The sequence below is a fragment of the Pithys albifrons genome, chromosome 18 (genome assembly GCF_047495875.1).
Source record: "Pithys albifrons albifrons isolate INPA30051 chromosome 18, PitAlb_v1, whole genome shotgun sequence".
Taxonomy (NCBI): Eukaryota; Metazoa; Chordata; class Aves; order Passeriformes; family Thamnophilidae; genus Pithys; species Pithys albifrons.
The window spans coordinates 3,012,972-3,155,462 of NC_092475.1; the positions used below are offsets into that span (position 1 = coordinate 3,012,972).

The 142,491-nt window shown below is 44.7% G+C and overlaps 4 protein-coding genes across 9 annotated transcripts; 1 reads left to right on the forward strand and 3 right to left on the reverse strand.

Annotated features, from left to right (window-relative positions):
- Positions 1-11,229: 11,229 nt before the first annotated feature.
- Positions 11,230-31,121, forward strand: CHRNA4 (cholinergic receptor nicotinic alpha 4 subunit). The gene is made up of 6 exons (XM_071573033.1): positions 11,230-11,900; positions 13,118-13,269; positions 16,681-16,725; positions 16,816-16,925; positions 24,079-25,459; positions 30,380-31,121. The coding sequence occupies exons 1-6, from the start codon at positions 11,840-11,842 to the stop codon at positions 30,503-30,505; spliced, it is 1,875 nt and encodes a 624-aa protein (XP_071429134.1). The 5' UTR covers positions 11,230-11,839; the 3' UTR covers positions 30,506-31,121.
- A 6,330-nt stretch (positions 31,122-37,451) lies between these two features.
- COL20A1 (collagen type XX alpha 1 chain) lies at positions 37,452-87,904 on the reverse strand. The gene is made up of 40 exons (XM_071572747.1): positions 87,806-87,904; positions 84,210-84,294; positions 81,699-81,809; positions 79,921-80,064; positions 79,535-79,690; positions 78,424-78,624; positions 77,057-77,212; positions 75,973-76,092; positions 75,631-75,795; positions 73,970-74,134; positions 72,445-72,617; positions 71,660-71,789; positions 71,017-71,162; positions 69,196-69,319; positions 68,585-68,724; positions 67,857-67,986; positions 67,191-67,333; positions 65,996-66,128; positions 60,387-60,529; positions 59,661-59,790; positions 59,088-59,144; positions 56,237-56,275; positions 55,471-55,609; positions 53,665-53,807; positions 53,179-53,288; positions 52,266-52,424; positions 50,214-50,291; positions 49,499-49,585; positions 47,258-47,311; positions 46,211-46,306; positions 45,652-45,705; positions 45,253-45,306; positions 44,886-44,939; positions 43,455-43,526; positions 42,792-42,827; positions 41,421-41,487; positions 40,401-40,589; positions 39,059-39,136; positions 38,293-38,448; positions 37,452-37,804 (listed from the first exon to the last, which is right to left on the reverse strand). Exons 2-40 carry the CDS (start codon positions 84,280-84,282, stop codon positions 37,791-37,793), a joined length of 4,419 nt encoding a protein of 1,472 aa, XP_071428848.1. The 5' UTR covers positions 84,283-84,294; positions 87,806-87,904; the 3' UTR covers positions 37,452-37,790.
- An 809-nt stretch (positions 87,905-88,713) lies between these two features.
- LOC139680478 (DEP domain-containing mTOR-interacting protein-like) lies at positions 88,714-106,666 on the reverse strand. Of its 2 annotated transcripts, XM_071573105.1 has the most exons (10): positions 106,442-106,476; positions 101,947-102,063; positions 99,956-100,134; positions 96,864-96,987; positions 95,494-95,672; positions 94,685-94,870; positions 94,178-94,318; positions 93,823-93,893; positions 92,132-92,236; positions 88,714-90,988 (listed from the first exon to the last, which is right to left on the reverse strand). In XM_071573105.1, exons 2-10 carry the CDS (start codon positions 102,030-102,032, stop codon positions 90,863-90,865), a joined length of 1,197 nt encoding a protein of 398 aa, XP_071429206.1. In that variant the 5' UTR covers positions 102,033-102,063; positions 106,442-106,476; the 3' UTR covers positions 88,714-90,862. The 2 variants fall into 2 exon arrangements, with proteins under 2 accessions (XP_071429206.1, XP_071429207.1); XM_071573106.1 differs by lacking the exon at positions 101,947-102,063 and having other exon boundaries at positions 106,442-106,666.
- Positions 106,667-115,231: 8,565 nt separating this feature from the next.
- ARFGAP1 (ARF GTPase activating protein 1) lies at positions 115,232-135,320 on the reverse strand. Of its 5 annotated transcripts, XM_071572613.1 has the most exons (15): positions 135,211-135,320; positions 134,922-135,044; positions 131,428-131,491; positions 130,425-130,534; positions 129,951-130,122; positions 129,590-129,690; positions 128,864-128,953; positions 128,127-128,223; positions 126,682-126,738; positions 125,908-125,940; positions 124,583-124,612; positions 122,719-122,775; positions 121,086-121,145; positions 119,853-119,929; positions 115,232-119,421 (listed from the first exon to the last, which is right to left on the reverse strand). In XM_071572613.1, exons 3-15 carry the CDS (start codon positions 131,485-131,487, stop codon positions 119,094-119,096), a joined length of 1,272 nt encoding a protein of 423 aa, XP_071428714.1. In that variant the 5' UTR covers positions 131,488-131,491; positions 134,922-135,044; positions 135,211-135,320; the 3' UTR covers positions 115,232-119,093. The 5 variants fall into 5 exon arrangements, with proteins under 5 accessions (XP_071428714.1, XP_071428715.1, XP_071428716.1 ...); XM_071572614.1 differs by lacking the exon at positions 124,583-124,612; XM_071572615.1 differs by lacking the exon at positions 121,086-121,145 and having other exon boundaries at positions 119,853-119,923.
- Between the last annotated feature and the right edge of the window lie 7,171 nt (positions 135,321-142,491).

The following is a 142,491-nucleotide window of genomic DNA, read 5'->3' on the forward strand; positions in this document are numbered from 1 at the left end:
CTTCTTTTCCTTATGCTTGAGGTTATGGGCTGTTCCCAACAAAAGGTGAAAGCCTACTCACCCCTCTGCCTTCCTGAGCATTACAAATTACATCCAGATGAAGCTGACTTTGATTTAAACACCCTTGCAGCAGGAGCATCGGCCAGCTAATTAATCTTTCAGCAGTTCACCTTTGTGAGAGCTTAATTAGCTGAGCCTTCTCTATATTTATCTCATGTGGCTTCCAGAGATACCTGTTGGAACAGGGTTTGATTTGTGGCTGCGTAACCACAACTGTGCAGAACCTCTGCAGTTCATCTCCCTGGAATGTTTGGTCACATGTAGGGTCAATGGTAAGTTGTTTTTTTTTCACATGGAGCCTGAATACCAAGGTCCAATCTCATAATTTTAACCTGAGTTGCACCATGAGATGTGTCAAACGCTTCCAGTGCTTGAGTTGCACAAGCAAAGCTGTTGCATGTCCACAGCCTTGTATTTCACATCTTCTGGTTTGGATCAGCAGCATAAAAACCCACTTTGATAAATAGTTTTTACTTCCAAAGTACTTCCACTGTGTTTCAAGTACAAAAGCCACTGAAATCCCACATCCTCCCTCTGCACAGCACATGCCTTGCAGCAACTTTCCTTCTTGATTGGATTTCCTGGGATGTTAAATTTCTTCTCCTTCTCTCCCTCTCCTCTGTTCTTTCTCAGGTGGGGTTGCAGGTGCAGGTTTCCAGTGCAAATGGTACTGCCTTTACTGGGGACAATGTGGGAGAGGAACAGGTTCCTTGTGCACACCACCAAAAAACCCTCAAAAATCTTGGGAAGAGCTTAAAATCATGAGGCTTTAAAGATGATCTCAAGATTTCTTTTCATGTCTGATTTGTCTGTGATTTCATAATCTCTTTTTTTTTTTAACTTCAGCTGCAAATATTAGGTTTACAAACTTGCATTCAAACTAATATAAAATATAGGATGTTTTATGGCTGCACAATCCATAGTTTTAAACAAAAGGCATTTCCCAAGGAAGATTTGTGAGAGTTCAATTTGGAAAGTTTTATTTTCTTGGGCAAATATCATTAAAATCCTCCAAAATCCCACCTTGGCAGCCCAGACTAAACCCAGAGACTCAGCCTTACCTTCTGTCTTTGAATGGTTTGAGGGCTTATATCCCAGCCATGCCAACATCGTGGGTTTGTGCATCAGTATTGGATTTATGCTCTTTGGATCCAGAAACTTTCCCCTCCTCCTGAGTGACTGATATGACCAGTGGCTTCACTGAGCTGGCACAGAATGGCACACACAGCCCAGGGTGCAAATAACACCTTGATTCCTCAATGTATCTCCAAATATTCCAGAAATAGCAGGTGAACTGCTATTTTTCTTAAAGTCAGGTCACATCTCATATATACCCTGAGGAAAGTCTTTGTGCTTCCCTATAGAATTAAAAAAGTTATATAAAAATCATTTAAGTGCCACAGATCACTGTAATTCTGGGAAAGAATTGCTTTAAAAGTACAAAAATCACTGTCTTCCCCCCAAAAATATCGGTGCTCTTGGACAATTCCTGTGAACAGTCCATAACAGGGCAATAAATATTCATCAGGGCTTTGGTGGATGGCTTTGGAGGACTTCTAATTACCTCTAATTAGGCTTACAAAGCCTCCCTTGTGCACACTTAACTGGTTCCGACTTCTCTGGTTGTCAGTTCTTTCCTCCCCTGAAGGCCAGCTCTGGGCTCTGCTCACACCTGGCACCTCCACACTGTGTCCTCTGCCAGGAGAAGGGATCCAGGGAAGTGAGGTGGTAAATTAAGATGGTGCCCGAGGAAAAGGGACTGTTCTGCTGGAGGTGGGGGGCAGTGCCAAACCTGGGAAATGCAGGGAACTCCATCTTCTTCCCAGCAGTGAGGAGAGCACAGCTGGCACCATCTGAGTGCCAACCACAGCCTGAAAACATGGACCCTTGTGGAAATCATTGCCCTTCTTGGCATGGGGGCATATTATGCCAGGAGGTAAGTGCCCCAGGAGTGATGCTGGCCTCTGGCTGGTGATTTGGTGGCAGCAGCACCAGCCCAGCTCCCCAGGAGGTGCTGTCAGCCCCAGCTTACCCAGGCACAGGCTCCTGGACACATCTGGGGGCTGTGTTTGGTCAGCCCATGATTCTTTGATCTGATTTATTCAGCATCTCCAGGTCTTTGAACTGGAAAGTGTTGCTCCATATGGCAGCTTGGTTTTTTTGGATGTGAGCCCTGTACCTGGCTCCTCCTTATCCACATCCACCACCACCACCAAACATGGTGCTTTTCCCCATTCAGGATGTGGATAAAGCTAAAGGATGTGAGCAGCTCTGCATTCCCGTGTTGGGACCAACACTGCTGACCTCCTTGAATTCCATCTACACAGAGATCTTTACAGGGACCATTTGGCAGGTCCTGCATCCCATTTAATTGTCATGGCTGCCAGGTAGATTATTTGGGTAAAGATATTTATATCTTATCACAAAGAAGCTGAGGTGCTGATCTAGAGTGATCCATCCCCTCTAACATTTCAGAAATTGCTTGTAATCAGTTGTTGCTATGACTCTGGACAGATTTTCCCTGTATCCTAGCAATGATTGTCTCTGACTGAAGCTTTGACTGCTCCAGTTAGGATCCTGATGGAAATATTCAGATTGTCAGCCCCTTGCCTGTGCTTGTGCTGTCTTTTCCATGACTGATCTCCCACTCCCCCTCCCAAAACTGATAGCTTGCCTCAGGCAACGTCATTCCTTGCAACCAAGCCATTTACACCTTGCTGAAATGATTGTGATATTAGAATAACATCACTTCTGCAAGGGACCTGACTGGATTTTTAATAAACCATGGGCTGGTGTGATCAGTGCTTATGAATCACTGGCTGTTACAGAGAGGAGCCACTCTCTGCCTTGCAAACCACTATCAGTGAATTCCCCCTCAGAAGCCTCATTGATTTTTTCCTGCATAATTTATACATTTGTGCTTTCCTTCTCTGACTAAAGGACCAAATAATGGCAGTGCTTTGAAGCAAATATCCTTCAATCAAACACTTTCATTAATTCCAAAACTCCTTCACTCGCAGAAGAAAATGCTAAACAGCAAATGCCAGCAATAAAAAACAAAATACTGTTATGTGGGTTGTCAAAGGTGGAAAGTTTTTCACAGTTCCACCAAACAGCATTTTCCAGAGTGGAACAAGCCATGATGAAATGGGCCCAGAGTTAAGTGGTCAGCACTTTCTTCCTTGTACAAAGCAAAGCTCAGCTCAGTGATTTGAGTCTTCCTTAAGGACTGAGATGAGAAATCTCTCTCCAGCAGAAAGGAGATGCCCCAGAGGAGCCTCTTCTGCCAGAGATGTTTGAATACACTGAACAAAATGGCTCTTCAGTCCTGCAGCACAGCCTTTAGTTGTTGCTGATTCATTTTTCACTCTGTGCTGGGTGGATCCCTGTCTCTGATTTCTATTTAAAGCCTCCATTGCTCAAGGAATGTATGTGCCATATGATATATGTTATATGATATATATCCTAAGCCAAAGGATCAAACTCAACTGCTCTCACACAGGAATAGCTTTGTATCCACCAAAATTTTCAACCCATAGAATGGACATAATCTGTGAACTCAGTGTTCTCCTCTTCCAAGCACATGGCTTGATTCCTCTGCCAGTAACAGGATCATGACTGAGAATATCTGAGGATTACAAACATTCTATTATAGGCACATTCTGGATAGGCAGAGGGAATCATTTCATCTTTTCTTTTACACAAATTTAACTTCTTGCTACAGCCCACAAATTAGTCAGCTCCTCTCTGTCAGCAGGAAAATACTTCCACCAGATTTACAAGAAAAATAACATTAACACAAGTCTTGCTATTAACAAGAAGAGGTTTTGTTATTTGCTACACATTTTCATGTGTGAAATAGTCCTTTTTAATTTCTTTAAATTCTTTAAAGGAGTCCTTTTTAATTTCTTTCCTAGTCCATAACAGTAAAATTTGAAACAACTGATGAACTTTTACTCCAGATGATCTGGACAGTCCTGGGCACTTCAAGGAAAGTAAGTAGAGACATTCTTTGGTTTTGGAGATGGTTTGCAAAAAGAAATAAAGCAGTGTCTTTGTCTTCAAACTTCTATCCCCAGATCCTTCTGTAGAGTTTGGTTGCATTTCCACCATCACAGATGAGAGGAGATAGTAGGTCTTGTTCTTTGTGTGTACTTTGGATGTTGATTCACCATGTGAGAGTTTCAAAACCATGAAGCAGGAGATTATTCAGACCAAGACTTTGATTCCACAAGGGAAGGAGCCCTTTGATTTTTAAACCCAGAGGCCAGAGCTGTGAAAGGATTTCTATTCCTCCAAGTTTCATTCAGAGCTGAATGTCTGATCTGAAACCAGTTTCCAGTTGGAAACATGCTACAGGAGATAAAGAGAGGAATATTTCATCCTCTTAGAGAATAAACTTTTATGTGTGTTGCTCAGTGTAGAAAATTCCTTCTTCCTGTTGAACAGTGAAATAAAAATGACATGACTGTTCCCATTTGCCAAGAGCATTTTCAGCCCGAGCCAGCCCAAAGGCACAACTTGCTATTTTCCAGTGTCAATCAAACCTGCTTTCCCTTCAGCTGGTGCAGGGTCCAACAATGGGCCATATGGGACATCAGTCTGTGCCAAAAGAAGAAGAATAGAATCAGGAATAAAATATGTCAAAGTATCTTCATGCTAATTCCAAGCTCTGCAGTCATTGTGATGGGAGCTGTTGTAGTCATGCCAGTCCAATCATCTTCCTTGGCAAAATTAGAAGCAGCTCAGGTATAAATATCCCTGAACTTTTGGATGTTTAGAGTAGCAGGATGAGGCCTAAAGACATAATGATAAATTGTTTTTGTAGACAAGTGCAAAAAATAACCAAGTTCTTAAATAGCATTAGACTGCTGTGGTTTTCTGACAATTTGCTGGGCATGGTCCAGATCTCTAAAGATATTCAGCCACTTGAAATCAAGTGTTTGTGTTCCTCTACTCAGACTGAGTAGTGTGTAGTGCTGTGAATAACTGCTGTTTAAATACAAGTGTTGCACATGAATCTGGACCCAAGAAAAGGCCAGTGTGTCATTAACATATAAGACAAGAAGCTGTAATTTTAGAGGAAGATGCTACAGTTTCTTGGAAATCAGTGGGAAATGGGTGCCTTTTGGAAAAACTTCCTCCTTAATCAACAAAACTCTTGTGATCCAGAAAACTGTGGGAGTAACAGATGGCTGATGTTTCTTTTCCTGTGGGCCAGTCAGCAGGAAAATAATAGAAGCATATGTCTTAATGAGCAGAAAGAAGATGTGAGCCTGAAGGTACCAGGAACGTGGGAGATGGATGCAGACAAGTCAGGTTCTGCCTTCCTGGGTATTGAAAGATTTTTTTATCTGTGGCACAAAAAAAGGTGTGAAGGGAGAAAGGATCTTTGGCCCTAATCCAGACTTATGCATCTTTTTCTGGAGCTCTTGGATTGCCCCCTCTCCACTTTCCTAAATGCACACTCAGGAGCTCCAGCATCCACATGAGGTACCAGTATAGAGAGTGTGGCCACAGCTTGGCTGCAGCCATGAAAAGATGATGCTCTCAACACCCATTTAAAAAATTTTTAAACTTTGAACACAGATTGTACAGGAGGCATCAAAGGTATCTCAACTGGCCTATCATAGCCAGACCACCAGACAGGATGGTAGCACCTCAAAAACTTCCAATTCCACAGATCTCATAAAAAAACTTCTGCCTTTCTCTTCCTGTTTGTGCAGTATTTCTGAAGATTCACATCCTAAGACTGTCTGCCAGCTATACATGAATGAATCCAGAGAGTAATGAGGAAACTGGTGGAAAGGTAAGAAGCTGGAACAAAACTGTCATTGCAATATCTACTGCAGGAAGCTTTTGGACAGAACTTAAGGTATATAAAAATGTGTATTTTTTTGTCCTAGCTCTTCCTAACTCAAGAAGGAAAAAAATGCTGTTGAACTCTGGAAATAGGAAATCAGGAATCAGAGTTTCAGGGTGGCTTCCAAAACTGTGGGAAAGCTGCCCTGATTTCCCACACAAGCAAGGCAGGACCCTGGTGCCAATGAGTGTGAGCCAGTTACAACTCAACTATAATTGAGATTTAAGAGCTATCATTTCCTATTGGTTAACCAAGGAAATATTTATGGCCAAAGCTTTGTGCCAAGCACAATATTTATGACCAAGTTTTTAGCACTGGCTGCAGTTTTTAATGCTGATTTTTGCACAGAGGACACAGATCACATTCAAACTGATGTGGACATGAAAATGAAGCCTGAAGTCATCAAGACAGAGCTTGGAGTGGCAAGAAAAGCTCCCAACTCCTGCTCTCAAGATGGATGGACAGGTCATGCACCACTGAGCCCCTGACCTTCATAGCCCAGGGTGTTCAGCAGATTTATGACATTTCTCATTACTATACCAGGCCAGGACCTCAGGGTAGGACAGGTTTGCACTAGCTGGGAAGTTGTGTAGGTGCTGCTGATTATGGAGAAGAAAGAGAATGGAATTGTCAATCAGTCAACTCCAGATTTCTTTAGTGAGTAAATTAGGCAGTGTTTGCCCTCTGGTGAGGAAGGACAGGAGCCTAATTTAGATCTCAAAGCTGAGCAGTGAAACCAAAGCTATCCTTGGAGAACAGACTTGTCTGGAGAAACATGCTGCTGTTCTCTAACTCAAAAATCCATCTTCTTGGATCTTAAGAGCAGTGAAAGCTGCCCCCTTGCTCTTTATGGGCTCTTCACAATGAAGTCTGGCATTTACAAATAAGACATGGAGGTTCATCTGATCTGGAACATGAGCTCTGTAATAGTTGTAGAGCTGGAAGCATTAATGAGGCCATGACTTACTGCTTTGCTTCCTTTCCTCTTTCAATGGTTGGCTCACTTAGTGGCTTTGTTTAAGCATAGCCAGAACCACAAATCCTCTTGTTGCTTTATTAGTAAAGAACCTTATACAGAAATTCCTAGGATATGTTTGAGTGAGCAACAGGAGGAGGAGAAATCCAGAGAGGAACAAATGTCTGGATTTGTGCATTTTGTTTGCATGATGAGTCATTGGTCAAAGAAAAAGATTTTCACCTTGTTACTCAGCTGTGGAGGGGAGAGGTGGGAACAAGTCAGGAGACAGGGGTAAGAGAATTCCCCCTACTCTCCATCAACACAGCCTGTTCAGAGATAAATACAACTGGATTCTTTATGGAGTTAATCCTGCAAGGTACTGAGCTCCTTTAACTCCCAGTTCAGTAAGGTGTGAGAATTCCAAGGCAACACCACAGCTTGGTGCATTAGGCCTCTTGTGCTTGGATTCAAATCTTAGTGAGCACACAGACAGGAGGGAGAGATGCTGCATTAGCCACACTGCCCTTCTGTGAAGTGTATCTATTACCTGCTCCAAGCCCCACTGAGCATCTCCACAAGGCTGGAACTGAGGGGCCCACCCTGGGGCAGGACTGGTTTGCCCTGGCAGGACATGATGAGTACCATGATCTAGTAAATGGACTAGAGTTGGACCAAGGGTTGGACTCGATGATCTTGGAGGTCTTTTCCAACCCAATTGATTCTATGATTCTATGATTCTATGACAATATGTGCCTGCAGTGAGCCAAGAACCCAGGGCTGGGCTGCCAGGCAAGGGGCTGCCAGTGTTGTCTGCTCACTGTGCACTTTGAGAGGGAAATGAGTCTAGAAGGGAATCGTGTGGGTGATGCAGCTTTGGAGCATCTCACATCAGATATGTTGCTCATCACCAATGGATAACTGGGTTCTTCCTGTGGGTGCTGTAGGTTTTGTAAAGCCATGACACTGCCTTTGTCTGCAGAGTCTGGTCATTGCCATGAGGATACTCCAACAAATAATAAAAGACTACATTAGTATTCTATGGCTGGAAAACCATCCTCTACACAGTCAACTTCCAAGAAAGCAAGAAACCTGGGAGAAGCCTGGGATCCCCAGCCATATCCACTGCTTTAGAAATAACCATTGCTACATTTGCTGTTTCTCTCTGCTGTGTTACTGCTGTTCTTACTCCCATGCAGGTGTCTTGGCAGCTTTGCACAGCCAAAAGTCTCTTACACAGTAAAAATCTTTGATTTAGTTAAAAATGCCTTTCAAAGTCCTCTGTCACTTCAGAGCCAAACTGAAATAAATCTGAATAAATCAGAGCCACTCTTGAGGCCAGCAGTACCTTGCAGATTTCCCCAGAGGCAGATTGAGCCTGCTCTGCTGAGAAACAGCCTTGCACATCCCTCTCCTCTGCTCACTTCAGGGCACATTTCACTGAAAGGAGATCTCTCCCCTTTCAGTGTTGGTTTTCTTCTTACCTTTTTGGCTCCACCTGAAGACTTTGCTGATGACAAAGGAGTTAGGAATAGGAGAGGGAAATCTTTATCATAGAAACAGAGACTTGGAAAAAAAGTCAGATCGTCTTTGAATGCAAAGATGGTGTTTCTCAAGCATTCCATTAACCTGCTTTGTCCCCTGTGTCAAGCCCAGACAGGGAAAGAGGAAGGAGATATTATCATTATTATGTCTCACTTTTGTACATTTAAACATTCAGATGACATTTTACAAAATAAACAGAGGTCAAGGGCTTGCCCTGGAGAGCTGGCTGTGACATCCAAGACAAGATCATGGAGAGAGAGGGCAAATTCGAAGGAAATGTGCAGCACTAGAATTCCCTGTCAGTGCAGCTGCCTCTGTCTCTGTCAACAGCTGATTTTTTTCAATATTGAACTCTTGATGGCAGGAGAAGGGGCTCAGACACAGTTTATTTGTAGGCACCCACCTTTCAGGGATGTTCAGTCCCCTTCTGTCAGTGCCTTTTATAGGAGAAAAATAATTTGATTAAGAGCTAAAGTAGACAAGATATGTACAGGAATGCAGAATGCAAGACAGTATAGTCAAGACATACCAGATCCTTACAAAATCATGGAATTCCATTAAATGACCCAAATCCCTTAAAATTGAGCTTGTTACTGGCTTTGCCTTATTCCAGTGACAAGACTGAGATTTCATTGAAAACCTTGGGGGAAACACTGCCTTGGTTCTGTTTGTTCAGTCTACAATCTTCAATAGCTGGGATTTTTGAATCAGTTTTTGTGAACATCTGGATTACCCAAATTATCCATGTCTTTATCAGACAAAGGAAGATAATAATAATGAGAAGGCTCAGAGCTGGGTGCCTGGAAATCAGGCTGGAGTCACAGCTTTCTACCACAATAAAAGAAAAGAAAAAAAATTCATTAAAACCTTTAAATGGCATATTTTGTTCCAGTCAGAATCCCTTGCACATGTACCAGTGGAAGTCAAACGCCTTCCAAACACACACAGGAGCTGATGGAAATTTTGTCATGGACCAATGATGCAGAAAGAAACTGGCAGTGAGATTTAACAAGGTCACTTCAAGGCACAGGAACCTCTGTAAAATATGCTCATTCCCCACAGGGCCAGGGAGGTGAGGGATAAAGCTTTCATCTATAGGAAATAGTGATTTACAATTAATTTCCAGAAGAAGGAAATCCTTTTTTAATCAAAATAATTTATAGGGTTAATCTAAAGGCAGTGTTTGCTCGCCAGCACAGAAACCAAGGCAAGGTGAAGATGGATGGGGTTTGTCCATGGGATTTGAATCAGCTCTGCACAGGAGGGTCTGTAGTCAAGGATACCTGTATTATTTATGGCCAGGGTTTTCAAAAGGGAATAGATGGTCTTGGATCCCTTGGGTTTAGTCGCCCAATGTGTGACCTATGCAGAGTACCAGCCTCCTTGAAAAAGTGGTCTATAGAAATCCTATTTCCTACTATTTCCTTTGGGAATTTGTAAGATTTGTTGTATGTGGTGCTTTTTGATGGATGTAGATGGGCTGAAACCCAGGATTCCCCCATTTAATGCTGCCAGGTGGGAACTGAGCAGGGCTGAACCCAGCAAGGAGCAGAGGAGTCTGCAAGTTCCATAATCCATAGAGAAAAGGGGTTTAAATAAATGTAGGGTTTGCTTGGTTGGTAGTTGTTTTGGTTTTTTTTCTGGTTGGTGTTTGGGAATGTGTGGCTGCAGTAGGTGACTGAGTGATGCTGTTCTAACCCTCATGAGCAGTGTTTGCCCCTCTGCTTCCCTCTTCCTGGCTGTGGGAGGGACAGGTGCTCAGTGCTACTCAGGACCTGGCTCTCAGGATGTAATCCCACGCTCCAGCTTCGAGTTAATTTGATCTCACATCTGCTGCTTATTAAATTAATGCCGGGATGGTTCCCTAGAATGAGCACTATGGATTTTTATAGCATATCACAGGTGCTCAGGTGCTGCACTGAGGGTCAGGACACGGAAAGCAAAGCAGGGAACTGTACAGGAGTTAATACAGCCATGGGAAAATACGGTGTGCTTTGTCACTGGAAAAGCTGACAATTGTTGAGGAAGAGATGAGATAAGAAAAACAAGACAAATCGAATTTGGTACTATACTGATGTTATTTATAATCTCACTACAGACCTAATTTCTCTTGTGATTTTAATCCTCCCCATTTCCAGCAAGCAATCTATTATATTGCAAGATATTTGAGATGCTTTGGGAGTAGGGAAATTATTATACATAAAATATGTAGCTAATATTATTAGAACAGACTTTGATTAATTTTGCAGCTGGCAACATTACCCCTGCCTGAAAATTAAATCCATTTGCTATCCGTGTGGAAGTAATTGTGTTAATATCAAAGCTAGTATTAAAATGAAATGGGGAGAGCTCTACTCCATGTCTCCCATGTGAGGAGTCAGGGATAAGAGTTGAAGGGCTAGAGTATAATTCCTTGATAACACAAGGAATTATTCTGTTCTCCTCAAAATTTTCAAGATTTCAGTAGAGTTTTTATTATATATTTAAGATACATTCAAGCATATGGATAAATTCAAGTGACCTTGTCTCAGTCTCACCTTTGATTTGCAATATTGCCTGTGGGCAGAGACTGATATTTGTATTTGTACTACACATTTGTACAGCACCAAGCACAGCAAAGCCCTGTTCTCATGGGCAGGCTCATCACCCCAATAACCATCAACAGCAAAGGTACGTGCCCAAGCCAGAAATATCTCAGTCTAATTACACTGGAGTGATTTTGAAAAGCAGTTGGACGAGATTAAAGAGACAGCTTTCGTTAATTAAAGACTGTTTGGGCTTCTGGTGCTGCAATGATCCCAGCTGGCCCCATATCCACCACCTCTGGCTGCAGCTGAGCTCTGGATATCTCTCCCTTTATTTCTCCTGCTAAAAGTTTTCCTCCCTGCAGCCTGTTTGCTGGAGCGCAGGGCTTCTCTCCTCCTCCTAAGCAGGAGGTGGGCAGGTCTAACTCCATTAAATATACAAACATACTGTGCTCACTCTCTGCTTCAGAGGCATCAGTGGCCCATCAGCATCAGAATCCGAGCAAAGGCTGCCCGAAGGGCTGGGGGGAGCCTGAAAGCAGCAGCAGCAGCAGCAGCAGCAGCAAACAAACCGAGCAGCCCAAGCGCCCCGTAGGAAAGGGGAGAGGAGCAGCAGGAGAGCCCCAGGAGGCTGAGCATTCCGGACTCTGCAGGAGCTGTCTGTGAGTGCATGAGCATCACTGTCCCGGGAAAGAGCATCCTTCCAGGAGGAAGAGCTGGAAATCACTCAGAAGAGAAAAGAAAAAAAAACAACAAAGCACCAGCTGTTATCCCTTCCCAGAGGGAGAGACAGTGAAAGGAGTTAAGGGGAATGAACCTGGAGGATCCAGAGACTCAGAGAGGAAAAGTTGCCCTGACGGGAGAGTCTGTGTACTAGAGCTCTGCTCCACGATGGGATTTCTTGTGCCTAAAGGAAACCTCCTCCTCCTGCTGTGTGCCAGCATTTTCCCTGGTAAGTTTGAGAAAGCTTTTCTCCTCTGCTCTGCTCTTTAGCTTGTTTCTCTCTTATCCCTCTCAAAGACATGATGTGGACACCAGTCCCTGTCAACAAGGAATTTCCCTGACTCTCCATCCTCCTGCCCCATCATTTCTGGTCCCCTGAACACCTGCCTCTGCTGAGCTAAGCTTTACCTTTATTTTCTGCTTCTTGTCTGATTGGTGAAAGGGTTAAAGTCACAGTGGGAAAGGGACAGGAGGAAGAACCGTGGCAGGGGCTCAGCATCCTGCTTCTTGCCTGGGTTTTTCTTCCCTGGGTAAAGTGTGTTAATGTGTCTCGGGGCTACAGCTCTGGCTGGGGAGAGCACAGCCAGCTCTCAGCTAATGCTTCCCTTTGTATAATCCAGGGCAGCTGAAGACTAAGTAGGAGCCATATTCCACAAGGGATGTGGGGAGAGCCCCCGGCTCCCTCTCCTCTCTGTCTGGCACAGCCGTCGCAGGAGCTGAGCTCCTCTGCCAGCCCCTGTGTGAAACGTTGCTTCAATGTTTAATAACCAACAGGCACCTCTGACAGTTCCTGCAGCCTACGTGCAGGGTCAGGGCTGCTCCTTGCAGCTTCCAACTTTTACAGTTATGCTGAGGAAAACTGGTCATTATCCAACATGTGCTCTCCCGCATCCTCCTCATCCCCCCTTAGTTTTTGGGCAATACCAACTATGAAGCTTAAAGAGCTGAATTTCATTCTGCCTTTTTTTTTCCACCTGATGTATTTGGTGCCAGTTTTAATGTATAAATCTGATCCAAAATCCTCATCTCCCAGCAGGAGGCTGCTTTTTCCATTTTGGCTTGCCCTTCTAACATCCCTCTTTCCTGCTTGCACACTCCAGCACTAGAAACTTGCCACAAAATGACCATAAAATTTAGATCAGATTCAGAGAAGAATGGCCTATGTAGTGTTTTCCAAATGGTATTACTGGTGTCCCCACTTTCTTCAGACCAGTCCTGCTCTGCAATAGAAACTCAGAATTAGGAATTGGCCACTGTGGGTGAACAGAGTGAGAAATACATCCCAATGCCTGGATAGCAGAATGGCAAGTCACTCGGCTGACATCATGTGTCCCCACCTGCCCGTTGCTGGGGTTTGCCAGGGCTTTACCCTGGGGAAGGCTCCAGCTATGGCACCCTTGGAGTAGCAGGTGTTTTGTGCAGCTGTGCCCCTTTCCTTCCCCACAGCCTTTGGCCATGTGGAGACTCGAGCCCACGCAGAGGAGCGTCTCCTGAAGAAACTCTTCTCTGGTTATAACAAGTGGTCCCGTCCCGTTGCCAACATTTCAGATGTGGTCATTGTCCGCTTTGGCTTGTCCATCGCCCAACTCATCGATGTTGTAAGTACACCCTGTTTGTTTCATGCACCAAGAGGCCAAGATTAGCCAGGCTGGGGCTTGGGGAGAGGCTCCTGGTGCATGTGGGTTTTACTGACTGATCCAGAGTTGGGTTGGAAAGACTTTGCTCTCAGCAGAGAATAGTAATCACGCAAAGAGCTCTGCTGGAACAAGAGATGACTCATGTGAGTAGCTGGTCATCAAAGTGGATCCTTTATTCTTCATTTACTACAGGCAAAATCCCAAATTCTGTATCAAAACCCATGGGACTGATTACAGAAAAGCAGTGGAGCAGCTGGCATAAGTGCCAGAGAATTCTGGCCAAGAAAAAAGTCAAATACCTGATTTGGAATATAAGCCGTAATTACTAACACTAATTTACACAAGCTAATAGGAACAGTGCTCTGTGCACCTTGGGAAGACAGCTTGCCTGAAGAACTTTCTGTAAATTAAAATTTTATGGCTCTTTAGCTAATCTGGCAGATATTAACAAGAAAATTGTTTCTGAAGGTTTGCCCAAATAGGAGTTACACATGTGCAAACTGCATATGCTGTGTACAAAATGACGTGGTCTGCACGCAGACTGGTGTGCACTGAAACAGCATTTAAAAGACTATTCTGTCACAGCATACTGGGGCCAAGAGCTGGATCCAAAGGAGATCCCTGCAGGACTGCAGATGTCAGTCACACTCACAGGCTTTATAGCCTGTGCAGATCTTGCTCCTGCATGGTTCTCCCTCCTATCCATATTGGCATGTGGCACTTCCCGGGACAGTGTGTCTGTGCATCTGAACATTTCTTGAGCAAGTAACAGCCTGGCTTTCAGAAAATCATAGATTTTGGGTTGGAAGGGACCTTTAAAAGTCATCTAGTCTAACCTGCATATTTGTCAGAAGAGGAGCCCCCCTGTCACTTTTTACTGCATTCATGTGGCAGAGTAAAAGGAGTGACAATGCCCCATTCCTGGAAGTGTCCAAGGCCAGGTTGGATGGGGCTCAGAGCAACCTGGTCTAGTGGAAGGTGTCTCATGGCAGGGCCTTGGAATGAGATGAGCTTTAAAGTCTTTTCCAACACAAACCATTCTGTGATTTCTATGATAAAGGAAAATATAATGCACCTGAAAGACATTGCTGGTGTGGCACAATCATAACAGATGCCTCTCCACATCATTTTATATTTTGAAATAATAGTTTTGAGATGCAAAGGAAATAGAGCTGAGGTGGTGCAGGAGGTATGGAATCAAAGACACCAGTTGCTGGGGAGTTGCATCTTCTTGGGGCAGAAACCATCAACTTGCAGTTTTGCAGCACAGAAATGATTTTCCAATACTCTCCTCGCTCTTACATCAGCCTGAGGGATCCAGGGCTGTTTGCGTTGCTAATGTTAAGTTGTACAGTTCTCATCTGAATAATTGATAAGACTAAAGATGAGACATTAGTGACTGTGGAAGCATGAAAGAGACTTTCCATTATGCAGCTGCTGAATTGTGGAAGAGGGGGGATCGATACATCTGCTACGTGGTGCTTTCCCAGTTTACTTAAGAAGAATTAATCTCCTTAAAATCATGTCAGTGGTTAGAAGTGCAGCTCGCAGGCGGATCTGTGCTGAGGCCCATGGGCATGGCTGGAGGAGAACTCCCAGCTTCTCCTGCCCTAGTCTGTGTGGTTGGGACTGGTGACAGCCCTGCCACCACTGCAGCACTTCAGCTGTCTCTCCCTTCCCGACAGTGACAGTTTTGGTGCAAACTCTGCTGCAATTGTTAGACCCAACATTCAGCTTCCAAAGACAGGGAGTCTGAAAGAGAAATCAGAGCTGTATTCAACCCCCAGCTCCTGCTGACAAAAGCTGGGGGCAGGGGAGCAGAAATCAATGGGCAGCTTGACATCCCTACATGTCCTTACCTCACCCTGGGGCACTGAGGGTTTCCTGAGCCCACAAATAAGTGGTGAGGGATCACACAAGTGTGCAGGAGCAGCCACTGGTAAGGTAAGCCTGTGGGACTGGTGTCATGCTTCACTCAGGTCAGGAAGGTGGCAGGACCTCAGGTGTGATGGGCAGGAGCTTCCACCAAGGGTGGTTCCAGAGAGGAAAATTCCAAAAAAGAGTGGCACCTGCAACAGTAGGGCTGTGGTGGAGACCCTCAGGTGCTTGAACTGCAAAGAGGTAAGAGAAGCAAATGTTCAAGGATCAGTCCAGTCCAGGGCACAGCAGCCTCCTCCAGTGGCATTCCTCATATCTCTCCTCAGTGACCAAGGAAGTAGCTGGTTATTTTCTCTGCCTTTGTTGCTTATTGAAGTGTTTTTTGTCTTCCTCCTTTCTCCATGTGATTCTGGTTCCTAACCCCAGAGGAGAATATCTCTGATCAGGTTTTACACTCGGTGCCACAACAGCAGTGAGGAGACTCAGGGAGGAGCAGTCACAGCTCCCCCCAAACCTCCTGGTATTTAATGTTCACTATCAATCCTGTTCTGCCACAAGAGCAAGGTTAATGATGAGCAGTGTGCTTCCAAACAAGCCCTGCCAATGCAGCTGGGTTTGATGGCAAGCACAGAAAGAGAGAAAAGAAATAAACACACAAATAAGCTCTGAACTCTGGTGTGACACTTCAATGAGACCCGCACTAGGCTCTGCCCTGAGTGATTCATCTCAGTTACTTGCAGAAGGGTTGTAACAAGCACAAAAGGCAAGCAGCAAGCAGTAAATAATTCTACTATAGTGCTGCCAGCATTATATCTGCCTTACATTATTTAAGTCTATATAATATATATACAGTTCTACCTTTCCATACTGTTTGTACTTAGAGTTAGGAAAAAGTCCACCCATTGACAGCATGGGAACACACCATCCTGTCTAAGTGTTCCATGTCAGCAGAGCAGCTTGGATTATTCAGAAAATCCAATCCATATGCTCTGAGTTCATGTATATGGTAGAAAGAAAATTGCTGCTGAGCTTCTTGTTTCCAGAGCTGTGTTCATGGATGATGTTTCACAGAAGTACCAAGCAGATGAAGCTGAGCATTGCAATCCATCACAAATGTGTGAGTAAGGGTATATATATCCAGCACTCCCTTCCTTCAGTGCACAGGTCAAAGCCAGGCTGTGGAGCTTTTTCCTTTACCTGGAGTTGTTGTTCTAGGCTGAATCCATCAGCACTGAGGAAAATCTCAATAAATTCCAGTCCATCTGCTCACAGGATTGCTTAGGTGCAGGCTCAGCTGTTCAGTGGCATCAGGCAGCTGTGCCCTGTCCCATGTCAAATGACAGAAACATCTGCTTTTTATTTCCAGGATGGAACTTACATTTATTTCAGAGGTGATTTGCAATTACAGAAATTGTGTACAATTAAGAGAAATTTAATGAATCCTTTGGGCTGCTTCATCTGCTCCTGTAACCAATATCTGATTTTGCATTTCAGGATGAGAAAAATCAAATGATGACCACGAATGTGTGGGTGAAGCAGGTGGGTGCACCCAAATATGTCTTTTTCCGTGTTTCTTTTCAGTTTTGCAACTGAAGTCTCACAGCTTTGTAACCACCTCATTTTTGGCAGGAGTGGCATGACTACAAGCTGCGCTGGGACCCCCAAGAGTATGAAAATGTCACATCCATCCGAATCCCCTCAGAGCTCATCTGGAGGCCAGATATTGTCCTTTACAACAAGTGAGTGAGAGCATTGTCTCCAGAGGGCAAACCCAGCCCTGCATTTTCTCCGTTCATGGTGTTAAAATGTTTCTTGCAATTATTCCTCTTCATTTTGTTCTTTGTGGTTGGATTTCTTTCCGTCCCAGATGAGCCTTCAGTGTTGTGACTGACATTCACTGCAAGGGCTTTGCTCTCCTAATGATCCTTTCTCTGGGCAGTGAGTTTTGTTGGGGGATGCCAGGTATTGTTTTCTCTTCACATGTCAGATGCACAATTAAGCTGGATTTGAGCTTTCAGTCCTCTCCAATTTCATTTCACCCAGGAGCTCTCCCCTAATTCATCACCATCAACTGGAAAAGCCAATTACTGGGAATGGGCTTAAATAAGGAAAATATGCTGAAGCATGCCAGGCTTGTGTGTCTACAAATAGCATTTTCAGGTCAGCCAAATACCATTCTAGAATGATTTCTAAACAGGTACTTGTTCCTCATCCCTAATGCTTGAAATCTGTCTCTTGTATGGACTCTTACTAGAGAGCAGAGAGTGATTTTCTTTCTTTCTTTTGAAGCCTGTTGATATTCTTAGAAAGACTGCCCAAGTGCCAAGACTGCTTTTCCTTGGCTTATCATACCACAGCTCTGCAGTCTCCCAGGATGTTGGGTATCCCAATCTCCCACCCCAGCACAGGCTCCAGAGAAAACACTTGCTGCAGGCATCAAACAAAACCATCTTGGTATGTGGCTAACAGAGAAAACACTCACAACAGCAGCCAGGCCCATTTTTAATGAACAGTTGCCTGGTTCTAGCTTGATACAATTTTGCTTCTGTTTAAAATCAAAATAAATGGCTGAAGCAGGAATGTGCCCAGGGGACTGTGAGCTCTGGAGACTGTAGAATCATAGAATCACAGAATCATAGAATCGATTGGGTTGGAAAAGACCTCCGAGACCATCGAGTCCAACCCTTGGTCCAACTCCAGTCCCTTTACCAGATCATGGCACTCAGTGCCACGTCCAATCTGTGTTTAAAAATCTCCAGGGATGGTGAATCCACCACCTCTCTGGGCAGCCCATTCCAATGCCTGAGCACTCTCTCTGGAAAGAATTTTTTTCTGATCTCCAACTTAAATTTCCCCTGGCAGAGCTTGAGCCCATCGTGCCCCCTTGTCCTATTGCTGAGTGCCTGGGAGAAGAGACCAACCCCCACCTGGCCAGAACTTCCCTTCAGGCAGTTCCAGACAGTGCTGAGGTCACCTCTGAGCCTCCTCTTCTCCAGGCTGAACAACCCCAGCTCCCTCAGCCTCTCCCCATAGGGCTTGTGCTCCAGTCCCTTCACCAGCCTCGTTGCTCTTCTCTGGCCCCGCTCCAGCACCTCAATATCCTTTCTGAACTGAGGGGCCCAGAGCTGAACACAACACTCAAGGTGTGGCCTCCCCAAGGCAGAGTCCAGGGGAAGGGTCACTGCCCTGGTCCTGCTGGCCACGCTATTTTTGATACAGGACAGGATCCCATTGGCCTTCTTGGCCACCTGGGCACACTGTTGACTCATGTTGAGCTTCCTGTCAATTAGTACTCCAAGGTCCCTTTCTGCCTGGCTGCTCTCCAGCCACTCTGCCCAGCCTGGAGCGCTGCAGGGAGTTGTTGTGGCCAAAGTGCAGGACCCGGCACTTGTAGGAACTGTTAGGAACTGTTATCTTTCCCATTAGCTCGTTTCTGATCCTCAGTGGTGTGGAGGGATTGCAAACCTCTTGGAAATCACTGCATCCTCACTCAGCACCTTTCAGAGATTAGCCCAGTGGAAATGACTAATTTATAGGCACTTGGACCTTCCTGCCTTACAGGGACACACTCTGAGCATGAATGTTGTATTACAAGTGCCACACATTCCAGCCAAGAAAGGTGCTCAGAGCTTCCACTGGAAAAATTAAAAAAGATGTTCTTGTCATTTCCACTGTTTAATTAATGGCAGTGGCAAGAATTATTATTTTTGGAGCTTCTGGTGGTTGTTGTGGTGGACCATAGTGCCAAAGGAAATAGCATGACACAAATCTGCATGGGCTCTTTGTGCTTCAAGCTATCCATTTACTGGGTGGTACTCAGGAGCCTGATTTGTCAGCTCTGCTTCTGCTCCCTTGGCTCACCAAGGGTTGATGAGCATCCTTTTGAACTGTACTGTAGCAACTTGTTCTTTTGAACTATACTGTGATGTTTGCAACCAGTTTTATTTCTGGAGTAACACTGATTCCATGACTCATCCCAAAGCTCTTTGGAAGAGAAATACCAAAAGATGTCCTAGTCTAACCTTTAAAATGTTGGAAACATTCTTGACATTTTTCTTTATGTGTACTGGCACAGACCTCATCATTGTCCACCAGATTGTATTTACAATAGGCCAAAATTTCCTACTTCACACTTCAGCTTCCCTGATTCTTCTGGGCATTCAATGACTGTTTCTGGAGAGGGATTATGTCTTTAGGTGCTTTAAAGTGTTCTGCCAACCTCTATCCAGTAATACAGGAACTGATACAAAGAAATCTATAGGAGGGATCTTCCTCCTGGGCTGTTGCTGTGTTTGCATCCAAGGGCTTCTCCTGCCACTCTGCTGAGGACAGAGCTGGAGTTTTGTCTCCAAAGTGCTGATGAGGATCCTTGGCAAAGGGAAGAGCTGGAGCAAAATGCACCAGTTCAGCACAGTGAGAGCCTTCTGAGAAACTTGTGTTCATTCCACCAGCACAGCACAGCCATTTCTGAGGCTCAGCCTGTTCTGCTGAGGAACAATCAAAATATTGGTTATCACTGGTTTCTAAACATCCAAAGCAAGCAAAAACTGGGATGTGACCTAAAGAAGCACCATCAGTGCACAGACACCTCCATCTGTGTACTCAAAATGGTTTTCAATCAATTTGCCAAGACCTTGGAGATATTTGAAACCCATCTGGATGATGTCCTGATCCTCTCTGCTTTGCACAGGGAACTTCCACAAGACAATTCCAAAGGTCCCTTCCAGCCTGTGCATTTGTGGTTATAAATTTGGTAGCACAAAACAATTGCTTGAAACAACATTTTCTGAATTGCCTCTGGAGAGGACTTTAATCAGAATAATACAGAAGCAACTCTTTATTGTGTACTGACAGGGTGCAGGGTACATTCTTTAAAGGAGTCTTAAAACTACAATTTTTCTTAGTTACTGATGGTTGATGAAAACTGCTTTACATGAGGATATTCTACTATATCCATATATGTATATAACTAATTTTCAGGCCTTTAAAGCTCTGTTTGGCTTTAAATTGTATCATCAGAAATTAAAATAAATGTGTGCCTCATTTGCATACATCCTGAAAACATTTAATTTTGGGAAATGATGTATCTCCCAACTGCAGGAAAATAGAAACTGGCCAAAAAAATAAAAAAATTCTCCATCAGCAGAGCTTTTTAATGAAACATGGCTGATGGCTGCCAGTAGAACAATGCCTTGAACCTTTATAAACTTAGGAGATTTGGAAGAGCAGCTTTTATGCTCAAAATGAGAAATCAGAGGCTGCAGCACAGACAGAGCTTTTTCCTTGGAAAAATAATAAGCAACTGCCTTTTCTCTTTCTTAGTGTGCACTTTTGTATTTGACATGAAATGTAAGAGCTCCACTACTTTATTACTGATATATTTTTAAAGCTGTCAGGTCACAGTAATCAGGAGAGCCTGAGTATCTTAATACTGCAGATCTTGAGATGTTTACCTTGCACTCATGTCTTCTTCCAAATGGTTTTTCATGACAACTGTCACAACAGAGTGGTCTCAACTGAACGAGAGGAAAATGTGCTATTGCTCTAAAGGAATGAGTGCAGATTTTCTCTGTCCCTCTGTATCAGGTGTCCCACCTTCCTGTCTAAGGGAATATTCACGTTTGCAGTCAGGGCTGTCAGCACAGGGATGGATCTTCCCACAGCAAAGCTTTCCAAAAGGAAACAGGGTTTCCCCAGTCTCTGAATCACGGGCTGTGTTTGTACTTGGGTGTCTCACCTTCATACCCTGGAGGAGACTGGGGAAAGACTTTGGAATACTGTCAACAGCCAGGTGACCTTGTTTGCTCCCTCTCCCATGTGGAGAGGAGCAGAATGAAACTCTCACTCAGGATGAAAGCAGCTCTCCGGGCTCACACCCAGGATGAGAGCAGCTCTCCAGGCTCACACCCAGGATGAGAGCAGCTCTCCAGGATCACACCCAGGATGAGAGCAGCTCTCCAGGATCACAGCAGGACGAGAGCAGCTCTCCAGGCTCACACCCAGGATGAGAGCAGCTCTCCAGGCTCACACCCAGGATGAGAGCAGCTCTCCAGGATCACAGCAGGATGAGAGCATCACTCCAGGATCCCCCTTATGGGCAGGGTGCCAGCAGGCACAGCTTCCAATCCAGTAAACATATGCTTGAAGGTCCAGTGTGGGTGGTAAACTTGGGGAATAAGGCAAAAATATATACATGCATGAAGGGTAAGATAACTAAGAACACTCTCTTTGCATGATACAGCTGGCTGGGATACAGTCTCTGTACACAACCTGGCTTACAAATTCCTCTACAATGAACTGCAATGAGGAGCTCAAACACTCAGTAGAGTCAGGAATTATTTCACAGCCCTGTTAGGTTGGTGGAGCAGGAAAATCCCAGGGTGTTTTATGGCTCCTCAGAGTCAGTAGCCAACTAAATCTAAGAAGCTGTTCTGTTGCTGGTTTCACTCCTGCCATGGCCCTGCAGGCAAAACACAGCCTGGAAGGCAGTGGCAGTGTTATTTTTAACAACATGTGAGCCAAAGAGAACACAGGATGAGGCAGGGTTTGTTAAGAAAGCAATTAAAAAATACATTCGTCATCAAGCATGCCCGTTATTTACAGAAAAAACTGACACACAAGGTCTGCAGCACTGCACTGGTTCCCTCTACACTTGCAGAAGAGGCATTTGGCTGGTCACACAGAGACTGAAAAACTGTTGGGCAAGTGGAATAAAACACAATTACATGAGTTAATGTGATCCTTCGATGCCTTTTTAAGAATAGTTTCATGCCCTTTTCCAAGAGTTTTCAAAGGAAAAATGCACACCTGTGTTGTTTACCCAGCCACTTACACATCGTTCTACCTAAGAAGGGAAACACCAGTGGGTGCTCATAATCCCTTTTCTGTAATAAGATCCAATTACAAATATTGTTCCATTAATGAGCAATTTAATCGTGCCTCCGAGATATCATTAAATGCAGAATTGGATTCCATATTCCTATTGAGATTTGGAAAGCAAATCATTGAGAACAGCAAATGCTGGACTGTCACTTGCTGTCCATGTTTCATGTCTCAATCTGGCTTTAGAGTGCAGGCAAAACCCAGGGGTTAAAAAAAAAAAAAAAAAGGAGGTGGTTTTCATCCAAAGTGTGTGTTCCAGAGTCTAAATTAGATTTAAGAAAGAAGATGTAAGAAAGGAGCTGGGTGAATTGTACAATGGCATTGCTCAAGTTTGTTTGTTTCAGAGTAACTCACGGTGCTGATTTCACCTTAATCCCTTTGAGACAGTCTGGGTTAGTATGTAGGGTTTAGTTTCCTTTTTTATTATTTTTTTTTAATATAAAAGCATTTTAGCTCTTTTGAAATAATCCAGTTTAGAGGTCAAAAAGCACCAAGTCCTTTTATGTTCTTTTGTTTTTGCAAAATCTGCCACAAAGAGCAAGGACTTTCTATTATGGAAACAGAGAAGAGTTTAGTAAAACCTGGTTCTCCACCACACAAGAATGTTGAGTTTATTTTTTCATTAATTCTACCAACTTAGAAAATTGTCTGGAGACAAAGAGATCTGGGCTGTGATGATGGGGACTGGGGACATGTTCCATCTCTGCCCAGATACCATGTTAGCCAGGCAGCTCAGTGCTGCCACTGTTTCTCAAAATGACCAATACTGTTCCAGTCTAATTTTTAGGATGTTTTACAGGGCAAGAGGAAATACGTGACACAACTTGTGAGGCACTGGAACAGGTTGCTTAGAGAAGTTTTGAATGACCCATGTCTGGAAGTGTTTCAGGCCAAGCTGGATAGGACTTGGAGCAACGTGGTCTAGTGGAAGGTGTCCCTGCCCAGGACAGGGAGTTGAAACCATGTGGTTTTTAAGGTTCTTTCCAACCCAAATAATTCCAAGATTCTATGAAATATCAAAACATCTGGTTTCCCCCTTTTGCATGTGAGTGGATGGATGGTCTCCTAAAGAAACAAACTGAGGGAAGTTCCTCTGCCCTCTGCAGCTTAATGAACTTATTCTGCCAGGTCATCCCAGTGTTCTTCAGCTTGCTGCTGGTGAGGAAGAGGAGAGGTGTGACCCATCCTGTCACTGTATGGCTGCTGTCAGGGCACATCTGGGCACTGAAGCAGCAGAGCAGGGCCAGGGGAGTTTGCTGACTGCCGGGAAAGCAGCTGCAGGCTGGGCTGGCTCCAGCAGGAATGGCTGGGCAGGAGCAGAGAGCTTTCTATCTACAGCAGCCTGAATAATTAATCTCAAGTTTTTAGCAGAAGCTCTTCCCCTGCTCAGCTTCCCCTTTGTCTGGCAGTGCTGCTGTTTGTGACTTGGCTTCTTCCTCCAAAAGCCTGGAAAATGGCTTTCTGATACAAAATCCTGGGCTATTATCTATTTATCCTATAGCACCACACAGACCTTAATTGAGAGCCCCAATAAGAAGACACCATAAAAGACAGTTCTGCTCCTGACTGGAAAATCAAGAGATTAACTTTCATTATTCCTACAAATAGAATGTTCTTGCTGTTTTTCATGTAAGAGACCAAATGATTACCCAACATTTTTTCATTTTCAGCAGCTGTCACAATTAATTCTGCAGAGCCTACAGCTACACTACTCAATAGTGATTCCTCCCAACCCTCTAGAGCAAACTCAACCTATTCCAGGTAACTTAAAACTTGTGTACAATCACCTCAAGGAACTGACTTATTCCAGGTGAAGGGTGACATCTGTGTGCAAATCCAGGGCTTGAACAGAGTAAATGGATCTGGTGTTTGCATAGAAGGTGCCTCTTGCATCTTTCAGTGTATTTTTGGAGGCCAGGCACTAAATATCCTATTTCTTTAACAGAGTTGACACATTCCAGAGAAGTCTCAGTCTTTTTTATCTATTTTTTGTCATCCTTCTCTCCCCAGTGCTGACGGTGACTTTGCAGTCACCCACCTGACAAAGGCTCACCTCTTCTATGATGGGAGAATTAAATGGATGCCCCCTGCTATATATAAGAGCTCCTGCAGCATTGATGTTACCTTCTTCCCCTTTGACCAGCAAAACTGCACAATGAAGTTTGGCTCCTGGACCTATGACAAAGCCAAGATAGACTTGGTGAGCATGCACAGTCATGTGGACCAGCTGGACTACTGGGAGAGCGGGGAATGGGTCATCATCAACGCTGTGGGTAATTACAATAGCAAGAAATATGAATGCTGCACAGAGATCTACCCCGATATAACTTACTCCTTCATCATCCGGAGGCTGCCGCTGTTCTACACCATCAATCTGATCATCCCCTGCCTGCTGATCTCCTGTCTGACTGTCCTGGTCTTCTATCTGCCTTCTGAGTGTGGAGAGAAGATAACCTTGTGCATCTCCGTGCTGCTGTCCCTCACCGTGTTCCTGCTGCTCATCACAGAGATCATCCCATCTACCTCCTTGGTCATCCCTCTGATTGGGGAGTATCTTCTCTTCACCATGATATTTGTTACCTTGTCTATCATCATCACTGTCTTTGTGCTCAATGTGCACCATCGTTCCCCACGTACCCACACGATGCCTGACTGGGTGAGGAGGGTCTTCCTTGACATAGTCCCACGTATCCTTTTCATGAAACGCCCCTCCACAGTGAAAGACAATTGCAAGAAGCTCATTGAATCCATGCACAAAATAACCAATGCACCAAGGCTTTGGTCCGAGATTGATGCAGAACCCAACTTCACTACCTCATCTTCCCCCAGCCCCCAGAGTAATGAGCCATCACCCACATCTTCCTTCTGTGCCCACCTCGAGGAGCCAGCCAAGCCTCAGCCTATCTGCAAGTCCCCTTCCGGGCAGTACTCTGTGCTGCACCCAGAGCCTGTACAGGTGACCTGCTCCTCTCCACAACCCTCATGCCACCTCTTGAGTGACAGCCAGACCACCTCTGTCTTGAAAGGCAGATCTCTAAGTGTCCAGCAGATGTACAGTCCCACTAAGGCAGAGGAGGGGAGCATCCGCTGCAGGTCCCGGAGCATCCAGTATTGCTACCTGCAGGAGGACTCTTCCCAGACCAATGGCCAATCCAGTGGCTCTCCAGCATCCCAGCGGTGCCACCTAAATGAAGAGCAGCCCCACCACAAGCCCCCTCAGTGCAAGTGTAAATGCAAAAAGGGGGAGGCAGCTGGCACACCAGCCCAGGGGAGCAAGACTCCCAGCGCCAAAGAGCAACACCTCGTGCTGATGTCCCCAGCCCTGAAGCTGGCAGTGGAAGGGGTTCACTACATCGCAGACCACCTGAGAGCAGAGGATGCAGACTTCTCTGTGAGTATGCCAACTGAGCCTGCTCTCCTTTAGTAACCCAAAAATTGTCTGCTAAGGAAGCCCCATCAAACCTTGAGCCTATACAGAGTGTTTATGTGCTGATGTAGGCTTAGCCATTCCTGATACTGTGACTTTTGAACTCATTGACTACTGTAGGCACAGCTGGAGATGTCCTTGGAGTCTTGGCAGCATGAGGTCCAAGGGGGCACCACAACCATGGTGGAAACAATGGATTCTCCAGCAGAAAATAGGAGTTAAGTTGTCATTAGGCAGGAAGGAAGGTGGTAATATTGTGAAAGAGACCCAAAATACGTTGATCTGGTGGGAATAGAGACTTATTATTCATAGAGAAGCCTCTGACAGACAGGAAATTCACTCTCTATGTTTTTATTAAGCAGTGACTCTGACTACAGAGCCGAGGAAAGCAAACTCCCTAAGCAGGCTGTGGATGTGGGAAGCACATAGGAGGGTGGGGATGGTGCAGGGTCTGTTTGGCTCTGCTGGCACAGCGTGATGGGATCCCTCATCAGTGGACTGCACTGGAGCAGGAGGCTCTGTGCAGGGGGTGGGTGGACAAACAAATTTCACACTTACTCTGCAGGGTAAATATGGCTACAAATAGAGGAAATAGAGGAAGGAAGTAGAGGCTGAAAGAACCTTTTAATGGAGATAGTGATGCACATGACAAATGCCACATCCTTTCACACCTCCTGGAACTCTTTCCTGCAATATGGTGTGATAGTAATGATGGCTATAAAGAAGGCAGGCACAAAATAACCTGAAGTTAATAATGTTATTAATTAGAAGTCTTATCTAGCTTTTCCTAGACAGATCCATCAGCAAAAGGCACTTTTTAGCTGTGCCTACAGTTTAAATTTCTCAAGATTTAGAATCAGTGCAAGCCATAGTGCCCCTATGCAAGAATTCCTGGGCATGAAGAGTGTCTTTAATTTGCATTTTTCACAGCACTGAGCACTTAGCAGAAGCAACAAAATATTAAATACTATTGTCCATTTCTATATTCTGATACCACAGTTTAAGGCTTCTGTTCTTTAATGTATTTCACTTCACAACATCCCTTTGAGGAAATAACTGTTTATTCCTCATGCTGAGGAAGTGACAGCCAAAATACAGAGATGAAGTGACCTGTTCAAGGTCACAGAACAAATCTATGGCAGAGATGGGCTGTGAATCCTCAGCTTTATTAGTTGACAGCCCAAAACTCTTTGCCAGGCTAAAGCACTTCACAAGCACATTAGGAGAGCGGGAATTAAACTCTGCTCTCTCCCTCTGGCAATAATCACAAGTAAACCCAGGAATGTCAGCTGAGTTTAACTCAACTTTTTTCCCCATGGTGCAAATGAAAGAATATTACACCAATAATACTTTCCATTCCAGCTGATTCTCTCTGCTGAGCTGGTTGGTATCATCAAGAACTGAGCCAATTAACATTTTGAGCTTCTTCCTTTTAATTCTTTAAAATAAAAACAGTCTTCAGAAGCCAGAATTTTCTTCTTATACCTCCTGCTACTCTTCCCTTTTGAATGAGAAAGCTGTTTACATGGAAAGCAGAAGAAAAGAAGCACTTTTGAGTCTTTGGTCTCACAGCAAACCTCCTGCCAGCCCAGCCTATGAGCAAAGGCACGAGGAAAACATCCAGCAATGAGCTGTGGGCAGGTCTGTGGGCTCTCCTGGGGAGCCTGGAGCACTGGTCTTCCTGGGGGGACCTCTCACTGCTCTTCCACAACAGTTGTGGTTGGCGCAGTAGGCAGAGCTTGGCTTTTCAGATCTGGGTGAGTAATGCTGACCCCAGTCTGAGGTTATACTATTTTCTCTTGCTGGATCCAAGTGGGAAAGCACATTTTTAACTCTAAGTGTAAAGGAAAAAAAAAAAAAAAGAAGGAAAAATGGTCTTCTGGAATTGAAATGTACTGTGAGGAGCAGAACTGATCAAATAAAGTGAGAATTTATTGGGGAAAAAATCAGTACTCAGAAATTTGCTTTCATCTTACAATCAAATTGTGGCTTTTCTTCATGGAAATGTTCAATAAATCTATCAGCAGCCACCTCTGATGCAGCTGCTGAGAAAGAGCTCACTGTCTCATGGGCAATATTTCCAAAGATGTGCACCTTCCCAGAACAAGAACAGAGCTTTTGAAGTTCCTGTCCTTTATTATTTTTTTTTCTAAAGCTCCATTGCCACGGGGGCAGTGCTTCTAAATTAAAAGTAAATAGCTCATTTAATTAAGTGCTTCAGCGAAGAGAAAATGGGAAATGCAAGAGGCAGTTGTTTGTTACAAAAAGATATGTGCAAACAATAGAGGCACAATGGGACACTGGGGAAAAGGCAAGGCAGAATCGTCCGGGAAAATGATGGAAATGCCATTAGAAATTAATTACAGACCAAAAAGCAAAACAAGGTGGATGTCACAGACAAGCCAAAATAACCAGACACCAACAGCACCATCTGGGAAGCCTTGCTGTCCATGGCTGTGTGCAGCTCTGGAAAGCTGTAATATGAAAACTTTGAAGACAGCTTAAAAATAAAATGGGAAAGAATAAAGCTGAAGGGGAGGACACAGAGGATAATCTCACTGGTTTATTTTTAACAAAGTACAATAAAACCACCTGGGACTGCTCTAATCTGGGTTGGAGACTCCAAGTCCTGGGGATCAGATGTCACCAGGTCACCTCAATCCTCCACTGAAATTCCTGGGGTTCAGACCCACAAGGAAATGCACATTCCCTGACTTTTGGGAAATTTGAGGGTGGGGGAATCAGCTGGTTCCTGTCCTTGATCCTTTTCTGAAAATAGTTTGGAGTGAGCTTCTTAAAAATTAATCAAAATACAGCTCAGGAGTTGCGGTGACAGATGTTGGCAGCTGCAGAGATGTCAGAGGGACGTCTGTGGATCGTGCTCCACGTGAGGTGCTGGACCAGGGCAAATGCTACAGCCTTGCCAGGGCACAAAACAAAAAATGCAGGTCATTTTTTTTATTCCCTCCTCGTTTGTTGGGTTTTTTTTTCATTATCTCTCCATAATTTCCAATTTCACCCTCTGTGCTCTTGGTCTGAGGCTGAATATTGATTTTACAGACTCATTTGATGCACTCCCAGTCATTGTTTTCAAGATGAGCTGAGTATTTCTGAGCACACTATTAAATTTGACAGCAGATTTCTGTTACATTTTCAAGTTGTTCCTCTTCTCCCATTTCCCATTTCTTTTCTCAAAGAGAAAATCATCTAGGATTGTTTTTGTTGGGTTGGGTTGGGGTTTTTTTTGCATGATCTAACACTTCTACTAGCACCAATATCCACAAAGACTTCTTTGGAAGAATGGGGCACTATGAACTCAATCCAGCTTTCCAGTTGGACATCAGGTGGTAAATTTCAGATTTTCTTTACACATTGGTTGTGTCATGAGACACAAATACAATCATCAGAGCTTGCTTAGCTGCCCTTGACATGAGGGATTTTAAGCATCAGAAACTCTCAGCAAGTGATGACTAGACCAGAAAACATGTGCAGCAAAGGGGAGTTATTCACTGAGACTTTATTCTTGGGATGAGATAATTCCCTTTGGTTTCAAGGGTCATTATTTCTTTTACCCTAATTATAGATCATTGTGCTGAGGGCTGTACAATCATAAAATAACATTTTTCCCCAAGAAGGTGGCAAAATGCAGGATGAACCTCTGTTTGTTTCCTCTGCCTATTCAATAGTAAAGGCCAGCTTAACTTGGTGCTGGTTTTACAGGGAATAAATCTATCTATTGCATGAAAATATATTATATTTATATTATATTCTTACAGTTTTGACAATGTTCAGGTGTTTCTGAAATTCAAAATGCTTTGTTCAGATGAAATATGATTTGGTCTCCAGTGTCTGCCTCATTTCCCAGTTCACAAAGCTGCTTCCTGAGCCAAGGAGCTCAGGAATGCCACTATACCTGTGGAAACATCATCTACTGCAATTGGATTGCTTTCCTTTACCAAAATGATTTTTTGGCAGCCTTGGCTTTGCTGCCTCCTTCTCCTTTCACCACACTCCCAACTTGCTGCATTCACAGCCCCTGAAGAGGTTTGAGTGAGCTCCTGCTGAGATGTTTTCCCTGAAGAACCAGGCAGAATGCCAAACTTCACCCCTCAGGTCTATTAATCACCAAGTGGGAAATTGTAGGAAATTATAATGGGTACAGTCATATCAAATAAAATTTTGCCATCTGATCAGTCCTCTTCCTTGGAAAGGAATTATTAACAGCAATGTAATAAAAGAGGTTTTCATGTGTATGTGGTTTCTTAATGAAACAGCCATTTAAAACTCCTGCCTGATGGTATTAATAAGTACTAGACCTTCCCAGAGAGGAATTGCTGGAAAATCCTCCCACAGCAAGGCAAAAAGGAGGGGAAAGGAGTGTGAGGGACACCACTGCTTTTATTGCTTGTTCATTTTCACTGCTTACTCACCCAGAGCTGTAAATCCCTTCACAGATAGAGTTTGGCTTTGTTAATCTGTAAGCAAGTCTGTTTATGACCATGGGGAAAGGAGTCATTTCTTTGCCCCCACCCTCCCCTGCTTGAAGCTCAGCCTCGTTTACACACCCAGGTACAGCTGTTGCTCATGAAAATGGGACAGTGAGTGTGCAGAGGAGCTTAATTATCCACAGGTGTAAGTCATCCCTGGGGATGTGTGACCAGGACTTGTGGTTGCTCATGCACACCCACAAAGCCTGGCAATGTGTCTCACATCCACAGACAGATTCATCTTTGCCATCTTACAGGGCCACTAAATATGAGTGAGACCTTCCTGCCCTATCTCTGGAATTAAATGAGAATACCCTTTTATGGAATTAAGCACTAATAGTTTTCATATATTTTAATGTCAAATAGATGTTAATAATTGGCCTTTCTGTGTTCCCAGGTGAAGGAAGACTGGAAGTACGTTGCAATGGTCATTGACAGGATCTTCCTCTGGATGTTCATTATTGTGTGTTTGCTGGGAACTGTTGGTCTCTTCCTCCCACCGTGGCTGGCAGGAATGATATAAACATAGCCCTACAAGGAAGAAAGTATTATCCCATTCCATGGATTTTAGTTCATCTGGAAGGAGAGGAACAGAGAAACAGAGGAAGCCCTTTGAATAATTCACTGTGTGTCTGCACTTGAGTTGCTCCAGAGCTCTCAGGGAATACTTCCTGAGGTTACATTATTTTGCCAAGACATTTTCATCTCCTCCATCTAATTTAGGGCAAAAGTTCTTATTAAAGTCTGTACATAGCATGGTGGCATTCATTGGCATATACTCAGCAATGTAAGAACACAAGCTTGTCCCTAAAGCAGCACATAAAGGGGCTTTGCATCCACAAACCAGCCCCTGGCAATTAGCTCCAGTCGTTCTCAGAGGTCTCAGTGTGCCCTGCCTAGTGATCTTGCCCTGTCCATCTGAAGTGGTTCAGGGCTGTGTCCCCCTGTGTGAGTCATTTTATAAATAAAGTTCCAGATTTGGGATACCTGTGCAGGATGTGGTTTGTGGTCAGCTGGTAAAGGAGCACAGACTGGAAGGCTGAATCAGTAGCTGGGCACCAATAGTGATCATTATCTCAGCAGATGCAGATTTTATACTGACAGATTTAACTTTGGCCAAAGCCCTTCAGAAGCTGTGGGGATGAGAGCTGAGTGAGTATCATGTAAATAGAGGGAGGATTTGGGGTTAAGACTGAGATCATATTAGTAACACTTAAGTGTACTTTGAGAGGAAATACCCTGGATCCAAGTTATGGAACAAAGGGTCACCCTAAGCTTGGTAGAGGTGGGAAAGGTACTTTGACAGGGGGAAACCAAAACAGAAATCCTGGATGATGTTAGAGTAATAAGGAAATGTGCTGTTATATGGGGAAACCTAAACAGGACACAATCAGGTTTGAGAATTCAGGATAGCACTTTGCAGAAATTAAAGGCCTTAAACTTGGCCAGTTGTCTCAACACCTGTTTTTTCCCAGCTCTATCCAAGCTAAACCAACCTTTTTTTACCTCTTGTCCTTGCTCTGAGACGTGCAACAGGAAGGCAGGGAGAGGCACCACCAGCCAGAGAGAGAGGGATTCCAAAGCCCTGTCCTTCTGCAGGAAGATATTGGTGCTCAAAGGCACATCTGAGCCAGAGGTGTGGGTGAAATCCTGGAACAAGTGTGGGCTTCACCTTCCTGCTCTCTGCATGGAATTGCAGCTGCATGAGAGTGGCTGCAATTGGACAGACCCTAAGTCACAGAATCACAGAACTGTTCAGGTGGGAAGGGACCTCTGGAGATCACCCAGTCCAGCCTCTCTGCTAAGGCAGGGTCGCCCAGAGCAGGTGGCACATCCAGGTGGCTGCATCCTGGTGAAACCTCAAGTGGGGCAAGTATCACCCTTATATGGCAGCCTGGCACATGAGGCTTGCCCTTGCCACATGGCTCAGTGAGCAGCAGAGCTGTTCAGGCTTGGAACAGCAATGCTGGAACTGAAACAATATGGTTTAGAAACTTCTTTGAAACACAAGTTACTGCACTCAGCCTGAACAGCACAGGCTTAAAATCAATGCAGTGATCAGCCTGTGTGACCTCATCTAAGAAGCTACAACTGACCTCCATGTTCACAGACTCAACCAAGTGCTTAAAATCTGTTTGGCTCATAGAAAACCAGAGTAGTCGTGGTTTGGGCCAGTTCCACAAAGAGCTGTGCTGGCACAGCACAGGGAGGGAGGATGAGGGAGCCTGAGCTGCTGCTCCTTGTTGCTTGTTGTCAGAATAAAGAGAGCCTCAGTCTTTGGAGATGCTAATTTATCCCTTTTCACAGTCAGCGAGTTTGCTTATGGCAATGAAAGGAAAACAAACAGTCAAACATCTTCAAGGTCTAGTGCATAAATGTACCAGCACAGCTGCAGTCTGTGTGCAGGGCTGTGAGTGCAGGGGGCAGCAGGGCTGCCTCACAGGCTGTGTGACAGGATCACTGGGCTCGTGGGGGCAGCCTGAACCCTCTCCAGCACCTTTGAACTTTTTGAGTGCACCAATAATCACAAAAGTAGGTTTTTGACCCTGAGCATTGCTGGGTCGGGGCATGGAATCTCAGCCATGTCCCTGACAGATGTTCAGAGCTCCCACTGTCTCCTCCTCCTTCTGAACCCATGAGGATTGCTACCAACAGAGCAGGTGGGAGGCTTGGCTGTGCATGCACATTTTTAGCAATAAAACCACATGCAGTTTCCAAGCTAGGGTGGAGTCAGCAGCAGCTCGAGTCTCTGCTCACATCTCCAGCAAATACTGGCTTGGGCAGCAGTGGAGCGATGCCCAAAGCCAGCCCACAGTGGGGAGCACAGAGAGGGGGGGTCTGTACAGGAAGAGCTGCTGTTGGGCCCCTGAGAGCAGAAAGGAGTTATCTGGAGGCAGCAGAAGAATGTATAAAGATTTAAGGGCAGATTAAGAGTTAAACATGTATTGTAGCACATTGGGAAATTCGGTAGGGACTGTACTTCGTTCCCAGCAAAGGATCCATCTCAAATCTCCACCTTTTCTGCTAAAGTTATTGCCAGTGCACACAGTAGGAAGTGCAGTGTCTCAGGGGGATCATGGCACTGTGACAGCAACAGAGTGTAATGTGAATTCCCTGGCAGAATGGCCCTGCTATGCAGGAGGATGAGGAAGAACTCCATTAGCACATCAAAAGTATCGAGTGTGATTAGAAGTGCCAAGGATGTGGCTGCCTCACTCAGGAGTCAGTGCCACTGGGGGATCACAGAGTTCAGCAGGACAAGAGGAACAGTCACAACCGAAACCAGTTACAAAGGTGTTACTGGGGAGGAGCTGGGTTAAGGCAGGTCTGTGCCATCCCCTGCCTTGCTAATGTCAGAACATTTTTCATCCAGTGGGAGCTACATTTCTTCTCATGTTGCTTGAGTAGTTCCCCAATAGTTCAAAGAAATTCTTCTTTCTGCTTCTGACGTGCCTCCTCGTAAATTCTAAGGGGAGAAATTAGGAATAAACACTTACCACTCTTTCTTAGACAAGTTATTCCTTCTTGGAGGTTGTTTAGGAGGATGCTATCCCTCCATAGGATTCAATGATCAGAAGCTGGAATAAAACTGGGACATGAACCAGACTATAACTGTAGAATAATGAATAATTCTGCTATTCCAAACCCATGAAACACAAAGAGAGGTTTTTAGCATATGAAAGACTCCAGGAAAATGCATGCAGCCAGACTGTTAGCATTTGTAATGTTCCCTGCTCAGAAATGATTCCCAGGGCTTGACTGAACAAGCTGACATCAGAAGAGTGAGGAAGCAAAACTGGGATACAGCAGAAGCTCTAAAGCTGTCTTGGAAGAGACCCAGAGCAAAGTAAATGGTTTTCAGGTTCCAGGGGTGCATTGCTGAGCTCAGAGACTCCAGAGGCATCACAAAGAACAGACAGAGGTGTTGATCTTCTCTGTTTTACTCGTGTAGGAGAGATTTTATCCTCACCATGTTGTTCCACACTTTCCCTCCAGTACAGCTCCTTTGGGCATGAATGGAAGAAAACTGAGTGTAATAACCCAAGTTACCACCATTGTTCTCTTTTCCCCTACATCCTCTTCCTTTTGATTCCCTAATGCTCACTTTGTCCAGATCATCTTCCCAGCCACAGAGCATGCAGGGTATTTTATCTGCAGCTGGATGGCAGGATGATCTTGTAATCCCTTTTTCCCCAGTATTTTCAGGACTGTTCTCCATTCTCCAGTGAGCTAATCCACATAGCTTATAACACCTCCCTTTCTCTAGACTTTTTCCAAGAAATTGGGCTCAAGGAAATCCACTGGTGTAGAGACAGACAGGTGGAAAGGTGCAGGTATGAGATGGGAGATTTATGCATAATACTAAGAAAAACACCCCCCCAGCAGCCTCACCTGGGTCAATGGCCCCACCTGGCTCTCCCCACTGCAGTGTGTCCATTTATGAGCTTTTTCATCCCTCTCCAGGATGTCTTTTTGTTTTCAGCCCTTTAAATTTGGTCCAGCCAAGCAGAGCTGCTTGTTAACTGTGGTCACTCCTCTGAGCTAATTGTATCTTATTCCTGAGATTGATTTTTAAAATGATGCTTGTAGCAAAAATACCTGTCAGTGAAAGGTCCTTGGGCTCTGCCAGAATCCAGCTGCACCACATGGGTCAAACTCTGCAGCAGGAATAAAAAAATCTAAATTTATCACAATTTCAGGACTGAGGACAGAAGGTTTAAAGAAAATGAAGAAATGATGTCACACTACATATGGGATGAAAAAAAATCTCTATGCCACAAAATATTTCAGAGTGGTAATAAAAATGAGCAAATCAGTTGAAAGGAATTTAATAAGGACTGAAGAGGAGGAAGGGAAACAGGCATTGACCTGCAAAGGAGAAAAAAAGAGTCTGAACATGTGAGTTTTTACAAGGATATGTTAAATTTTTATAATTAAGACCCAAGTCCCCACTAAGGAAAGACCTGCAAGAGAATTCTTTAAACTGCATTGCTGATGAATTACACTGCTCTGACCTACAGTTTGCATTAAAAATGATGAATTGGGAGGGGAAAGTACAAAGCATGTGAAAAAACAATACAGGAGTGAAAACAACAGGTTGTGTTCAGCAAAGAATGGGGGATATTGGTGTTTGCAAAGGGCTGGTTTCTGTGCTCACTGACAGGAGGGAACTGCACTTTGGGCTGGGCAGGGTCTCTGGAGCTTCCCTGCACTGTCACCTTCAGGGCTGCTCTGTTTCTCCAGCTGCTGAAATCATTTCTTTTTGGATCAGGACACTCTCAGTGCCTAAAATCTCCCAGGAGAAACACTCCTTGGACCAAGGAATTGGGTTACAAAGCACTGGCACAGGCTCTGGGGTAATACATGGACTAAATATCCATGATTTCAAGTAAATAAAACCACTCATGGGAGAAGGTTTCGGAAGACAAATGGACAAGTTGTTTGTGCAGGTTGTCTGTCTCTAATCAATAGTGCTTCTGGGCCCCAATTTTGTTAAAGTCTGACCCTTCCTGTTGTATCTGAAATAACGAGACAAAAGCAAATGTCACTTGGAATTCTAACAAATTGATTAAACCCCAAGGCAGGCAGTGAGGGGCTGTGAGTAACTCAGAAATACTTGACAAAGAAACATAAAGGAGCTTTATCTCACCTCACCTGCAGTCACCAGATTTGAGCAGGCAGAGCAGCAAATCCAGAACTGGGAATTTGGCTGCACTGGCTTAAGATGGAAAGGGAGCAGAATAACCTGCAAATGCAGATGTTCCTCACTGAGCTGCTCACCTTCCCCAGCCTGGGAGCGTTTCATGGGAACAATTTTCAGTTCGGCTGTGCAGGTACCACTTTCACCTCCTTGCCTTTGCTCCCCACTGCTTTCATCTGCCAGGTTATCACAGCTATTGGGCTTTACATCCAGTGCTAAATAGAGAACCATTCTGAATTATCTTCACGCAGGTTTGGGTTGCTTTTTTTCTTCCTTGTTTAGTGTATGATTTTTTTGTTTGGTCGTTTTGTTGGGGTTTTTTTCCCCAAAGAATAGTGAAAAGAGAATTCAGTAGCTCTTTAACCTGTACAAACAGAAACACCTGCAACTCCCCAACACCTATTCAGGGTGTCCTGGTGAATGTGTCCCATCAAACACGGTGTTCTTGATGTGCTGGAACCTTCAGATCCTCTGACCTCTCCTTTTTTCTTCTTTCTGGTGCTTTGTCTGCAACAACCCTTCATCTGAGCTACAAAGATTTCTGGTTTTTATATGTCAAGGCAACTCTAGAAAGCTCCAAAGTGAACAGAAATGTCACTTCTGTCAGAGTAACATTCTATGCATTTTCCTCCATTTTCCAAAAGGAATGTGTGTCATACTCAAAACATTCATTCTAGGGAGTTTCTAGAGAATGAACATACATAGAGCCAAGGATTACTTTAAATTCTTGCAGGATGCAGTAATCATATTTTAGGGTGGCTCCCATACAAGTCTGATACAAGTCCAATGTTCCTTTAGCAGAACTTCTTAGTTCTATAGGACTTTTCTATAATGACAACAAGAAATTGAGTTCCTTGTCTGAAAAACACAATTTCCTTAAAGGAAACCTCTTTCTCTTTGGTGTTGATGTGACAGTCTACTTTCTAAATATGATGTATTTGCTGTTAAGCTTTCCAAGGCTGGCTATAGCTGGATAAACACCCAGCTGCCACCCTGCATGAAGAAATGACACATCCAGACTAAGTGCACAGGAATATGCACAATGCTCCATTTTTTACCTCTTAACAGCTTTGAAAAATATGTACTGATAACTTCTGTGTCATTCTGCTGTAGCAAAAAAATGGCAATATTTTTTTGCTCCAGGTTTAAATCAGAGTTCAGGAAGGATTTCTCCTGAAGCAGGGCCAGGGTACAAGCAGTGATCAATCACAGCCTGAAGTAGTGACAGCAGAGGAGGTACATTTTTATCAGTATCTTTGAGGTTTGTTGTAGACATCTCTCAGATAATGGCAAGGACAGGGGATGTAATATGACAATTACCTCCATGTCATATGGGTAAAAGCCAGGCTCAGAGCTGTTCAATATTCCACCTGATAAAATGTAAAGTAGCTGCTCACGCTGCAGGAAGGAGATGGAAAAGGCAGTAGGTTGATCTCCAGCTCCTCTCAGCACTCAGCTGTGCTCTGAGGGAGTTACCAAACCCCAGAGAGGGAGGTTGGACAGTGAGGGGGTTTGTCACATCACAGGAAGGTTGTCACCTTGGCTGTGATGCTCCTGTACGTGACACCCCTGCAAGGAAGCCACCAGCACTCTGCCAAAAGCAGAAACAGGCAACATGGTGCTAGACTTTGTTACCTTATCAGCCAACAGGAAATTCAGCTTTTCTCCAGTGGATTTGCATCTTTGGGCATGAGGTGCTGTTTTTCTCTGTGCTGGGGACCCAGAATAACAACTGACAAAAACAAACCACAAGCAGACAAATGGGCAGAAATTATCTGTTATTTCTGAGCATTTAAATACAGTATTTGTTTTTCCTACAAGTCTGTCAGCCTGCATCTCCAGCTGTGCCTTTGTCTTGCTGTGGGACATGCAATGGGAGTCTGAACACTGAGGGTGTGCAGTGCTGAGAACCAGAGAGCTCACCCCAAACAGGCTGCTTTGATGGCTGCAGTGTTTGATTGACTTGTCCATATAGAAATGACGGGGCATTAAAAAACATAAACAACACAGTTGGTATTCAGGTTGCTGCTTCTTTTGGAGTGTGTGGAGTTTTCATCCAGAGATTCCCAGGGCAAAGCAACGTCTTCATCTGCCTCCACATCAGCCATCAGGGGACAAAATCTGTGTGTGGAAAGGATGAGGCCACTGAGCAAATAAGTGTCAAGGTCTGAGAAGGACTGGCATAGAATTAATCTTTCTCCCTTTTAAATCTTTTGTTCTGTGCCAGGGAATTTCTTCATTGCCCAGGTCTGTGGAGCACTGAGCCTCCAGGAAATGTGTGTGTAGGAACTGAGGTTCTGTTCCACTCTAACCACCATGGAAACATTGCTGGGGACATTAACACCTGCAGATACCCCCATGATCCCTCCAGCTGCTTGACTGCTGCTGCAGGTGTGTGTTAATCCATGAAGGATGGCTGAGGGGCAGCCAATGGAACTGCCTTATATCCATATGGATTGCACTGAATCCTCATGATTGTTTTGCAGAGGAGGCTCTTGCAGGACAGATGGTGCTTGAAGGATGAACAAAGGTCTCTGCCTGGCTCAGGAGAAGTAACCAGAGACCAGCCATAAAATCATAACTTATGTACTGAGATAGTCAGGACTTACCTCTTCTACCTGTCCCATAACACCCAGAGACATCACAGCCCCCTGGATATCCAGACTGCCCAGGCTGCCCTCTGACACCAGGAAAACCTGGAGGGCCAGCATTCCCAGGGTAACCCTTTGGACCTGGTTTCCCCAGCACAACTTCTCCTGGTGGACCTGAAGAAGGAGAAGCACTGTAAGCTGTAACACATCTACTTTAGCTGCTTCAATGTAATACCTGTTCTGTATTTTCCTCCATCCTACATGGCACTTAATTATCTGAGTGTTGCTTTACACTTCAACTATAAAAAATTAAATGAAGAGGAATGTTTTTGACCACACTCCCTTGATAGTGTCTGGTTTGTCATGTCAGTGGCAAAGCTCCTGCTGATTCCAAGCAAGGGGGATCAGGATGAAGGAATACACCAAATCCTAACAGATTACTCAAAACCCCTCATGTTTCATGAGCTGAATTTTCAGAGTTTCTTTCTCCCAAGCATCTGGTCTTGCATGCAAAAAGGCAGCAAAGCCAAAACTCTTTGGATATGTCTCAGGTCCTTAAAATACATCATCACCTGGGACTGGGTACCAGAAGGAAGAAGCTGCCTGGAGTAATCTCGTGCATCTTAGCAGAGGGGAACCATCCAGGATGCTGTAACAGTGCTGTGGTGGGAGGGACAGTCCAACCCATCACAGAGTTCCTACAGGTGGATGATGCTTTGCATCTGAGAGCTGGTGGGCATCAGATGGCCCTGCTGGGTCAATACAGAGGTTGCATTCACTCTACCTGTTCTGCCTCTGGGTCCTTGGCTCCCTTCCTCACTGGCTCCAGACATCCCTTTTTCTCCTTTGGGCCCTGGGGCACCTAATCACAGATAAGAGATAAGTGTTGCTTTCTTGCATGTTGAATTTCACCCTGATTTGATGCCCTTGCAGTCTCCCCACATACTGAAGTGGAGCCACAGCCTGTGGTAACACTGAGAAACAGCCATTTCCTTCCATTCAGTCTGGGCACCTACACTCTTGCTGTGACCAACAGGGCATTGATTTCTTTGATCCAATTAGCATTGATTTGCAGCCTGATATGGGTGGAAATGAACTTTTTCCACAGAGAAATTCACAATGATAGTATTAGTGCAGCAGCCTGAGGGTGAGGTCCCCCCTGTGCTCTTCACGTGCATCAGAAAAATCACAAAGCAGAACTGTCTCTTTGACCAAGTGCTGCTAAGTCAGGATTGCTGGGGTTGTGTTAAATTAGTCACAAACCCAGCATTGTTCAGAGAAACAGGTATATTTTGACAAAATACAATCTTTGATTGTTTTAAGATGAAAATATTTTGATCAGTCATGTCCTTAAGATGGTTTTACAGAGAGATCCATCCTCTCCAATCTCCTGCTCAACAGGTGGGAAACATCTGCAGCTGATACTCCCTTTTCTCTGAAGTGACACTTTGATAAGCTCTGCAGATACCAGCTAAGGCTGACTAGAGCAGGAGTAAGGAGCTAAACAGAACATTTCCAGTTACTCAGAGGTGTTAGGACACTGTTGAAATCAATGTTTTTCATTTTATTTTGACAGATCATTACCTCAGTCACTGCCAAACATTGTCTGCAATCCAAGCACATCTTCCCACCATTCACTCACTCATGTGCAATAACTGATGCCACTTCTGAGATTACATTAATCTATTTCTTTAGTCATGTGTGAATCTTTCATTGTTGAAACTACTGCTCCAGAAACCCCACTTCCACTTGTGCTGCAGTTGTTCTCCAACACTCCTCATTTCTGTCCAAAGGTGATCTGTTCCATCACCATATGCTCACTCAAATGGCTGTCTCTTTTGTCTTTCTGTAGATAAACCCTCCTGCCCTATAAATTGAACCTCTGCAATCCCCAAAACCTACACTGGCCTTTCTCTCCATGCAGAGATCAAAAAATGAGTGGGCTGCATCTGGTTCCTGCCTACACTTGGATGTCTCCTCCTAGAATTGAGAATTCCTAAAAGTAAACAGCAATGAGAAGAGATAATATCACGGATTATCTTTACAGTACTGCTGGAGGCACTGAAATGTTTAGTTAAAGTAGCAAAGATATATAAAAATATGTTTCCAAATGCCTCTGTGCATACCTCTCTCTCCTGGATACCCATCTTTGCCCGGCTGGCCAGGGCTGCCATTTTCCCCTCTTTCTCCATTGCTCCCAGGGGGCCCTGGAGGACCTGGTGGTCCTGGTTCTCCTGGTTTTAACCTTTCTTCCCAAATGGGAACTGGCTTCCTTGCATGTTCATGAATGAATGAGTCAAATTTTAACACATGAGCTGAGAAGGCAAGACAGAAAATAAATGTTTCCTTGGCTGAAAATTCAGAAGAGACATAAAAATCAAAGGATGTTGTCTAAAAAGGTACTTGAAATGATCAGCTAGTGCTAAATGGCTGTCAGTCCAAACTGAGAAAGCCAGAAGATGAAGATGGGCAGCTGAGTCATGACTTGGCTGCCTGACCTTGGACAAACCACAGTTTCTCTTTGCACATCACAGCACAGGAGCTTTATAAAAAACTCATCTCAAGAGGAATCAGCACACATCACCAAAAGGATAATTTCTTTCACATTAGTTTCAAGCTTTTCCATTTAAGAAATAAAGGAGCCTCTGCAAAATACCAGAGGACTTTGCAAATAAATATTTCACAGGTCTCTGTGCCAATGCCACCCAATAAAGCAAAGTGGCACTGAGAGCCTGTGATGGGACATTTGTTCTGCACAGTCCTCAGCACAGCACAGGATGGAGGAGCTCCTGGGGTCACTTACAGCTTCACACGAGCTCTCCTCTGGTTTTGCCACTACTGGAGAGTCATAAAACCATAGAATGACAGAATGGTTTGGGTTGGAAGGGACTTCAAAGTTTATCTGGTTCCACCCCCCTGCCATGGGCTGGGACACCTTTCACTAGCCCAGGTTGCTCCAAGCCCCATCCAACCTGGCCTTGGACACTTCCAGGGATGGGGCAGCCACAGCTTCCCTGGGTAATCTGTGCCCCTCACAGGGAAGAATTTCTCCTTAGTATCTAAAAGAAATCTACTCCCTTGCAGCTTAAAGCTCCATGTCCTGTCACTACACACACACACTCAGGAGCTGGGCTGGGGATACTCACTTTGAATCATCCTCTCACAAGCCTGGCTAACGAGCTGGTAAATTGTGGCCAAGGACTGTGGTTCCCCCTAAAATGAAGCAATTTTTTTAAATTTAGTAAAAAAAAAAGGAAGTATTAATATCTTTCAAAAAGGATCGATATCATAATGCATGATAGATTGCTGGCCATTCATTGGCTCAGCTTGAGTTTCAGAGATATTAATTACTGTGAAATGCAGCTCTATTTATTTATCACAAAGCTCTGGAACCAGAAAATTGAAATTGGAAACATCAATAATTGCTTTTCTCCTGCACATCAAAAAGCACAGACCGAATCTAAATAATTACCAAAGCTACCAAAAGAGGGAGAGCAAATTTCACCCTCAAATTTTATCAAAAAAGATGCAAGTCTATAACTTGGTGTTCTGTGATATGTAAAACGTTTAGTCTGATCAGATGTTACAACAGCCTATCTTTGACTTTATCTTTTATGAATATTGATTCTGAATAAATCATGTGAGGGGGCCTTCAGAAAGTTTTAGTAAAGTAAAGAAAAGTGATAAAAATTCAAAAACCTGCTTAAAAATAAACACTGGCTCTGTGAAAATTCAAACCTAAGGCACTGTGCACTTCCAGAAACATTTGTAAAACATACATGTCTGGCTGCATCACAGGGCAGATTACCCAGACTTTAAAACCTGCTCTGCACAAGACCCAAGGGAGGGGAAAATGGAAAGTTCCACTGAGGAAAAAAAAATAAAAGTATAGATAAGGAAAAGCTGGTGGGATTTGAAGGAAAATGCTGTTAAAAATTACAATACTGAGGCATTAACTTGAGACAAAAGCAGCTCAGCCCTGTCTGAAGCCTAATTTGTGTAAGTCAGGCTTGGCAATGAGTCAGACTCATAGAAAGTCATGAGGTTTCTATTTAACCAAAAGTCAGGGTAAGAAAAACTTCTTTTCCCAGCAAAATAACCTTCCAGGGCAGTGTGGATGCCCTGACCTCCAAGGGTCTGTGCTGGGGCACAGCTGGGAATTGTTACAAATGAGTCCAGTCCTCTCATGCAACGCATTAAAACAGAACAATTTGGTGAAGCCAAGTGAGGAGTTTGTTTTTTCCTTCTCAGCAAAGAATGGATTTTCAGTTGACATTTCTGCTCCATTACTACAAATGATACTGAGGAGCTCCTGACTGCTCTGGGATTATTTCTATCACAGCAGCACAGCCCGTGCAGGTGAATGGGGAGGCAACAAGCAATAGGTACGTGAAGTTATTCAGCACTGGAGAGATTTGGCTCATATTTGTAAGCAAAGGTTGCAAATCAGGTTACCACATCCACTCTTCTGAGTGTAGGATACAGTGACAGTGTTACCTGGCACCAGAAAAACTCACTTTCTCTCCTCTTTCTCCTTTTGGACCTGGCAGCCCCTACATGGAAAAAAAAATAAAGAAGTCAAGGAAAAGGAAGAGAAGAAAAAAACCCCAAAAATAAATAAAGGGGAATGTGAGTTAAATTAGTGGGACATGGAGCACAATGTTTGTTTCTCACAGTCTTGTTTCCTTGACTTCATGACAGTGACTAGAAGAGCTTTAAATTCATAGCAATATTTTGTTTTCTTTTTAAAGGAAAATGAGCAGTAACTTGAGCAGTGGCATAAAAACCCTCTACAGGGATGCAGGAATTTCTCAGATGCAACCTTAGAATAGATTCCCCAACAGGGAAGGTGGTTTTTATCTTTGAGAAGAAGAAATACCTGTGACATCTTGGTCTGTGGTTGCACCTACAAGCCCAACACTGGCTATGCCAGCTCAGGAGTGACTCTCTTGCTTTACTTTAGAATCTTACACCAGAAACTCATTGGATGTAGCTTGTGAATCTACAGAGGGCAAAGGGAGGTGGGATTTGCTGAATGCTTTAGCAACAGTTCAGTAGCCTGGAATTTACACACCTCCTTAAGAAGGAGGAGTGTGAATTTAAACTATTCTTTAGACTCTGAGGGGGGGCTGCTGTGGGAACATCTTGGCCTTCTTTGAGACCCAAAAGCAGAAACTTACTGTTGGCCCAACGTCACCTGGAGGTCCCTTCTCGCCACTGCTCCCTCGGGTGCCTGATGCTCCTTGGAAACCCTGCAGACATTACAGATTAAAAATCAAGTTATTTCCTAACTTTTTTTCTGTTCAAGGAGCTCCAGGGGCAGCAGCAGGAGGAATTTAGAGGACTCTAGCAAGGGCACTGCAGCCTTAAGTTTCCTGCCAGTACCTCATCCAGCCATGAGCCCAATGTTAAGAGGATATTGTGAGTGAGTCACACTCACATCATTTCCTATTACTGTCTCAATTATGGCCAAGCCAGCAAAGCTGAGTTTCACCAACAGACTGCAATGTAGTTTATACCCTACAGGCTTTAGATCCTTCATTATATATTCAGATTTAGACATAGCCTAGAGCACAGCCCTTTTCTCCAGCCTCCCAATACCATGTGATGGTTTTCTTTTTCTTTTTAAGACCTGTGTTGGCCTGTAGTACTTTACAACAGTAACAGCTGCTTAGAGAGTGGGAAGTGCTCTCTGTGGTCATCTCTTTGTCAAGTTTCTGTGTCATTTGGAGGCATAAAGGGAAGAGAAAAATAAACCAAAAATAGCTAGTAAAAATACTTTCTTTTATAATTTTCCAGTTATTATGTTCAAACTCAGTAGAGATTAACAACTCTTCTGAAAACAACAGAAGTCTTCAGGGCAGCAGCAGAACAGCTTTCAGAGCCTGCTCTGAAGGTACAGTGCTTTCCTTGTGTTTAGAAAGCAGAGGTTCAACCCTCCCAGTTTCACGTATTTCTAGGATGAGCAAATCAAAGTTATGAGCTGAATTCAACCTTAGCTCCCATAAATAACTTAGTGCAACTACTATCAAATTCCTTATAATTCAGTGGTGAGACTCAGCTGGGAGATTCAGCTGAGAGAATCAGTAGCTTATCAGGTCCACCATCCATCAACTGAAACCAAATTTGGTTCAGTTTCCTGTGTCAAATGTACCTGTGGTGCCTTCAAATTAGCAGATGTAAATGAACAGATTTTAAGGTTCCCCTTCCCTGGGCACAGCAGAGTGCAATACACTGATTTACATCCAGCAGGTCTTGGTGTGGGGAGTGAACCTTTCACACCTCCCTGCATCCTCCAGGTCCTGCTGATTCCAGTCTAACAAGCCAAATTACCTCAAACTCAACCAACAGAAGGAAAACAGAAGCACCAGGAAAGCAAAAATAGCAAACCAAGTATCTCTTTGTTGGGATAAAACTTCCTCGGGACTTGCTAGAAGAAGCCAAGGCTTTTCTTACACACAGAGTGGCAGGAGAAGTTGTCACCTGCACAATATGCCAGGTATTTCCCATGGTGCCCCAAGAAGGGTTTTTGCCCTGACACTTCCAGGTGAAACCACAAGATCCTGCTGAGGAAGAGATTCTGACATGCATCACTCATCAGGAGCACTTACCCTTGGTCCTGGAGGTCCTGGAGGCCCAGCTGTGCCTTCTAGTCCCCTCACCCCCTGCAAAGCCAAATCCAGTCATTTACTAATGAAAGAATTCTAAGACCTCATAAGCAGTAAGATGGTTTTTCCAAGTGCTGTTTTTAACAGGAATTTGCTAAGAATGGATAAAAGATGCATTTGCCAAACAGCAAGAAGGGTGGCACCTGCTCAAATTTGGCCAAATTTTCCCAATTCCTCCGGCTTTGTGAAAAGACCATTCACTTTTGCACTCAGTACATTGGGAGAGCTGGAGGGTTTGGGTTTTTGCTGGTACATTCACAGCAGATTTTTAGGCACCCATGCATAAAAACTCAGAGGGGTGGTATTTTACCTTGGCACCTTGAATTCCATCCCTGCCTGGAGCTCCCTGCACTCCAGGAATGCCCTGTAAAGCAGAATTGCTGGGTGAAGTGGCAACTGGTTATCATTGTCCCAGTTCATCTTGTAACAGGGGACAGAAAAAAACATGGAAAAACAAACAGTTGTTCTTTAAACAGAGCAAGGACTGTTACCCCAGCTTTAATTTCATATCTAGCTTCAAGATGGGTCTATCTTTCTTACACCAACTGACTCAGTTTCCCTTGCAAAAGTGATGACATTCCAAAGTGAAAGACATTTCCCAAGCAAACAACAGCAATAATTCTATGGCTTTTCAGTCTTGTTTTAAGTAGCTCCTGGGACAAAAGAGCAAATCTATGGGACAAGTAGAAGAAATGGTGCCTTCCATTACCTGCAGGCCAGGAATTCCAGTGTCTCCTTTCTCTCCCTTAATTCCTGGTGGTCCCTTGGATTAAAACAGGAGCACAGAGTTAGGCACGTGGCAGCACCCTTTAAGGCAAGCATCATCCTGCTGCTCCACAGCCAGCCCAGGTTGCTCCTGCTCCCTGCAGAGTTCCAGGGTAATTTGCAGCCACAGCATGTGCACAGGGGCTCTGCCATCCTAGACATGCATGCAGAAGCTACTCCCTGCCAGGCAATGATGCCCATTGGAAAGAAAAGTGCCTGAATAGGATATTCTGAGTTGGAAGGGACCCCACTGGGCTGTTTTCAATAGAAGTCCATTAGGCAGAGTCTGGACAAAAGCAGGCTTTGGGCAGAATGAGTAAGTGCAGAGCCTCATCAGCACAAAATCCTCGATTGTCATCTCTCCCTAGTGCAGCTGTTCAGCTCTTGGTAAGGATGATGTAAATACCCAGATTGAAGTATTGAAACACCAATTTCTGAGACATGTTCTAACTGCAAAGAGCAAGTGACATTAAAAAAAAAAGGCAGTGGAAGAGATCACATACCACAGGACCCTGAACTGTGATTCCTTGGGAACCTGGAGAGCCTTGTTGGCCACTGGGACCTGCTGGTCCTACTTGTCCAGGTGGGCCTGGTTCACCCTAGAATGAAAGACAAGAAAACAATCATAAGGAGAGAAAGTGGTTAGTGCCAGTTCTCCTCATGGGCTGCACTGCTGACCTGGTTCAGCATGAACCAGCTCCAGGATTCAAGATGAAGTCAGGACAGTCAGGGGACCTCTAGTAAACTCAGCTGCCTTTGCCTTTTAAGTCCAAGGTTTTAGTTCATCTCTCATGGGAGCAGACAGCAAAGCTGCAGAGGGTGCTTTGCAGAACATGATTCACTTTCCCAAGCAGTGGGTCATTCCTTTTATTCAAAGTGGTCTGGGAACAAAGGGAAATGTTCCTTAACCTGTGGCTGAGATCTGCATCCATCCTCATTCCTTCCCCACAGTCTTTCCCTTCTTGCCATGCTGCTTTCCCAGATGTCATCCCAAAGAAGGTGACCAGTGGACTGCTCTGCCCCTGCCCCATGTTGTTGATCCCTGGAGCCATGAACTCCTCCACCAGGGTTTGCTCCCATCCCCAGGACTGAGTCATTCCTCAGGGCTCCTTCTGAGGGCTCTGTGTGGTTTTTTCTCTGCCTCCCTCCACACATTGCTCTGCCCCAGGGCAGTACCAGTCTGCCTGGTCCAGAGGCCTGGCAGCCAGAGCAGGCACAGCACAAAGACTGACCATTTTCCAGCTCTGCTGCTCTCAGAGGACATTGCTGACCACATACATTGCACTAATGCAGCACAGCTGGGCTCATCACCTCTATTTCCAAAGCCCAACTGAGCATTTAATTAACAATAAGTGATCCCATCCGTCTCAGTGTGTCATTAAGGCTCTGTTTGGTCTCAGCTTGGTGCAGTGAGACAGTCCCCAGCCTAAAGAGTCCAGCTCAGACCAGGAATGAACACCCAGCTGCACTACCTGGGGTCTGCACTCCTGCCTTCCACACAGCCTGAAGCAAACCCAGCCAGGAGCAGAGTGCTGAGCACCAGGACTCACCTTGGGGCCTGGCTCCCCTCTCTCCCCCTGAGGTCCTCTCCTCCCAGGACTGCCCTGCCAGTGGGACACAAAGAACACCATCATATTTATTGCACTGTAGCCAGGAGCCTGGGGGACAGAGCTTTGTGCACCTTGCTGTGCACAATGAAAGGTGTTTTCTGCCCCACAGAGGTCACAGCAGACACAGACATGAAGAAAATTAATCAAGTCATCCAGGAAACATGGAAAAGGGGAGAAGAAAGGAACAGCCCAGCCCCTCAGTGATCAGCAGTGGGAACTCTGCACTCACCTCCAGCAGGGGGAGATGAATTTTCAACCTTTTCAACCTCCCTCCAATTCCCCCAGTGAATCCATGCTGAGACAACATCACATATGGACATGGGAACATACTTGAGAGAAAAAAGAAGGGGTGCTCACACCTACACCCCTTTGGGACTCTGGTGGGTTTCATACTGACATCCCAAGAGCAGAGGCATGTTGAGATCAGGGACAGCAACCAGCTCTGGGAGACCTGGCTCAGCACTGCCCAACTCCTGGGTGGGAAGAGGAAACCAGTCTTCTGGCATGAACTAAAATTGTGTGAATTTTTGACCACTGAAAGTTGCTATTCTTGAATCTAAAAAAATCTACTGGATTTGAACTGAGAAGCACAGCCAGGAACCTTTGGGAAAGGTGCTTTCAGAAGTGCCCAGAAACTCATTTCACAAGTCAGCTGGACCTGGTCAAAAACACTCATTAAGGACAGCAATGAATACAAGGTGGGACAGAGTTTTAAAAACAGCAAGGAGTGCTCTTGTAACTGCAGCAAATTACCAAGGGTTTAGTGGTGTGAGGATAAGGTTACGTGTCAAAACCCAATTTCCTCTAATGCTTTAAAGAGTCTCCTGCTCTTTCAGGAGTTGTCTGTGGAGATGCTTAAACCATAGGGCAATGCAAGTGGTAATTATGCACTTAGGATATTGGAGCAAACTGTGACAGTGGAGTGTGCTGTTAATTAAACTTTCACCAGAATGAGCAAGTAATTACTCTGCAATGAGGAGCTGTTCCTTGTATGAAACTGAACTCACAGCTAAAGCACAGGGCAATGCAGGAGGTGATCCAAGACCTTTGCACTAGAGAAAGGAGGCAAATTTTTTTTTTAATGGTTCTTTGCCAGGAGAAAAGCACCTGGGGTGGCTGAACTGGGGTGCTCTGGGCAGACTGTCTGTCAGGTTTCAGCTGCTTTGTGCAAATAAAATGTTTTTCCCCAACTTTGAAAATGCAAATTTTTTTGATAACTGCTTCCTACTGTTTAACTGGAATATTTTCTCCTGTGATTTAAGCCCATGATGACTCTGCTGAATCCATAATGGATATGACAGAATATTGCATTTGCCCTTTATCCCTGAGCATATTGCATATGTAATGACTGTTTTCTTCCCCCCTTCATCTCCTCAGGGTTTTCTTGCAAGTGACATTCACTGAAAAGAAAGAGAGCTCTGGGGACAGACAGGATTGCAAAGTCTCCCCCTTCTCTTTACACTGCCCACACACAGACACTTGTAAGACTTCAAATTAATATAGTAAGACTTCAAATTAACATAGTAACCAGATAGGAAGTTTTTTGCAGGGGGATCAGGTTTGGGGTGGGTTTGGTGGTTGTTGTTTTTTGGGGGGGTTTGGTTTGTTTGTTTTTTTAAATTTACAGAGTTTTAGAGCCTTCAGTCCATGAAATCTCTGCAGACACTGAGGGTGACCTGTTCCCTCTTCTAAGAGGATTAATGTGGCACCAGGAACTGCTCAGCCTGTTCCCAGCTGCAGCTGTTGCATTTCCCACTTACTGTCTCCCCATTTCATCAGTATTTGAAATCTGAAGGGCAAGAAGGACCTCAAAGCTCTCCAAGGATGAGAGGAAATGGCTTCGAGTTTCACCAGGAGAGGTTCAGATTAGATACGAAGTAAATTTCTGCACCAAAAGGGTTGTCAAGCACCAGCAAAAGCTTCTCACAAAAGGGATGGAGTCACCATGCAGGGATTTAAAAGATATATAGAGGTGGCACTTGGAGTCATTGTCAATGGTGGGCTTGGCAGTGCTGGGTCAAGGGGTGGATTCCATGACCTTAAGAATCTTTCCAACCTGAATAATTCTGTGATTCTAAAGTTTCATGGAGCCCCAGGAGCATTTTCACCGTGCCCATAATGCCCCAAACCCACAAAGCAACACCAGCCCCTGGAATATCCTGCATGAAAGGGTGAACTCACAGGGGGCCCTGGAGGTCCTGGCAAGCCTGGATGGCCAGAAGTACAAGAGCAGGCAGGAGCCAAGGCAGGGCAGGTCTCCTCATCCCTCTGAAATTAAATCAAACCGAAGGGTCATGAGCAGCTGCATAGCAAGAGCAGGAAAAATCACAAGTAACATATTCAATGTTTCAAAATTCAGTCTTTCAGCTGAAGAAAAGCAGATTTTTTTTCTACTCCACTGAGATTTTTGTGAGCAATCAAACACTTCATTTTTCTGTCAAATAACAAGTTAAGACAAAAAAAACCCCAAAACATATGAACCATCCCTGCCTGTAATGTGCAAAACATAGTGGAAGATCATTTTCTTGCTAAGTATTTATGCACTCCTTAAAGCAGCTTTCTGTGTTGAGAAGAAAAGTGAAAGGAAGAGTGGGGGATGTTGTGCCTCAGGGCTGAGATGGCAGCAAAGCTGTAGGACTGTCAGGGCTGCTGTCATGGATGAGGTCGTGACAGGAGGGACAAACACTGCACCAGGATTTGAAGTTTTCTTTGTTTTTGAAGCAAATATAGTTTTGTTTACCAAGAAATACACTGATTTAATTCCCAAAAGAAGAGGGGGAAAAATTGTTTCCCCCCTTCAGTCTGTCAAAATCATTCACAGTGTCACTTCAGTGCCATGGACTTGCTCCATCATCCCCAGTTTCATGTCAATAAGCTGTGGTCCCTCTTGTCTTACCAGTGCAGGGAGATCACAGCATCTCTCTTCCTCTGCCCCTGTGCTGCTGCACAAGATCTTCAAAGATTGCAGCTGGAACTGGGAAAAAAGAGAGTTTGATAAGAAAGTACCTCTGGCACCCACCATCCATCACCAAATCTCATGATGTTCAAGTGATAAAAATAATCTATAGTGATGATTTGCCAGAACTCTTCCATGTGATCCCAACTATAGCTGTGCCCCCAAAAAACCACAACATGCAAAATACTCCCAGATAATGAGTGTTCTTTAGGCCCTCAGGTTTCTCTCTTGCTAATCAAGCAGCTTCACACCAGCAAAGCCAAGTCTCCAGTTTACTCACAGCCCTGCAATCGCAGCAGGTTCTCAAGTAATTGGGCTTCAGCATCACCAGAATGTGAAAGAAGACTTTGATTTACTCTCCTTAGGGGCATGGAGATAAGAGCAAACGTGGCAGCAGCATTTCCCAGGACAGAGGTGATCCCCTCCCAAGAAACCCCAACCAGCCACCCTCACTGCATCCCTAACAACCAACACATCTTCCTGTTCTTATTAACAAAGGAGCACACACTGCACAAAGCCAAACAAAATAATGAGGCAGAGATTTTTTTTCTTGACACCATTTCTCATCCTTCTTGCTTTTTCTTTCACTCCATGCATTTAACAATGAGCAGGCTGTACAGCCCAGGGAGGGTGACAGGCAGCATACGGATATAGATGAACCCTGTAGATCAAGTGGCATTTAAAGATATCTTAAATTAAACGAGGTTCCATGATAACCAGTAATGAGACTCTCTGTCTTCTCAAGGGCAGCAGAGCTGTGGAAGATGTGAAACATTGCTTGGCTTGAAAGGCAATGGGAGTAGGGACAGCACAAAGCTGTTCATTACTTGGCCAGACCTGCTTAGCTAAGCTGCTAGCAGGGAAAATTTGGGAGGGATAAGGAAAGCACAGATTCCTGCCTTCTTTGCCACAGGCTTGTGATCAAATTGTTGGAGAATTTAAGAAATACATGAATACTTCTTGAACACCACTGTTCCCTGATTTGTTACACAGCAGACCCCACAGTTTACAGGTATTTCCAGTGCCCAATTTTTCCAGTCTATCCCAGACCTCTGCTTCTCTCTTTGCAGCTGGGAAGGCACATGGGACAAACTGTTTTTACTGAGCTGCTTTGAGGCAAGGGGAGTTATAAATCACCTGATGAGCTGTTTTTCAGTGGACATTCAGATCTAAAAGCAGAGCCAAGGAGTAAAACCTTCACATCAGTGGTGAATGATTTTCTCCAGCCCCAGCAGCGTATTGTGAGTGATGAACTTGCCACTGATGGTGCACATAATTAACGCTGCTGGTTTGGGGAGTAATTATGGAACAGACTGCCAGGAGAAGGCATACACGAGTGTTTTTGCCCTGAGGACTATGCACTGGGCTGTCACAGGGCAGGACACCGAGTCCACACGCTCGCTGATCCTTTCCCCTGGCAGGGAGCAGCTCCCTGCAGTGCCGTGTGATGCAGTAAGGACAAACCCGCAGGCTGGCACACACTCTTTGGGTTGGGTTTTTTTCCAAGTAGCAGCTGATAAAGAGCCTCTATACTGAAGATTATTTTCCTCTCATTTGCATGCAGATAGGCAAGTCCAAACACACTGGAGACTGAGGCACATCCAGCCACCAGCATTTTCTGACAGCACTCCATGGGGTTTGATGAGCACAACCTTCCCTTGCAGAAGCAATTCCCAAACCCTTCTGTCTGCTTCAGCATCTCAGTGCAGGAGCTGTGTTTCTCTGGTCCCCAGAGGGTGCAGCCAGCAGAAGGCACCTCTGAGACATTCTCATGCTGCTGTCCCTGACTACAGTCCCCAAACCCGGGCAGGAGGGACAAACACACTCTGCCAGCGCTGGGAAAGCTTGTTAAAATCCCAGGGATCAGCGGGATCAGGACATGGCTGTGTGTCACAGCAGTGCTGGAAGGTGGCACTGCCCTCCATCTGCCCACTCCAGCCAGACCCAAATGAGCCCCCCTGCTTGGGGACAGCACACACCACCACGACTCACCGGGGCAGACCCGCTCCTGGGTCCCCTGGTCCTTGTCACCTTTCCCAGCATGGTGAAGCCAGCGGTGGAGATGCTGCCCACGGTGTTGATGGGTTTCTCTGCTATTTTCTTGCAGTCCAGGTAGAGCTTGACCTTGAAGTGGCTCACAGCCACGTGCACCTGGGCAGCAGGTGGAAAAAGGCGTGTTGGAGCTCTGTGACGAGATGAGGGAGTCTTACAGACAGCAGTGCCTTTTGCCCAGTTCCCACACTGCTGCTGGTACTGCTGCTGTGCTTTTCATGAGTAAGTCAGGGGGGCTCAGGAAGGAGTTTTGGTATGTGCTGTGCAGCACTGCACTTGCCCTTGTTGATCCCCTGCCCTCTCCTTGGGAGAAGCCTTTCTGGACCTGTGATATTAAATACCTCAGTCTTCAGAATGAGCTGAATAACGACCCTGCCCACAGATACTGATGGAAAGTGCTTGTTGCTCATTTGGGTGCAATACCTTTGCTATGAGGACCCAGATAGCCCAAAACCTCATTCTGTTATGAGTGATAAAGTGGCTTTCTCACAAGGCTAGATTCTTTTTTGCCTTTCTTCGAGCACTAAATGGTCACCAAAATTCAAAATTCTAAAAAAAAAAAAAAATTTGTTTTTCATTTTTTTCCTGATTATTAAGACTTTAAAAACACCTCGATTATGGAGTTTCTGGGGGCAAAGGGAATTAATCAACATGTGGAAATTACATTTTGATCACAAGATAAACCTAAACTCTTTACAATTTTAAATTTCAGCATATCAAAGAGGTTTGCCAGTTCCCTGGTAATCAGGATGCAAAGCATCACTCCTCACTTTGAACAACACTCATTGCTGGCATAACAATCCCAGAGCAGAGTGAGATGGTGAGTTACATTTCTCCCTCTCTTGATAAGGACCTTATGAAAGCTCCCATAGAATATCTTCTTCACTTCCTGCTGGTCAAAGGAGACTTCCTGTAAATCAGCCTTGTAGTCATGATTGAAATAGGTCAAGGACTTCTTACTGGCTACAGGGAAAATAAGACAAATAACAGCTTAGAATTAAAAGAGAAATTGATTTCATCCACATATGCAATAGTAAATAATTAGGCTTAAACAGGGTGGAAGATTTCATATGTTATCATGAAATACTTCTAAACAATGGAAAACAATATGTAAAAACAAAAAAATAGGTTACAAGCAGAATGAAAATGAAAAAATGCCTTTTAATTGCACCAGGCAGTATTTTAAATGCAAGGTTGGCAGCAACAGCAAAGCTTCCTAAAAAGCTGCTGCTGAGTAACAAAACCATTAAAACTTTCCAAGTGAATGCCAGAGTGAGTTCTGCTGCTCCCAAAATGTAGGTAAATACCTGACTTTAACGTATTCAACAAGAAGCCTTACGGTCAAGGTTAACCCCCAGGAGAGGCTGGAAGTCCTCGTCCGTTATTTGCCACACGGCAAAGGGCTCCTTGGGGGTGTCGGGCAGGAGGCGCAGGAGGAAGCTGATGGTGTGCTCAGGGGGGATGGCAAAGAGGTGGATGTCACTGCAATGAGACAAGCCAAGGACACATCAGTGACTTAAGGGCTCATCCAGCAGGTTTCTCGGGGAGGGGGGCCTGGGTAAGCTTCACTCCTGACAGCTGATCACGATACGCCTGGAAAGAGCCTGGCCCCTGTTTGTGCATCCCTCTCAGGCTGCTGAAGTGCTGAGCAATGAGCACTCAGGGGCCTTCCCCTCATGCCTGGGGGATGCTCAGGTCAGTGCCAGTGTCAGTCCATCACTGCCAGAGCCTCCTTGGGGAATGCCAAGGCACAGCCAGAGTAGCCTTAATGCTTTCCAAAATAGAGCCCAGGGGAGGTTTACAAAACATCCCTGCCAGGTTCCAGAACAGTCCCCAAGGTCTCCTTTTCAAGAAGGAGGAATGGGTGCTGTAAATCATGGGGTAACTCTTTAAACTTTGCAGAAAACTTTTGGGTTAGGCACATGTTTTAGTGATGGGCCTTAGGTTAAGGGTTGGACTCTATGACCTTAGAGGTTTTTTTCAACCTTAATGATTCTATTGTCTAAATCTTTGTAAATACCCTTTAGGGATAAGCATTGAGCCCACAGAAAAGCCCCCTCTGGATCCCCACATCCCAGCTGCAGGATTTAGGCTCAGCAGCAGTGAGAGGATACAAGGCAATTGAAGAAGGTCAAATTGGTTATGTCTGAAACATGTCTGTAATCTGAAACAGGACACATTTGCATGGGCATATATACAACTCATTAACCATCTTTGCAGCACTGAATCATAAATAATCCAAGGTTTTTCTTTCTTTCTCAGTTTCTGAAGGAGTAATGTCCTTGGAAAGACATCTGTAACAGCTGAACAAAAGGATTTGCCCATCATTTTCTGAGAATTCAGACCAAAGAGTTCTCTGAATCTCCCTCACTATGTTTACTCTAAGAAGCTTTGCTTCTTTAACTAAGATTAAGCAGATCCAGTGCCTCAGTAATTAGACTTGAAACAAAGTAGCAATGAATGTCAGGAGTCAGATCACTCCTGATTCATAATCATAAGAAATGAATGAGGTCATGGGAGCTGCCTGGATCCTGAGGAGACACTTCATACACAATGAAATGGGGTCAAGTTACAACCCAGAGTCAGTGGTTATTCCCTTTCATCAATACAGCCCAAACTGCAGAGAGCAGCTAGAAGAGTAATATTGTCTAAAGCAAAGATCTGTCTCCAAACCAGAGACTGAAAATGAAAACGTGACCTCAAACTGCCATCACTGAAGCGTAGGTGGAGATGGACAGAATGTCTAGAGAATGGTGCAGTGCCCATACATGACATGATCCTGATGTCCATCACAGCAACTAACACTGCTGCAAAAAGTGATTTTGTAGAAGTGAAAATCATCACTGTGAAAATGTTTGGTTACACAAAAGATATAATATTTACTATTGTGTCCCCTTAACTTCTGTGTGACATGTTCCAGCTCAACTCGAGGAAAGTCAGAGGTTTATTTATAAATACATTAATTAAAAAACCTCTGACATTCTTTTCAGTCTGCCAGTGGTTTGATTTAGCTCATCATCTTTATCTTTTGAAGTTGCCAGTGGGGCTGCATCCTTCCTCCCTAGATCAGTGACCTTCCTTTCCTGCAAATGTGCATGCATGAGACTGAGCATGAAGATGAGACCAGTCACAGCTCTGCTCCCACCTGGTCTTCTGGGTGAGCTGAATGTCCCTGAACAGGGTGAAGGTACGGGAACCACTGAACACGAAGGGCTCCATGGCTACACCTTTAATGGAGGAATATTCCTTCTCTACTAGGCCAAAAACTTCCATCATGTCAAATCCTGGAAGAGACCAAGAAACACAGAGAAATCAGACAAGAGTGGAGAAGTGTGCCTGAAAACCAGGCAGAATTAGCATGGAGAAGGCAATAGCTGTAAATCCCTGGACCCATGACAGCAGCAAGACTGTCCAAACTCGAGTGTACCCCACAAGCTGTTATGGCACAGACAGGAGAAATGGAAACTTGCTGCCATAGCAAAATCCATAGAGCCTGGATGCAGAGAGCTCCTCTGGCATCTATTCCTCCTCCAGAGGATACAAAGGTGATTCTGGGGACAAACTGAGTGTTTGACAGACTGAGGAGCCTCTCTGAGCGAGGAATTGAAATCCTCTTGACATTCAATTGCTGTTTGAAGCTTCACCTCCTTAAGGCCGGTGAAAATCCTGGCATTAAGCACTAACAGCCAAGAGCAGGAGCTGCTGGAGCAGCAGGGAATACCAACTGAGGTACTGCAGAACATTCTTCTGCCTGATAAAGGATATTTTCCAGTTTTGGTTCTCACATTTCTCCCCTTTTCCTTGAGACTTTGCCCTCACCCTCCCCACCCATCTCTTGTGTATGTCCCCAAAGCCCAGACAGTGTTTTCAGTCAGAGCCCAACACCAGCAAGGCTTGACTTGCTACTGTACCTCGTACGGAGCCCTCGGGAGAGGTGATGGTGGGGCAGGCTGTGAGAACAAAATAACAGGGAAAAACTGTTAGAGGCAAAAGAGACAGCAGGGGATTATGGAAGCAAAGTGAACACAGTTCCTCCAGGCAAAGCAAAGGAAAAACACAGAAAAACTTAGAATGTTCTGCAGCTTAAATCACAGCCCGGACTTTAACCTTGTTTATATATATATTTATGGAGAAAGAGAGGATTTATGTTTATGCAAACATAAAAGTTGTTTCTTGGCTTTCCCATCACAAAAATAAAAATACTGTCTTTCATCATCAAACATCTTCATGATCACTTTCTTTTGACTAACTCACCTGGCACCTTATGATATGAAATACAAGGAAGCATCATGTTTGGCAAGTTTCCCTTTAAAAACAGACATCAAAGCACTTTATCCTTTTTTAACAGTGCCTCAGTGGTGTTGTAAAAGAAAGATATCTGCAGTTCCAAATTTTGTACCTGAAACTCAAAACACACAAAACAAAACTATCTCCACTCAGGAGTTTGGCTTTTGAATTCTTCAGGAAAATACAAAGAGTTTTGGCAAAGTTTTGCAGTTTATCTTTCAGAAAGTCCCTTGATGACTCCCCTGAGATGTCACAGGACAGAAAGAAAAACCAGAGGAGCAGAGACTGGGATGTGAAGCTGGAACAGGAGGCACCAGGGTTATGAACATCCTCTGTTTGAAAGGCTCAGGTAAGTGGGTGCTTTAGAAAACAACTCATGAATGCTACTTTCAATTATCTGCTGCCCTGTAAGTGCCAGGCCATGGATGCCAGATGGAGCTGGGACAAAGGGAATGCTTGACGCAAAATGAGAAATGTCCCTGAAAATCAAGGACACTTGACAAGATTGGCTGTTTCTCAGATGGTTTTCTAGGTCATCAGTATAATAGAATCTAGGAGACCATAATATTGAAGCTTTGTTATAGCCTTGCCATTCTTGCATCAATGCCATTTTGTACCTCAGCAGAAAATCAGGCCTTTCAATTTTTCATACCTAACTTTTGCAAAATGTGTAAAGAATTTGAAGGGGGTGACTTACCCTTCCCAAGAGATCTGAGATTCCTTACTCTATAGGAGTTTCAATACCATTCTTCACGATAAAGAAAGGGCACCCAAAACTATGATGAGGGCATTGTGACTGTTGAAGCCAAGATTTAAACCACAAAGATTTGCAAGTTGCCATGACCTCCACTGTTCAACCCACTGCTTAGTTTTATACATACACACCATAATTCTTGTAGAACTGGGTCTAAAACTATTGAATGGATCTACAGAATTCAGTTCCAAAACTTGAGCCTCAAAACCATCTCTTTGAGCTTAACCAGCCCCTGGTTGTGGAGCAATGTCCTGCATTCCAGATAACCTGACTTACATCTGCTGCTTACACACTGCTCTTTCCCTGCCCTTGAACAGGGATGGGCCTCCCACAGCTTCTCCAAGCAACCTGTGCCAGTGCCTCATCACCCTCACTGCAAAGAATTCCTTCTTAATATCTGATCTACACCTGCCCTTTTAAAAGTCCCTCTACAGCCTCCTTGGAACTGAGGAATGGTGAATTAAAAACCAAAAATTAAATACCCCCAAAGTCGTATAAGCAGGCTATAAACTTGCCCGTTTTCCAGGTATCTGATTTTCTTGCTTGGAAGTCAGTGAGCTCATTCTGACCCTGCCCAGGCCCCAGGGTCCCTCTACTGACATCCCTGGCAACTTTCACCTCCTTCCCAGGCTGGAGGCACTGGGATTGCTCACACTCTTTGATCTGGCAATGCTCAGCTTAGGTGAAGTATCTCAGAGTCAGGGCAGGGATCCCTTACACTGGCAGTTTTGCTTCTACTTTGAAGATTTTTCCCTAGACTTTCCAGCCTAGGATTCCTGCTCTCTTGTTATTCTCTTTGTTGTTTGTTTTTCTCTCCAAATCCCAGCCCAATGCAGTTATTCACTGTACACTAAAAATTCACTTCAGCAACATCAGACCCTTTCTCTCAATAATTTGGTTACATGTCAATATTGGAGTCTTTTTACTGCACATCCAACTGTTTTCCCAGCATTGTTACATATCGTCTCCCCTTCTTCAAAAAAAATTCTTTGTAAAACACACAGAGTTTAATATTTCTTCTCTTGTCTTTTCAACTTTCATAGCCAAGCAGCTATATTAAATTCTACAAGGTGACTCATCAGCCTTATGGGAGGATTGTTTTCTGCTTGAAAGTTCACAGGACTTTTCCACTGTGATCTGAACACCTCAATAAACCATTTGAAAACTTCATCTGATATGTTCTTTGTTGGTGAAAAACTAACATTGTTTTTTCCTCTAAGCTTCTTTGTTCTTCAGTCTTAACTTCCCTCAATAAATCTGAAAACTGAAATTTTCTTTGGATAATAGTTTCAAGTAGTCAAGAAAAGAAAGCATTAACACAATATCTGTATTCACTTTTTACTACATTTTTATAACCCTGTTAATTCAACATTGCTTTCTAATCTATTTCATAGTTTGCTTTATATCAGCTATGAGAACATATGCTAATTAAATTTAATAAGGGACTTTACAGGGAACTTTAATTTGAAACACATCATCCTTTTCTTCACTCCACTTTGGTCAAGTTGTGCAGAGATCCTAAAAATACTGTCAGTCTCTTTATTAAATGAGTGTGATTTTTAGAAGTTCTGTGGTTTCTAATTGTCCTTGGACAGTCCCCAAGGGTGTCTGTCAATAACTAAGTGACAGATCTGTTCCTGCTGCTGTGCAGAGCCCGTTGTGCCATTTGCTACTGAATTAAAAGCAACAACAACAACAACAAAGAGGAACTTTACATTTACCCTCTGGCTTAGGTGGAACAAATCCTCGTATCGAAGGGAATTTAGAGAACACTGGAGCTGAAAGAGAAAACAATCATAGAATCATAAAGGTTGGAAAAGACCTCCAAGATCCAACTTTTGGCCAAATTCCACCATGTCCCCTCCACTGTATGGCAAAGTGCCAGATCTACTCACTTTTTGAGCACTTCCAGGTATGGTGACCCCACCTCTTCCCCAGGAAGCATGTTCTGATGCTTAACCACTCCTTCAGTGAGGCAATTTTCCCTAATATCCAACCTGAATGCCCCCTGGCACAACTTGATGCCATGCATGAACTCTGTTATTCAGGACCACAATGCCTGGCTCGAGACCTGGCATGCCTTTATCCCTTCCCACTCCTCCTGGAACTGTCAATAATGCACAGGAGGAAGAAATTGGGGCAGGATTTTCACTTTTCAAGGTGAGGAGTCTATCCTGCTGAGCAGAAGCCTGGCCTCAGGCAGAGCCCAGTGCAGGTAAGGCATTGCTGCCCTGCCAGAGCCTGACTCAAGGCTGGTGTCTGGAGGACTATGGAGAGATGCAGCTCTGACTCACCTGTCCGTCCTGTCGTGGATGTGCTCTCACTCTCTCCCGTGTAGTGGATGGCAGAAATGGTCACTTTGTAGGCTCTGTCAGGCAGCAGTGGCTGCAGAGTCACACTGCTGCTTTTGCCAGAAGCCATGATCTAAAAGGGGATGAAAAAAAGAGCCAAATGCTTGGGCAGGATTCCCATTCTAGCTCTTATTCACACTTCGAAATTAGATATGGGAGTTCTAGTGTGAAGTTCTGGGATGAGGGGTGGTATCCCTGCCCCATTCAGCCAAGGAAGCCTCTTGCTGTTGGACTAGTCATGTCCAGGGAAAAGCATTCACCTCTGTGAAGACCCCAATATTCCCCATGGAAATGAAGAGGAAGTGCCTTGTAACAGGGTAACCAAGTCTGCATTTTAAGTAGAAAATCTGTGTTTTAAAAGGATGATGTTTAACCTCCCTAAGCCAGAGGGGCAGTAGGTTTATCTTCCACCCCTCTGCCTCCAAGAATTTCCCACCCCAGTTCAGGGAGTGGAGATGCTTTGATGACATAAGTGTATTAATTACAAAAAAGCCTTGGAGAAGTGTTTACAAAGCAACACACCAGCAAGAAGGAATTTAGTTTTGTAGTCCTGCAAACCAGATATCCTTATGGCAAACCTGACTGGAGTGAGCAGAGCTCCCCTGGGCATGACATCCCCACGTCCCTCTGGTCCAGTGACCGTCACTGACAAAGGATCTGGAGATTTACCGTTTGCTGGGCACCAGCATCAGAAACAGGGCTGTAGGTGAGTTTGTAGTGCTGTACACGCCCATCAGGGGGGGTCCAGTGCACCTGAAGGCTTGTGGGGGTCTCAGAGTCGATGAAGAGGTTGGTGGGTGGGCTCCGGGAATCTGCAACAAGGATTAAACGTGAACAGCAGAAAAGGCAGGGAGTGATGCCCATAAATGGGACCAGCAGCTTCCAGGCCCATTTCTGAACACTTCAGTGCTCTGTGTGCAGGTAACCAACACTCAGGGCAGAAACAGCAGCCTTGGGGACCAAGCAAGAGAGAAAACAGATGCTGGAGGGATGAGGATTCCCTAAGTGCAACACACCACGACTCAAGCATTCAGCAATTCAAAGCCTAGGACATGGGAAAATTTCTTGGAACTGGGAAACCGTCAAGCAGCACAAGGCAAAGAGATCCTTTGTATACAACACAGACAAACAGACCAAAGCATATCCTTCATAAAGATCCAAACTGGGACTGAATTTCATTAAGGATCTAGAGACATACTGGACAAACAGCTTTATTGCCAATTAAACCTGGATCACATGTCAAAATTAATCCATCATAGTTTCTAATACTGTCCATTTTCCCCCTTCTGTTTTAAAATTACTCTAAAAAGAACCCAGAGCAACCAGCACACCATAATTTTTGTCTAGTACTTCTGACACCAACACCCACAGCCTTGAGAAGGGGGTCACATGCAGTGCCCAAGGTGCTTCCACTTCTCTGGCCCTCTCCTGTGACGTATGGATGGATCCAAATAGGTGATGGACTGAGCACAGTCAGACAGAAAAGGCTTTGCCAAAAACTAAAACTGAGCAATTCTTAATTATGTAAATGTATTTCTTTCCCTGGGCTCCTGCTGTGCAGCAAACTGGACCTGAGGACAGAGGCTGTTATGCTGGAGTGACTTCTCTGAGCAGAGACAGAGTTAGTAAAGGAAAGGCAGAGGGGGCTAAACCAGTTCAAACAGGGGGCTCGACAGCATGGGGTCATCTGCTCCTGGGGCTTGATCCCAAGCAGTGCCTGGCTGTGCAGAAAGGCACATGTCTGGCCTTGAACCCATGCTGGTGTGAAGACACAGAAGTCTTGGACACAGAAAAGGAAGAATTCCTTTAGAAGAAGCTAAAAATGATGGATGAGTCCTAAAGACAGTCAAGGACACACACCCAGGCAATGAGATTTCTATTCTGCAGTTTTACCTGTAAGGATCTTCTGCAAAGTCTGGGGTGACCTTAGAGGACAGGTTAAGTGAGGATTATTTGCATCTTCATTGATTCTCCTTCCCTTTTCTGTATAAAATGAGCTTACTTTTACTGAGGCTGACCCAAGACTGCAGCAGCTGAATCAGGCTGGAGGCAGTTGCTGTGCATTCCCTCAAGGTAGAGCAGAGAAGAAAATAAGTGTGGGAGGCATAGTCACTTCAGCAGCTCTATTATTAGTCAGTGCTGTGTGTCTGCATCTTTGCTGCCTGCACTGGCTATTTACTTCAGCTGAGGTAAGTGAAGACTCTGCTTAAGTGAACTTCGAAGGGAAAGTTCGGGAAAGTCTTCTGAGTCCACTTTACTCTGGAAAGCCCTCAGGCCTGACAAAATTTGATGGCATGGATGTGACAGCCAAGGGAAAGGTCACCTCCTGAAGCTGCCCAGGAGGATAGAAGCCTCTCTGACACAGAGGATACCATCTGTGTCTTCGATAACCTCTTGAACCTCTGCTCCTTCCCAGGAGGAATCCCAGCCTGCCTCAGGTCTAACCAGCATCACAGGCACATATTCAAATGAGAAGAAAACACTGGACTCCACTCCATCAAAATGCTCATCTACAATGACTATTATATATATTCAATATAAGCCATGGGGGTTTTTCTCCCTCACTACCATGGGTTGAAGCTTCAACCCCACTTTTCAATCCATTTTATTTGCCCTGCATGCTCTGCTACAAGAACTCACTGAGGAGTGGAATAAGGAACTTGAAGACATTTACCAGTTCCCAGCTGGAGATGCTGCTGGCACACCTTAGCTGGAGGAACAGGGCACATAACTTGGTAATTACACTTCTGTGCAAAGTCAGCCAGAGTGGCTCAGCCCAGCTTAAGCAGCAGTTCCCATGCAAACTGCTCTCTCCTTGCCCTTCAGGACTGCTTTATTTTGCTCAAGCTCCTTTTCCTCAGCCTGGATGAAAGAACTCTCCCTCAGTACAAAGGATGGTCCCTGTCTGCCTCTCAGCAGGACCAAAGCCCACCCCTTCCAGCATTTTCCAAGGATCACCACTCAGCAACACCTCCATGTCCCAGCAGATTCCTCTCCCAGAAAGCATCATCTGCACACCCACATGCTTGCATGGAAGGTTTGTGTTGGTTTTGAGTACCACTAATGTTGTTTATTAGTATGACAAGTGATCACTGTGTAAAGTCTTTGGTCAAGGATAAGGACTTTGTTACACTTGACAAGTTATACAACAGACTGAAAGGAGAGCTCTTAACCCAAATGAGAATTCAGTCTAAATATAACAGAGAGACAAGAAGAAACATCAAACCCGTGGATAATCACATGGTAACAATTTTGTTGTCCATGGGAAATACATCAGTGCTTTTGTTCCTGCTCTGCCTCTTGAAAAGTCTGCAGTGAAAGGTTTGCTAACTGGGTTACTCAAAAATAATCCTAAACTTTTTTTCCACCCCCTAGTCAAAACTAAGAATTGAAAAAATCCTCCATGCACATTGTGACAACTAAAGCACTCCCTTTGGCACCAGGGTTTCGCTTGGGTTTCAGACTCACACAGGAGTGAGACAATGGCAGAGAGGGATCAGCCCCATGGAAGGAGGGAGGGGATCCCAGCCCTCCCTCTCTGGCACAGCAGCAGGGAAAGGAAGGGTGTCCTCCTCCTAGAAGGACACCCAGACCACCTGGCACTGGTGGTGGGAATCAAATTAAGGTATCTCAGTTTTTTATGTTGTAATGATCTCACTCCATGTAAATAGTTAAATATTCAAAAAACAAACAAAAAGAACTATTTAGAGAGACATGACATGAGCCTTTCCAGCTACACCTTAACTCCAAAACAATTTTTTACTTTCCCTTGCTCTCTCTAAATATTAAATTACACAATTACAACTTAAACACTAAGTGCTGAGCAAGATGAGAAGACAAGAAGGATCCTGCCCCACATCACTTTCTCCAAATTTTGTTTGTTTTCCTGCTAAATCCATTCTGAGTTCATAAAGTGACACATCTCAAACCATAACTTTGAAACAACCTTTCTTGCTACCAGAAAGATGAGAAACCTCCTCTTAATCCTTCCAAATGACACATCACAGTGATGAATGTTGGTGGTTTTCATAAGAGGATGACGTTTCTGTGAGGGATTGGTGTCTGCAGGGCCCCCTAAGCACAAACCATTTGGTCTCAGAGTGGGTGTTTCAGGTGGGACAATGGGGATTGGTGGTCCTGAATAAAATGGACTTGGTGTTCTCACCTCACCCCCAGGGGAGGAACACGGTTCCATTTCACAAAACCAGCACGCAAAGAGCATTGCTCTGACCTGGCATTTTTTTTCCTTCACCTTCAAAGAAGAAAGTATTCCCAGGAGGATGAAGGACAGAGAGAGGATCTTGTGTTACCAGTGCTTCCTGCTGAGTTTCACTTCAGTCACTGCCCTTAAACTTCAGCATTTCTTGGAAATTCTACTGAGACATTTTGAAGAAAAACTTTGTGACTTGACCTATTCCTACATAAAGAGAAGTTACCAAGAAAGCAAGAGAAAAGCAATGATGAAAGCAAGAGTGGTTCTCAGCCTCCTCTAACATGTACTTTTGGTTTGGTTCAGCACAGCCTGATCAGTGCCATTCACCAGGTTGCAGCCCAAAGCCTGCCATTCTGAGGAGAACCAGAGAGCTTTAATTGATGTTTCAGTCCCCAGAATTTCATTTTATAGTAAAAATTAAGAGGAGGAGACTCAAAAAGCAAACCAAGGGGTTTGGGCTTCCAGGTAGCATAATGAGTTATGCTGTAGCTGAATGAGTTACTATTCACCAGCTCTGACATGCAGATTGACACTGTGGATATCCTGACCACTCACCACAGTACAAAGTGGTATCTTCTGCTTGAAACAGTGAAGATTTGAAGAATAATCACATCCCAGAATTTCTCAGAGTCCTGCATAGTGCCACATCTTCCCATACATCCTTTGCACAAGGCTTCTGCAATGTTCTGCCACCCCCAAGTTTCCTCTGAACTGCCCAAGACCAGCACTGGAAACCACCAGCCACCCCTTCTCCTGTGCCACTTCTCTGTGGGCACTTCTTACTTCAAACATTAAAAAAAGCTTTACCATCAAAAACATTGATTTCACGTGCAAATATTGGCTGGGAGAAGTGTGGCAGTGCCCTGGCTGCTCATGCAAACCAAGCAGCAGCACCCAGGCCCTGAGCCCCCTGCCCAGTGCACACCTGGTTTCTTGGAGCAGCTTGGCTTTCTTCATGCAGAAGGCAAAGCCTGACATCCCCAAGGCATCCCTGCTCCTGGACAAGGACAGCAGCTGACAAGCAGAAACCAAATTACTTTCCCCTGTCCCACTGGAGTGCCAACAACAGCAAGGACTGGCTTGTTCCAATGTGCCTAGAAGGGCATCATCATGTGTCATGTGCAGTGGGAGCTCTGCTGGCATTTCATAACTCATGGCTTAAAACAGTAAATAATTTTTTGAACCCTCTAAACAGCTTTAATTGTCCATTTATCATTATATGCCTATAGGATGCTTGGTTTTTGTTTTTTTTTCTTTGTCAGTATGTAGTTCCGAGGTTCTTGTCTGAGGTAGATTTCTATAAACAAATGTTATTACTATTTATTATTAATAAAACTTGAGCTTCCTATTCCAAGACTGCCATTTACTTTGAGCTTTATCAGTTGAACACCAGCCTAAATGAGTTTTTTCTGCAAAGGAGGTTGAGAGCTGAGAGATGGAGGGGGACTGCTGTTGTTGAATGGATTGCATTCCATTCACTGCCAACTAAGCCCTTTTACACACATATTAATTATAAGCACCTCTGGGAGTGCCACTTTGTAACCTCCTATCCTGCCTATACAAAGCCAGATTTAGATAATGCTTCCAGGGCAGAGTCTGCCTCCAGGATTGTCTCCCATTTTTCTAAGTGTCCTCAGATGAAGCAGTGACACAGCTGAAGAAATCCTCACACTCCTTAACAAGCTACTAACAGGAAACATTCATTAGGCAGCACAGTGACACGTTCAGCTGAACACCCTGCAGAAAGCCAATTCATTGGCATCAATACACTGCACAGAAGCAGAGGGAGGGCAGCAATGTGTTCTGCATCAAACACATGCAAGGGGGTCAGTTGCCTCTCAAATGCACCAGGCTGATGTGTTTGCCCAGCCTATTTTTGTCAGGACAAATTGGGAACACTTGGGGACAAAAGGCTAAATATCTGTAGCCTCTTTTAGACATTCACGTTTGGGTTTTCAGAACTGGAGATGACCAGGTCTGAGTTGCTGGTCTGTGATGAGTTCTGAGGCATTCCATGGCCTGTTTGTTATCCTTGGGCTGTGGATACCAAGCACTGATCACTTACTGGTTCTGTGATGAACAGAAACTGTGTCACTTCGAGCACCATCTTTGTAATAGGCCCAGATGGATATTTTGTAGTCAGTGTTCTTCTGCAGATCTGGCAGGACAGCTGTTGCCACATTTCCAGCAATGGAGAGCTGCAGCAGGGGAAGAAATGAGTCAGTCACATTCCCAGACATCCCCAAACTGCTTCATGCCCTCCAAGTGTCTGGCTCAGAGGTTGCACAAAAGAGTTAGCACTGGGCTTTGGGGGCAAAGTCTATTGTTTAGGGTTGCACATATCTAAGCAAAGACAAAATTCCAATCCTGATTAATGCAGAGTAGATGCTCATGTACTGCAGCCCAGTTATACTGAGGATCTCCTTCAGTAGCACAACACAGTGCTCTGACACAAGGCAGCGAGCCTGCCTGGAGCACCAAATCCCTTTGCTGAGTTTCAGCTTTTAGGAGAGCTGGGGACAGAACCCCCAGTGCACCTCATTCCAGCCCAAATGTGAAGCATTGCAGGAGAGACTTGTGTATTTAAGCCACTATTTGAACTGCTGTTTGACTTCATGTTGAAAATATGGATTTAAGATAGAAGAGGTCACTTGGTCCATCCCTGCCCCTCCTGCCCCAGCTCTGTCTCCGGTCATTCTCTTCTGTGTGCTCCTCACTTGGACCTCATCCTTCCTGAGGAGCAGTATCCAGAATGTATCAGTGCTTACTAGCTCTGAGGAGAGCAGAAGTAGCTTCACCTGTCTTAGAGGCAATACCTCTAGCTATAAATACTTGAGTATTGTCTTTTTCTTGTCCACAACAACTTGACATTGTGGGCTGGTGATTCTCTGCAACCCCAGATCTTTTTCTACTGAATTGCTTCTTAGCTATTTGTTCTACATCCTGTATACCTGTAGTTAATTATTCCTGCCTAAGCTTAATACTTTCTGCTTGTCCCTATTAAATTTCATCCTTGAGGTTTTCCAGAACCCTTCTACAATCTTCCCAGAGCCTGTGGGTCTCTGCCCTGCTGTGCCTCCTGCTTCCAGCTCTCAAGGTGACTGCTCCACTGAAAGCCAGACCCTGCTGAATTGTTCAATTGTTTGAGAGCATTTACCTGAGTTTTACACCACCCTATGCTGCTCTTGCAGGTGAGTTCAGAGCCAGCAACCCGACAGAAAGCCAAACCAGCCCCCCCAGAGCTGTGTGTGGGTCCATACCTCCTGAGGCTTCTCTCCACTCACTGTGCTCCACTTGATCTGGTAGACAACCACATCAGAGGCAGCGACAGCTTCCCACTGCAGTCGGAGGCTGTTTCCAGAGAGCTCAGTAACCTTCAGAGCACGCAGAGGGGGGACCTTTACTGAGGGATGCACAAGGAAAAGGAGCTGAGCTGTGGGCACTGACAGTGCCTACTTGGAGCCAAGGTGGGGAGCAGATGGCTGGGGAGCAAAACATCAACTAAGCAGATGTCTGAGACCAGCCTGTCTGTCACTTCTTCAGACCCATATGACAACAGTCATTGGGACAGAGAGGGGTAAATTATTTTTAAAGCTCTAATTAAGAGCGATTATCTTGTTTATGCAGAGGACACATATCACATCAGTTTTGCGAAGAGAAGGCTGGGAGGGCTCTCAAGGACACAGAGGTGAGTGATACATCATGCTTTTCTTCATTTGCTGCTTTTGTTTATTCCTGCCACCTCATTTTGAGCATAACACACTTGGACATATTCCACACACAAAGAACAGCAGCCATCTGTGCTTTGTGCAAGGGCTTTGGCCATGAGTGGCTGGGACCAGTCTTCGAAACATCCCCACCAAACACACACAAAGCAACTTTGTCACCTGTTAATTGGACCAAAAGTATTACCATTTCCTACTTACAGGTGGTAACATTCCCAGTAATTGGAAAGGAATCTCCTTCATCATATGTAGATCTGACACTGATGAAGTACTGGGTGAGGGAGGACAAAGGTCTCAGGACAGTGGATGTTGCAGTGCCAGGAACTTCCACCTGCAGTGGAGGAGTTGTATGAGCATTGCATGAGACAGGCTGAGAGAGATGGGGTTGTTCAGAAGAGGAGAGACATTATTGCAGCCTCTCAGTATTTAAAGGGAGTTTATAAAAAAGATAAGGAACCAAATTCTGAGCAGGGCCTCTTTGGATAGGACAAGGGGTCATAGTTTTAGACTAAAAGAGGGTAGATTCAGACTAAATATAAGGAAGAAATTTTTTTACAAGGGTGGTAAAACCCTAGCACAGTTATTCAGAGAGGTAGTGGATGCTCCATCCCTGGAAACATTCATGGCCAAATTGGACAGGAACGTGAGCAACCTGATTTAGTGGAAGATGTCCCTGCTCAACGCAGGGGAATTGGACTAGAGGATGTCCCTTCCATTCCAAACCACTCTATGATTCTATGATTTGGAGAGGAGCACAGGTACAGCTGCAGAGAGGTCAGCACGTGGGTGGTAACTGCATCAAAAGTGCCATTTTAGTATTTCAGAGTTAAAACACTCCCAGCAGACAAGCACTCCCTGAACCATGGAAGGAGAACAAGACCTTATCTGACCTCCTAAGTTTCTTTTCCTCCCAGCCCTCAAGGACTCACCTCTCCAGCGTTGCCCCCTCTGCTGGAAACATAGGTGACGTGGTGAGCCCTCACTGCTGGAGACGCAGCTTCCCAGCTGACCCGAACAGACGCGTGGCTGAGTTCGGAGAAGCTCAAGTATCTGGGAGGGCTCAAGGCCACTGCAACAACAGTTACTGACAGCACTCTGAGGACTCGCAGGCTGCACAATGGCAATGCCACTGTTTGCCTCCTACTGCTCTTAGATGATGCCACCTTGAACTAAGAGGCTTGTTTACCATGCAGAAAACTAAGCATTTTATGTCACTACCACACATGCATTTGGGAGCTTGTGAAAGGCTACCTGGGCTTTAGGTGAAGAAACAGACAAATAATTCCCTTTTTCTCTGCAGACTAAAGAGACCTCAGGGAACAACTCTTTCAGGAGCCCTTTACCAGGGGAAAATCACGCCTTTTTCACAGCTCACCATGTAATTACAGATCCCCCCTGGGAGTAATATTCGTTTAAGATCAGGCAGGGAAGAGGCAGCATGTTTACAAACCACATGCACAATATGGGAAGCACCTCATTTAGCACATCTCTCCCACTTTAAGTGTTTAATAACAACTCACTAAGCAGCAGCAGCACTTACAGGTGGTTTCCTGGATGCTGGCGGGATCACTCGCATCTTCCCCGTACAGAGCATACACCACGATGGAGTACTCAGTGCTGGGAGAGAGCCCATCCAGCAGCACCTCGGGCTGGGTCACCTTCACCTGGCAGCAGAGAGGTGTTCTGGGGTACCCTGCAGCTGTGGGGTACCTGTTAGTGCACTTAGCAGGACCTTACAGAAACACAGGTCACGGTCCCTTTGGTTTCTCTGAAGCAACTTCTCCACTTTAGGTCTTAGAATCACAGAATATCCTGAGTTGGAAAGGACCCACAGGGATCATCAAAATCCAAGTCCTGGTCCTGAACAGGACAACCCCAAGAACCTGACTGTGTGCCTCAGAGTTATGTCCAAATAATCCTTGAATCCTGGTAGCATTATGGCCATGACCACTTCCCAGGGGAACCTGTTCCAGTGCCTGACCACCCTGTGGGTGAAGAACCTTTTCCTAATATCCAACCTAAACCTCTCCGGGCACAGCTCCAGCTGATCCCTTGGGTCCTGTCTCTTCTCACCAGAGAGCAGAGTTCAGTGCCTCTCACGAGGAAGCTGCACACAGTGATGAAGGCTTTCCTCAGTCTCCTCTTCTCCACGCTGCACAAACCAAGTGACCTCAGTCACTCCTCATGTGGATTCCCCTCTAGACCCTTCACCGCTTGGGCAGGTGCTCTGCCTCTCTTCCCTAGGGACACCAGATGTGTTGGAGGCACACAGCACCTTTCCTTGCCCGGCTCCGAAGAGCCATGAATCTCATGTGAAAATGACACTGCTGCTGTTCTGCGTTGGATCGGGGGATTGCGAGCGATATGATCCCACTTTTCCCAGTCCCATGGAAAGCTCTGGCAGAAGCGCTGCCGGCAGCCCCAGCGCAGCCGGGCTGCTGCCATCTGCTGCTAACACGGCACAGGCACAGCTCTCCTCCCACAGCCTGCTCGCTGCAAACACACCCCGGAGACCTTCAGGGGTCTGCACACATTCGAGCACAGTTTAGAAGAGGCTGGGAATGTTTTAATACCGGTATTCCAGACATCCCACAGCTCTGGAGCATTGCACTCTTACAGTGAGTGGGTCAGGTAACTGTGGAAATGTTCTAATATGCTGTACAACTTTAAATTATCTCACTTCAGGTGTTCTGAATCTTGGGGAAAAAAAACCAGTTATGCACTGAAAGCAGAGTACAAGTATTAACTTTTCTGTTTTGAAAACCATCCTGCAATTGTCCCTATTGCTTTGCACTCGGGAGGGAATCTGAGTCAAAGAGGCAACACACATGTTCCTTCCCACTCCCTTTTTTAAAAAATTTCACATCCTCAGCTTACAGGTACTCCAGATAGCTCATTAAAATGCACAGCAAAGGGGTTCTTAAATGTTTTTAAGGGTTTTCCATCCATCAGGCATAGTTTTATTCATGTGCAGTCATAGGTCTGTTTCAGATGTCAGTAAAAACTGCCCTGACACATCTTCAATGAACATTTTAAAGATAAACACAGTAAAGGCACTTTGCACAGCCTCAAGGATACAGTGATTACACTGGGGGCTGCAAAGAAGTGAGTTCAGTGCGTGGGTTTCCAGGACCCCATGAGGCAGTCAGATCTCTCCCTTGCCTTAATTTCCCACCCTCACAGTTATAAATCACTCTAAGACACACCATAAAAAAATCTTTCATGAAAGATCTTTCTGGCAATAATTCTGATACTTTTTTTTTTCCTTGACCACAAGATACCAAGTTACAAAGGTTAGACCTAGCACTAAACTCAGCCCAGGCAGAGAAAAAAACAATATTACAATTCTCACGAATTCTACCTCTGCTGTGTAGTCCTCTGCTCCTTCAGGGGCTGCAGAGCAGAGCACCAGGTAGTGTGTGGCTCCCTGGGCTGCTTTCCAGCTCAGCCTGATACTGTTGTGGCTCAGCTCAGAGACGCGCAGGGAGCGAGGGGAGGACAAAGGCACTGAAGGGAAAAATAAGGCAGAAAGACACTTTCAGTGGATGAGGTCTGGAACAGCTCAAAACCCAGAGGACACCTGGCTTTGCTGCAGCCATTTCTAGCTGATGGGCACCGACCCCACAACTAACATAGTGAAGCAGTTGCTTTACAGAGGATAAGTTTCATTCACTTAGAGCCCAAGGATAAATAAAACAGCAAGGGGTGGCAATATATTTCTAGCAGGGTGTGTTACTGCCACGTCAGTGAACTGCTCTGCAGAATTATGTAGAAGGAAAGGACCCCTGAAGGTCTGTGGTCCAATCTGCTGCTCAAAGAACAGTTTGCTCAGGGTCTTGCCCAGTTGAATTCTAAACATCTCCATAGAGAGAGCTGGAGACAGACTGAACTTGAGGAAAAGGGAAAATACACAATATCAGGCTCCAGTCTGAGGTGGTCAAAGAGTGAGCTTTGTTTACCCTTCATAACCATAATCAGTATAATTCTCTCTACTCACGACCTACATGTGGAGGTGATGCCTCTCAGCCCATCCCCAACAACTGTGTCGTAAACAGGAAGCACCGACACCAAGTACTCCGTGTGTGAGGTCAGGTTGGAAAGCCGCAAAGAGGACACTGCTCCATCTAAAACCACCTGGAAGCACAAGGGAGGGCTGCCAGGACAGGAAGGTGCAGCTGCTCTTCAGCAGTGAAATGGCTGAACTGACCATCCCAAGCAGATGTGGCTTCTCTGTGGTAGATCTGTACCCAGGAACATGAAACTCACTCACCCTCTGAGCTTTGTGCCAACTATCATCTCCCCAAAACAGAGAGCCCAGGGGAGATAAGGACTCCTGTTCTCTGACTGGGATCTATGCAACAAGCACCAGACTCTAATTGTGCTCTCCCTGAAATCCATGGAAATCCACCAACAATTTGGATTTGCTTTTCTAAGTCATATCCACCCCAGGTGAGCATCCTTGTCAGCTCTCTGTACCTGAGTGTCCTCTTAAAGTCAAGCCACACACATTAGTGAGAAAATAACACTGTCTAAGAGAAAAATCAGAATTGGCATGGCTTGCACTATTTATAGCAAGGTGATATTTATCCCATTCCTTCTTCTGTCTTGTCACCCCATTACCTCATCACCCTTACACTCATTGTGCATTTAATTTCATCTCTGGCTTTAGCTGATGTCTCACAAGAACTATTCTTTTACTCTCCTCTTTTTGTCCACCCAAGTCTGCTTAATTCCCAGCCACCATCTGGAAGATGTGGTGGTCTCAGATATCCAGAGAAAGGCCTCTCACCTCTTTGGGAGCACCACCCTTGGATGGATAATACACAACTCGGTATTTCTTTGGTGGTCTCAGAGGAGGACTCCAGGTCAAGTTCATGCTCTTGGAGGTCACAGCTGATATTTTCAGGTCAGTGGGGCTCAGCTGGGGACCTGTGTTCACAGGGAAATCTTTCACAGTGCTGCCTAGGAATTAAAAACACAGTTACTTTCTTACAGTCAGACTTCTCATGCCAAATGAACTTTCCAGCTCATAAATATGAGTGGCATTTTTCAAATCAAGTTACAACCTCCTTCCCTATAGAGTATAGAAACTGTTCCAAACTGCTCTGACATAAATGTTTTAAAACTGGGTGTACAGAGAACATAAATACTCCATAGAGAACAGTCTGTGTATTTTGCTGTGTGCTGGAAATATTTTTTCAACACTAGTCTGCATTTTTACCTGTATCCAAAGGATGACCCAGCTTTCCTCAATCACAAGAATTTATCAAAACAAACAAGCAAAAATTATTTTGGTTTCTTTTTTGAGAGGCCCATTTTTCTTCAGCCTAATCTTCAATTTTGAAAAATGTCTAGTTATGTCATATAAATACAAACTAATAAGGATGAATCAATTTACTTTTATGAATCTCCAGAGCATTAAAATAAAAGTATTCTTGAAAGTTAGACTTTCCCATTCTCTTTAGGTCAACCTTGGAGCAGAAAGAGATGGAAATGTGTACACAATATTTCTCCTGAGGATCTAAGCTAACATCTGGAGTGGTTCTTCACTCCATCATACAAGCTGCTTGCCAGTAAAGGAAAGAAATAGGCTGCTTGATTTTAACTTGAAAATGCCTTGGAAATCCACCATTTAAAGTTTTGTAGAGAAAAAAGAGAAGTGTTTAGGTATTTTGTCATCTCATCCTACCTCCACAATCCCTCTGTACACCTCCCTAATATATTCTCACATTAGTTCTTTTGCCTATTTTCCCCTCCTCTTGGTTGGAAAAAACTCAGAAAAGGAGAGGGTTAAAACACATTTATCACACCAAATGATAAAGGAAGAGGGAAAACAAGCCCCCTTTTGCCTGTAATCATAGTTGTTGTCATTAGGTGATTATATCCACTAAGAGGTATCCAAACCCCTGGTAGGAATTGGTGTTGCCTGCATTGGCTCATTGGCCAAAAGCAGATCCCTAAACCAAGAGCATCAGAATGGAAACATCTACAGGTGATGCCTTTCTGTGACATGTTAGAGACAGCAGATAGTCTGCAGCAGGGTAAGAGTAGAAGAACTGCTTCCAGAGGGTCTTGAGAAAAAAAACTATCACAAGAGAAGTTGGCCAACACCTTGACAAGGCGGCAATGGCAAGGACCATTGTCAGGCAGCAAAAGGGCTGAGCAAGGAGAGCAGCACTGAAGGAGACAAGTGGTGGAAATGAATGCTGGATCTCATGGAGGGAAAGGCATGAGAAAGGGTCAGTCCTGATGGCAAAGGAAGGTGGGTGCTGAGCAGAAGAAGGTCAGCCCTCCCTGAGGAGGCTTCACTTCACCTGTGCTTTCCTTGTTGCTCTTCTCTTTGATCCTGGTGCACAGGACCTGGGTGAGTTTGCCAACCAGAGAGCTCAGCAGAGGGAAATCCAGCACATTGTACACGGTGAGCTCCAGTGGCTCTGAGGCCACTTGCCTCAGCTCTGCCTCATCCGCGTTCTTCACCCCTGCAACCAGAGCAGAGAACAAGGCTGAGAAACTCCCCAGAGAAGAGAAAATGGATGTCCCAGACCCAGGTTCACCACCCCCCTGCTCTCTAAGAAGAGCCTCCCAGTCATTCCAGTGGAGGGCTGGTGTCTTAGTGGTCCTGGGCTTTCCTGCAGCAAACACCTCAGTCCAAGCTGGGAAGAGCTTTCATGTCTATGGTCTCAGAAGTTCTTTAGGGCCTGGAGACAATCTAGTGAACCTTCTGTTTTCCTGTCCCCTCAGCACTTGCAGGCTGTGCTACCAGGAGGCAGGTATTTTTCCAACTGAGAGGCAGCTGGCATAAATGAGCAAAGCACTGAATGAATAAACAACAATTTTATATTTATGAGGTGCCAGCACTCCACACAGAGAGTCTGTTGTTCATCAGAACATCACACTGCATTTCAAGAGTCAGGGATGAGTAAAAAGGAGCCTGTTTATTTAGCAAAACTACTCCATCACAGAGCATCCTCCATTCCTTTCCTTCTGCTCCCCATCCAGATTAACCCTCTGCAAACCATTTTTATTCCCAGTGCTACATTCAAGGTTCCCTAACACTGTCCAAGCAGTACCATTGCCAGACCAGGATCCAACTTGATTTCTCAAGTCCAAAACCTTTACCCCAACAGCTTTGCCCTCCTTCTCCCTTGCTCCTGCAGTGAGAATCCAAGTGCTACTGAGATCACTACTCAGGTCCTGATGTCTAAGGACCAAACAGCATCACCTTCCTCTAACCAGAGAGGAAAGGCAAAGGTTCCATCCAGAACAGATCTCCAAGTGGTGTCACGTACACAGGTGTTAGTCTGGTGTGCAGCACAACACACAGCTGAGGCTTGGCAGCTCCACTCAGCCCGTGAAAGGAATCCCAGTGTCAGCTACTTGGCTATGATACCCTATCCAATAAACTCTCACTTGAATGTTTGCACCATAAACTAGCACTTAAACTTTTGGGGACTGCACTTTTAGGGGAGTTTTCTGTGTAACTTTATTGCTCCTGTGTTAGTCTCTAGCAAACTTGTGTAGTCATCAAGGACAGAGCTGCTCAAGGCCATTTTGTGTCTCATTATTGCTGCTGGACAGTGAAGAGAAGATAATGTTATTATTCAGAGAAATGGGAAGTTGTGAGAGACAGTAATTATACAGGAGGTCTCCTGCCATCCCCAATACAATATTCTCTTGCCTAATTCCACAGCTGAGAATATTGTTTTTATTGCACAGGTCCCTGGGGTTCCCAAAGGTCTTTAGATGGGAGGTGTGAAATCTCTCATGTGAATGATTTCTCTAAACAAAAAAAAATACCCTTTGAGACACTGCCTGTGCCAAATAGATGAGTTAATTTTCATCTTAGCTACAGTGTAATGAGATCTTACCCACTACCTCAGTTTTACAGCCTCAGGATGCTTCTGCAGATTTGAGGGAACATAACCTTCAGTTTGAAGATGAACAAAAGAAGGTTGGTTTTGTTCTAAAACCTTACCAATGGCAAATATCTCTATGCCCAGGTTCTTCAAGGTCTGAGCAACCAGGTTGGCATCATCCTGGGATTTTCCATCAGTCAGGAGTATTACCAGCTTCTCAGCCTCCAGCCGGGCACCAGCATCCTGTTTCAGATTCTGCTCCAGGACGTGGGTCAGTGCCAGACCTGGGGAGGAGCAGAGGTCGATGTTGTGCTGCAGCCTCCCAAGCACCCCCTCTGCCTTTACTGTTTTCTCTGCTCCACAGTGGCCTTGGTCCCCACAGGGCACATGGTCCTGTAGGAACAGCTTCCCCCACTGCCACCTCACAGGTTCTTTAGGAGAGACCTGTGAGATGGAATTACCTGTAAAGGTGTTGCCGCCCTTGTAGCGCAGATTCCTGACGGCCTCCAGCACCTGTTCCCTCGTGGAGTAGGTGCTCAGATCCCACTCTGTGCGGGGATCGCTGCTGTACTGGGACAGCCCTGGGGAGGGAAAGGGTCATCAGCATCACGGCAGACAAGGTGAGCTGCAAGAGACCCACTCTGGGGAGGTGCTGTCAGGCTGGACAGGGGAGTGTGATACAAAATAATGAAAGGCAGTGGAGGTGAGCAGGTTGGGTTTCTAAGTCCACTTCTCTGCATGGTTCTGAGGAAATGTCATGGAGCTGTGTCAGGGGAAGTTTAGGTTGGGTATTAGGAAAAGGTTCTTCCCCCAGAAGGTGATCAGGCACTGGAACAGGATCCCCAGAGAAGTAGTCACAGCACCAAGCCTGACAGAGCTCAAGAAGTGTTTGGACAATGCTCTCAGGCCCATGGTGGGATTCCTGGGGCTGTTCCATGCAGGGTCACAACTTGGAATTGTTGATCCCTGTGGGTCCCTTCCAACTCAGGATATTCTGTGACTCTATGGTCCTTGTCATGCAGACAGCAAAGTGATGCCTCAGACCCCACATGGGTACTTACCCCTATCATGATGATCAGAAGTATTCTCTAAGGTTTCAAAGTTAATTAGGGTCAAACTACTTCAGCTGCAAGGGGTGAGAAGGATTTACATAGTCCTGTTTCACGTACATCCTGACTGTCAGCATCACTCAGAGCTGGAAGCAGCACCATTCCTAGCTGAACTCACAGCAGCCCCCAAGTGGCAGTGCCACTGTATCCAGTGTTGGGATGGCTGTTCTAGGCAGCAAATCCCTAAATGATCTCAGCAACACCACCCGACCCGGTGCTGCTCAAAGGTATCACGTCTGTTCACTGTGCAGCTATTTTTCACAGCCACTAGAGGCCAGAGCTTGCCACCAGATGGGAAAAGCTTTCAAGAGCAGCCTTAGGACCCCATCCTAAAGGAATAAAAGCTCCTTGAAGGAGCACATAACCACAGGAAGAAGGGGCCAAGGCCCCTTCAAACACAGACATTCCAAGGCCAGGAAACAGGGGAGTGTCCTACCTACTCTTATCTTGTCTTGGGCAATATTGAATGGGGAAATCAAATTGCTCAGAAACTCCTTAATGAGCTTGAAATTGTTGCGTCCGATGCTCCAGGATCCATCCACAAGCAGGACAATATCAGTCATTGCAGATGTGTCACACTGAAACTGGGAACCTGGGGGGGAAAGGTTTGATATTGAGAGAAGCAATTTTAAGGAGGAAAAACTGTTTCAGTTTGAAGATAAAAAGTGGATCTGCTGTGTAAGGCCTTGTCTGGATGGGGGATTAGACCATCTGCCAGTCTGACACATCCCAGCATCTTGTGAAAACCACAGAGCCAAGGACAACCCAACTTGGTACCAAGAAATTGAGTGGTGTGCAGCTGCACTTGTGCAAAGAACGGGTTAAAGCTGTCAGAAAGCATGTGCTAACCCAGGCACTGCTCTCTGCCAGCTGTCAGCTCCCTTCCATCTCAGCCCCAGCCCGTTTATCTAGCCTAAGTCAACAAGAATTGCAGGTGATTTCTTAATTCCATTCCATCACGAGATCCCCTGTGGGCTATAATTATTTTGTGGCTTTATATTAAGTCCAATCTCTCTGTAAAAACTTCCTGGAATCACAGGTACTCCAGCCCTGCCCTTCTCCCCACCCCAGGCCCACAGCTTAGGAGGATAAGATAGAGCATGTTGCTGATAGAATGCATCTTCCCTGAATGTTTCTCAAATAGGGAATTTGCCATCTCTAGTGGAAAGAAACAGATGATCCCATCAAGGTTCCAAAGAGGTTCCTCTCCTATCCCATTTCACAGATGTGGATTCCTGCTGGACTCAAGGAACCAAAAGAGGATGCTCTGGCCCATTCCATTTCAACAGAGCTGTGAGCCATCATAGACTCAACTGAATGTGAAGGCTCATCGTGGATCAGTTATCTGTGAAACATGAAGAACAAGTCCAGAAGGAGGAGCAGGTTGGATAACAAACATTCCTGATGTCCTCCTCCCCTTCTGAAGGCTTGGAAAGATCTGTGGCTGAGGGTGCCCTGCTGAAAAATACAAATGCTTACATGAATCTGCCAGAAGCAGGGGGAGATGACAACATGAAGAGAGAATAATGCCAGATCTATAAAAATCAATAAATTAAATCATCTGGAAGGAATTTCTGGCCTAACTCCCATTTTCCTTAAAATCCAAGTTGTTCTACATAACTCTAATTCCTCTAGTGAGCCCTGACAGCTCCCAAAGCATGACCTAGTGATTGGAAGCACCATCAGCAGCATTGTGCTCTTGAAAATCTTGGGGGTAGAGAGTAGAACAGAAATCTTGTATTCAATGAGTGTTAGGGAAAACAGCAGGGAAGAAGGAGCAAGACATGTTTGAACCCCTCTCACCTCGCCTCAATGAATCCTTTGTGGGTTTTTCCTTTCCTAGAGACTCTCGCTCCGAGTTCGCAGGAGTGCGTGGGGATGATTTGGGGGTTGTTGATGTTGCCTCTGTCACACTGGTCTCCACACTGGGCTGGTTTCTTGTCGTTTCTCCTGAACTCTTTGGCTGATTCCCCTTCTGCCTTTTCTTTTCAGCTCTGTCCTTTACTGTGCTCCAGAGAGAAAAATCCCATTGTCCCTAATTGTGTTATCCCCAAACAACCTGCCCCACTCCCTCACTGATGTAAACCACATTTGATACAGGTTGGGGGCTCAGAGAGGGTAAAAGTCCTACAGACTTATGCAAATAGGTATCTAGACAGAGACTATCTCCAATCTTGCCCCTCTGAGAGGACTGTATGTGGGCTCACAAGTTAGTAATGGATCACATCAGAAGTTTGCTCTTTCCATTATCTTTGGTGATGAAAAACAATGAATGTTTATAAAATATAAATCAGGGGAAACATAGCATGGCACCTCCTACCCCGTTACTCTCAGAGCTCAGCCATCTGTGACTTGCAAACACCCTGAGCTAGTGCAAGTCTTTTTAGATAATGCCCCTGATGGATCTTTCTTGCATCAAGTGTAATTGCCTTTTGAGGTTGTGCAAACCTTGTCACCAGACACATGAGACTCTGTATTGTTATATACAGTCACAGAAGGCTGAGAAATCCTTCTTGTAGACCACCTCCAGCAGTCTTGGGACACAGAGTCTGAGTGAACCAGGACCACTAGCCCCAGCAGCTTGTTCTCAAGGGATCCACTCTTAGTTGAAGGATATGTCTACATCTGCTGAATTTGAATCTGTCAGCCCCAGAAGGTGCTTTTTCACCTTGGCTGGTATGAGGGCAAATGTTTTTAAGTTGTTTACTGTATTTCTGTACCTAAGAACTGCACCCAAGGGAGGAGACTAGGCTGGCATGTCTTAATGAATGTCTCCAGTGAAATAGATAGTGCAGGGAGAGAGTGGGATTGGGTTTAGGGACAGCTAAGCTTAATGCTCCAGCCATGGTAGCATGGCACAGGCCATGGCTCAAAATCAATCCAGTGTGACTCCAGGAATGGTCAGAGCACCCACCTGTCTGTGTCAAGGCAGTGTTCAGGGGTGGTGGTGTGGCCTCAGCCAACCCACTGTGCTCAGCTGCTGAGTTGCCCAAAGAGGTGAGATTCTTTCCTGATGCTCCTGTGTTTCTTCTGTTACTTCTAGTCTGGGATGCATTTTTGAGCTCCTCTACTGTAGGAAGACCAAAAACAGAGAAAGTGTCCACCTAGACAGGTCTGTGAATCCCAGTCCATCCCTCATCTCCTGGGTCTTCACCATCTTCCTTTCTAACCTTCCAACCAAAACAGTAACAAGCTCTGTGATTGCCATACAGTCTACAGGGCATATATCAGGGGATGAGCTCTGAGGACCCACATTCCCAAGAACTCTTTGAATGGTTAAATAAAACCTTCTCCACTTACTCACAAATTTCCTCTTGGCAAACAGGGCTTCCTGGGAGCCGTTGAGCACGTAGACCTGCAGTGTGTATTCCTTGAGAGGGCTCAGCCCGCCCACTGTGGCTTTGGGAGTCTTGGTTTTCAGCATGACTTCTTGCTCAGAGTCCCCTGAGGTGGGATGAAGCCACAGTTCAGAGCCTGTTGGAGCTTAAATTTAAGCTGACAGTAACCAAAGCACCACTGAAATGCAGGGAATGTCTGCCTAGAGACTGCAGTCAGCTCCTATTTATTCCCTAAATTTTGAAGATCTCTGATTTTTACTCTTTTTCTCTATGTAGAGTTGAGAAGATTTAGGTGGGGTTTTTTTACATCCCTGACACATGCCCAAAATGGAATACCAGTTCTCACTCAGTATTACTGCAACTCTTGCCAACTTCTCAAGGAATATTTGAGAGAAAAGCTGGTCTTCAAAGGGTAAGACCAGCAATTACTTATGAAAACATCCAACATATCAAGGTCACATGTGATAAAAGGACGTGGTTTGGTGTCTCTGGAGGTCATCAATGGCACTTGGGACTCATTTTACTTATCCCAGCTACTCTCACTGTGCTGTCTCTGTCCCATCTCTCTACAAGGGCAGCTGCTGTCAGCAGGAGATATTTCTGGGGCTGGCACTGCCTCCAGACCCCTCCACATCTATGGGACCTGTCCTGGGACTGTGATGCTTTGACCAGCCAAGAACTGGGGTGTTTCTGTGTTGGCAGGGCAGCAACTGCTGCCCCATGGGCTCTTTGCTACATGAAACAGAGAGTCACACCAGCTCTTTAAAACCCTCTGATTAGGAAAGATCTACAAGTTTTAAATTATGGGAATGGATATGTTTCTGATCCCACCATCTCTGTGCTCATGTCTAAGGCTGGAAACTTCCCAGCCCAACAGGGGAAGCCTCAGGCATGTGCCAGGAGTGCCCGTGGGGATTCCCTGCATTCCCAGGATGCCCTGCATTCCTGGGATGTTCTCTGCTGAGCTGAGCATGTGAGGAGGAGCAGAGCAAGGAAGGAATGAGAACCCTCCTGCTCCAGCTTGGAAACAGGTGGGGGCCGAGCTAAAAGCGGGTGGATGATCACAAGAGCCCTGCCCCACACAATCCTGCCTGGCAGCTCCTTCTCCAGCTCACTGAGAAAGCAGCAGCCACTGGAAACCAAATGCCATCCAAGACTAAGGTTGCCTCCAACTATTATTCCCTCCTGGGGGATGTTTTGTCCTTCCAACACCACCAGGTTCAGCATCTGAAATCATGGAATAGGTGTAGGGATTTAGGTGGGTGAGCCTCCTCACACACAGGGCCAAGGACTTCCCATCCCATATCTCTGCATGTGAGAGAGTTGGGAGCTCCCACAGAAGAATCAAGCAATGAATCTTTCCTCATCTTTTTCTCACACAGTCCCAAAGAACAGCACTTTATGGCTAAACCTTTCCCCTAGGATGAAGAGAGCTGAATTTCATCTCTCTTGTGAATGAGTGACAGAGGGACTCTGCCTGCCCTGTGGAACTATGGACTGGTCCCATGGTGGCCAGAAAGGCGTCTTGTCCATACTGCATGTACAGCCCAGTGAGAAGTTTTGATGTAGGTACTCAAAACATGGAACCAGAACAAGCTGTGGCTAATTTTTTCTGACTTATTTCTATCATCTTAAGGTCTAAATAATGCTCTTTCTTAGGTCCTTTTGTCCACCAGGAAAAGCATGGAGCTCATTCCCTCCTTCATGCACAGATCTCTGCTGATGTGCAGTGTCTCATACCTGCCATGGGCTTTACCCGAACTTTGTAGCCACTGATGTTCCCTTCAGTCTCCTTCCACTTCATCTGGAGCCTGTCTTCTGAGAGGACAGTGAGCTTCAGCCGGCCTGACCCTGGGGAGGAGATGTGTCCATGCTGTTACGTATGCAATTCCTCCCTCTGTGTATCCACCCACAAAACACCACATGTGCTCTTTCCTCTGAGGACCTGGGAACAGTTGCCATGCAAAGGAAACCTTCACCATCCCACACAAGTCCTCAGCATCCTCTGAGGCTGCACAGCAGCTCCTGCAGCTCCCCTGCACATCTGCAGACCTGTATCCTCCAGCCACACAAAGAGGAGTTTCTCAGGTGCTCAAATGAGACTTCATTATAAACCCCTGCAAAAATGGAAAACATCACCCCACAGAGGTGAGGGCTTTCTCTGCACCCCTCACACCTTGGAGGACTCTCCCTGGAGCTTTTCTGCAGAGTGTTTTGTTTCAGCAAGTGTGTTCAGTGCAAACATCTCAAATAGGAGGGCAGGAAACAGATAAAAGGACTCAGCAAGGCTCTTCAGGAGGCTTGGGCTGCTGAGAAATACAGAAATTCCCCAGGTGATGGATCCCAAACTTCTGCAGAGACATCATTTCAGAGGCAGCTCCAAGAACCAGCTGGGTTTAGGAAGAAGGGGGGAAAAAGGGGGAAAGAAAGAAAACCTGATAAAGTGTAAATAACAGTTCCTGGCAGGACCATAACTCAGGGGCACCAGCTTGTATCAGTTTGCTGCAGGGAGCTGCAAACTAAATGACAAATCCTGAGGGAAAAAATAGTATCAGACAAGGAGGCAAAAAGAAGAAAGAGCACATTGCCTTATCTTCTCCAGATTTCACAGCTATCTGTTAAACCCCAGCTAGATGTCTGAGCTCATGTGTCAGTCTTTGAATCGATGATTCCTGTCATACAATGTCACCATATGAAACTTTTTCACTCAGCTGGATGTAAGGTGGCAACTCAGCAGATTCCTCTTCCCTCCTTCTGACACTGTGCCCAGAGCTGCCTTTCCAGCAGGATGCCCTAATTTGCAGTGAGTGAACACAATCTAAGCATCTGCACTCAAGTGCCCTCCCCCATCTTTTGCAGCTGTTACCAATCTCTTTCCCTTTATCATTACTCATAAAAAAAGAAGCTTTGGGTGACCTGGAGTGTCCACTCAGTGCTGCCAAACTGTCACTCAGGACTACTCAAGTTCCTAATCTGGTCTTGCACAATGTCCAGACATCTCCTGCCATCCTTGCCATGAAGTCACCACCCAGGAAAGCAGTGAGAGCTGGCAGTGAGGACTTCCTTGTCTCAGCCCAACATCTGTGCCTTAACCTTTCCTTGCATAAACTTCCTGCAGGCTGCCCAACAAGCAGATAGTTATTTTGGGGAAACAAAGCTCAGATTCACATCTTACCCCAGGCAAATCTGAAGGGGAAGAAAGAAAACATGGGAAAGAGGGGTGAGGGGCAAAAGCAAATCCCAGAATCATGCCTAAGAGAAATGGTAAAAGATCATGGAACAATAAGGGGAATTCATAGTTAGATTAAACACTGAGCTGTCTTCTTTTGGCCAAGTGTGGTCCAGCTCCTTGGCCATCACTCTAGGAGCCCAGAAGATAAAAAGACAAGAATTTCCCCAGACAGACTCAAAAGGACAGTATCTTCTAAAGCACCATTATGTGCTGGATGCAAATGATCCCCAGTGCCATGAAAGCTCCACTGTTTCCCTGCCCTCTGTTGGATGTGCACCATTTGATGCTGTAACCTTGCTCTCCAGTTGCCAGGGAGTTAAGTTGAGGCTTAACTGCAGAGACTGATCTGGAAGATACACACACAGACACATCTGTCCCAGCTCTGCAGTGCCATCACCTCTCCAGCAACCTCTGTGCTCACCACTTCCACAGAGCATGCAAACATAATACAAAGGTGGTTACTCCACATCAGGAAAGCTGTGGGGAGATGCTATAGGTATTTTCTGGTCACTTCATGGTACTACATGAGCATGATGAGTTGTAGGAGGAAGACACCTCATGCTTTCTTACCCAGATGTTGCACCACGTGTCACCATATACACCCAAAGCAGCAGGACAGATGCACAGACTAAGAAAACTCCCTTTTTCTTCCTGTATCTCAAGCTCCATTTGCAGATCACATAAGCCCCTTCATTGCTTACACAGGCTGAAATGCATCCCTGGTGTGAGGGAGCAGCACGTTGAACTGCTGCCAGTGATGAGGATGGGCTGTGCAGGGTGGGGAGGGACTGAGGTGCTCTCCCCAGCTGGGCCCCCGATCTCTCATTGCTCTTCATGCCTGAGAACAGGCTCTTTGGAGCTTCACCAAGAGAGCACAGCAGGCTCCTGAAATCCTGCATGTCTTTGGAAATATCCCTCACACTGCTGCCAATGCCCAGGGTTTGGGCAAGGGCTGGGCTATCCCAGGGGATTGACAAACCATGGAGAACAACCCCAGCGAGGGCAGGCAGGCTCCTTACCTTGGCCCGCTCGTCCCCAGACATGGCTCACCACAGGCAGGCAGGCAAAAAAGAACCAGGTGTGAATCAGCATGGTGACCAGGACCTATGAGAGGGCAAATATCAGGAAGGAGAAGTAAAAGTTATATTTCACCATGTTAAAATCCAGTTTTTTTGAGTCCTCAGTTAAGGGACCACAAGCTGAGATCTACAGCTTTGGGCATCACTGATGGCACTGAAAGGGTGGATGGAGAAACACACGTAGATTTTCCTGTGATCCCTAAGTATTATTTCATCTTCTTGGTTTCTCCAATAGCTGTTCAATGCCTTGGACTAAATTGTGTTTATGAACCTGATGGGGAGTAGGCTTTGCCCTAGCACTCCTCTCAGCCTGCTTGGTCCTGGAGGTGGGCACTGCTCTCTGGGCAGGATGGTCTCAGCAGTGCTGGGTTCTGCTCTGACCATAGAAATAAAGATATACAGACAGCACATTTGTCATGTCCCTACCATCCATGCACCCATCACAAGGGGAAAAGCATTCAGAAGAGCAGTCATGTTCCTCACACCTCAGTTGCGTTTTTGTAGCAGGAGGGATCCACAGACTGAATGGAGTTTGGATGTCAACAGTTTACAAAGAAGGGGTTTATTTCTTATTTTGCAGCAGAATTCCCAAGAAGTTACGTTCAGGACTGATTGGGATAGTCTTGCTTTAACGTGTTCACCTGAACAGACTGAATGCAGAGGCAGTTACAGACTTAATCATGGCAGAGGATTAGTCTGACTCAGGAACAATCTCTGCAGAATGGACAAAATCTGTGGCTAAGGACAGCCCACAGACCTGGAGCACCTGCAGGTGGTTTGCTGGGCTGGATTTCCTGTTACTCAGTTTGGTCAGAAACGTCAGGTCAGCATAAAACCACACTGGTGGAAGTGGTGCCTCCCCCTCATCTCAGTCTCAATAAAGCAGGTTTTGAACACACGTTGTTGGCCTTTAGCAACACACCATTGGCATCTGTCATTTCTGTGCTCCACATTTCAGCCTTATTGCTTTTGGCAGAACCAGACCATACACTCTCTTCCTCCACTGCCCTCTGCAGTGGCATTTCACTCCTATTTGTTTTGATGGACAGGTATTAAGAGGCGCCTGGCAAATGCCTATTTCCCCTCAAACATGTCAACTTTGTAGCAATTTCAAAGAAAAATAAATATGCACTTGAGTGACCCAGCCATGATCCCCTGGGGTTGAAACCAGTTCTAAATTGCTGGAAGAATGAATGGAAAAAACAGGCAAGTTATAACAGGGAGTTGTTACCACCCTACTTTGTCTGTGATTTTTTTTTTTTTGATTGAAGATCAGGTTATACAGAACAACTGCAGTGTAACTGAAGCCCTTAGCCATAGGAAACACTTGTTTTACTTTTCCAGCTAATAAAATGAGGTCATTGCTTATAAAAACAGCAAACATTTTACAGGAGGGATTTGGGACTTTGATCATCAGCTCCAGAAAAGCAAAGCCTGCCCTGGCGTCAGAGGTGCATGTGCCAAACAGCAGCAAGAAGCAGCAATTCTTCAAAAAAACAAAAATCCCTGAATTAAAAGTTCATTTGTGACCTTTTGCAATGCCACTAAACTGTGCTGGATTTCCTTGCAACTTCCCCACAGCTCTGCTGGGAATCAGGATGCCAAACTCAGGCTAAAGCACTGCATTTGTATGATCTTTTCATGTTAACCAGAGTTAAATGGAATCTGAAGCCCAGAGAATTCAACTCATGGACTCCTCCAGCCTGCACTGATTGGGGCTTATTGCAGACTCTAATTCCCCTGGAGGCTTGAGCCCTGACAGTAAAGATGAGTTCAGTCTTACAGAATCACAGAATGATTGGGCCTGGAAATTGTTTTTTACCTTAAAGTTCATCTTGTTCCATGGGCAGGGACACCTTCCCCCAGACCAGGTTGCTCAAAGACCCCCCCAGCCTGGCCTTTAACACTTCAGGGGTGGGACAGACACAGCTTCTCTGGGCAACCTGTGCCAGGCCCTCCCCACCCTCACAGTAAACTCAGGTTAACCCAGGCTGGATGCAGTTTGTCCTCAGGGTGTGGACCTTTACTGTGACTGAAGTGAAGAGCAAGGACTTCATTTCTTGTTCCAACTCGGAGGCAAACCCATCACTATTCTGCCTCTTCCAACTCAGAGGTAAACCCACCATTATTCTGTCTCTTCTCCAACATTAATTTTCCTTCCTGTAAATCAGGATTAACAAATGCATATGTTTGGAACAGTAGAGGACATGTGGGTGGAGGAGCTCTCTCTCTCCCCAGGCTGCAGAGCTCCCTCTCCACAGGTCACCTGACAGCTCCCAAACCTTCACTCCAGGACTCCATGGTCCCTTCCTATCCATTTCTGTCATCACTGATGCCACCAGCCAGCCAGGCTAAGCTGTGGGCCCTGGGACTGAGGGGACTCCAGTGACAGCATCCTGTTGGCAGGCAGGGAGCCTCTCTCCTGTTACTCACCCTCAGGGAAGGAATTTGGAGACAGCAACACATGGAGCACGTGGTGAGTATTTCCAGGGCCTGGAAAATAGGTGTGTGTGGGACACACAACTTTCCACTTGCCCCCGCTGTGTGCTGAGAGAGGTTTTGAAGATTAAGGCAGTCAGAGATCCCCGTATTTGTACAGGAGATTTTACAAGTAGTCACTTCAGTTAAAGAGAAAAAAAAGTTTGTGCAAAAATGCCTGCCACTTATTTAAATCAGCACAACTAAAGGTGAGGATCTGGGGGCACTGTGAATTATCTCCACCCTCCACAGCCAGAGTTTGGGGACATTTTTCTCACCCCAGAGGTCATTCATGTCTCTGCACAGAAGTGCTGGCAGAAGCAATGTCACCTCCTGTCCCACTCACTGCCAGACACACGAGCAGTGCTGGGGACAGCCCTGCAGGGAGCCAACTGCAGGGAATAAATCTGTCCCACATTCCCTGAGTGCTTTGCCAGTAAAAGGACCTAAACAAGAATAAAACAACACATTCATCAATGCCTTGCTGTTCTCTTCTGGAAAGGTCCTGTATTGCAATTCCACTACTGAACAAAAAGTCTCAATTATCCCAGTACCAGCCTGAAAAAAATTAGGTATAAGTTCTATTTCTAGGCTGAACCTTTGCAGGACTCTCAGCCCATCAGGCTGGGTAATCACTTGGATACCGACCCAGCCACACCTCCAGGTGGGAAAAACACAGAGAGCAAACCTTCCCAAGTACTGTCCTTTCTGACAACGATTTCCTGCAATTTTGTACTATTAACCAAAAATAGAAAGAAAAATAATCAAACCAACCAGCAAACCTGCATTTCTCACAGCCATCATTCCTAAAGAATTGCCAAAGCAGTCCTGGCAGGGAATGTGAGCCTTAAAGCCACTTCACCGTAAGAGGATGAGACCTGTCGCCCCAGTGTGGCACCGGCAGTGCTGCCCCCGCTCAGCTGCACCAGCTCTAAGTTTCCCGGAGAGCAAAACCCTGCAGAAGTTCCCCGCTTGGGATCCCCACACCTGCCCCAAACAGCACAACCCCTCCTGGGCATCCCTGCGACCCGAGCCCCGGAGGGGAGCGAGGCACAGACCTCTGCGGAGCGGCGCGGAGCGGCTTCCCTGCGGTCCGCCTGGAGCTGCGGCACATCCAGCTACATTCTTAAACTGTGGCAGAAGCTGCCCTGGCGCCTCGTCCGATCCTCGGCGTGATTAAAGATTTCAATTCCCAGGCGGCAGGAGGGGTAAGGAAGGGGAGGGAAAGGGATGGGATTCCCCCACCTCCCTCTCAGCACGCAGCGGAGAGCGCGGCTTGGCCCCTTCGTGCAGCCAAATAAAGCATGAAAAGCAAGAGTCTGCTTCTGTGAAAAGCAGTAAACGGCTTTTAGTGGCTGTGCTAACTAAATCAAATATCTGTCTGGGAATGTGCACGCTGATTTCCTAGAACGCAGCAACAGGTTGTGGATCCTGCCCACCATCAGATTCCCTCGATGAAGTCAGTCCAGCCCCACTCCCATCCCATTAAATAATTTGAGAGCTCAGCGTGTGCACTGAAGGCAAGTTCTGCTGCGTTTGTTTGAGGAAATTAAGCACAGCTGTAAGTTCTGCAAGGCCAGGGGGTGACTCATGAGCTGGAGCTCGATGGTGCTGAGGGTCCCCGGCTGGGGGATATTGCCCTGATCTGCTCCACTAGGAGGTCCTCAGAGCCAGGAGCACCTGGGACAGACACCCAGCTCCCTGCCAAAACTTCTTCAGAAAGATTTTGTCCTCATTGCCAGGAATGGAATGACTGACAGTGGCATTTCTCCTTACAAAGGCCAGATTTTCAGCTGCATCTGCAGGGTCTGTCAGCATCATTCTCTCGTTGCAACCAAGTGAGCTATAAAACACTTGCAATTGCCTCTCAACAGGAAACATGGGTGCCTTTGGTAGTGTCAGGTTAAATGGGAAAAAATAATCATAGTTTTCAAAATATTTTGCACAATAAACAAACATTTGTTGGTTCATTATGGTTTTATTTTACAATCTCATGAATACTTAAAAGCATCACAATATACAGACCAAAGGATAACATCAAAATGACCCACATAAATCATAGATTCACAGACTGATTTGGGTTGGAAGGGGCCTTAAAGCTCATCTCATTCCAACTCCCCTACCAGTGGCAAGGACACCTTGCCCTAGACCAGGTTGCTCATAGCCCTGTCCAACTTGACCTTGAGCATTTCCTCCAGGGATGGGGCAGCCACAGCTTCACTGGGCAAGATGTGGGCAACAAATCTTATTAAAACAAAACCTGGAGCATTTGGTACCCCACGCAGAGAGGACTGGCACTGCCTTACAGGTAATACCACAAAATTATCTCTGCTGTAATTCCTACTGGATTTCAGTTTGCTCAGATTTGCTACAGTTTACTTTAAAAGTAGAAGGTGGTGAGAAAGGAAAGAGCACATACCTCCCATGCTTCACTTTCAGGGAGTTCAGATTCAGAGCTAAAAATTCCTGCTCTGTTTACATCAGAAAAAACTGGAGCTATTTCCAGTGCTTGTGTTCAGGGTATTGCTTTCTGGCCTGCCTTTCTCCAGATGCCCTCACAACACTGTATTCTCCTGGACTTGACTTTAGTTCAAGCCAAATACCCTGGGTCAAACCTTGTGGCCACCACAGACACTCAAACCTTCTTTGAACAGAATTTAAGAAGCAAAAAAGCAGATTGAGGCTGCTTTGCTCATGCATAGAATGGCTACAAATAACAACGATGAGTGTATTGACAAATGGCTGAGGAGATGGTCTGGTTTCACTTAAGGGCTGGAAGGACCCCAGTGGACTATCAATGCAAACATCTTGCCTGGACCATGTTCCAGGATTGCTGTGCTCCAAGTAGTCCTATTACTTCAGCACCAGAACTGGGGGAACACACACCCTTTTATACAGGGGAAAAAAGGCAGACAGCAGTAAGGCAATACCTAATACACAGCTGGTATCAGATTTTCCAAGAGAGTCAACCCCACTTTAACACAAGTCAAAATCACTATTTTGGGGGTTTTTTAGGGGTTTGGTTGGTTGGTTTGTTTGGGTTTTTTTAAGGCTTGGTTTGTGGCCAAAGGAGCTGCACTGGGGGCGCTGCCCTAAGCAGGACTGCTGGAAATCATCCTCTCTATGCACAACTTAGCAGGCTAATCACAGGCAGGATGCTCTGTGAACTGGAAAGCAAGAAACCTCCCCAGTTTCTTGTTATTACCTGCTATTCTATATTTAGTTCACTTCCAGAGTAGTTTGAAGGAATATTTTGCACTGGCTGCAAATAGAGTCATCCTGCAAGCAGCAGGGGCCAGGAGGGCTGAATTTTGGTGGCTTTCACTCATTTCTGTTCCCTCCCAGAGTCAAACTCAGACTAGGACACATTTCATTTTGGGCATACTCTGGTTTTGGTTTCTTCTTTCCCCCACTGCCTCTCAGCACTAGGTTGGTAGCAGCCTAAAATGTTTGGGATCTCTGCCTGCCTCCACGCTGAGGTGAAGCTGGTTGATGAATTCAAGCATTATGAGGTGGTGAGGGCACAAAAAGCACAGCGTGGAAGTCCCACCTTTTCAAGAAACAGCTGGGGAACAGCAACCAGCCCTGGCTGTGAGTGTGGCTAAGCCCACAGAGTAGCAGGAGCCTCAGAGTTTACAAGGAAGCACATTCCTGTATTCATTTCCTTATTTTCTTGACAGAGCCGATGGCACGGCTTATCGGGCCATCTGGAGAGCACATTGTGTTCACGGTACGCTGCACAGACAGCTCAGGGGAGCTCAGACACACTCACTTGGGATCAAACTTCTTGCTGCTTCCCAGCTTTACCACCTGCCTTGCAGCCTGGCTGGTGAATGGCTTGTTCTAACACGTGGTTCATAAAGTGCTGAATTCTCACACTGGCACTAAAAAGGAGCTGCAAGAGCTTAGACAGTCTCAAGAACAGGTAGAGCCAAATATTTCAAGAGCATAAAAGTCCAAGACTTGTCCATTAGTGTGTATTTATTTGAAAATATATTAAAATGCCTGGCTAGCATGTCACAGTGAATGGTCAAGCTTGGTCCCTCCCCACAGTCCATCTCTGCTTAGTGGAGTGTCCTGCCTTTGCAAAGAGCAGTGGGATGAGATTCCTTCACTCATTCAATGGCTTCCATGACTTCCATCACAAGAGTCCGTGGTCCTGTCATGATGAGGCTGCTGATGGTCTGATAGTCCAGATGCAAAACATACACACCATTCACTGAGAAAACAAATTGGCACACCTGCAAGAGAGGAGGGACAAGGCACCTTCTGCCCATGACTGACTGGAGCCAGAGGTGATGCAAATAACTTGCCTCAAAAGCCTTTAAACCCTAAAGCATCACCACTCCATTGCTACATTAATAATCACAGTGCTACAATCACTGTATCATAAAAATGGGACCAAAGGGATTTAGACTATGAGCTAACAGGGAAAAAAGGACTCATTTATGAACAGTGGTTCATTTCACAGATGGAAATGAGGCACAATATTAACATCTAGCAATTTGGTAGCAAATGAGATTAGGTAAAGGGAAATTAACTGGGCTCTTGAGTAAATGAAACAAATTCATCCATCCCCTTCCAATCTTGCCTGAAGCAAAGAAGGAGTTGCACTCTGCCTCTGAAGAATCCCATTATTTCAAATATCCATGTGACTTTAGACTTATATCAGCTTGTAGAAATTACTCCCTCACTGCTGGGTTTTTTACAGGGAACTGGGAAACTCAATATTTCTTTCATTCATGCCTAAAACTCTACACATGAAACTCTTACATGCCTTGGCCTAAAATGAATTTCAAGATCTCAGTTAATTTCACCTGAGCTGGAAATACTGGAAGTTACTTGCTGAATCAAATCAAGGCATCATTCTAAGGTTACTCAGCTTTTGTGTACACAGTAAACAGCTCCATGCAGAACTCCATTGCTGATAGCAGGGAAACAATATGCACTACATCTCAGGAACTGTGAGAGCAGGTGAGTCAGGATAAACTTCTGCTCCTTCCCTGCCACACTGGGGTTATATACACACACTGGAGCTGAGCTGGGAATTCTCTGTTTTGCTTTCAGCAGCTCAAACAGTCTTGACATCTCCAAAGTCTTCCATGGGGATGGTTTAGTTTTGACAAAGTTTTTTGAGTTTTAGCTGCTCACAGCCCCTCTGCTGCCCTGAAAAAGGCATATCCTCCAATGTGCCACCACACACACTGCCCTCTGCCTGCAGAAATCATCCTTCCCTCCACCTCTCACAAAGCTCCATGTGCTGACTCGATTGGTCTGAACTCCACTGCAGGAGGTGGGATTATCCCAGAGGATGTGTTCAGCCCAGAAAGCTCAAACAGGATATAAGTCCTGCCTCTGGTTAAGTCACTATGAGTAAGAAGTACCTTCATCCCTGCAGCAGCAGCAGGTCCTCCAGGGTCCACTGCCTGGATGTGGCAAGGTCTTCCTCCTCGGACCACAAACCCCCAGCCCACTGCATCCCCCACAATCTACAAGAGCAACAGAAGAGTTTTAAAAACCAAGGAATGGGCTGGATAGAGGAGATGCAACAGTTCCTAGAGAGATGAAGAGCTCATGATCCTAATCCCTCATGGGTGGGACAGAAAGGGCTGTGCACCCAGCAAGATGGAGAAGTGATTAATTGCTGTCTGCAAAGCTGCTTTGTGATTAATATTCACTGCCAGCAAGTGCAGAAGAGTGAAGCACATGCAACATTAGCTGAAGTGCAAGGCATGCACCCAAGAACATTTCCAGAGCACGCACACCGTGCCTTTTCCTTGGCACATCAAGCATTTCTAAGGAGGAAGTAGCCCCTCTTGCCTTTCCCACTCTGATCTCAGTCTGTCAGAGCAGTTTGTTGTAATGCTGCGGCCCTCTGATGTGACTAAAAGAGAAAAGGAATTCCCAAGGGACTTTGCACATCACACATATAAATAAATAACAGCAACTGCAGAGCTAAGCAGGAGGAAATGAGCCATGAAAGGCCCAGGCTGGCAGAGTTGAAGGGCAGGGCAAGAGCATTCAGGAGAAGAATGAACAGCACGTCCTCATATGTGCCATACTAATCACCAGCTTTATTTCTCTTGCTCTTTCCCACAACTTTCTACAGTACACTTAATTTGGGAACCTTATCCACAGCTCCTTTTGTAACCCCACTTGTGTCAAGCCAGTATGGCAGAACAGCCTTCATGGTCTCTGTGAGATTCCCCCTTTCAGAGGCAGGCAGCAAAGGGAGAAGAAGTTTTACACAAAAATAACCAAGCACAGTAAGATCCACAGGTCAGGAGACATGTCTAGCTACATTTACACTCAACACCCACCAGCCCTGCTGTGACTGCTCCTACAGCTTTAGAAATAGCTAGAAAAGGAAAAGGCCCAAACTCAGGTTGTCGGCAGCATCCTGGAGACTTGTCCATGTAAAAAGCCCATCATAAGAAAGGCAAGAGTGGCCGTTGGCCCCTCATTCAGTGCTGCTCCACTGGATCATATCAACACACCTGATCTGCAGAGGAACCTGAAAGATGCACAAAGTTGTGCATAAAGCCATGTGACAGTGTCACAGTCTCAACAGCCACAAGACTTACTGATTCTACAGTTTGCATGGAGCTGCATGAAATGAAAATCAGAGAAACTTAGAATGGGTTGGATTGGAAGGGACCTTAAAGATCATCTTATTCCAACTCCCCTGCCATAGGCAGGGACACCTTCCACCAGACCAGGCTGCTCCAAGCCCTGTCCAACCTGGCCTTGAGCACTTTTGGGGATGGGCCAGCCACAGTTTCTTTGGGCAACCTGTGCCAGGGCCTCATCAATGGCAAAAAAACTCCCAAATGGGAGTCCTGATCTACCCCTTCAATATACATTAAACTATTACAAGGGCTGAGCACATTTTCACCTACAAGAATATGTGAAGACATTTCCCTGCCGAGAGTTGCCAACAAAAAGCCACGATGATGTGACATGCAATCAAAGTTCTAACATAGAGAGGTCAGAGCAGCCAACAGAAAGCCAACCAAGCACAGGCAGGGAGCTGGATACTGATGGATTGGCAATGCCTTTCACAATGGTCACTCACAGTCAGCGTTTTCTTGACATATGGGGCCCCGGGGGACAGGAGCTCTTCATTGGTGACAGGTCTCTTTAACACTAGAGCAGAAGGTGACAGATTCTATCAGAATCAAGGGGGTTGTACTGTAAAGTGCATAACAAGGCAGCCTGGGAATTACCCTGGGCTGGAAAACAGATGTTAGCTCCACAGTTACTGCACACAGAATTCTTTGCATTCATCTCAGTGTTTTTCTAAACACTTGCACGACTTCTGAAATCACAAAACAGAGGTGAGGGTGACCCTCTCCTCTTGATGAGTTGGGTTTGAGCAAGGCTGTGCCCTGAAGGAATGGATGTATCCCATGCAATGCAGAAGCCCGGACCTGATTTGGGGTTGCACTCAGCCACAGGAGGGAACACCAACGTAGGAGCAGAACTGAAGTAGGGGTTGGAGTTTCCAGAGAGGGAGGTGATGCTGCTCCTTCGAACTGCTGAGACGATTTTGATCTCCTTGTTGGTCTGGACTGAAAGAGGCAGAAATAACAATTGCTGAAGGAAGAAACAGACTAGTTTAAAATAACAAATTTCACCCCACAGCCTGACCCACACCAGAAAGATGGCATTTGAACTTAGGAAGAACAAAACTGGCTTCAAAGGAACATCAAGAGCTGACCTAATGATAAATTGAGTTATTTTCCTGAGATGTGGAGCTGTGACAAAGACTGTCACTGTGTTTTGATATGCACCACAAATCAGTGGGATGGATGGTCACTTCATGGAATGCCTGGAGGGACATCCTACAATCTGCTGGAGCAACACCCTCAGCTCTGGGACACTGTGGAAATGTAATCCTTGCTTTCACACCCCTCCACAAATACATGTTCAGTTACCAGAGAGGAAGCTGGTGTTGCCTGGCTCTGGGTTGAGCTTGCGGAGGCAGAAGGGGCTGTCAGGGCTCTCAGAGAGGGCACGAGAAGAGTTCTCATTGAGCAACTCTGTGAGGCGCCGCCTCCGTCGGAAGTTGATCCAGAATTGGTACAGGATGTCACTGTCAAAGAAGTGATGCCGATTGGAGACTAGGAGAGAACAGGGGAGGAGGGAGAGGCTGAGGGGGTGCAAAAATATATAGCAAATACCCTGAGGGACCCCAGTGAATTGCCTTTAATGCCTCTGTGTTCTATTGCAGTTTTTCTGACTGTTTCAGAATGCTGCCTGCAGGGAGGGAGGAACAGCAGGGCCACCTGCCCAAGAGGTGCCATCTCCCAGGGGTGCACTTGGTGTCACAGCCCTCCACCTGCCCCTGGCCTAAGACACTCAGAGCACTCCCTGCCTTCCGAATTGAAAGTTTAATTCCAGCAGCTGGTTGTGATCTCCAGCCAAGCAGAGCTGAATGTCACATCCTCACACCTCAGCCCTCAAACCCCGGGGTGGATCCCAGTCCTGTGGCCGGCAGCTTTGAAGAACTGAAGAGCGATAGCTCAGATTTCAACTCGAAGCCTTTGCGGGTGGTGGAAGATTGCTCCGATTTCAAAGGTCACCAGCTCCAAACATAGAACTAAAAGGCTCCATTGCCATCTCCAAGTGGGCACTTGACCAGCACTTGCTGCATGACATGAATGGGGATTTGTTCCCAGCACAGCCTTGACAGCTACACTCATCCTTTGCTTTCCAGCCCAGCTCCAGCCAGACCCTCACTCACCATGCTGAATGATCCCATGCTCCAGCAGTGCCCGTCCCAGCTCCACTGCTTCCTGTCTGTTCTCCACTTCTCCTTCCTGAATGAGCCAGTCGACCATCTCACAGCCCAGGAAAGTCCTCTGGTATTTCACCGAGTTCTCCTCTCTCACCTTCAGAATTGACTCTTCCACACTCACCAGCCTGGCACAGAGGTGGGACAAGGCTCCTGTGATGCCACACATCCCTGCCACCCCTTCACAGGAGCTGCAGCCACCAAAGTAGTGACACGGCTCCCGTGATGCTGCACATCCCTGCCATTCCTGATGGGAACTGCAGCCAGCCAAAGCAAGGCCAGGAGAAGCAGGCAAAGCATTGCAGCCAAAACATTGCTGCCTGGGAGCAGTGGGAAAGGAGAAAGGAATGCAGAGCTGCAGTCAGGCATCTTTGTAAATCTTCATCACAGCAGAGGGTGCAGCTTCAGCACAGCCAGTTCAGCTGCGACCTCAGCTAAAGACGGCAGGGGAAAGCCAAGCAAGTGACCAAATGCAGGCAACACATGGCAGACAGTCCAAATGGGTGGAGAAGGTGGGTTTCAGTCAGCACATAGTCCGTTTGCAGCATATGTGAGAGCTAAATCCAGTGTCTCCACGAGAGGGTGCAGCTGGCTCAGCCATGAGATAAATTGGCTGGATGTTCTCCACATCCCACGACCACTGCTGTGGATCTAAAGCAAAATACAAGGGATGCACATGTGGCAAAAGGGCAGGGAGACATCTGAAATCATTGCCTGCCTGGGGCAGGCAGGAGTTGAACTCTGAGAAGATGGTTTGGATGTAGAACCAGAAACAATCAACATAAAGAAAACTAAACACTTGGAGGTGGAAGGAGCTTTCTTCACTGTCTGAGAATTCTCTTTTCCATTACAAATTTTGAAAATAGGCTGAGACACAGGAGCCCAGGACCACAAAGGTCCTGAAAATCCCATACCCTGCTGACTTTGTCCATAAGTCCTAATAGAGCTGGTGGAAGGAGGTCACCCAAAGAGACTAGGAGCGTGCTGGGCATGGCCATGGGACATTCTAATCCCAGGAGCACTCAGACTGGACTCCAGCAACTTCCCTATACAGATCCCAGAAGCTGCACTTGGACTGGAGCCCTTGGAAGCATCCATGAGTTCATAGTAGAGCTCCTGCCCCATCCCCAAGGATGGCAGTTGTCCTGCAGCTGTGACAGGGCTCTGGAAACAGCATTTCCCAGTGGGACAGCACTGGGTACAGAGAAGGAAAAGCAAAGCCAGCAGTAGCTTTGGCTCCCAGCAGCAGAGCACCAGCAGCCAGCACAGCCAGTAGAGCACACTCCCAACACCCCAGTGCTGGGGTGGGACTCACATACTTCTCATAGAGACTCTGCCCTCTCATGAACACCTTCACGTCCTTGCTGAGGGGGAAGGTGCCGTCATCCTTGCGGAAGCGGTACAGCAGCTTGGCATCCTTGTAGTCCGAGTGCTCGTCACACACTGCAACAGTTCAGGGCAGGGATGTCAGTCCAGGAGGGACAGACAGGGCTCACACTCAGCAGGATGTGTCCAGGTTAAATGCTGTGAGAGCCACATGCCTTGTCCTTCTCTATACCCTTTGCACCATGGAACAATCAGCATCTGAGTCCTCAGTCCCCCAAATTAGCTGCTTATAAATACCTGCAGCCCTTGCTGGTGGGAGAGCTCAGCCCCAATGTACAGACCTTGGAAAAGCAGGAGTTTGAGTCTGCATTTGATCCAGACAATAAAACATTCATTAAAAAAAAAACAGATACTTTTTTTCTTTTAATTTAAATATTGATATTTAGGTTTAGACTAAAAAAGAATGAACAGAATTGTCTTAACTTTTTTAAGAAAGCTGCTGCCACTGTAAGCACTCTTGAAGGACAGAGGAAAACACCCCACACAGCATCCAAACCCCCATAAAATGAGCTCTGTCTGTGAAAAATATTTGTAAGCTAAAAAATACAGTGGCATGAACTTTTCCACACCATTTTGTGCCAACCCTGCTCAATTCATCTGTGTGGCAAATGGACCTCAAGAGAAAATTTTCTTCAAAGGCAGGTACGTACAACTGGAATAATCAAATCTGTATGAAAAGCCTTGGTTTCATCTTGGGGATGGGAATACAATCTGTAAATGAATGACTGTTAAGTCCATGAAACCTTTAGCAGGTAAATATTTGGGATGCAGCTGCAAGATAAACTTGCCTGCAACAGATTCCTAGACTACAAGTTAAAAAAAAATAAAACAAAGACAAAAAACCAGCCCAAAAATCACACTCCAGGTATTAAAAGCAGCCTGTGTTCAGGTCAACACATCTGAAGGAAGAAGAACAAACTCCAGTGGTAAAAAACCCACCAAAAACAGAGTAAAGAATATGCCTGCAAAACAAAGAAAATTAGTCAAAGAGAAAAGAAAACCTGCAAATGTTTCCTTGCTAAAGTAACATTATCCACTGGAGTGAAATTCAAAAGGTGCAAAATACTTCTTGTGAAAATTTTAACACTTTTTCATCCTCCTGAGCAGACCAGCAAAACCACATTCCTCTTTTGGTGAGCAGCAAAATGCCAAAACTTGTCAGATTATCTGGAGTTCATCATTCCTGCTGAGCAGTTGTCTTGGATGAAATCAGGACACTAAAAGCCCGTGACTCATCGAGCAGGAGGGAAGGATGAGGTGGTTTTAACAGTGAAAGTTTGCATCTTCCTAACTCCAAGGAGCAACAAGTCCAATGTCATTGCAATTAGGAATAGAACATAAAGGCTTGTAGGACTGTGCCCACAGAAAACCAAAGCATTTTTTATTTAAAGACCAATTTCAGTGTGTTTCCTGTGTGTAAAGGAACCAAAGCTCAAACCACATCAGGTAATTAAGAGGCAGCAGAATGATCTTCATGAGATAATTATCCTGATCCCAGCAGAGAAGAGAGCAAACAGTTTAGCCAGGCAATTGCCAAGCAGCCAGAGCAGAGCTGCATTAGCAGGCAGCCCTCTTTCCACAGGGCTAAAAGAAATTAATGGACAAAAGGCAAGTTGGAAAGTCAACTTCTGTGTCCTGCCAGGAATTATCACAGAAGCAGGATGGACACGTCCCAGTCAGCAATCAAAACAGCTCTGGCACCCAGTGCTGCACAGGTTTAATTAACTAATGGATTTATTTGAAAGTGTCAGCTGGAGAGATGGAAAAATAATCAGCTTGAAGTGTTAATGGTTAACTGAGAACTCCCTGCTTCAGCTTTATATTTTTGTGATAAAGCACAGCAGCAGTTTATTTTTATGCAAGGCAGTTTAATGTAAAGGGCATTAACCTCAGCAAGTAGCAGATGGCAACAGAGAGTGTTTGCATTGCAGTGGTCAAAGGCAGCTATTTCTGGACCCTGGAGAAGAGGGGGGAAGAGAGGGCTGGATTTGCTGTGGTCCTCATCTGCCTCTGTCTCCTCAGCTGCATCCTCCATCCAGGCCCAGGTTACCACAGCTCCTGTCCCAAGGACTCGGGAGCAGGAGAGCTCAGCCACAGCCCCTCCCATGGATGGCAAAGGTGTCCCAGGGCTGTTTGAGAGTCTGAGACTTCTGTTCCTGCCTGGGCCTGAAAATCATGGAGAGACAAACTGCTCTTTGCCAATTTGAAGCATTTGTTTTCTTTTATATTGTGACCAAGGGCTGGACCTTAGGGATTGCTCTGCAGCTCAGGGACAGGCAGAGAGCTCAGTACATGACCTGAGTTAATCCAAAACTCCTGAAAGTTCTAAATAAATTTTGAAAAGAAAAAAAGCCTGACTACAACTAAAAGCTGAGCTTGAATATCCAGCTGCCTTCCCTCCATTCCCTTCCTCTTTTTTTTAACAAGTTCCATGAACAAGCCTTTGAAATGGCATCACATCCATAAATCCCAAGGGAGGCATTCCTACAGTATTGCTTCAGCTCCAGGTTCACAGGTACCAGACTACTTTTGCTTGGAGTGAGTGATGAGGACTCCAGAGCCCTACTGGCCCCATTGGGGGGAAGCTGAGGAACACTGGGCTCTTATGGTAAGAAAATGAACTTTGCTTCCACTTCCTCATGGCACAAACATGAGCCAGACCAGATTTTGTACAAATACCCACCTGGCTGGATACAGGAGAATACAGGTCAGGTGTTTCTGAACTTGTTTCCAAATAGGAGACACTTCAGATGCCATTTTACCAGCACAAAGCCCAAGTCTCTTTTGTGATGGGCAGGGAACTGGCACATCCCCCAAAGCAAAGTAACTTCACACAGATCCAGCCCCACACAGCCTCATACCTGCCCATCCTCTCCCAGCTTCTCCAGGAACCCTCACCCGTGGGAAAGTGGGGGACAGGGACCTGGCCACACTTCTGTATCCTGGTCTGACGGACACACAGAGTGAGCAGACACACAGACACCTCCCTGGGGAGGCTCAGCAGGCAGCAGAGACACCCACACACCATGATGGATGATGTAGTGGTCCATCAGCTTCTGCATGAGGCGGATCCCCGTCTCTCTGTCCGGCGCCTCCTTGTGGTCGATCAGCCAGTCCGTGAGTTCCTTCGCCACGAAGCAGTTCGGGTACGTCCGGAGGTGGAAACGCCTGTCCTTGATGAGCTTCCCATCGTGGAGGCGAAGCCTGGAGGGAAAAGCAGCCACTGAGCACAGCTGGGGTCACAGGGGAGTTTGGGTCTGATAGCTCAGCATCTGTTCAGCTTGGAGAGAGCAGGGATCAGCTGGGACTTCTGGCAGGCACCAGCCACTGATAAATTCAACCAAACTGCATCGGTCAATCCCAAGGAGCCTCTCCATCGTCCCCTTCTCTCCTCCTGTCACTATGCAGGTTGTATAATTGCCTCCTCCAGACACAGTCTGACCCACACATGTATTTTGGTTCTAAACAAGCCTCTAAAAAACACACAGCAGCAAACCAAAGGGGGTGAAGATGGGCCAAAACTCAGAAAAAAATGGCAGTATATGTATTTGTCATCTTGGCACCCTTCTGTATCTAGTCCTCCTTCCCCATGACCATGAAAGCAGGAATAAGGCTGCCCCTAGGTACAAGTCTGAGCCATAGCTCCAGGTGGGCCCTGGTTTCTCCTGTCTAAGCAGGGAGTGCCAGGAGGATCCCACCACTACCTACTGATCCCACTAATCCACAAACCCACGAATCCACAGCACCAGTGGACAACAGTCCTGACATTTTCTGCTTCAAAATGGGATTCACTGGGACAGAGTTTAGCAAAACAACAACCTTCCTATCCTGGAAACCCTGATGTTACAGCCAGTCTGCAACTCTGATGGAAAGATACATATGGGCAAAAGTGCTCAGGTGAGTTTAGCTTTGACTTTCAAAAGGACCTTAACAACTGAGCAGGCCACAGGGCACAGAGTTCTTCTGTGTTGCAGCCAAAGCCAACCCAGTCTGGCAGGAGATCTGTCCAGGGGCCAAACTTTTGCCCTGTAGTCATGACCATTCCCAAACCATCAACCCTGGAAAATGCCCAGTGTATGCAGCAGGCTCAGAGGGGAGATATTAATTAAACACCTCCTCTGTAACTCCAGGATGTTTTTGGTTTCAAATTATTAGTCTCAATTCCTGGTTTTGCCTTGGGCCAGTGTATTTTATTAAGGCATTAATCACTGCAGCCTTTCATTATTTCATGCCTCAAGTTCTTTTGTTCTTTTTGGAAAAGTTCTGTGTACAACACAGCATGTTGGACAACAGTTTTAGGTACTATATGAAAAGTTTAAATACCCTGAAAGTCTATCAGATAATAGTGGATTATCCTGTATTGTAGGATTTACAAATACTCGGGTCTTAACAGACTAAAGAGAAAAACAACTGTTAGAAGAAAAATTAGTAATTGTTGTTGCAATTAATGCTGAGGCTACTATGAGACAATATTACTACCAAAATTTTTCAGACCTTCCTGGTAATTCAGACACTAAACCAAAGATTAATGCAGTGCCAGTTCCTGGCCTTGCCTTTGACACACCTCCCTCAAATCCTGAGGTCAATATTCCCTATTTCACTCTTCACCTGGAAGGCTCATTCCCACAGGTGACCAGCACTCATTCTGCATATGGATTTTACCCAGAAAGAACAGTCCACAGACAGCTGCCTTGCTATTTTTAGAGGTTTTGTCTTTTTCCTTCCTTTATTTCATGGTCCACTGTCAAAATGCAATCAGACACAGCCAGCAGGGACTCCAAACAGAGGCTCCCCAGCCCAATATTCCTCTGATATGGGGGAAGACAAAGTCAATTTTTAGATGCTTTTTTTCCTTCAGCAAGTGGGAAGGCACTTCAGAGGCATGTTTGGTAGAGATAAGAAATGTTCCAAGAGTGCTCCATTGCCATAAAGAGTCTGCAGGAGTCTATAAACACTATAGAGATATATGAACATACACACACATATAGATGTATATATTTACACACTCAGACATACCTTTCACATATAACACAAAGACCATAAACACACAAGGCCTGAATGGTTGGGAGGACACTATTTCCCCATAGATACTTTTTTATCATGGTTCAGAATACAGAAAAAAATGCACAGATCCTGCAGGAGAAAAACAAAAGAAAAATATTTTCAACAGTGCTGCTAAACCCTAAGATTTAAAAATAAAAATAAAAAATGCATTTATGTTGAAACTATCCTGCTGAGGAAAATTGTCAGGACAGGAGGTAAGTTGTGTTTCAGCACCTCTGGAGCAGCAACATGTTGGATGGACCTCTATGAGCAGTTTTCAGTCTGTGCCAAGTGTTCCCTCTGTACTGCAGACCCAGAGCAGAGGAAGAGACACAGCTCAGTGTCCTTCTGCTTTTTTCACTTTCCTCTTGTTTACTGTTTCCTGTCAACTCTGAGGAGACAAACTTTGTCCTTCATACACAGGATGTAACAGCAACTGCGTCTTCCAACAACTCTTGGATGATGTTACAAAAACAAAGCTGGTGGAACCCTGAGTGAGTTACAATCCCACTTCCAGATGAAAAATATTAAGGAAATATATATAATGCAATACTATGAGTTTTCTAGATGGCAAAATCTACCCTGTGGATATTATTTCTTCAAGAGGGAAGAAAAAAAAATTCAGAGTAAGGCAAGGATAAAAGTCTTGCTGGAACATGAGAATGGGCTCTTATGAAACACTCCTGGCTTGGCAGCCAAAGCGCAGCTTCCACGTGCGTTTGCTTTGGGTTGGTCGTGTTGGGTAAGCAAATTGTTTCTTTGTCAAGGTCACTACAAAGCCATCATTATTCATCCTGGGTAACCTTGCTGAAAGGGACATCACAGCAGGGGAAACAGAAGAGAAATAAACTCTCCACCGCCCCCCATGTAAACAGACCTTGCCCATCTCAAATGCCAAGGTGGATCTTTCAAGGATTTTAACTGCAATTCACATTCCCACAGCAGTTCAGTACAAATGAATGGCCTTGGAGAGATGCATCATCTAAAGGATCTTTTTTTTGTTCCTGTTTTCACAGGAAAGAAAAACAAACATAGAAAACCCCCAAACAACAAACAACTAAGTGCTCACTAAAAGGCAGCAACAGCCACAAGAGAATCTCTGCAAAACAGCTGCTGCTGGAGAGGCACCTTCAGGCCAAACAGGCACTGCAAACAGGCTCAGCAAAGCCCAGTTTGCTGCACCCCAAGTCTGCAAAAGCAGAGAAGAGGGGAGAGCTTTGCATGCCTTTGGCAGCCCAAAGTGGTACAAAGATGTTTTATTTTCCTGCTTGTTTTAAAATGAATATACAGGAAAAGAAAAATCTCAAAAAGAAATCGAGCAAGCACAAGTCTGCTTTCCAGTCCTTGCTTTTACCATGCTAAAAATTAAATAACTGCCTTTTTAAGGTCATTCTAACTAAGTAGTCTCATCTGAATAATGTTTACTGCCACACCAAGCAGTGCCCCACAGTTCCTCAAGGAAGACATCCCCACTGTAAGAGATACAAGTCCAACAGAGAACCACCAAACCTCCTTCAGACCCAAGACTTTTGGGCAAGAATAGAAATTTTTACATGTTCAGCTACACATCTTTAAGTGAGCCCAATTTCCAGGGCATCAAAGTATGAACACTTCATGAAACAGCATCGTAGTCTGAGTATCCAAATAAAACACTCATCACCTCTGAGAACTTTGGAGAGAGACTGAAATCACAATTTTGTTCTTCATAGGAGAAAACCTCCCATCTCCTCTCACTTTTTCTGTGCAAGACATGAATTTACCGAGTCTATTTTATATTTAAGAGTGATTAATGCAGCTTAACAGTTACTAGAGCACAGCTGGTTCGCTTGACCATGGGAATACTCAGACCAGAGTGCACAAGGACTTGCCTATACTTGACAATCTCTGATTACAGCAGGGTGTGAGTGCAAAGCACCAAAGCTATTCCAGAATATCTCTGTGCAGATAAGCCACTTGTTGCAATTAGAAGTGACTAATTGGGCCTCTCTTACAGATGCCACCCAGGAACACACAACGCCCAGTAAAAGTGGTGTGATTTTCATGCAAGTTTATATGTCTGAAACAAGAGGATTGAGAGCTGATGTGAGGAACAAGCCTGAAGCCCTTTTAAACTCAAGACCAAAATATCAGTGAAAGTTTTTATCTTCATCTTTTTAGTGGAGAAAGACACAAGAGCCAAAACTCCTCTTCCCATTTACAGAGCAAACAGCAGCATCCTCGTGGAAGCAGAGAGAACCCAACAGACAGACAGCCCAAACCACCCTGGCCAATGTCCCCTCAATTCCTTTAGGATCCATTTTATTCCCAGCCATCCCCACGAAGCATTCCCTCACCCCTCACTCGTGCAGCTATTTCTGGCTGGGAAACACATCCTGACACTGAACAGACTCATCCCTGTGGCCAAACCAAACTCTGAGGGATTTGTAAACTTGCTGGGGAGCCAAAGAACTGTAAAGATGGAGCAAAGGTTTGTTTGAATAAATGTAATAGTGGGGAGGCAGGGCAGGAAGCGGAGAACAGGGAAAAACAAATGTTTGATATTTCATGTAGATACAACAACCTTATTTGCTGATGGAGGTTTGCAGAGTCAGGGCAGCCAGCAAGGCTCCTTCACATGTTTTATATTCCACAGCTTGGGAAAAGCAGGGGAGAACAACGTGGACTTTTAGCCCTGTCCATCTGCTCTTCTCTGAGACATCATCCAGCCCCTTTGCCTCAGCTTCCCCATTGCTACACACTGGAAATCCAGGTCCCAGGAAGATTCATACCACTCAGTCCTTGCCTACCAGGCTGTAAGATCCTCAAAATAAACATTCAGTGTGTTCTGCATTACTCAGTTCTCCTTCAAGCCAGGAGTTCAGGAGCAGGGGGAGCCCAGCTACAGGCTGGTGTCCATCTCTTCACCCTCCTGCCCAGATTTTACAGCCTATGCTGGCCAGCAGATCCTTCCTGCACTGGGAATGGGCTCCTGCCCAGACCAAAGCAGAAGGATGAAACTGCTGCATTCCCAGACACCAGCAAAAGGACCCTCCTGTCCATCATTATGAATTCTCAGATTTTGGGAGCTTCCTAAACCAGGAAACTCCAAAGCACTCCATCTATAGAGGGAAAGAAAAATAAGAAGTGAAAAAGGAAAAAAAAAAAGATGGGTGTCCCCTAAACTATTTTTTGGGGTTTCTATTCAGCTTTATCCCAGTGTGCAGTGTACTAGGAGAGTTCACAAACAAATTCACTGTATCCCCTTCTCCTCCTTACCATCACAATCACCAAACAGTCCAGGATCTGAAATGCTCCTGTCCTGCAAAAGGTACAAGGAAGTCCCATCACTCCCCACACATGGAACACAGTTTCAACACACAGCTGGATTATTTTATTCTCTCTGAGTACCTGACTCCTTTATTTGGCCCAGACTAGAGGACTCAATTTAAACTTCAGTCACTCCAGATGAGTAAAATACTGGAAATATGAATAAAATATAAATATGAATAAAATATAAATATGAATAAACATTCTCCACCCCTTTGAACACTGGCTGTGTTTTCAAGATGGGGCCCCAACCTATAGCTGGGAGTTACCAATCCTTAGTGCAGTGCAAATAATAAAGCTAAAGCTGACAGTACTTGCCAAGAATGGACAACAGAGCAACACTAAACTAATTTTAGGAATCCAGTACTAGCAAAAACCCAGTCTGGGCTATTTACATTATTCAAGGATATATTTCCTATTTTCCACCCACATTCCAAAATAAAACAGAATGGCTCCAGATACAAACAAGCAAATTCTGCTCAAGAGCTGGGAAAACCCACAGTCACATACTTAGAAGCAAGTGAGGGTTCTGACCCCAGAAACACAAGGAACACAGTTTCTCAGCCACAAAGGTTTTCTTGCATGGGAGACCAGATTTTTGTCTTCATAGGAAAAAAACCCCAACAACTCAGAAGCTGCTCAAGAGCTGGGATTGCAAACCAGCAGAAGTTCCCAAAAGTGACTTTCAAGAGAGAGAGGATGCAATGCAGGCTTATGGTACCCAGGAGATGCTCTTCCAAGTTACCCCAAAAGTCCAAACATTCCCAGAAGAATGCTGACCCCAGCCAGCCAGGGAGCAGGGACCTTGGGAACACTGTTCAGTGCTGCTCCATCACATTCTGCACTTGGGGGAAGGTGCAAAGAGAGAAGAAAATTTGTTGCCATCTAAACCCACCTGCTGGACCCCTGGCACCTGGAGATGAAGGGCAGGAGATGCCATGGAGGTGCAGCAGGAAGGTAATATGGGAAAGGACCTGGCTCAGCCCTGGTTTGGTGGGTGAAGGAAGGATCAGCAGGTGCTGGGGAGGGGGAGATACTTATACCTGGGGGGAGAAAGAGCTTGTTCAAAGATAAAGCTTTGTGCCTCCTGCTCACAGGGTAGAGCCCAGAGCCTCGGGTACAGCCCTGCCCCAGCCTGGAGGAGGACCCCACGACCTCGTACCTCAGCTGCTCTCCAGCAATCATCACCTCTGCCCTGTAGTGCTGCTCGGTGGCTTTCTTCTTCAGGCTGTTGCTCAGGCTCTCCATGCCGGGCTGGCGGTGCGGTGGCGGTGGGAGATGCTCCCCGTGGGATGCGGGCTGGGAAGATGCAGGTCCCCCAGCGCCGTCCCCGCCGCGGGCAGGGTGCAGGTTGGCAGCGTGAAGTTGCTGACTCCTGCTCCCCGCCTCTGCTTCCCTCTCGGCAGGCTCCGGAGGAGGAGCCTGCTGCAATCCGAGCCTGGCTCTGCGGGCTCCTCACCCGCTGGCTCCAGCCGGGCTTGGGCTGGGAGCCGGGAAGGTGCAGGGATGCTCCCAGCAGGATGCGATGGGACAGCGCCCGCTCTCCTCGCTCCGGGACGTGACTCCTGCAGGCTCCGGGCACACGGGGCTGGAGGGTGAGTGGTTTAATGAGCCATCAGATGGACAAAGCACTTCCTTCCTTACGCTGTAACCTTCCTACAAGGCTTCAAGATGTGCCATTCTCCAACACATGCCATGTGCCTTGTTCTCATCCTTCTCCCTGCGGACTTTCTGCCTCTCCCCAGGATGGGGAGCTTCCAACACCATGGCCAACACTTGCAAAAAAGGGGGCTCAGAGCGGCTTGAGCCCTTCCTCAGTGCAGCAGCCATCACAGGTTGGATGAAGAAGCACAAGCTGTAATTAGCAAGAGCTGGCACTGATGAGTCTGGGGCTCTGCTGGTGCCAAGCTGACACCAGATACCACCTTTAAAATCTGCCTCCAGGCACTGGTACCTGCTCAGCTACAACCAGACATTTCCATTATTCAAGGTAATTTCTGCAGGCTAGAGCTGATCTAAAAGTGACAGTGACCAGCAAAGAAACAGGCAGAGGAACTGGGATGTGGAAATTGTTAATTGCATCCATTATTACCCTCAGATTCATCTGCAACCCTATTTTCATTAGTTAAAGCAGGAGTGAGAAGTACTGGCTGGCATAGAGGACAAAACATCAAAAACATAAAAGAAACCTACAAAAGTGTGTCTGGAGAAGATGGGGGTGACAAAAGGGAAGGAAATTTTATCAGCTAATTTGAAGTCAAATAAAGCATCAGTGAATTGAATGCTGTCTTTGGTTAGTTTATCCTTAACAGCAATTCCTCAGCCAGCAGTGAGTTAGCCAGTTCCTCCATCAGCACAGGCAGACCTTTCCAGGTTTATGCTCCCCCACACCATAATAGTGCTAACTCCAGCAGGCCTGGGTTAGGGATCCGAGAGGCACAGCATGGAACAGCCAGGGCCAGAAGGAACAGGAGACACAGGGGAAAGACATGGCTATACCTGGAGGCACGTTGGGCTTCCTCCATCCAGCATCACAGCCAGCCCTCTGCTGAGGGAGCAGCAGCAGAGGTGCAGCTCAGGGGCTGACAAACCTCACCCTCAGTGCTCCTGTCCAAGCCAAACACCCACCACCCCCTGGCCATGCAGGGAGAGCAGTGATGGGCTGCACCAACAAGGCTCCCTCTATCCAGACACCCCCAGAGCACACTCTGTGCCATGTCCCACTGTTCATGCCAGGCCATAAATGCAGGGAAACAGGCTCCCCTTGTGTACACAGGCAGGCTCAGCTGGCAGCCCTGGGGCAGGCTCAGAACGGCTCCTGGAGTCCTCTTTGACCTCTCTGATGGTGCTGCTGCTGGTGTGTCTCTGCCAGTCCCAGAAAGAGGGCCCTTGAGGTGCTCCTGGGGCATGCAGGGCTTGTCCCTGCCCACTGCTGCAGCATCCTTCATTCCCAACATGAACACAGTGGGGAGAGCTCCCCAGACCTGCCCATCCCTGCCCATCCCATCATTCCCTGTACTGCTTCAACTGGGGAAGAACTGCTGCTGTTTAAATCATTGGATATAAATATTTTCCTTTTAAAAAAAGAGAGAGAGAAAAAAAAAGAGAGAGACAGGTCCAAGCCTCAGAGTGTTTTACAGTAACAATCTAAAGGATTCCAGCTCTTGCCAGCTTCTTTCATGAAAAACAGAGCAGGAAAAAAGCTTATCACTCCCATAAATAACCTTGTAAAAGATGTCCTTTAAATTAGACATTAATGTTTCTACTTAAGCTGCAAAAACAAGAAAAGAAGCTAGTAAAAATATATTATCTCCCCTTCTCAAGCCTGGGAAGCACTTCAGTCAAGAGAGCAGACGGAGGGCACAGCAGCCAGAGATATCCAGGGCTGCTCGGGGTGGTGGAGCCATGCTTGGAAAGCTGCCTGTAGGGATGACAGGCAGATAGATGGACTGAAACCTCTCCTGAGAGGACAGAGGATCACTGTAAACCCACAGCTGTTACAGAGAAGGTGACTATGGAGTAGCTGTTCTCCCAACAAGGATCAGGGCCAAACTCCTAAAATGAGTCAGTAGACTCAAGACAAACTGGAGGAGGGTTTTTCCCCTTCAGCAGCATAAAATTAAATCATGCAAATTGCTACCACTTGATATAAAGGCTCAAAATCTAAGTTGATTTAAAAAAATAAACTGGGTGAATTCATGCAGGACAGGTCTTGGTATTGAACATGGAAATCCAGATGATTACTTCTGTCTTCATTTATGAAAGCTGCAAGAATATGTTAGTGAAGAGGTTACTCACCATTTCTCCTCCTCTTTCACTGATTTCTGCTACTGGCTCAGAGTGGGGATTCAGGCCTGGAGGAACTTCTGCTGTCCATCAGCACAACACCCCAAATGTCACAACCCTAAGGCTTTTTACACTGACATTTACAGGGAAGAGCATCTCCTCCACTCAGGAGCAAAGCCATGCTAAGCCAAAGCCCTGTGCCTTGTGCTCACAGCCCCGAGCTCTTATTCAACCTCAGCAGTGTCCTTTGCAGATCTGACACCTTCCACCCAAAGCAATTTGTGTCACTGAAGGGAGCACAGGGAATACACCCTGCAAGCTGCTGTTAACTCCATCCTGGAGGTGACAGCATTTCAGGGCTGGGAAAAACAAGATATATGTCCCTCGCTCCCCATACAGGAAGGATTAGTTATCAGCTATATCTACACATGAAAAGAGCTATTCCTATCATGGCTTTGAAGTCCAAGCTACAATGAATATGCAAGCAGCACTGGAGAGTCCCTTCATGCAGGTCTCCTTTCCAGAGGAATTTGAGTGTCTGAATTTTTTGTTTCAATAGATTAGGAAGTAGTTTGACTCATTAAGTGTCCAGAAAAGAGGACACTCCAGAAATAGAGGCACCTCTGGATACAGCCAAGTATCTTGATTTTCAACTCCCAACATTGTTACATCAAATAGAAGGTATCCCACTGATTTTTTAATTTTTTTTCCTTCTTTTTTCCCTAGCAGGCTTGAGGAAAAGACAGAAGTGAATTCAATGAGTTTGTTTTGACAACTTGTAAAAAGATTAAAAACCTGTCTATAGAGCTTGCCAGGAGTGAGCACAGAGGACACTGTGAGCTTTCACAGCCGTCCTTGTCACTGACTGCAAAGTTTGACTTAGTCCTTTGCCTAAATTTTGTCCTCCCTGTGGCAGTTCAGGCTCTGCATTTCAAGCAGAGAGCTGGAGAAATCTCCTGTGTAGGGCAGCAGAGTCTGGCAACAGACAGATTCAGATTTTTCCTGCTCTGAGCTGGCACATCCAATGCCAGCAGTTGGCAGCCAGCCATTGCTTCTCGCCCCATACACTGAGTTTGATTTAGCTTAAAAAATCTTTAAAAAAAAATCTAAAAAAGGAGTTCACAGCCAACATCAACACAATAAAATCTCTGATTTTGAAGGGCCTGCATTTCCTCTGAGCTAGACAAGCCCTTCCCTGGTCAGCTGACACTGAGCTGTCCTTGCCAGAGAACATTCTCCCTGGGGGTGAGCCCTTGTTACCAGCAAGGTGTGCTCCCCCGGGCTGGAGCCTGTCCAGAGAGCCCAGCATTGTTTGGGGACCAGGCTCTCCTGCTGCTTTCAGAGAAGTTGTTTATATTTGAAAGTGAAGCTCACAGTCCACCCCCGGGGCTATTTGCTGCTTAACTCATTGGTGTCAGAGCCACAGCAAATGCTGGAGGCCACCCCACATCCAACACCTCCATAAAAAACCCCACTTGGAATAGCACATCAGCAACACTGGGGGCATCTTGGGTGGAGATCCCTCATCCAGAGCACCCAGGGAAGGGTCTTGTAATCCTTAAAGCCAGCCTGGAGATTGCTGTGCCAGGGTAATGTGCTGCCCCTCAGACTCCTCCACTTCTGTGTTGGAAGGTCATCATGGGACTGGTCAGCAGCGTTCTCACAGCCCAAGAAAACTGGGAAGATTTATTACCTTCTAGTGGCAGAAAATGAGCACATTACTCAGCAATTTCTCATTAGCTGGTTATAAATCTGAGCTGGAGCTCTCACGCCATTGAGTGTCCTTCATTCTGTTCCAGAAAAAAAAATGTGGACCTTTGAGGAATATATTGCTTCTTTCCACAGAAGATAAAGAGTGATAACCCCAAGCAATCAAATGCAAGTCAAAATAACTTGGTTGGCTTCGAAGAAGCAAATAGGGAGATCTTTGTTTCCCTTAAAATTGTAAACAAACACAGATCAGTCATCATTCTCCAGAACAAGGAACAGTACTTTAGCTTGGGGAAAAAAAAAGAACACTAAAAAATGCAATTCTCCCAAGATTGCATTGCTTCAGGACCTGCAGGTTTAATGAAAACACCCCCAAGTACTCACCTCCATTATGAACTAATAAAAGTTTTCATGGGGAAAAAAACAACAAAGAACAAATGACAACTAAAGAAACACTCTCATGCAACAGGACACGGAACCTGCATCATCTCCACTTCCCCATTCCTCGACTTTAGAAGAAGACTGTCAATAGTCCTTAAATTTCAGCTCCCAAACCAGTGTGTGGGTGTGAGACTTTGAAGCAGGGCAGATGAGTTTAATTCTCTCCACTCACCCTAAGGGTGAGGCTCTTCAACATGTTTTTTTAAATCAGTCAGGTGTTGCAGATATCTGTGATGAGGACCTGGAGACTTCGTTGTCCCTGCTCTGGGACTTCTCTGAGGTGCATCTTTGCTGCTTTATCTCCACAGAACCCTGTCAGGACTCAATGATCTTAGAGGTCTTTTCCAACCACAATGATTCCATGATTCAGGGAGGATCAGACAGCAGAGCAGCACTCCCAGCTCCCCACCATGGTCTGGACACCCTGACCTGGGTCAGGGCCCTGCCAGGTGCTGCACAGCACATGCTGTGGCCAATTCCAGACCCACATTTCTCCCAGAGGAGGAACAATCAAGCTTCAAAGGTGGGAAAGTCTCCTGCTGTAATGGGAATGTGCTAATTACATTATAATTAGCCTGGACTAAACACAACCAAAGGAACCACTCCTGGCAGGGGAGGTGTAATCCTATCACGATCCATTAAAAAGAACTGTTGGCTATTGCTGTGCCAACCTGTATCAGCAGCCATGGAGAGACAGCCCTGTCCCAGCTCTGTCCCACCAGTCTGCTGCCTCCTCATTGTAAGGAAAGGGCTGTTCCACTGGCTTAGCAGCAAAGGGCCAGGGCAACAGGGATAACAGCCAGAGAGAAGGGAGAGCTGAAACCCCAAGGCAGCAAGTAAAATCAAAGCAGTACATGTGTGCGGTTGGGGAAGAGGAATTTGCATCCTTTTGTTTCAATGCAGCATGAAAGTCGCCAGCAGAGGACAGGATGGGGCTGTGGATAAGCAGATACACGAGCAGGAGCACATTTCTAACCCTGCGTTCAGTATTAGAAGCTCATGTAAGAGGGTTCCTCCAACAGCCATCCATGCGCAGTGGCACAATCCCCTCTAGAGGAAGGAAGGAGAAGTGAGGCTCTCCAACAGCAGCATCCAGCTGCCCACAGGCTCCACGAGCATCTTCACAGAATCATAAAACAGTTTGGGATGGAAGGGACGTTTAAAGTCAACTAGTTCCTACTGCCCCCCACCATGGGCGGGGACACAATCCACTAAACCAGCACCTTCTGTGGGAGGTGGTGTGTGCCCCAGTCATTCTTTACAACCTGTGCAAGAGAGGGTTTGCCTGGGACTGATCCAGAGGAGTTTCTGCCCAAGGAACACATCCCACAGAGCACAGCTGGTGTTAAGACTACACAAGAAAATGGACAACAGCCCAAGGAAGATTTACCAGTCCTGAGCTGGTGCCATGCAGCAACTCCTCACAGCACCAGTTCTTCTCTCTGGCACTGACACTCAGATGTAATTCATCAGATTGTGTCAGTCTCACATCCCAGCTCCTGTTCCACTGGCCAAACACAGCTGAGCTGTTTCACCTCTGATGTCTCGTGGGTTCTGACAGGAGATGGGTCAGAAAGGCAGGTGAGTCTCTGGCTGCATCACTGGCAGCGCCCAGGGCATGTGTGTGGCCTTTAGCAGATGATAAAAACCCCTTCACAACCACCATCGCAGAGAGGACAGGCATTTAACAGACAAGGAAATGGGTTAATTCAACTCTGCAGAAGTTGAGTTTATCACCAGCAGCCTAGATTACACAAGAAGTATTTATTCCACTTCTTTGATGGGCTTTCCACTCCATCTCAAGTTCTATGACCAGCTTAGAAATACACCTTGGTGTGAGCAAAAGGTCCAGCAGTCTCAGATTCAGATTCTCTCTTCTAGCCAGTACTGCAGTGACACTGGGGAGCTTGACTTGAATGGTGAAGCCCTGCCTGGATGGACTAAATTTGTAATTCAAATCCAGTGCATTGCATTAAGCTGCACCCCAAAAGTGACAGCTGATGGCTGGAGTCAACAGGTAATTTGTGAACTCAGAATTAAAATAGCAATTCCCTCCTGAACTGTATCAAGCATCTGTGTAAAAACAACGCACAGAAAAGGTTCTGTAGAGAAGAAGATTCCTAGTTTGACCTTGATCACAATAGTCTTTCTATAGGCTGGCACATCAATTTACATAAATTAACCATCCATGTCAGCAGAGTAGGAAAAAAGATGTATATACAAGGGGTTTTTTGCACAAAGTAGTCAAACAGTGTTACACTGAAGGCAAGATGAGCTGTCCAGTGCAGAACTGCTGATATTAAGCAGTAGCACTCAAGCAGAAATGGTGATTTTTATATTTTTTTTCCTTCTAAAAGACACACTCCAGCCTTTCTGCACTTCCTGGCAGGAGCTGATTTATTTATTGTAAAATTCAACAGTCTCAGCAATGCTGAGCAGCCTCTCTGAGGAAGCACTTTTTGGCAGGGCTTAAAGGGAAAGACAAGAACAGGTTTACAAACTGTGCAGAGCTGATAGCACTGGATTTTCCTGCTTGAGCAGCAGTCATGGTCCTGCTGAGGCACAACAGAACTGTGCTCTTGGCAGTCCTCGTAGCCAGTCCCACCAGAGATTGAGTCTCTCCCACTTGTTCTCCTCAATTGCAAGTACAAGGAGGCTTCTCCTAAGAGGTCTTTTCAGTATTTCTTTCATCTCTTCTAGTTTTAGCCAGTTTAAACATTGGCATTGGGGCAGTGTTGGTGAAATTCAGAGACTGGAGGCAATGCATCATTTGAGGATAAAAACCCAGGCTGGTTTAATCTGGCCTCAAACAAACGTCAGTGCCTTGCTCACAGGAGGCACAAGGAAGGAAACTGCCAACATCCCAACTGGCTGCTTGGACACCTCAGAGGGCACAAAGGCTGATTCTTTAAAGTCAGAGAGGTGTAAAGCCCTGGAAACACAGGCAGCCATCTTCTGAGCCTGCACATGCCATGGAATGTGCAACTAAATAATGACAAACCAGCTCCAAAACTCACTCGTGTTACTGGGCTCAGAGCACAGCCCACAGCTGTGAAGGGACACAGGAACATCTACCCAGCAGAAGCAAGAGGGACATTGTGGACATTGTAATGCAGTAGTGATCTGTCCTTCCTCAATCAATGACTGGTATTTTCTGGTCTAGAGACTCCACTTTTTCTATCAGCTTGTACTGATTGTGCTCAGTTTGAAATTCAGAATACACATTACGGCTTTCCAGAGTATTTTGTACATTTCTGGGTCATTGGCCTCTGTATGTTGTCAGAAGAGAGGGACAAAATCCTCCCTCCAGAACCAGCATATCCTGATTACTTCAAGTAATCCCATGTGAAAACTTTGCATCCAACTCAAAGAGCAGCCCTCAGTGGAGGATGGACACAGCTTATCAGCTCAGTAGGACCAGTGACATTACCCAACCCAAATGTCCACTTTTTTTGTGTTAAAATCAGTAAAATTACTTCTACAAGGCAAGTATGATTCACTCCTGCTGACCAAGTACATAATAAAAGATATTTTACATATACATAAAGCCCAGTGCAGTCATCACTCATCTGGAGTACTCATGTGGCTGTCTGGCCAATGAAGGAAGCTGGAATCTGAATGTGAAACATCCCCCCCAGCTGAAGGATTGGCCAGAGCAATCTTGCTTCTTGGAAAGGAAAACTGCTTCAAAAGTTATCTTTTTCTGCTATGGGAAGTGCCTTTGTAGACAAGCTAATAAGAAACTGAATATGTAAATCTATTTATCATCACTTCCTATTTTATAGTTCTCCTTAAATTAAGGAGGCAAACAGTGTTGTCTCAAAACTGTTCCTAATTCAAACAGATCTAAAATTAGCATTTTAAGTTAGAATGTGAAACTCCAATGAAATACAAAGCTGTTTTTGGCTCTGTCCTCAGCATTGGCAGTTTCCATTACTGGCAGGGAAGAATTTGCCCAACACCAGCACAGGGGTTTAAAATTACCTGAAGTCTCCTGAAAAAGGGCTGAACACCATTCTGCTCCACATCTCTTTGCTTTATTATAATGCTCTTTAAAAGATGACACTGCAGTTCAAGTCCAGACCCACTCTACAGAACAATGAATAGTGTTCACTGAAATTGCCATTCCTATGAACTTCACAAAAAACACGGCAGGAAAATTAAAGATACAGTACTCCATTACTGACCAGGCCTCTGCTGGCATGAGAATGAAAGAGGGTTCTGCAACTAAAGGCCACTAAACCATTAGGATGAAATTCTAATAATGGACATGGAAATGTTTCTTGATTTCTCTTTCAATCACTGATTGCTCAAACCTTTAACTGGGTCACTGAAATTTAATATTGCCAAGGTGAGAACTGAAGGATTTGTGTAGACTGCTACTCTCCAAGAGGACCACTGTATCTTTAAATGTATCCTGGATTAAACAAAGGTTTTATCTGCACTTGTTAAATTATTGCACGGACCATTACACTGACAAGTACATTATGAACCCATGGAATGTTACAGTCTGGCCTGGAAAATAAAAGCAGCAGCATTATCCTTTAGGTCTCAACCATGAGGGAGAGCTGGCCAAGCACTTCTTGAATTGTAATTAACAGGTTTCAAGACACAAATGAAACATTTTAAAAGAATCCCCAACTCCTAGGATTAGGTTTGGGAGTCTTCCCAAGATTTTCACTTTTTCAAGTAACACTTAGTTTGAATGTTTTGAAATTTTTATCAGTGTAGGAATCCAGCTGCTCCATATTTTCCAAAGTTAAAGCCATACAAAGACACAGAGGTGTGAAACATCAGGAAATTTGAACCATCATTGCAATGTCCAGTTGTTGCAGCAGCCTTTTCTCCTACTGCACAGTCTGCTGGCAATTTGCTTGTACGACTTCAAACTGTGACTCCATGGAGTGGGACTGGAAGTTGAGCCCTGGTCACCACCCTGAACACGGTGACAAGATCCTTTCCAAATCACACCCTCAGATTCATGGCTGTATCTCTGCTCAGACAGGCAGCCCCAGCCCCAGCAGCTGCACTCAGTGCCTCTGCTACAGTGCTCCTCATCAGGCCAAACACGGAGGATTTGGGGTGAGGAGGGAGGATTAAATAAAGGAGCCTGATTCATGAACACTTGCTCTGCACATGCAATCTGATTGGATGCATTTCTTCAAATTGCAGAAACTTCCCAGGCACCTACTCTAAAAAAAAGTAAAATCCAATATAACAGAGGCCTTGTAAAAGAAAATGCCCTCATTTTGTCCTCTCCTCTGGAAGACATGATCAAAATGTGCAGACTCTGACAAGTCATCACAAAATACCAATTTGCCTCTTGAACTGAGACCAGCTGGCATAATAGCTGGTGTCTGCAGTTACACTTTCTGATATCACACTGATTTTCTTAATCTTCCAGTAACACCTTTCTGGGATTTGAAGTATTTTGTAGCTTCTCTCCAGCACTGCAAAAAAAAAAAAAAAAAAAGGCAGCAAATGTTCTGCCTCCATCTCCTCAACTGGAAGAAGAATCATTATCCAAAGCTTCTGCATGAGCAGGGCTCTGGCTGTTTCATTTAGAACATAAAGCTTCAAGAGCTACAAAAATAAAATCAGAAGACCAAACAAATGGCTCATGCCAACCGTAGCTGCAGGTGATACATAAATGAACCAGATTTCTCCTGGACAAAACTCACAGCTGAGGAGACAGTGCACACACACATCACAATACTGCTGACTGAATGGCCTGAAAATAAAGCTTCTCCTGCCACGAGCTACTTCAGGAGATTTATGAAACTGTAATAAAGTGGTATAAAGAAAGCTGAATCAGCCTCAGACTGGGCAGCAGACACGTGACAAGGAGGCAACAGAGGTGTGTGCACAAAAAACCCAAGTTACATTTGACATGCAGCTAAGCTCTGACAAAGTTATACTTGGAACTGGAGCAAAGAAGAAATCCTCGTTTTACAGTCAGGCTGTAAACTTCTGCCAATGGTACCACAAGCAGAATTGTAAACAGAGATCTCTCGTGCCTTTGGCACTTCAAAAGGATCAGTCAGCAAGAATGTCCTGGGAATGGCTCAGCCTGGAGGAGCAATTGGGTGCTGAGCAGCTCCAGGTCCTGCTGCAGGGGCTGAGAGACTGAGCTTCAGAGACCACGAGCTCAGGAGAAGCAAAGGGGGAAAAAGAAATCCCAGCTCTTGCAGGACAGGGCAAGAGGAGACTAGAAAAAATAGTCTGCCATCTGAAAGATCCTGCTAACAAAAATACAGAACCAGGCTATAAATACAGCTACTTCTACTTAGACTTAAGCCTTTAAAATCTGCTGCTTTTGAGGAAATTCATGATTTTCCTTCCTTTTTAAACTCTTGGTATATTATAAGCTCAAAAACCTCTGTGAAGAGTTAAATAAATGAAGCATTTTTAAAAGAGTTTTGACAACTTGAGTTTGTTGTTGAACAAATGAACGAATTTTAAAAAGAAAAGGCTTTTTAGGTAAGTATTAAGGTTTACAGGGTTCACAGAAGAACTCCATGCTGTAAAGCAGACTACATAAAACATGAAGCTTTCAAACAAGCTGATTGTTTTCGTGCTGAGTGTACATTTACAACCCATCCCCAAAAATAAAACGGGATGCCTATGACACCTTGGCTGTTAAAGTCACAGTTCTGCAGAAGTTATGGTTTGTGTCATGCAAAGCAATTTGCTGGGTCAAAACTCAGACACAACTGAATCTTCTATTCCGTTCCTTAATGCTGACAAGGAGTTTCTACAGCTTCCAAAATAGTGTTTCTTTAACAAGATCCAGGAAATGTGGAGAAATGCACGACATAAAGAGAGATACAGTTTGACACGTTAAAGATTTGTTTGGAAAACATCTGCCTAAATTAAATTTTACTATTAAATCCAGACATCTACTCATCTTGAAAGGGGCTTGCTGCCAGACTCTTTCCTCAATGTTCTCAGATTTTCCACCCATTTTTTACTTGCTGGAATCTTCTTTATAAATTTGTTTCACTGCCAAGCAGCAGAAGGACTTCATTTTTATCAGAATTGGAAGAAAGAGAAAAAACAGAGCACATAAAATACTCAAACTGGGGCAAGGGTGTAGATAAGGAAGGAAAACTCCACAGCTTTGCTTTTTGTCTGTGTAGCAGAGCAGCACAGTGCAAACTCAGTCCACTGAGGAAGGTAAGAGCCCTTCTGGATATGCCTTGAGAGCTCAGGTCAAACCTATACCTTTACACAAATAATTATCTAGCTCTAGATTCCTTACGAATTCTAATGGGAGAAAATAAGTTTTAAAATACTAAAAGGAAAGTAAAATAACATCATAAAGTTTAAAAACAAAGCTCCAATAAAAATATTTTAAAGACTGTCTTGAATTGTCAGACTTCATGTAGGCAGAGCAATCCATAAGGCATTTGAACTCCATCTATTCAATTGCAATTTGCTCATTTAAAGACTATCTTTTTAAGTCACACCCTGTCCTTTGTTTGCATTGAACACCTCAAATCTCAAATTATATGAGGACTGGATGAACACTATTAACCTACACATGCAAGGTTGTGCCATGGAAGTGTCCTTGCACTGACTTTTCCTTTTGAACATTCACATTAAGAAAGTCACTGCTGCCAGCCCCAATAATGCAAGGAGCACACAGTTATCACTATCCTTAAAAAAGGGAGAGCTACTTTTATGTGACAAAAGATCCAGATGCTACTTTTTTCCCCCCTAAACCAGGACAGAAGAAAGGAGAATGAATGGGAAGCACAAAAGTAACAGATCAGTAAGGTCAGCCATGATACTCCAGTTGCGTGTAAAAACTTCTCCCCTCCATGAGCCAGCACAGCCTCCCTTTCCTTGCTGTGCAAACCAGGGTTAACAGAGTTCTAAAAGTCATCCCACACATTTTTTGTTGCCTTGGGAGGTTTTCTAGTCTTGCTCTCCCCTCCTGTGTTTTCCCAGTTGGTCTCCCAGTTTTCCCAGCTGTCGCTGTTACTGTTCTTGTTGGAGACTGTTCCTGATCCCCACACGTCCCAGCTATCGGAGCTCTTCTTCTCTGTGGAATTGTCCACATAGGTCCAGCTCTCGCTGCTTGGAGATTTATGAGCTTTTGGTGGATCTGAGTTGCCAAAGGTCTCCCAGAAGCTTTGATCTACAGCATTGTTCTGGTAGCCCTCCCCTCCACTGTTCTGGTAGCTGTCTCCCTCAGCTGGTCTTTTGGGGGACAAAGTAGTGGGGAAAGGAGAGAAGAAAGAAATTAGTTATACCAAATATAACAATAAAAAAATGACCACAAAGAAAACTTTGCTTCTACTGCCCTTTGCTTAAACAAAACTGAGGATTAAGGCAGAACTGAACATCTTGCTCCAAATGGCATAACCTTATAGTCTAATTCACAGATATTTTTAACAGCCTTAGCAGTCTCAGGGTGAGGGAATATGTATTTTTAAACCAAGATGTGTGCCCTGTTTTGTTCTCAGTTTAACAGTTATAAACAGTTATACTGAAGTCTTCCAACATTACATACAGCAGGACTACTAGTAAAGACAGAATAATTTTAAAGGTTGGAAATTTACCTGCCACTACATTGACAAGAATTTATAGGAGTTAAAACTATGTGTTTAAAGTTAAAAACAAAAAATTACCTTTCAGAATTATCATCTGGTTTGCCTGAAAAAAAAGTGGTGACGTCTCGCCATCCCTTACTGCCAACTCCCTGAACCTGCACAAGAAAAGACACTCCATTCACTTGGCATGAACCAACACCTTGGCCAAGTGCAACAGCAAAAGCCACAACACAACCCTTCCACTTGTTCCCATACATAGAACAGCAGAAAATTGATCAGAAAATTTAACTCACAACTCATTAATACTTTTGATGGGAAGTTACATGATTGATGTAAAGAACATACAACACTTCACAGCATCATGCTGCTGCAAGGGGTGAGAAGTAGGTCAAGTTTAGCTTTTTCACTCATCATTGTAACATCTTTTCAATTCCTTCCTAGACTTCTTTGACAAAAATACTAGAATTACTTCTTACATAAAATTAAACTTAATGACAGCAGTGATGTTTTGATGTCATGGTTCCTGTAACAAGTATTTGTATTTCAATTGTTCTACAAAGCTACTTTAACTCTGTTTCAGTGTTATTATTTCACTATCCATGTAAAACAAGCCAAAAGTTGAGTTCTAGAATAAACAAGACTGCTAGAGGGTTATTATAATGGACAGGCACTGGATTAGAAACATAAATTCCGAAGTGACAGCCATGGGAGGTACCATTCTAAGTCAGAGATACAGAGAGTGAATCCCAGAATTCAGAATAGATAACACAATTTACTTTATTGAAGTAGTCCCAAAATCTAAGGCACTAAGCTGGTATGTGAGAGCTTCCAGTGCTCACTTTCAGTGCTAGAAAAACACACCTTCCTATGCAACACCATGCAAGTTATGAAAAGAGGTGTTAGATTGTGCAGGACTTCTGTGCTTGACAGTCACAGGCAGCACTTACCACATCACCAAGCAATGACAGCAAAAGAAGACAAAGGAAAAAGGTGCAGCCCATTAGTAAGTTTAACTGTACCAATGTCACACAAGCTGTCTCCATATTCTGTCACACATTTTCCTTTGGTGTCTGGGACACTGGTTGTCTTAAAACCCAATCATGTCCTCACTGAAACTACTACAAGGACCACACCATGTCTGCACATCTTTTAACACTCCAACAGAAGCACTGCTGAAAATCACACTTCCCAAATTTCTCTATTCAACATGAGCAGATCAAAGATGTGTTATGGTTTTGTATCATTTTTCATAAGAATATGGAGACTGGCTTTTTGTTTGGCCCCCTTGAAGCAGGGCAGGCCACCTCATACCTTGCTGGCCAACTGCGATACCCCCATGGAGACCTCCTCAAATATTTTCCCCTCTTTCACCTACGTGAATCAAAGTATTGGCAATTAGTCATAAAACAAAGTATTACCAAAACCTTAAGACAACCTCACTGGTGCTTAAGAGCTGAAAACATGAAGTGTAAAAAAAAAAAACCCCAACCCCAAACTGAATCAAAATACATTTAAGTTAAAATTAACAAAGTTAAGAAAATGACATTAAACTCTGTTGATCTGTTATGGAGTAAACCTTGGGAATGTGGGAATTTATTCTACAGACTGACCCGCAGCTTGAGGAGGGTATTACTGCACTACTGCTGAGCATAAAAACACCTCAAAAGAGTCTGCAAACACGAAGTTTTATAAATATATTCTACTAAAGTTTTTAGAAACTTAGCAGATCCATTTTATTCTCTTTCATAAACAGTTACTTAAATATTAAAAGGGCTTTGAACTTCAGTCAAACAGAACACAACTGGTGCCTTTCACCAGTTAATAAGTGGCAGCTGTTCCAAAGCAAGTGACTTTGTATAACCATGCAGAGAATACTTATTGCAGAAAGTTGCACTTATTTAGAACTCACAGCACAACATCCTAAGGGAAACAGACCTTTTTATTTAATATAAAATGCATCATTCCTCATTAAACTGCCTTTTACAAAATAAAAATCTGCTCAAGGAAATGCACCCTAAAAATAACCCTGAAAATAATTCATCTAAGCCTTTAGATGTAAGTTGTGGATAATTCTAGGGAATAGAAAACCAACTAGAGTCTTCTCCTGTGGTTTGAAATGCCATGTAAGGAATAGGGAATTAATAAAGGTAATGCAAGAGAAATTATTTTGCAATGTGATTAAACCATTCTTTTGAAAATGAAAAATCAATCCAAATCCCAAAGTGGTGGCATTGCTTCTCTTAGGGTAGCAGAGAGTCTGCTTTATCAAAACCAATATATTTTTTGAGAAAAGCTACACAGGTAAGTGGAGCACCACATTCCCAGGAAAGACTTTATCAGAATTTTGGAACTGACCCAAAATTCTAAAGTACAGACCAAATGCATGTCAAATGGGAAGGATGTAAGACCACATTTTTTAACCACATGAAACAGGAAGGCAACATTTGACAATAGGAAGAATCACTGACTAAAATCTGTAGTATCAGCAATCACTGGTCACTTCTGAGGAAATAAAGCTTGGAAGAACATGTTACTTCTATTGATGAACTGTCCCCATTCATCTCAAACATTTACTTTGTCCCAGACTCTACTATCAGATGAACTACAGTGCTCCAAAATGCTTGAATGATTGAAAACAAAGCTGGCAGGTAGATGAGCAAATCACTGGGCACTCAACACTCAAGGACATTACTATTAATACACATATTTTTTAAATAACTGATTTTTATAACCATTTAGGGTGCATTTTCATCTTGTCTCATCTTCCATTATTGAAAACATGAAATCTGCAAATGAGAGACTGGTGGAGGGAATTTACCCTTATTAATCTTTCCCTGCCAACATCCTGCTTTGAATTGTTTGATGTTTCCCCCTTACAGAAGGACACACTCCCTGAGTCATCAGAACCATTTTTCTGCAAGTCATTTACTGGTTACAAAGTTACCTTTTCCTGTGCAGGTTTGAGAACATTTTCATTTAATGTCTGACCTAACTCTGATGCCTATTTAAAAGCAAAACAAAAAAAAGTCAGTTATATCTTCTTTAAAAAAAAAACCAAAAAAACCCCCAAAACAGCCAACACCTTCTGCAGCCTCATTTCTAAGCAGTACCTCCAAAAACACATGAAGCCTTAAGCTTTGATTCACAGAAGCAGAATGAGCTGAAAAGCACACACAGTAAAGTGCTGCAGGAAACATTAGAAGACAATAAATTAAAATCACACAAGGCAATAGATGCCCAGAGCCCAAGCAAAGTGTGACCCTGCCCTGGAAGCAGAAGCAACACCAGCAACAGCCCCAAAGATGGGCCCCTTACTAACACCTGTGACTGAGTGTTCATGACTGACCTCACCCACCCTCATTTTTTCTTACTAATGGAATTACTTGTAGAATTAGATCTTTTGGGCTGATTTTCCCCCCATTCTTCTGTCTTGTAGTGCTCTAATTGTCATCTATCAGTAACAGCCCAAGAGTTTCTGAGCGATACACAAGAGCCAAAGCTGTGACAGGAGACTTTTGAAATCTTTCTTAAAGCTCCATGTTTGCAGGGAGAAAAAAACAACTTCAGAAGTCTGTTGCAATCCAGAACAAGATGCATGAGGATATTGTACTTCAGAGGCATTTTACAAAAATGTAAGCCCACAGAATAAGTCACTAAATTACTTTCATAAGACAATGCTGACAAGGACAGCAGGGTTTAGAAGACCTTCACTTGGAATCATTCCTTTCCCTATTAACATAGTAAACCTTTGGTGGATTTAAACTTTTCTTTGGAATTGTCCTATCATCCTGAGTGCCTTCTGGGTTATCCTGGTTTTATTAGACTGCTTGCCAGGCAAACATTATTCCTGAACATCAGCAGAGACTAATGAAGCTTCATTTCCTAAGGGTTTATATGTTATCACAAACATTGGTCAGGGGGTGAGCCTTCATCATGTTCTTCTGGGAAGGGCTCACCTTGAAGAGATTTCCTCTACAGACTCCCAGGTGTCTAAGAAGCTTTTCCCTTTTCCACAGCACTCCCAAATTCTCCTCTCTTCCCATTATCTCCAGTATTTCTATTCCTTACAGGCTCAAAGTTCTTGGAGAAGCAAAGGCAAAGGTAACTCTGCTTCCACCCAGTGAGAAATGTGAATGTAAATCATTTAAGGTTCATTTACATTGAAGTGAGGCCAGAAAGTGTTGAATAAAAACAAGAAAGGGGATTTCTCATCTTTGAAAAACTCGTCAGAGTCTATTAAACCTGGAAATCTCTTTATGTTATATAATAAAGAGTGTAATATACTCAGAGTTAACAGTCCAGGTTTCCTAAATGGACTCATCGCTAGAACTGGGAGGAATTCTTTTATGATCCCTCTTCCTCAAACACTTCATTTTGTAAACATGGAATGGAAAGATTTGGGTACAGTTCACATGAATCACTTCTTCATCTTTCCTATTGTTGAATTTAGCACTGTAACCACCATCATGAACTCTGCACTCAAGAGGCTCCCTTACAGCAACACCCCAGCTCCTGGCACTCTGCACTCCTGGAGCAGACATGCAAACAGAAATCCTCAAATCATCTGTGTTTATGGAGAGCATGGGCAGAAGTAGAGTCAATTTTTGGACTGCACAGAGCTTGGATAACTCTGTCCCATTCAACCTACTTTAGGTCTGAAGAAATATTACGGTACAAAACACACAACATTATTCTAAACAGGTTTGATGTAAGGCAGGAAAAGAAAAGACAGCTCAAGAGCAAATGAACATATTCAGCACCAACAGTGACAAGGAGTCCATGCACAAGAATATATGTGAGGGTGTTACCGGCTCTGGCTGCTGCTTGTAGCCCCAAAACTTTACCCAGACAGCAAAAGAGAAAGAGCAAGGAAGGTAGAAGCAGCTTTTAGCAAAAAATTGGCAGCAATTTTTTCAGGCAAGTTAAGTAGCATGAACTTTTTCCTACTTAAACATCTACTGACAAGACAAACAGTGAAGTGTGTTTGGTCTCTGTGCACCAAATACACTTTTAACCAACAAACCACATCAAAAAGAGGTTAAATCTATTCTGCAAAGGATCAAGAGTTTAGGAACAAAATTGAAGCTTCAGTATCCCAGCTTAGCCTCTGAAGCACCGTGTTGCTGTGGTCCTTGTCAGTAGATGTGATGAGCTTTTACACGTAATACTGTATTTCCATTTGTTAATAATACTAAAGAAAGAACAGCTTCTAAAAGGAAAACTGTCAGAAGCAGTGAAAGAGAAAGGCTTGTAGAAAACAGTTTTTCTTATGTAAGCCAAGCAGCAAATACTTTAAAGCTTTTATGTAGGAAGTTTGGGTGCTTTAACAAAACATTTTTGTTGCAAACATGCCCAAGTTGGGCTATTTGGAGGATTAATATCCCAGTGCATACACCTGTCTGAACTCCAGCACCTGCAGCTCCACATTTGTTTGGAGCAATTCCATCCATGCCTGTGAGAAAGCAAACTAGGCTAATGCTCCACATATACAAGAGTTACAGTTCAAGTAAAACTCCTGCACCATATATTAGTATTTGTTAAGTCCTGTCTCACTCAGAACTTTGGCAATTTTGCATATTTTTACATTTGAATTTAAAACATTTCCATGCAAACAGATCTTGTTGTCAGAGCTTTGTGTAATTCAGGTCTGACTCTGTTTTAGCCCTAGTTTGAAAAATGAAATGCTTTTGTGAATAATTACCTTTTAGAATACACATGAGGAAATGAATTTATTAATAATACTAAGCAGTTCACATGTGTAACTTCTAATTAGGCTTTAGTAATGGAAAAATGGCTTGTATTATATCACCATGAAAACTGCTTCAAGACTGAGCATATCTAGGATCTATAAAAGTAAAATAAGGGTATTTTAAGTTTGTAAGCTCTACTGCCTTTCCAATACACCCAACAGACACAAAGAGCAGAGCAGAACTGTTTACTTCTTGCTTAATTTGATCACTGCAGTTGATTGCAATTCCCATGGAAATAAAAGCTAGAACCTAAACATTACTGTGCATTATGAAGGGAGAACACACTGGTCTGTTGATGATCAAATTTAAATCAATGGTACAGGCAAATGCATGACAATTAAAGACAATTACAGTGAATAGGAGAGAGCTAAATCTATAATCACCTTTTGACTTGCTTGAGATCCAAATCTGGTAGCCTGATGGTGAAAAGAAGCAAATACATTCAGGTTTACTAGGAATAAACCTTTCAATTTTTAAATACACACATTTAGAAATTCTGCATGATCCTCTCCAAAAGAAATGACCTTTGGCAGAATTTCACAGGGAAAAGAGAATATTCTGTCAGGACCTCTGGCTTTCCAGATTGCTCTGGGGAAGCACAAGTCTTTCTCAACTTGCAACAGAAGGAAAAAAGGATCTTCAACATAGACCACAATGCCAATGTGGAAGAGTATCAATATTTTTGTTTCTTATAATGTCACCCAAAGTAAGAGGTAATTGTTATGCTCATAAAAGTTTGGAATAATACCAAGCAAAACTGGAAAAAAGACAGAAATGCTGTAGATAAAGAGAAGAAAAGGGAAGGAAAAATATAAAACCATCAGCAGTTTGTAACTCGGTACTGAACTCCTGATGCAGAATGAAATTTAGCCTTACTTGGCACTGACTGAACTTTCTACTTTATAATAGAAGTTTTTCTCGAGCTCTTTCTTGATGCCTAAATCCAATGGACACATTTACAAGAATATCCACTCAACAACATGAGAAATTACTGAGATCTGTAATCAGTATTTAACCATTTTATAAGCCACTGGTAAAGACAGGAAGAGTAAAATTTGGGTTGCCTTGGTAATACTTTTCAAGCTGCATCACTGTTAGAACACTAACAGAACCTCTGAGTTTACAAACATTTCCTAAAACACATTTTATTTACTTACACCTTCTTTAGCAGCTGAGGCAATTTTGCTTGCTCCAGTTGTAAAACTGCTCCATCCCTTTAAAGAAAGCAAGAAAGTCATAAGCTACATGTGAATAATAACAAATAATCATGTGTTCAGTATAACAGGTTAAATTAAGTCGAAATTCTCCAATACAGCTTGTTCTGTAGTCATAAGAACTACCTGTGAGAGAAAAAATTAGAGCCTTTCATTTACTGAAATATAGAGATGAACTTCCAGTATTTGTGTCAGAACAGCTGCAATTTGAACAAACCTGAGCATTTCAGATGTTATTCTGCTCAAAATGGCCACATGTGTGGAGAATATCCCATGCAGTGGAAGGAAATGGTTTCCTCACCAGGATGAACAGCCATGCAGTTATCTCGGACTCACAGCAATGAAGGACTAAAATCACACTGCAATGTGTGTCTGTGGTCACACGAGGGCATTTCAGCCACAGAGTCACTGAGATCATGGACTCGAATAATGGTTCAGAGTACCAGGAACAGTGTCCTGTCTCCTTTCACCTGCATTACATCACAGATGTGGTTTCTAATCTGAACTGTCTGGTCTATAAACTATGACATACCTTAGAAAATAATCAGCAGACCATACGAAGCACCCTGTGGGGTCACCTCAGAGCTCAAATATTGTTCACAGGCTCAGGCATTACCTTTCTCTGTGAAGTTCTAGTGAAATTACTTATTTATGTTTAAACAAACAATGGAACCTGGTGTGGATATTTAGGCCAATAAGGCTCTACAGAAGGCTGTTAACCACTAACCTTGGCAGAAAACTTTACTGTATTTCCAAGTGATTCCAAATGCAAAATATTATTCAGCACTGTTACTTTGCAGCCTATCAAAGCACCAATATTTCCCTGACTGCCTCTGACTTTTTTCCCATTTTCCCTCAACAATGCATCTTTCCCTATCCCTACTTGAGTCACGACAACTGTTCAGCCATATGCTGTTATCTCCTAACAGCCTGTCACAAGTATTTCAAATGTTTTCATCACTGCTCAAGGCTTCTGGCACCACATACACACACACTTCAGTTGTTTTCCACTGAACATACCCAATATGGTTAATTGATTTAGAGTATTACCAGCCTAACTGCTTTTCCCTACAGGTAATTTACTTTTTTTTCCTTCAGCCCTGTTGAATATTATTTCTTTAATACACTGCTCCATCCTCATTTCCTAATTTCTGTGAACTGATACCAGATGTAACTTTTAAGTTTTGCTCAAGTTTCTCCCTTCATTTTGCCTTTTAAAGTCCACCAGTATCTTCTTCACTCTTTAGGAAAGCAACCAATACTCTACATCTCTCTGTATCTACCTACAGTCTTCAGTTTCTCTTCTCCATTTATATTCTCACAAAACAGGGGATAAAATGGAAGAAAACAGTAACTGAGGTCACAGAAAGCTTCCAGCAATTCCTTACCGAGTACAAGGAAGACATGGCATTATTCAGGAAGTCATCCTCTTTTTTTGGAGGGTTTACTGTGTTTCCAAACCCCACGTAGCGATTCTCTTGGCCACTGCCATCAGAAAATAAATGAACAGTATCTGTATCAACATATATTCATTCAGACCATTAAACAAAAAAGGAAAAGCAGGAAAAATTGAAAATTGCTTTTACACCTGGGAAAAAAAGTCCTAAAGCACCCAAAAACTAAAACCACTCACTTCATAAAGACAAAACACCAACAAGGAGCCCCTGAGAAATCCTTGCAAATTACAGTATCCCTGTCCAAGCTATCATGGTCTTAATGATCCTTCAGGTTTAACAGATAACTGATATTAGAAAACTGAGTAAATCCTAGTAAAATGATACATGAAAATGAGAAAAGAAAGAAGAAAACAGTGTTAGTTTTCATAATGCCTCTGTTTAACTCAAAGCACTGTAAGATGCAACATACAAACAAATTCCCTAGTTTAAAAGCCCATCACAGTAACATTTGGAATTACGAGCTTTCCCTTCAATGCCTCAACCATCTTAGTTATACAAAAGCATTAAAATGTACTTTCCTTCATCTTACATCCCAATTATTTATAATATTAATCCAGTCTAACTGCTCACTAGTGAATCAGGATCCCAGTTGTGCAGCTGTAGCACAACACTCAAGTCCTTGTTAAGCCAGAGACAGGCACTCAAAAACTCAGGAAATATTGCATTACCCTTGGTAGGAGCTGACATCATCATTTAACCAGTCTTCAAAAGCCTTGTCAGAAGATGAAGTTGTAGTGTGAGATTGTCCAGCAGAACTCCTGAAATAAAAGATTTAAGTAGTAAACCATGTAACACAAAACCCTCTAGCTCAGCAGTGCAGCTTGGTGTGTATCACCATAATACAGGTGAAAAACTGATTATTTATTTCATCTATCAAGTAGGGAACTCTAATGCAACCACTAAAAGCCATGAAGTGCTTGTTCCTTTGATTTACAACTGCTTTTCAGTTAACTTAGTTCTTTAGTGCACAGAGTAACAACCCCTACATGCAAAAGCAGAAAAAAACCTGCTTTGATGATCCCATTGTTAATTATCACTGTAAGGGAAAAACCAGTTTCTTCTTCCCTGGCATTCAGGCCCAAACTGGCACAGCACCAGAGTTGAGGTCAGGCTGTGACACAACACCTGTGAGTGACACAAATGTCAAGTTTGAGGTGTGTTACAAGTCAAGATAAAACCAGCCTGGCTTGTTCACTGCTCCTGCTCACTGGGCTCTGCTCTAGTTTAAGGTTCAGGTGGAAGAGGTGGGAATTAACTCCAGAAATTAAAGCCCTGCTACCTCTAAAACTTCAGCTTGTTCAGACACCATCAACAGAATAAACCCAGCAGACATTCAAAGACCAGGTTTTGATCCTTCTGTATCTGCAGCAACATTAGACAAAAAGGATACGTACCGATGGGTGGAAGAGAGAGGCATTTTGGGCTGAGGTGGAGTCCAGTTCCTGGCAGGAGAAGTTTCAATAGACCATTCCTTGCCTTCAGCCACTGTAGCTACCTAAAAGGGGCAGGAAAATAGTCAACAACACCAGGTCAGAGTTGCCATACAAGTTACACACTGGTTCTGTAATGTGATGACAACTCATTTTTCCAATTTGCTGCCAGCTGTATAGATGGATTAAATTGTTTTCAAAAGAAACGATTTTTTTTCCAAAAGTCAGTACTTTCCCTTCTCTGCCTTTTGAAAAACGAAGTACTTACAAAGTACTTTGACATTTTCAGATCACAGGGTGAGGACACACACAGAACTGACCTTACCTGGTCTCTGAAGAGAGCTGCAGCTTTGCTGTTGTACTTCTCTTGCATTGTCCAGCAAGGATCATAGTCCTCTTGAGACTCCAGGAACTCTCGAAATTTGCTGTTCCCTCCAGCCTTCATTTTCTCCAGCTCAATATCCTTCCACTTGTCCATGGTTACAGAACGGACAAAACTGAAAAGCACATTTAAAAAAAAAATTTAAATCACAGCTTGTTATAATTTCCTGATGTATGAATGGGGGGGGGGAAAAAAGCTTATTACAAGCTGTCTCAAAAGATGAGAGTATAAAGATGTTAAAGAACACTCTCCAAGTACAGAAAGACAGATCATCATAAGAAGGTGGGCAGATCCTCACTGGAGGATGCCAAAATAATGGCACTTATTGGCACTTAAAGGAGACAGTCAACAGAAGGCAAGTGACAGAAAAAGCATCTTTCTTCAAGAAATTTCTTTTGGAATGCTTGAAAGGCTGACCTGAGGTGAACTCCCAAGCCTCGGTGTTTTCCTGAGCACTCAAGACAGATCCAAATTCCATAGGTCACACTCACCCACTGGGGGTTAAATGCACCACATTCAAAACAGACCTGTGAGAGAAAAACAATTATCTCTGCAATCAGCCATCACTGGGCTCTGTGAAGTTTTCAAAGTACAGCTCAAAAAGTCAAATCATGAAAATGTTACACACAAAATAATTCAAGAAGGGAGAGTTCTTAGTGTTTGGAAATACCTTCCCTGACAGCATAAGCTTCCTTCAAGTATTTATTTATGCTGCATGTAAAGAAATACTTATTAACATGGATTATAAAAATTACTGTTACCAACTACCAAAAGCCAGGGAGGATATACAAATGAGCAAATGGAAATTACTGAGCAAAGAATTCAATTTGATTTCATTTCCATATTGTCTCAAGGAAGGAGAAAGTAACCAAACTTAATTCTTGAGGTTTCCCTGGCAAAATAAAGATGCAACACTGAAAGTTTGGAACATCTATTCAATCACAGTACAGTTTGGCAGTAAATGATAGCAGATCTAAAAATAGCTTTATTGCTCATAGGGTGCAACAACTTCAGTTTTATGATTGGAATCACCATTCTAAGTTTGATGTAGTAATAGAAGTAAAACTGAACCTGTCTATGGGCTATCACAGTCAAGGAAATGTACAGTCAAGTTACTTGAAATAAACCATTTTAATTAAGCTGTGCCCAACACATCCCTTGTTCAAAAGACTCCAGGGGTTCTGGACTTACTAGAACTTCTGAAAGGCTTGTGCCACAGACACAGCAATGTATTATAACATATCTATGAATAACAGTTACTGGAACTAACAGAAATATGGCATACCCAAATTCATGTGTTACCATTAGTGAGCCAGACTATAAAGACAACAGCTGTAATAGACCCCAATGTACATCTGGAGGAGGTAAAAAGAAAATTAAATTCTACAAAATTAATTAAAGAAAATCTTAATTTTCTCACATTGTTCTCATCTTGTGCTCTGACTTCCTTAAGGACTTTCCTCGTTCTTGGACTTGCCATGATTCTGCAAAGGGAGAAAAACCAAAAACTAAGTCACAATCATGGGTTTGATTTTGGTAGGATGTTCAGTACCTTAAAAGCACATCTCTGTGACAAAGAGCTTGGAATCCAAACCACTGACTCACAGACAAAACAAACCACCACAAAACCCCCAACCTCACTTTTCCATTTACTTTGTACTTTTGAGGAGATTTAGTCATAATTCCACCACTGGAAAGCTGTTAATTCAGCCATGGCTGAAAAGGAGTTGGGGGTGATAAACATGGGAACTGTTCTATGTCACATGTTGTACCAAAACAGACTCTACAAGATGCTGCTCCCAGACCAACCACTGCCCTTCCTGACAGCACTTTATCCATCATTACACAGGATCACATGCAAAAAACTCAACAGACCTAAGCAAAAAGTAACAGAAACTCTTAAACTTAACTGTGCTGAAGACATTGCTAAAAGAGCACTTTGCTAGAAGATACAAAAAGTCATGATTTCCCAGAAATATTGAGTTGATTATCAGTGGAATTCTAAGAAAACAAGGCAATTATTGGGACCTTTACACAAAATAGAATTCTAATTCCAACAGTCATGTCTCACTAAGCAGACAATATCATCTCACCCTAATTTTTCTGAAGCATAAAACATCAGGGAGAAGTGTCAAGCTAGAGCTGAAATGCTCATTAAGAGGAAAAATGTGATTCATACACTGTACAGAGCTTGGAAAAACTGAAAGTACACAACAAAACACTCGTGATTAAAAGAAATACAGTGCAGGGCACAGCATAAGAGTGCAATTTAGAGAAAAAATAAATCCATATTTCCAACTAGTAGCATATTTAAATTAAATAAATAACGTGTCTTCTTTCTTTTTATTTCCAGTCCATCTTTTAATTTTGACTCCAGAAATCAAACTTCTTGTAATAAAAGACAGAAGTCCCAAAGCTGACCAGAAACAGCATCACCCAGTAAATATCAAAATACAAAGCATAAAACAGCAGGTTGATATTTTCATCAAATTCTGTTCTGAGAGGCCAAACTGCCTTTATGCAACTCTCTGACAATACTTCACTATGTTATTTGGCTAAATAGTCCTAAATCCTTAAAATATCAATAGAATTAATAATCTTGCAATAATTTTAGAAGGTAAATGATTAACTATTACGTACAATTTCCACAGCCTACAGGATGGAGGGAGAACTTATCTTTAAAATGAAAAAAAAGGCTGTTTCACAAAAACAAATGCTCCAGGTAAGAAAAGATTAAATTTGTATGACAGTGACGTCAATTTCTTAGAAATCCCTAAAGCAGAGCAGCCTTTCTGTGAACTGCAACCACAGAGTACAATAAATACAGTTATTTGCATCACCAGCTAAGTCAGAAAGAAGCTCAGTGTTGTACCTACATATCATGACTGTTAAAAGCTGAACTCACTGCCTTTTATCTCTTTGCAAACATCTTGTTGACAAACACTTAATTCTGTAGAATTGAAGGGACAGTGTTTTCACTGTTGTTTAGAATGTGCTGCCTTTCAACCTCAATTATTTTGTATCAGACAAAACCAGGTAAATTGGGGAAAAAAAGTGGTTTAGACCAAAAAGGTTACTGTGATTAGGGGTGAGTAAAATCTTCCCATCATCCTGCATCAAGATAAAACTGAATACAACTATTTTTATCAATAATCAAATAAAAACTGTATGACTTTCAGAAAAGAAAAACGAAAGTGTGGCAAGGGAACCCTCATATAATGGAACACACCTTCTCCAACAGCATTCCAATAACATCACTCAGTGTTCCACAACCTACTCATGTGCATGTGAGGACAGAGATAGCCCTACACACAAGATGCATCATGTCCTAAACAGAGACCATAAACACATTTACATGAATCAAAGTCCACACTTTCAACTCCATTATTTGTCCCTGGGGAGACAAGGGAAAATTCTTCCTCTACAGTACATAAATTAAGTAAATAACTCAGCAGGAATAGCCAGACAGAACACAGTGCACACTCTGGGCCCTCCTCTTTGCCATTTTTGCTACACTCTCTTTGCTGCCAACTCCTCCTCCTCAGCAGTTCATTTCCCCAGTGTCTTTTTGTACATTACTGACAACTTCCAAGGCTCTTTTCTTTTTTTGGATACTCAGTCCTCTTACCACTATCCTTCCTTAACTATTTTCCCTCCTTTTTCACAGTTTTTTATGCAGAATAACCAAAACAGGCAGTTTATATGCAAAGGCCTTCCATCCACAGTGGCAAAGGAGAATTGCTGGAGGTGACCAGCAAAGCCTTTTCCCACTCCAATTCTGCCTGTGCCAGGAATTGTCTGTGAAGCAGAAAGAGACAACCACCCTCCAACAGGCAATATCCAGCCCCCTTTAGTGTTCACATATAGTAAGAGTTTCAAATCCCCAGCTCCAAGCTGACAGAGGAAGCAACTACCTTTGGTTCTTCCAGAACTACAGGGGGTTTTTTTTGCTTTATACAAACTTTTTAAAAGAAAGACTTTGGCCAAGAGCAGTCTGAACACATTCCCACTCCTCAAGCACAAAGTTCCCTGACCAAACCACCATGTCTGTCTTGGGAAGGCAGAGCCTCCATTCCACACTCATCCAAGAAAAGGAGGAAGGAACTAAAGCCACCAGCTCCTCACCTTCTTCTCCTCCACCAAAGCATTTGGAAATAAAGGACAAAGAAAAGTCATATTCTAAGCTGGTAAGTAACGTCTTTAGAGTGCCTAATTTGCTTCCTATTATTTTCTCACAAAGTTTTATGTGTTCAAATTATCACTGTTTACCCCCAAAGCCAAGCCCTGGTAGGTGACTGGACACAAAACCCCCCCGTGCTGTTCAAGTTTGAGCAGTAAATATTGAAGAAACAGCTGTGCAGACATCTCAAACAAACATGCATTGTTTTGCCTTGATTGTAACGGGTATAAGCAGTATAGGAAATGTTTAGCAATAAGTTTTCATTGAAGAACATAAATATTTTTGTCTAAGGGCTCCAAGGTGGAAATAAGTCAGTTTCACACAGATCAGTATCACTCTGATTTCCCAAACAAGCCGCTTCCAGAGCAAAAACTAGGCATACACCATCAATTCCTAGGTCAGGAATCTTCTGTTTGCTAAAAAAAGCCAAAAGGCAGAAGTGGAGTCGACACTTCTCCATGGAAATGAGGCATAAGAGGCCTTTGCTCTTCTGATGTGGCAGGAAATTCAGGGCCGAGCTGCGAAGGGCTCTGCGATTCAGCGGGTGACGTGTCTGTGTGACCACGGGCCTGAAGGCTCCCTGGGAATTCCACCCGGGAAAAAAGGCCATGGAGACTGAGGAAACCCCTTGAACCACCCAGGGCCCCATTTCCATGGGTCACCAACACACCAGAGACCGGTGCAAGGGTTTCAAGTGCTGCAGTTCCACACCCGCGGAGGAGCCACCGCCTTACCAAGAACTCGCAAGGCCGCGGGGACGGCGATTTCTTCGGGCACACGTGCAGGATCCAAATGCGAGCCGAGCGCTGGAGCCTTGCTCAGAACATGGCCTGGCTCTGGCGAGCACTGCCTGCTTTCTAGGGAAAGAAAAAACACCGCAGAAATAGGTGAAACAGCGGGGAGGGCACTGCCCGCTCCGCGCCGGCCCGGCCCGTCCGTGACAGCAGCGCGGGGGCCGGGCCCGAGCGCCGCCAGCTCAGCCGGGGGTGACGAACGACAGAAAGGCTTCCAGGGATGGCCAACCTCGTCCCGGGGGAGCCGCGGGACCGGGAATGGGCGGCCCTGTTCCCGATCCAAGCCCCGATCCCGATCCAAACCCCGATGCCGGTGCCGGTCCCGCCCGGCCCCGCCGACGTTGCAGCGCGCGGGGCATTCTGGGCGCGGCTTAACCCGCTGCGGCCCGGGCGGGACAGGAACGCTCCTAAATATCCCATTCTCCAGTTTTGTGCAAAATATCCCATTCTCCAGCTCTGTGCGCCCAAGGGAGAGCCCCGGGGGGTGTTTCGGCCGTGCAGAAGCGAAATAAAGCTTTGCATTGACCCTGCGCCCGGGGTAGTTCCACGCAACACAAACAACCCCGGGGCGTGTATCTGCCCATTGAGGTGAATTATATGGAATTATGGGGTTATTTCTCAGTCAGTTATTTATGTGAGAGTGAAGGGGGGTTGTAGAAAGGCCACATGTTGATGCCAGGAGACATCTGGAGGGGCTGGTCTGGACTCAGCCTTCCCTCGGTGCTGGAACAGCCACTTCTCCAGCGCCTCTCCGGGTGGGGAACCACGAAATAAGAAGGATCTAAAACTATCAGTGTCCAAAGGAGACCATGAGGATGGGGAAGGGTCTAAGGAATCCACACGAGGAGTGGCTGAGGGCACATGGCTTGTCCAGCCTGGAGAAGAGGAGGCTGAGGTTGGACCCTCTGCCCTCTGTGACCAGTGAGGAGGAAGCGGCTGGAGCTGTGCCAGGGCAGGGTTGGCTTTTGGGAAAAGGTTCTGGCACTGAACAGGCTCCCCAGGGATGTGGTCACGGCCCCAAGGCTGCCAGAGCTCCAGGAATGTTTGGACACAGGTGTGACTTTGGGGTGCCCCGTGCAGGGCCAGCACTTGGACTCGGTGATGCTTTCGGGTCCCTTCCAGTGCAAGACATTCTCTCCGGAGGTGCTCCCAAAGGATCGGATGGAAAGAGGACCTGGAGCTGCTTTGTGGAGCCCGGAGGCACATGCCAGGCGAGCACATTTGTGCTATCCTTAATTTCTTTTTAATCAACAGCTGTAGGCACAGGGCAATGATTTAATGCTTACGTCTGAATCCCACAGGGACAACGTGCTGCTCATTTCAGTGCAACTCCTGGTCTGGCCTTCCTATTTGATAAGCAGGCTATTATCTTACTATCAGCACACGGGAGATTAACAGGAGCCATTTTCATTACCATTAATGGTGGCTACATACATAACACCCTCACATCGATGGGAAGATAATGGGCCCTTAAGTGTGTGTGTGTAAGGAGGAGAGAGGGAGGGGTATGGAATATAAAGCAAAGTTGGCTTAAATAATTTGCTTTTCCAGTTAAAGTGGTCTCTTCTGATAAGCACCATCATTTTCTGGTAAGCAAGAACCAATGGGCAATGAGGTTGCCATTATACAGATGCTGTATTTAAGGGTCTAATGAGAATATTAATCTTAGTTTTTCCACATAATTGGTAGATAATCCAGTGATGATGATGATGGTGTTGGCATTGGCTCTGCAGCAGTTCTGGAAGGGTGAATGTGTGTGCTCACAGCCCCAGGAACAGTGTTGGGTGGCATTTCTCATCTGTTTGGTGCTGGACTGGGAGACTGATGCTTCCCATGGTCTTTATTTACTAAACTTACATGTTCATACTCTGGGCAGCCAACCCTTGTAGTGGCAGCTTTGTCTTTCTGGGACCAGAATTGCTGTAGAAGAACAAACAGTGCTTCTGTTTCACTGTAGTGATGATATTGCAATTCATCCTGAGCCAGGAGTCATCCTTAGCCCTGGATGTGCAGTGAGCAGCAAAGACTCACCTGTCCTGCAGGAAAGGACTGTCTGGTCCTACTGCAAGTAGGAATGAAGGGACACCACAAACATTTACCTTTCTCAGCAAGTAAATAAATGCACTCCATTCCCTGGCAAGGCCAGTTTGCACCACTCCTGGAATTTGGGATGGATGCCTTGCTCTCTCCCCATCTCTGCAATGTGTGGCAAATGTCTATTCTAAGATAATAGATAATGCCAAGAAGAAACATCTACCAAGGCTGCTCCATGCGTGCCTTTCCCTGCTGGTATTGTGTTCTCTATTTGTTCACTTTATCTACTTATGAACTGCTTCTGCCTTGAAATTAAATAACAAATATTTTTAGCACAATTGCCATTGTTATAATTGTTATGCCCAATGTCAAGAACATATGAAATGTGATGATAAGGAGCAAATTGCAGCATAAAATAATACAAGGCAGGCACAGTCCCTTTGAGCTGTTTTCCATGTTGAGATTTTGCAGATAGAAATTATTTTACTTGGCTTCAAAAGGACAACCTGCAAACATGTAAATGGCAGTGTGGTTTGAAAGCACAGAAAACAGCTACAGCCCAATTCCACAAAGATTTCATGAGCATGTGCATCATAATTGCAGTGAAGAAGACTAATAGCAAGTGGAAGCTTCCTCAGATCAGCTGCCCAGCGTGCAATTTGGCTTGTAAGCTAATGATGTTGTGTGATGGCTTTGAAACTTCTTAGGTAAAAAAAAAAAAGTCTCAGGAACAGGATTTAAACCAAAGACCATTCATTTTCACTTCTTCCTCTTTTATAGATTTACTAAACCCTCTCTAATCTATTAATAAGACTAGATTTTGGCTATTAAATATCGCAGCCCTTGACATAAATGAAGTGGCATTATCCCTTGGTTTAAATTACAGAAAAATATCTGAAAATTCTCTTCTAGAATAGCTGACAGCATGAGCTTCAAATATTAAAGGAAAAAGAGATACCACAAAACCCTATGTAGGCTGAATACTTTATTCTGTACTGGCAGCACTTGTGGACTGAGAAGATGTGGATTTTTATTGGCTTTTTGCCTCCTAACACACCTGAGATTAGCCACTACATCACAAGGCTTAAATTGAGGGGGAACAAAAGGAAACGTAGATACTCTTGTTAGATAAATCTGTTTAATAAATCTGAAGAGCAAGGAGAGAGAAATAGACCTGTTTGCATGATAAATGTCACCATTCGAGTTCTGCATTGTCACCGTGTATGACTTATGTAACTGTGTGAATAACATATAACTGTGTATGTACCTGTGTGAATAATTATAAACCTCCAAACTCTGCCCTTTTGGCATGTGAGAAATCACATTAATTAATGGGACTGTGGTAACACCCTTTTCCAGGAAGGATTTTTGGTACTTCTGAGTGTTGGATGCTCTGAATAGACCTTGTGAACTGTGTTGTCACCTGAGCCACCAAACTCCCGATCTCATTTTCAGCCTAATGTGCTTGAGAGTTCAAAGTGACTTCAGGGGATGTCTTGTAAATCTTCCCAGCAGCTCATTCCTACTGATATTATGTCACATTAAAAAATATTAGAAAAATAATAAGTGAAGAATATTCTGTTATGGGATGATAGAGCAGTTGTTGTTAAATGTTTATTTTTATTATTGTTTATTATGCTGAATGAATAAGATTTATTTTTATTAATTATAGCATTCAACTATTAATATTTATTGCATTTGACAGCCACAGCATAGCTACAATGCATATTGCCATCAAGTTACAGAAATGCCACATGAATTTAATAAAACAATCTCTTCACTCTCATTGTAAAAGGGAACATTACTTTTTCCTTCCGTTTCAGCCGAGAAACTCTTGCATCAGGGCTTTTCTGATACATTTCCTCAGACCTTTCCTTGAGTTTCCTTAGACCTCATTCCTTAACCTGACACTGACAAATCTGTAAGTCCATCTAATGACCAGCACAGCCCTGCTGGTGGTCAGGAACAAGAAGCCAGAGTTAGGCAAGAGTTTAGTCCTACAACTAAGTCATGAAGTCCTGCCTACAGCATTAACCACACACCACAGCCTCTGGCTCTGGAATTCACGTCCAGCTCTTTAAAACCCAGACAGGATCAGGACACTAATCAACCCCTATCCTTCCCCTGCATATTTATAGGGAATGCACTTCTGATTTGAGCTCCCCATGCAGCTGGGAGTGCATTTTAATGTGTGCATTTTTTTACTACCCTTCAGGTTACTAAGACACCCTTTCATTATGTTTTTCCACCTCAGAGCTGCAGCTGAAGAAAAGCTTAAGCAGACAGTTGTGTTTAGAGACCCCCATCAGTCTTTCTACCTGTGCTCATTTTTTTCATTTCAAAAATGAAGCCTAATTTGGAATTTTTTCATATGAAACAGCAGGAAGCTTTACTCTGATGTTAAAATAGCAAAGAGAAAAGCAAACCCTTTGATTTTAAAAGCAGCTGTCAACTACGCAAAGTTTTAATTTTGTGTTAATGTCACGTTCATGTGTGTCACATCACAGTTTGTGTCACTGTCAATCAAAGCTGTCAAAGTGGCCAGGTACTGTGGTAGAGGCAGTGTGAAAAAGTCTGGAAGTGCTGCTATTTGCCTGTGTCCACTCTGTGGATATTCCGAATGAACTCTGGAAGGCTGGTTGAAGTGGCTTATTTCCAAGGCAATTAAGTCTTTCTAAAGTAAATGTGTGTAAAAAAATGCTCCTTCAGCCTGGTGGCACCTGACACTGCTGACTTCTTAATACGTATTAGCTCTCCCTGGCTGGCATTGGGAAGAATATCACTGAAAACACAGCAGAAAAATAGCTGGGTTTGTGTTGGAATAGCTTCTGACTGCTTGTTTCATACCTTGCTCGGGGCAGGACTCACACGCCAGCTCCTCACACACACTGCTGATGTCCTTCAAAAGACATGCAGAAAGAAACTTGTTATTGATTTCTTCTCCATCGTATCACATGAGTGTTGCTAAATTGGCTTGGGGAAGTTTGTAAGCATTTGAGAGGAAAAAATGCTTCCTAAGCAAATGAGGAAGCAGCTTTCCTAAACCAGAGTGCCCTAAGCCACTGCCAGAAACTGGAGACTGCTCTAACCCTTCAGGCTATTTTTTTTTTCATATCATTTGAGAAATGCAACTGTTGCATGGAAACCTTGAATAATCACTTGGTATCAATACCCAGGGACCTTGGCAGCTGCATTGAATTACTTGTTGGTCACAGTGCCTAGTGCGATTGCGGCTGGAAATGTGGCTGCACTCCTGCCAGCTCCTCGGATTGCAGGGTGAGGTGCTGCCTGTCAGCTGCCACCGCCTGCTCCTCCTGCGGGGCTTAACCCTTCGGGCACTCCCTCCTCTCTGTCCAAGCCTGTGCCTGTGAGAGCACCTGTGCCACTTCATCAGGAGTGCTGACACAGAATCGTAGAATATCCTGAGCTGCAAGGAACCCACAAGGATCCTCAAAGTCCAGCTCCTGGCCCTGCACAGGACAACCTCAAAACACCACCACGTGCCTGAGAGCATTGAACTCTTTGACTTGACTTCAGCTTCTTGAAACGTGGAAGGCTTGAGGCTATGCCCACTGTGGGGAGCCTGTTCCAGTGACCAACCACCCTCTGGATGAAGAACCTGTTCCTAATATTCCACCAAAACCGCTCCTGACAAAACTCCATGCTGTTGCCTTGGGTCCTATTGCTGGAAATGCCATCCCAGAACCACTACGACACTAATTTGAGCAGCCTTTTCTACAGTAGTTATTACATGTTCTTAGTCTCCAGGCTGTAAATAAGACAGATAGGGAATTTCAGTGGATTAGGGAGGATCTTCAGTGCTGCTGCTTGGGTGAGGTGGTCTGTGGCACAAGGCATCCCCCTCAGACTAACGAAAATGCTGGCAGCCTCCAGGATGTTTCTGTCTTGATGTTTTTCCTTTATAGTCATGAAGTAATAGAAAAAGAGTTATTTGAAGAGCTGCTTGTGGGATGCTATGGCAGAATTGTCAAAGCATCCTAGAAAAGCTGTAGAAGTGTGAATTTGAACCTTGACTCCTTTGTAGCAGTTAATGGGTGCTGATGTGTTTGATCCAGAGGAGGAATGATGCCAGTCATGTTTCCTGCCTACAAGCCCTTGATCACACAAACAAGGCAGCTGTATCAGCTGGATATGGACAAATTGTTCACCTTGCTGTTATTCTGACATACCAGAGAGCTTAGTGAATCTGCCTTCCACCTCTGCCATCCTCCTCTTGCTCATCAAAGAGTGATGAGAATTTGTTGTGCAGCTCAGCAAGTTAATATTAGAGAATTACAAATGTGAAATGCAGATGATGGTGGTGTAGAAATGCCGAAAAGCCTGATTAGGAGCTGCCTCCCCCCAACATCCAAGACTTCACAGGGATCAGAGAGAAAATGACAGATTTCACACACCAGTTCTGATAAATTTTACAGATTGCCCTGGGCTGCTGGAAACCCATTTCAAAGCATAAAAGTCATTGAGAATTTTTCCTTTCTTGTGTAGTGATGAGAACAATTTTTGAAATGTTGTGCTTTGCTGTCACTGGGCTGAATTCGGCAATGAATTCACTGGGCTGCAAAAGGAGAAGAGCAGAGGGTGTTTCCTTTGGCCATGGCCTGCTGGGGATTTGTCACTCTGGTGCTGATCATTTTGGGCTTCTCTGCCTCTCTTGTCCCTCTGGAGAGAAAAGGGACGTGTCTGGGCTAGTGCCACCTCTCTTGGGTCTTCTGCTGTGATAGTCTTGGGTTCGGCTGACTTCAGTCCCAGAGCAGCTGAGCTCTGTAACAGTGCTCTAGTTATTAGCCCAGGGTAATGGTAGTTTAAAAAATTACAAGTTTAAAATTAGAAGGTCAAAAGTTCTTGTGGGATTTTTTTTCATAATCTCTCTCTAGATGGTTCAAGTAACCTTTTTCTATGTAAACAGTCTTCAGTAAGACACATGGGACTACCACAGAGTGCAGGTCTTACAGCCAGACGTGGCTGGCCAAGGTGAGAGGAGGCAAACTCGGGTCACCAGCTGGTAGATCCTCTCACTGCATCCAACATTACTCTTGAGGAGACGTGGCAGAGCCCAGTGTCCTTTCCTCCTCCCACCCATGAGGATGATTTGTCCTAATCCATTTGTACCCATATAGACTTTAGGCAGCCACAGCGTCCTGTGGCAGGAAGCTTCACAGCTCACCCATCCCTTACGTGAAGACTTTCCAGCTGATCATTTTGAATGTGTCCCCAGGAAATCCTGCTGTGTGCAGTGCAAACCCAGCATCACTCAGGCGACTGGCAGTGGGTTTTACTTCTAATTGGAACAGAGAAATAGGATGTGACATGCCACCTAGGGAAGGCTGCCCTGAGGAGGGGAGCAGGCTGGGTGATTAGCTCCTAGAGCACCGGGACAGGCAGGCTTTGCCCTTTGGATGTGGCATAGAAAGGTTGGAGTACTCTGACACTGCTGTGTTTGATCAGACACCTATAA

Excerpts from the sequence above, each read along its gene's own strand:
- LOC139680478 (XM_071573106.1), bottom strand. The coding sequence starts at position 106,527 with ATGGAGAGCCTGAGCAACAGCCTGAAGAAGAAAGCCACCGAGCAGCAC. Across the intron at positions 94,871-95,493 it reads GCATGGGATCATTCAGCATG|TCTCCAATCGGCATCACTTC; the intron begins GTGAGTGAGGGT and ends GTTCTCTCCTAG. Across the intron at positions 90,989-92,131 it reads CTGCTGCTGCAGGGATGAAG|GTGTGCCAATTTGTTTTCTC; the intron begins GTACTTCTTACT and ends CCTCTCTTGCAG.
- COL20A1 (XM_071572747.1), bottom strand. The coding sequence starts at position 84,282 with ATGCTGATTCACACCTGGTTCTTTTTTGCCTGCCTGCCTGTGGTGAGC. Across the intron at positions 68,725-69,195 it reads CAGCATCCAGGAAACCACCT|TGGCCTTGAGCCCTCCCAGA; the intron begins GTAAGTGCTGCT and ends CTGTTGTTGCAG. Across the intron at positions 52,425-53,178 it reads TCTATGGGAGCTTTCATAAG|GTGCACGTGGCTGTGAGCCA; the intron begins GTCCTTATCAAG and ends CCTGCTGCCCAG.
- ARFGAP1 (XM_071572613.1), bottom strand. The coding sequence starts at position 131,487 with ATGGCAAGTCCAAGAACGAGGAAAGTCCTTAAGGAAGTCAGAGCACAA. Across the intron at positions 130,123-130,424 it reads GGCTTGGGAGTTCACCTCAG|TTTTGTCCGTTCTGTAACCA; the intron begins GTCAGCCTTTCA and ends TGTGCTTTTCAG. Across the intron at positions 125,941-126,681 it reads CCTCAGCTGCTAAAGAAGGT|GCTACCAGATTTGGATCTCA; the intron begins GTAAGTAAATAA and ends TTTCACCATCAG.
- CHRNA4 (XM_071573033.1), top strand. The coding sequence starts at position 11,840 with ATGGGATTTCTTGTGCCTAAAGGAAACCTCCTCCTCCTGCTGTGTGCC. Across the intron at positions 13,270-16,680 it reads TCGCCCAACTCATCGATGTT|GATGAGAAAAATCAAATGAT; the intron begins GTAAGTACACCC and ends TTTGCATTTCAG. Across the intron at positions 16,726-16,815 it reads CGAATGTGTGGGTGAAGCAG|GAGTGGCATGACTACAAGCT; the intron begins GTGGGTGCACCC and ends CATTTTTGGCAG.